General features: G+C 38.7%; 3 protein-coding genes across 6 annotated transcripts in view; all 3 read left to right on the top strand.

The window, feature by feature from the left end:
* Nucleotides 1–14,257: 14,257 nt before the first annotated feature.
* Nucleotides 14,258–81,295, top strand: ALS2 (alsin Rho guanine nucleotide exchange factor ALS2). 4 transcript variants are annotated; one of them, XM_037523843.2, is made up of 34 exons: nucleotides 14,258–14,345; nucleotides 24,553–24,632; nucleotides 25,842–25,996; nucleotides 27,513–28,456; nucleotides 31,477–31,834; nucleotides 33,830–33,998; nucleotides 35,107–35,203; nucleotides 36,694–36,771; nucleotides 37,989–38,171; nucleotides 39,954–40,125; nucleotides 41,971–42,151; nucleotides 44,623–44,688; nucleotides 49,361–49,523; nucleotides 52,126–52,257; nucleotides 52,436–52,564; nucleotides 52,918–52,988; nucleotides 53,326–53,392; nucleotides 54,169–54,371; nucleotides 54,491–54,556; nucleotides 55,265–55,363; nucleotides 56,196–56,360; nucleotides 57,773–57,884; nucleotides 58,121–58,198; nucleotides 62,487–62,620; nucleotides 64,025–64,192; nucleotides 67,489–67,606; nucleotides 70,350–70,507; nucleotides 73,760–73,882; nucleotides 74,352–74,528; nucleotides 75,604–75,649; nucleotides 75,853–75,914; nucleotides 76,708–76,857; nucleotides 77,067–77,163; nucleotides 78,968–81,295. In XM_037523843.2, the coding sequence occupies exons 2-34, from the start codon at nucleotides 24,613–24,615 to the stop codon at nucleotides 79,004–79,006; spliced, it is 4,980 nt and encodes a 1,659-aa protein (XP_037379740.1). In that variant the 5' UTR covers nucleotides 14,258–14,345; nucleotides 24,553–24,612; the 3' UTR covers nucleotides 79,007–81,295. The 4 variants fall into 4 exon arrangements, with proteins under 4 accessions (XP_037379740.1, XP_037379743.1, XP_037379741.1 ...); XM_037523844.2 differs by lacking the exon at nucleotides 14,258–14,345 and adding an exon at nucleotides 14,477–14,719; XM_037523845.2 differs by lacking the exon at nucleotides 14,258–14,345 and adding an exon at nucleotides 23,022–23,289.
* Nucleotides 81,296–85,621: 4,326 nt separating this feature from the next.
* On the top strand, nucleotides 85,622–120,709 carry MPP4 (MAGUK p55 scaffold protein 4). The gene is made up of 21 exons (XM_037521881.2): nucleotides 85,622–85,701; nucleotides 86,831–86,952; nucleotides 90,437–90,514; nucleotides 92,907–92,987; nucleotides 94,071–94,202; nucleotides 94,864–94,945; nucleotides 96,938–97,023; nucleotides 98,450–98,521; nucleotides 98,973–99,169; nucleotides 102,561–102,625; nucleotides 104,385–104,402; nucleotides 106,331–106,369; nucleotides 109,399–109,419; nucleotides 112,018–112,032; nucleotides 113,408–113,449; nucleotides 115,450–115,620; nucleotides 117,365–117,445; nucleotides 117,856–117,949; nucleotides 118,338–118,446; nucleotides 119,353–119,487; nucleotides 120,300–120,709. Exons 1-21 carry the CDS (start codon nucleotides 85,626–85,628, stop codon nucleotides 120,504–120,506), a joined length of 1,923 nt encoding a protein of 640 aa, XP_037377778.1. The 5' UTR covers nucleotides 85,622–85,625; the 3' UTR covers nucleotides 120,507–120,709.
* A 5,024-nt stretch (nucleotides 120,710–125,733) lies between these two features.
* The window catches only part of TMEM237 (transmembrane protein 237), a 14,883-nt gene continuing 13,493 nt past the window's right edge, over nucleotides 125,734–127,123 (top strand). The window contains exons 1-2 of the mRNA XM_054699462.1: nucleotides 125,734–125,866; nucleotides 126,054–126,110. Coding sequence (XP_054555437.1) covers nucleotides 125,734–125,866; nucleotides 126,054–126,110 — 190 coding nt within the window. The remainder of the gene's footprint in view (nucleotides 125,867–126,053; nucleotides 126,111–127,123) is intronic.

The following is a 127,123-nucleotide window of genomic DNA, read 5'->3' as shown; positions in this document are numbered from 1 at the left end:
CAGATGTTTTCTAGTTCTGTGTCTGAAACAGCTTTTGTTACCCAAGATTTCTAAATAAGAACAGAAGACAGATGATTTCATTTTGGTTTGTAAATCAGGCCCAGTTTAATGTGCCACTCAGGTTAGCTGGCTGACTTACCTCCATGGCCTGGTTGACTTCATAGTGGGAGAAGCCATTCCTCTGACTTGTGGTTTGGCCACTGTTACTGCTCCCTCCCAAGGGCACAGATCAAAGAGGCCCCACACATGAAACTGACTGACAAGCACAGACCTCAGTGTCTGGCCATCAGCTTGAATGGACCAACAAAGGTTCTTCTCCAGCAACTTTCTGCAAGGGTTAGGTGACAAGATCAAGAAGTGCAGGGATTTTCATGGAATGTGCTTCCACCATTATGAAACCAGCACTGTTTGATGTGGCGTTAACTCAAGTCTTTGCTTTCGCTTCTAGGCCTTACTTCCCCTTTCCCCTCACTTCTACTTCCCTGACATTGCAAATGATGCCCTCCCATCAAATTAAGTGTTAGCACATAAACTTTTGCTTCTGGCTGTTTCCAGGGAATCTGTGTTAAGTCAAATTGCAGTCATTTTTTAATTAGCAGTAAAATTATAGGTTATTGATAATTTAAAGCTAGATTTTCCCAGCCTACATTTTTGGAGTCCTTTTCTTTTCTCCAACAGTGTTTTTTCAAACCATTATACTATGCTCAGTTGAAAGTTTGCACTTTTTCCAGTCTTTGCATCTGTCTTTATTAATTTAGCCAGTAAAGTAAAAAAATCTTAAATTTGATTTGAAAATATTAGTCTAAACTTATCATTTTTTTCTTAAAAAAAAAACCCTGTCAACCAAAAAGACTTAGAAACAGTGACAATTCAATAACAGTAAGCAACTCTAATACTTAATCTGTGGTCTCTAAGCATCAGTTTCCATTCAAACGAACATAGCATCCATGGAGAAATGGTGGCCAATGTCTGGAGGATGAAATCTGGAAAGTTATCAAGAAAGATGCCCCAGTCATCTTAAGTCAATGCAAGTCATAACAGAAGAACATAGGAAGCAACGCGAAGGGATTCCCATTTGGCTTAAGATGGGACAATTTGAAGATCAAAAACAATAATGGCCACAACAAATTAAAATACATGAAAGATATAAACTATACGTTTATAGTGAGTACATAAAAATGGTCATTTGGAGTTTTCTAGTATACCAACTCATTATTCTGACAATTGATAAAAGGGAAAAACCAAGTACATATTTTGTATCTTCTATAGACATTATTTCTCTAGTATTATCAAATAGTTAATGAGGGGAAAATTCTTCATAGAGGAATTACAGCTAATAAATGCAAAAGAAGTGATAGATATAGAAAATCACTATTGCAATCCCTAGTGCAATATTTGATCCAAGCAACAATCATCAATGAATGCTAAAATCATTGGTGGAAGATTGATAAAGAATCTTTGCAATGAAAGGTCAGATTGATGCCATCTGAGTCCAGTGATCAATGTTAACGCCACTAAAATTAGGCTAGGCATGCAGACTTTGAGTCTCCTGATAGGACACAAAAGAAGAACACAGCACTATTTATGATGCATTTTTTGACTAAAGAAAAAAAATTAACCTGAATCTAATCAACTGTGTAGATCTAAAACCAGATTACAAGAAAAAAGGAGGACAGAGAAGTGAATTAACACCTAAGGAAATAAACAACCAATTAAATCAGGAAGGATGATTTCGCTAACAAATCAATGTCATTAAAGAGAAGAATAAGAAGAGAATTGAAAAGACTTGAGAGATAGAGCTGAAAAATGTAACATGTAGACCTTGTTTGGATCCTGATCTGAACAAATTGATTGTAAAATGGTATTTACCTCTGAGCTTATTGAGGTATAATTGACAAATAAAAATTGTATATATTTAAGATGTACAAGGGATGTTTTGATAGATGAATAATACAAACTACAAAAAGTTTGCCACAATCAAGCTAATGTAACATATTTATCCCTCACATAACTTTTAAAAATGAGAACAGTTAGAGGGCCTCCCTGGGGGCGCAAGGGGTTAAGACACAACCTATGAAGCTATCCACAGCCACTGCAGCAGGAGCTCGATCCCCGGCCAGGGAGAAGACCCACATGGCACAGCAGACCTCTCCTGTCTCGCCCACTGCTCCCCTCAGCAGTGTATTTCAGTCTGTCTACCTGTTCTGCTCCCTGCTCTGTCTCTGATGAATCCTCTCACCCTCCACATCTCCGGCCTGTACCCCAGTTCTGTATGTATAAATAAATAAATCTTTTAAAAAAATGAGAACAATTAGCATCTGCTTTCTTAGCAAATGCCAAGGATACAATACAGTATTACTAACTAGTGTCACCCTTTTGCGCATTTGATCTGTAGAACTCAATGATGTTGCATAAACGAAAATTTGTATACTTCTGACAACATTTCCCCATTTTTTCCACTGCATCAACCCCGGTTACCACTTTAAAATGATATTTCTGAGACAAGTATAAAAATTTAAATATGGTATTAGGTGATCATAAGAATTTTTTTTGGACCAGTGAAACCTGAGGAAACAATCAAGTCATGCTCTTATCAAGCCTGGCCTAGGGCCTCCCAGGTGGCACAAGGGGTCAAGACTCATCACTAAGAAGCTATCTCCACCACTGCAGCATGAGTTCAATCCTGTATTTCAGTCAACCCACCTGTTCTGCTCCCCACTCTGTTTCTGGTGAATCCTCTTATATCCCTCCCCTGCACCCTCCCCCACACCTTTGGCCTACACCCCAGCTCTTGTATACACAAATAAAAATAAAATCTAAAAAAAAAAAAAGACTTCTGATCTATAGAAACTCCAAGATAATAACTTTGAGTTGTTTAAAAAAGAAAAAAAGTACAACCATTTCTGTTACTGACATTAGAGTTAAATTTCCCACATTTGTCTTCATGGAAGATATTTCCTTCCTTTTGCAAAGTATAGATAATAATTGTACTTTGGGTAAAATTAATTATCCTTTTAAAAACAAGAAATTGTTTAATTTTGCATAGTTGTTATGGTTTTAGCACAGTTCTATAGTTCGAGTGCAATCTAAGTACTTATATGTGGAATGACATAATTTCCTTGCTTTTAACTATTCTAGAAAAATAATGTTGGGGATAAGGCAACTAAAATTGCTAAACACACTGATAATTGTTTTAAGTTGGTGATGGCTGTAGAGGGGTTTGTTTTTTGTGTTAGGAATTTTCTAAATAAGAAAACAGAAAGAGAACAATATTTTTTAAAACCTTTTCACACAAAATCCATATATCATCATTTCTTTCTGCCAACATCCAAGGAAGGAGGCTTTAAATAAAAGAACAATAATAATAATAACAGCAGCTACCATGTCAGAGCTTGGCCTGTGCCAGACTCCATGCTGATCCTCCAATTCCATAATAATTAAGTGCCATTATCATCCCCACTTTACCATGGGGAGACTGAGTCTTAGCAAGTTTAATAAAATTCCTCAAGGTTACTAAATTAGCAAAGAGTATAAAGTATCTATAAAAATCCCAAAATACTAAATTTTGTTTAGTGAGGAGACACTGATCTTTGTATTTGCACAAAGAACACAAAATCTCAGTTTGGTCACATTCATCATTAATTATTAGGCATAGATTAAAATTAGTTATCACTTTTAGAATGAACTACTTACAGGTAGCTGACTCTAGTTCATTACTTAGTTCATTAACTCTAGTTCATTAATTCGACCATCATCTTTGGTCCATATAAAAGCTAAAGAGTACAATTCCTCAATCCTTCCTGGAGCACTTCCACTTTGCGTGCTGAGAGTGCTACCTGCTGACAAGAAGCTGAACTGCGAGCACTTGAGATGGGGTCTCCTTTGTTCTTTACACTCACGTCTTTGTCATATTATTAATGTTTAATAGCGTGCTATTTGTTTACTTGTATTTAGATTCTTCAATGATGTTGATGTAAATTTCAGTGTTCTATTTTGTCTGCCTTCAAGAACCAGTAAGCTTCAAAACTGAGGAGTTATTGAGAATGTATATGGAATAAAGATGGCCTTATATCCAAATTTCGCAAGTCTTATTAATTTAAGAAAAGAATTTCTGAACTTAAAGGATTTCTGTTCAGAAATGACAAATGCCCCAGTTACCAGTTTTCTAGTTTAAATTCTGTGCTCTGATACTAAATTCTTATTTCAGATTCTTGTCACATGTTGGCCTTTACTTTAAAGACACAGTTTAGGGCCTCCCCGGTGGCGCAGCGGTTGAGCGCTGGGTTGAGAAGCTGCCGGCGACCTCTGCGACGCCGGTTCGATCCCCGGCTGCTCCCCGGCCACCAGAGGAGGGTCCCACATGGCGCGCAGACCTCTCCTGCCGCCCGCTGCTCCCCTCAGCAGTGTACTTCGGTCCTTCTGCCTGCTCTGCTCCCCGCTCTGGCTCTGGTGAATTCTCTTACCCTCCCGCGCTTCTGACTGTACCCAGTGCATGTATAAACAAAACAAACAAATAAATAAATAAATAAAACATGCCTCTATAAAAAAATAAAAATAAAAAAAAAGTTTAAAAAAAAAACTAAAAAAAAAAAAGACAAAGTTTACTTGTTGTGGATCAAAACTGTTAACTACAGGGCCTCCCTGGTGGCGCAAGGAGTTAGTGCAAGGAGCTAAGCATCAGCACTTTGAAGCTATCCACAACCATAGCAACATGAGTTAAAGCCCCAGCCAGGGAGCTGACCCACAAGGCACAGCAGACCTCTCCTATCTCCCCACTGCTCCCTTCAGCAGTGTATTTCAGTGGAGCTGCCTGTTTTGCTCCCCACTCTGTCTCTGGCAAATCCTCTCACCCCCTGCCCCCCATCTCTGGCCTGCACTCCAGCTCTTGTATGCATAAATAAGTAAAACTTTAAAAAAAGTGCTCCCATAAACTTCTTTAACATTAATGGTTTGAAGTTCCTTGCTCTGTCAGAGTAAAATGGTCTAACCTGGAAACATCCTTTTTCATGCACACTTCAAACATCTGCCAATACTCTTAAATATGTATGTAGTGTGGGTACATAAATACAAATAACCACAACTAACAAAATCTGACTTGTAAATTTCTGATACTCACAAACTGTGTGACTTATGCTCTGAAATTCCCTCTCCCTATCTGGACCTCAGGATGCCTGAACCTTTTCTATTCCTCATTCTGGAAAGTAGTCAGTCTTGTATCGACAGCACCGCTCTGTGGCCAAATGGGGAATTGACCAAATCAACTTTTCTTCCCAGCTTCTCTTTCCTCAAGAGAATGTTCCTTGAAAATCCTACATCATTCCTTCCACCACACATTCACCTCAATTATTTGAAGTGAAAAATGTGGACTTTCACCTAATTTGGACTTTGCCACTCATAGCCAAGGTGATTCCCCTCAGGCAATCTCTTTCTCAAATTTACACATCTCCTTTTTAAAAAATCTTTTTTCTTCTTCCCACCCACTTACTTCATAAGTATTTCTTGTTTCTCCAACTCTCTTTATCACATACATAGCAGTAACCAGAGCTGGGCCTAATGTTTTGAAATTTAGAGAGGGTTTAACTGTTGTGGGTTTTTTTTTTAAATAATACTATGTAATTTAGGGGAACAGGTTTGCATCTCCTCAGACGCATGTCACCATACCACACCCACCACTCATAGTCTCTTACCATGGACCAGTGGGCCCCTTCACACTTCGTTTCCACCCTAACTCTCCCTCCCCCTCTATCAGCTCTAACCATGTTTTTTAAAAATCAAGTATTTAAAAAGCTGTGCAAAGGGATTAGGCCACTTCTCAGAAATACTGTCTCCCTCCCTGCTCCCAGCCCCCAAGAGCCAGTGGCCTGGTGGTCACAGAGCCTTCAGTAATAGCCAGGGAAAGTTGATGGAGCTTAAGAACCAAAGTAAGAGAGCAAATTTTGAAAAACTTAAAAATGAAAGGGAAGGAGGGAGGAGAGGAGGCAAGAGGGGAGTAATAGAGGAAAAAGGAAGAAAGCGGAGGAAGGGAAGGCTTAGCCTGGGGGGGTCCCCTTGATCTGCTTCTTTCCTCTCTCCTTCCTTCTGCCAGTGCTCCATTGGGATGACATTAAAAAAAAAAGGCCACACAGTCGTCAAAATGATCTTCATGTAATATTTTTAAAAATCACTAACATTTTAAATAAAAAAAAAACCTGAGGCTTTTTTTATATCCTGCAGTGACTGCAAAAGATCAGTCATCTCCAAAAACCAAGTGGCTGTGGGTGCCAGGTGCCCCTGCAGGGTGGGTTGACAAGGGTTGGTAGTGGTATGAGAACCGATTGGTGGGGGTGCACATATAGACATTTTCCCAAATTGTAGGGCTTTGGTTAGCTTTTTCTGATTCATTTAAAATATGAGAGGATGCTCTGACCCATGTAAGTGTAAGGATACACGTTTTTCCTCTTGCCTCAGATTCCAACACAGTTGGACAGGTGCAGTTTCCCACTCACCCACCCACAATCCCTCTGATCTCCAGAGCTCTATTGCATTCATCGAATTCGTCATCCCTGCCCCTTAAAAACTTGCTATTCTTTACGTACCAGCATTTCATGCAAAATGACTCACTCGATACCAATGAGTTTTTCTTCTTTTTTAATTACAAAGCACTGTAAAAGTTTTGCTCTCAGCTATATTTTCATTGCAAATGCACATTATCTGAACAGCTATCATAAATCAAATAACATTTGTATTTTAGTCAAGGAACTAAACCATTACTTATCTCACTCTTTCTATGAGAGAACGTGTTCTAAATTATAAACAATGCACTTGCAAATAAATATTTGAGACAACATTTTTTTTTGGTAGGAGCCTAAATGCTTTCTTTAAATGTTTATAACAGTTTACAAGTTATACATTGTAAAACATGAAAAGAGGCCATTTAGCCTAAACTACTGTTGTTTACGTTTAGCAAAAATATAAAAGTGACTTATGATGCCCAGCTTGATCAGTAGCATAGCTTTTTCAACAAAACTGAGACAAGGAAAGAATAAAAGAGAGAGAAGTGTAACATTATTGAGCACATATGATATGAAAATTCCAATACAGAAATTTTCATTAAATTAAAACATGCCTATATGTCATAATGTAAGACTTATAAATATATGTGCTTTCATGCTAAAAATAACAAGTTAGCATCTGCTTACCTACATCTGGTGATTAGTCATTCAATCCACTAATTATTTTTTGGTATGAGTAAGAAGTATTGCTATTTAAATCACTCCCTCAATTTACAATATGTCATCAACAGGTCTCTGCTCCTTATTTTGATCATTATTTGTGTGCATGAAGTTCAGCCACATAGTTAAGTGTTCCCAGATGTCAGGAAGAGTTGACCCTTTTTCAGCCACTTGGTATTTAGCATCCATCTTTTAAAACAAAAGTCTAAACTGTTTTATTTATTTTTTAACTTGGGAGAGAAATGTAATCTAATTCAGTAAAATTAAACAGTGTTTCTGTCTCACACACAGCCTCTACTTTGATGGTTAAGTAGAAAAAGATACACAGCTTACAATTCTACTTTGAAAGCCCAGAAGATCTTTTTGTGGTATATTTTTAAAATTCTTCTTTGATCATTTCTGATTAAATATCTACAAAGACCCCCCCCCCACTTACCTATGTAATCAAGTCCAAATTCCTTTTCTTCACTTTTCTATCCTGCCCCATCCACCACACTCCAGTCAACCATTCTTCACTGTGGCCACGCCAGTAGCCTCACTGTCTAACAACCTTTCTTGCTGGTTAGACTGACCTTTTCGTGCTTTTTATCTGACATGTGTCCCCTCCTCTATTGTACCCATCCCTTCTTCAAGACCTGGCTGAGGGGCCATTTCTGCTCTGAACCTTTCTGTGCTTCTTTGATTTGTCCCTTCCTGCCCACCTCAACCAAGGCTGAATTCTTGAACCACTGATTGTCTGAGCTGTTCATTCTAATTGCTATTTTTATTGTTTTCTAACAAGTTGGTAAGTATGTTCTTCGACGGTATGAACTATGTCTTATATTCCTTTCAGATTCCTAACACATGGCTGTTAAATTAAAGAACAGCATTTATATGTGTGTGAACACATTCCTACTCCCACACTAGCATGCAAACATACAGAGGACGGGAGACTGGAACCACTGTCTACTAATTGTTCATAGTGATGTACTCTGGATCTACTCTATATGCTGGCCTCACATGAATCTTATTCTCAGTTTCAAACACCAGCCTTTATTGATCCTGTTCCTTAATTTCTGTCATCTTGATCATCTCTCTTTTGAACCCTACCTTTTATCTTAGTCCTGAACTCTTCAATACCTTGATCCAATGGGGATTGAATGGGGGAGGCAGGAGGCATGGACAGAGGGTTTGGAGTTTGAAAATATAGATTAGAGGCTTGGATTTGAGTCCTCTGCCACTTACAGTAGTTCGATTAATCTGGACAAGTCAGTGGGCCTCAGTTTCTTCATATGCATTTTAGGAATAATTATACCTATCATAGGACTGTCTTGAAAATAAAATACATGTATGAACAGTGCGTAAATAAGACTAATGTAAAATATATCGCATTATTAATATTTGCACAAACATCATTAATTTAATTTAATTTAACTTAATTTTTAAAGATTCATTTATTCAGGCATACAAGAACTGGGGTACAGGCCAGATGCGCGGGAGGGTGAGAGTATTCACCAGAGACAGAACAGGCAGACTGACTGAAGTACACTGCTGAGGGGAGCAGCGGGCGAGGCAGGAGAGGTCTGCTCTGCCATGTGGGATTCTTGCTGGCCAGCCAGGATCGAACCGGCGCTGCAGAGGCTGTGGACAGCTTCCCAGCACTGCACTCAACCGCCTGCGCCACCAGGGGAGGCCCAACATCATTAATTTTAGATGCTGCATCACATACCCCTCTTCAATTCAATCAGAGGAGTTTCCAAAGAGGGTAAGGTTTCCTTACCCCCATCTCTGTGGATTATCCCAGGGTAGTAAGCCATTCAATCCTTTGAGTCAGGGAAGATCTTTGTACTGGATAACCTTCAAAGATAGGAAAGTGGGCAATCAAAGATAGGAATCAAAGATAGGAATCAAAGATAGGAATCAAAGATAGGGCAATTAAAGATAGGAAAGTAGGCAATCAATCAAAGAATAAAAACTAGAACTAATAGTAACAGAGCAGCTGGCAGAAGAAGGGAGTACTTATGCCTTATTCTATGAACTGCATTTCAACAGATTGTTAAGTTGCTAGATCTCAATAAACAATTTTATTCAACAGTTACTAAAATGCAAGACACTGTGCTAATCTCTAGAGAATTGAGAAATAAGAACAACACTGGGAGTTTAGCATTTCATAAGACATGTAGGGTTGTGCATGTAATACATGCCATGTAAAAGAGCCTATGTTTATATTTAACAGCACTTTATATTTATAAGTAAACCCAGATTGTGTGCTGACAGTATTGAATCTATATCAATATATGGAGAGATATGTTTGGAAAGCACCCCTTCCTTGCAGGGCCAGATTCTTTCCAATAGGAAATCTAGGTTTGTTATCATTTCATCTAATGTGTTGTTTTAATGCTTGGGTTTTAGGTATCTATTCTATACCTTTACTACACATCCTTTCTGGCGATTGCCCTTGTGTTTTATTCCACTTCACGGTAAAACTTCTTGAAGGAGATGTCTCCCGTTAATCTCTCTTTAACTCACATCCAGCAAATCTTTTGTGTCTACTGCTCTACTGAATCTGCCTTTGCCAAGCTGTCAGAGAGTCCATCTTTTCAAATCCAAAGGCTACTTCTCAGACCTTATCTTACTTATTTGCTTAGTGACATTTAATATCATTTATCTTGCCACCCTTCTTAAAAACCTCTTTGATTTTAGTGAAGAGGGTACTTCCCTAGTTTTCCTCTTACCTCTTTGGAAACTCCTCTGCAGTTATCTTTACTAATCCTCCTCTGGTCAACTTCCAAATTTGGGTGGACCCACTGCTCAGACCCTGCTTTACCTATAATTTCCACCTACATAATTTCTAGTCCATTTAGCTTTGAATGGCATCTACACACATTCTCAAATCTCTATCCCCATCATAACTTCTCTCTAGAATACCAATTACCAATTTGACATTTCTACTTGAATGCCAAAAGGTACCCTAAAGTCAAAAAGGTATCCATGTCAGAAACATATCTCTCAAGCCACACCAAGATGCTTCACCTTAACCTAAGCCTTTAAAACAGAGCTAGATTACAACACCTTCTGTTCGAGGGCCTCCAGTGGTTCCCCATATCACTCAGATTAACCCAAAGTCTTTTCTGAACCCAAAGGACCCTCCCCATTACTAGATCATTATCTACCTGCCTTATCTTCTACCTGCCTTTCACCCTTTTCTCAGTCAGCTTTAGCCAAACTAATCCCCACCCCCTCCAACCTTGGCAACTACTTGTTCTCTTTGCTTGAAGAGGCAGATAACCATGGCTCCTGCTGTGCTTTCACTTCCTTTCAGATCTCCGTTCAGATGTCTTCTTACAAGACAGACTTTCCCTACTCCCCTCCCCATACATTCATTTTTTGTATAATGATGTTTTGGTTAATGATGGACCACATACAGCCAATAAGCTACACCATGCAGCCTACATGTGTAGGAGGCTATGTCATCTAGGTTTGTGGAGTTACACTTCATGGCATTTGCCTAATAATGAAATTGCCTAATGACATATTAGGCATTTATATAGCATGCATATGAACATTTATATAGCATGCATATGCTATTCTAAGCACTTAGAATATATTTAATCCTTACATCACTCTATCCTAATTTTATGAATGAAGAAATTGAGATATGTAGACATTAAATTACCTGTGTCAAGATCACAAAGTTAGTAAGTGCTGGAGGTGAGATTGAACCTAGGCTGCCTGGCTCCTCATGTGCTTTTTACCTGCTACACTATTTTGCCTTTTTATAGTCTCAGTCACCACCACATTTCTTCCCAATTGCTCCAGTTATTGTTGCAAACCAACCATCCCAAAACTTGGTGATTTAAAGTAATGATTGATTATTTCTTAGAAAATAGGGTCAGGAATTCAGACAGGGCTTGATTAGCCTGTTTCTACTCCACTTCCACGTGACCTAAATCTACTCATTGTCTCATATCAGCTGAATTTTCTCTTAGTATATGGCCATTGACTTCTCCCAGGGGGTCCAGATGTTGCAAGTTCTTTTTTTTTTTTTTTTTTTTTTTTTTTTAAAGATTTTTTTTTTTAACAGAGGCATGTTTTTCTTTATTTATTTGTTTTGCTTGTTTGTTTGTTTTGTTTATACATGCACTGGGTACAGTCAGAAGCGCGGGAGGGTGAGAGAATTCACCAGAGCCAGAGCCGGGAGCAGAGCAGGCAGAAGGACCGAAGTACACTGCTGAGGGGAGCAGCGGGCGGCAGGAGAGGTCTGCGCACCATGTGGGACCCTCCTCCGGTGGCCGGGGAGCAGCCGGAGATTGAACCGGCACCGCAGAGGCCGCGGGCAGCTTCGCAACCCAGTGCTCTACCGCTGCGCCACCGGGGAGGCCCGCAAGTTCTTTTTAATGCCTTGATTCAGAAGTCTCAGAACTTCATTTCTGCCATTTTCTATCAGTTTAATAAAAAAAATTAGCAAACTAGCCAATATGCAGGAGAAGAAATGGATTGCAGCCCTTGATATCAAGAGTATACATGGAGGGAGAAACTGATGATTGCCATCTCTGAAGACTATCTTCTGCCCACTAGAGTGCAAGTTCCATCACTTGCACTCTCTAGTGTCTAGAACAGTGCCTGGCACATAGTAAGTGTGCCATATTTAACTCATAAGTTTAAGGGACATGTGAAAAAGCCTAAGAACATAAAGGGAAGGTCTTTATGGAGTAGAAGGAAAACCCAGCTGGAGTTTGTCCTAAGATAAAACTGAAAACTAAACTCTTCTTCACATTGGAAAGTTGTAAAAATAAGTAAAATGTATATTTAGACATTTGTAAAGTTACTAATTGAAACAGTGCAAAGTGGCATAGAATGAAATTTTTTCCTCCAATTTTTGTTCCCAGTTCTCCTCAGTGTCAGTCATTTTCTAATGTATCCCTTTAGAGCAAAAGATGCATATACAAAGACAAAGATATATGTCCACTCTTCCCTTTTTTTTTCCTCCCATGAAAACACACACACATACAACACACAAAGGTAGAACATCATATACATGCCTCAGCATGTAACATTTTTCCACTTAACCTAACTTCCAGATCATTCCATATCCATATCCATCTCCATATATAGCACACTCTTTCTTTTAAATAGAATGGTTCCAATCATAGGCTTCCAAAATTAGGAGCTGACTTCTGGTTTCAGTAGACTTAAAAATGTAAACATTGCAGTCTGGGTTAAGGAAGATTGTGAGATCAGAAAACCAAGGTAGAAAAGTAGGAAGCTAAATGTAGGGTAAATGGTTGTCAGGCTTTTCTGCCCTCCTGCCATAAGGATTGATGATGGATCTCTGCAGTCCTGAATGCATGCCTGGTGGTGGACACCTGGAGCAGGATATGGGCATACGTAGGTGGGATTCACCTGGGCTAAGACTGAGCTTATAAGGATGGCATCATGGGGATGCCAGCAAGCAGAACCATCACAAGGAGGTAAAGAGTGAAGATTCCCCAGGGGTTGGGAGGCCTGCCAGTGTCCTGCCTCTCCCCACCCCATGTACCTGGTAAATGCAATAAAAGCCTGAAAAAGTCACTGAGGGCTCCAGGACTCTCCTTTACCTGTCTGCATAGGGTCATAGAGATCCTGCTCTGGCCCTTTCTGCCCCTACACAAAGGAAAGATGGGGCAGGTAGCAATAGACTTAGGTACTGAAGAGTAACTAGACAGGTGGACATTGAAAATACACAACAGAAGGAATAAATAATGGTGTCTCTAAGGGGGCTGGAAGTGATTCTGATTTTAGACAGAGGGATTAAGCTTGAGAGGAAAGACTACCTCTTTAGGGAGAGAATGAGGGAAAGGAAGGCTGTGGGGATGAGAAGGTTTTGTAATAGTGGCCTCTGGGAGATACGGAAATTCATCCCTAGGGATCTCATTTTCCTCAGAAATGTAGGAGACAAAGTTCTTTAGTTCTAATTTTCACCAAAGGGGGCAGTTGAGGAGAGTTAAGTAAGAAGTTAGGAGTTGGGAATAGCAAGGGACAGGACTAGAACTTCTGAGTAGGAATGGGTAGAGGGCTGTTTGAGGCTTCCCAAGTTTGCCTGTCCACATGGAAGACCTTACCAAAGTTTTGGTTTGTAGTGTGTCAACTCTCAGGATTAAGCAATTTCCAATACTGGCGCAAGAGTGGACAAGGTTAGTTGACTCCTTGCAGAATGATGATTTTGCAAGTCGCGGAGAATCAAAGAGGCAACTGAGTTGAGCGTGTTGGTGAACATGACAGACCATCTACGCATAAGCGCTTTGGACTCAGACTGTCCACCTCTCACTGTGATCTGAACACAAGCTTGCAGGTCCCGCGATGGTACACTGCCAAGCAACAGAGTTAGCACCCATTATGTGCCACGAGTGGCGGCTCCGGAATACCTTCTTAAGTGGAATTCGGGGCTGCAAGCTGTATTAGGCTGAGACTGTGGCTGCGACAAGATGGCTGTAGTAAAACCGTGCCGGACAAGTAAACTGTCTTTATTAGATTGCATGTTGGAGAAATCAGAGGAGGGGCCAATTCCTTTTCTCCTACAGGTTCCTTACTAGGGGCTTGCAACTAAGTAAAAACAACAGTGTAGACACTCGGGCCAAGTGGAGCCGCGTGGCGATGACGTCATTCGCGGGGGCGGGAAGAGACTACCGTTAGACTACAGTCCATACAAGCAGTTTGAAGATGTTTAGTCTTTGCACTGTACAGAGCAGCCGATTCACACTTCTATCTTTGTAGTTTAAAAATAACAAAATATTTGCAGCTCCCAAACACTCTCACCACCCTGTTACCATGGAAGCGCGAGGGTAGCCAGGCCCCGACGACTCCGTATTACGTCATCGCTTCAGCGCGTTTCCGGATTCGTGGCTCCGCCCTGTCCTAAGGGAGGGGTAATATACCCGAGAACTGCGCCCACAGTACCTTGAGCGCTCGGCTAAATTTGACCCCTATCGCACGCCGTCGACATCTAGCCCCGCCTAACTCGGAGGGCGATCCCCGCCTGCCTTTACAGTCTCACGCCGCTCTGCAGCCCCGCCCCTGCCCGGGCCCCGCCTCCCGTGAATCAGCTGATCTCGCGGACCCTCGGGGCTGCCAATCCAGCGCCGGATGCAAACCGCGGTGCTGCCGGTGGGGCGTCAGGTGAGCGAGTGTGGGGCCCGGGCGGCCCCTTGACTTCTGAGGGCTGATCGGTCGGGGCCTACTGTGGGCGGGAGGTGGGGCCCGGGAGCGCGCTGCGGGAGCCCGTGGACACCGCGCCCGCGTCCTCCCCATCCAGCGCCCGCCTGCTCGCCCTGTGCTGTGTGTCCGCCGTCCCGGCCCCCGGTTCTCCCTCTCGCTCCCGCCCTCCCTGCCCAGACAGGCGCCACTGCAGTGGTCTCGGGCGCGTGAAATTCCTTCACATACCCCCTTCCCGCCTCACCCACGCTGCCTTCCTGCCATTCATCGATGAGGATTTATTGAATGCCCACTCCAGGCGCTGGGCAGATAAACCCGGTCCCTGGCCGCGGACCTTGGTGAGTGTCTTTGGCGGGTTTGCTCCGGGGATGCAGGTCGCGGTGGAGTGTGGCTGCATCGAGGGCTTTGGTGGTTTGCAAAGGCGGTTGTGGAAAAAGAAAATGGCTTTAATATTGAGAATTGGTAGTTTTGCCAAGCCTTTGGGGTGTCAGTAGACCTAACAAGGATGTGGTTAGTTCTTTTGAGAAGCGGAGCAGCAAAGTAATGTAGGTACTATCATGAGGAAATGGTCCTAACGATGCTGTTTTTCTGGGTAATGAGGGTTATAGAGTACTTTGGAGATAAGCAACTGTAAGTTGGCAGATGTATTGTCCTATTGCTCAGGGCTTTGATGATGAGAGAAAAGGAAAAACACACTGGCTGAAGTCACATATCCAAGTTGGAAATGGAAATTACTCTTGGACATAAACGCAGAAACTTACAGTCTTTTAGATTTGTTGGTGACTGTAAATGTTTTAAATAGGCCTTAAAGAATAAAGTGTGTGGTGTATGTTCGTTTTGAACAGGTACAGAAATTCAGCAAACCTATTGGTCCAATATTTTTCTTTTTTTCAACTTATAAATCAATTTATCATAATGATTTGGAGTGAGCATTTCACTTTTAAATTAACAGCACTTAAAGATTTATAAACTTTAGAAATTTTTCCTTTGCAGTGAATTGCAATGTTTAATCTTAATAATATAACCATTAAGGTTAAGATCCTTCACTTTGGAACTGGACATGCCTGGACTTACACATTCACTTACATCAGACTTTGGGCAAGTTAGTTAACATCTCTTCCTCAGTTTCCTTATCGCTAAATTGGGGGTAATAGTGCCTTTAGATTTAATGATTCATGTATTACATTTATTACACTGCCTGGTACTTGCATTCAGTGTATTTTACTGAATGTTCAGTTTTATGAATTATGAATTTCTGTTTCCCTCATAATGCAGACTCATTTTTTACTAGGTGGTGGGAAAGAAAACTTGTAATTTTAAGAACTATAGCTCACCTTTAAAAATTTAGGCATAGTTCTCAGATAATTATATGATACATGGACTTATAGTTAGACAAAATATGGTTTCAGCTTGATTTGCAGTAACAGGTATTCCATAAGAGCATTTTAATGTGGAAAAGATGCTGATGGAGTTTATATCTAGGTTAAATTTATTAGTTAACAAACTGTGATTACTACTTGTAGATTCAAGGTTCGTAGTTATGGCAAGAAAAGTTCAAAGCTATTTTGCAGTACAGGTTTTCCCCACTATCCAAAGGCACATTGTGCCTATTGATTTGGTTTGGTAAGGTATTTTTTGGTTTGACTGCTGTAACCATTAATTTCCATGGAAAATTTCCAAGCATCCCTAGACCCCCCCACCCCAAAATAACCTACCAAATTATAATCAAATAGAAACATTCTACTTTTGCATAGTGGGGAAAACCTATGTTGGCATTTGAAGAGATGATTCAGAAAATTAAGTATCAAACAGCAGTTTGAGAGGAATATTTGAGTGGAATTTGTTAAACCTTTTAGAATTTAGGTTGTCAATTGAAATACTTTGGGCTAAGTAAAGAAGCAAATGGTATGTTAAGAATTCACTGACACCTGATTATAATTTTTGCCTGATTATGTGGAAATGGTACTAATCTTTTACCATTTCATGAAAAACATAGGTGTAATGCAGTGTTGCTGGATCCATTTAAAAGATATTTCCAAAGTGTACGACTAACTTGTACAAACCTTTAATTCTGTATTAACATGAAACTAGAAGAAAGACTACTTAGTTACAGTGCTAGATTGAGCCCTTTTCTCAGACACTGAGAGGAATGCTATGAGATTTTAATGATTTCTAAATCATTTAGCTGTTTTTTTAAGTTTGTGGAATTAAACTTACTGAATATTCCACTTGTTTGGGTTATAGAACTTTCTGGTAGAGTTTTATTTTAACAAAATCATTTTAACTCCTCTCCACTGATGACCAATAATTCAGAGTTAGTAATAAAAAAGCAGTAGATTTCATAGGATATCATTCCTTAAAAAAAAACAACATGGTAACCATCAATAAAGTAACATCAAAATATGACTTGATTCTTCATTTTCCTATCTTACCTCCTAATTAATATGTAATAGGTCTGTCTTTGTATTATGTCGGTGTTTGCCTGCATCACATGGTTGGTAAAATAGCTGAACAGTTAATATGTAGCTGAACTAACTGATCCAAGTGGATCAAGTAATATTTAAATCACTGCGGTAAGGAGCACTTTTGGGGAGAACTCTTGTAGATTTACTCTTTTGTGGATTTTTTTTTTTTTTGAAGAAAATATATACTTTTTCACCTCCAAGGAGAAAATTACTTTGGTACCATTTAGGTCAGTTAACTGCCAGCAAATTATGTCCAAGGAGATCAGCTTTTTAGTCTCATTAATTCCACAAATTGATCAATTCATGTTTCTTTTAAGCATTACATATTACTTAAATATGTGTTTTTTGAAGCATCATACAATTCTTTGGTTCACATGCATTCCCTAAGAAGGTGATGGTTAACCCCAAACCCTAAATTTTTGTTGACTTGAATTCTTAACTAAACAATTGCTTGGGCAATTGCTCAAGCAAACATGTAACAAAGATGATTGCAATAGCTTTTAAAATAACAGCACTCTAGAACAATCGGGCTATACTTTAGTAAGGAAATAGATAAACTATGGTTTATTCATGTAAAGGAACACTATCCCCTAGTAAAAATGAATGAACTACATCTATGTTTATCAACCTGGCTACATCTCAAGTAGATAAAATTAAGTTAAAAAAAAAGTTGCCAAAGGATACATATAGGATGATACACTTACATAGGGTTTTAAAACAATATAGCATACATTGTTTATTGATATATAAGAAAGTGCATAAAAACTTAGGACAAACTTGGAAATGAGACCTTTAACTTTAGGAATAGTGGTTAACTCTAGAGAAAGAAGGTTTGAGTGGAGCTCCCTCATAGCTATGGATAAACTTTTTCTTCTATTGTAAAGATAGTTGAAGCAAATATGAAAATATGTTAATGTCTGTTAAAGCTCAGAGATGGGTACCCATATTACTCATTATTATTATTATTTAAGTTTTTGAAGCTAGCATTTTAGAGTTTTTATTTATAATCAGGGCTCTTTCCTAACATGCTTTCTTTATTTTACTTTCTAGTCTCAAAGTAGTATATTCTGGGAAAACAATTATTCTCTCCCTACAATAGGAAAAGACTGCCATTGCAGCTCCACTGGTATAGCTTTTCTAAGGAGAGCAGACAGACCAGTTAGTTGTTTGTTAGTTTTATTTTGCTGTTTGAATTGTGCTCCTAGAAAAATGTTTTTCTTGGGAATGAGACTTGATCCTCCCAAAAGGCTGCAGAGTAATATAAATTCTAGGAACTCTTGGGAAATTCCTAGAATTCTGGTTCCTGGACACTAACTCTCAAAGTATAAGTAAGCAGTTTGTACCATAAAGCCCTGAAAGGGGTTTGGATAGAGTGATTCAGATACAAAATTACTACAAGATAGCAAGTAGTCCTTAATAATTATTTTTTGTACCGGTTACATTCTATTACATTTGTTGTAAACTTTGAGTTTATATTGCTGGTATACTAGTTATTGCTCAAAGAAAATTTTCCCTCTACAAGTAACTTAACTTTAGGAATAGTGGCTAACTTTAGAGAAAGAAGGTTTGAGTGGAGCTCCCTCATATCTATGGATAAACTTTTTCTTCTATTGTAAAGAAGTTAGTAACTAAACCTGATGACAATGTTAAATGATTGAGTAATGAATAGTAAATTTAATTGCTGATCTTTAATGTAACCTAATTGTTAAACTTGTTAAACAATATTTTCATCCTTAATCAAAAATACCATTACTAGTACTTTAGTGAAATGTTTTTTTGCCATGTATATTCCCTGTGGCTGCTTGATGTCCTTAAACACTAGATGTTATCAGCTAGTAAAATAAACCAACATACTTTGATCTGTGTTTTTGTAAATTGCCTTTTTTTAAAAAAAAGTGGCCATTTTAATAAAGTAATATTAGTAAGATACTAAAGGAATAAACAATTTATATGAGTAATTATACTCTATTGTGTAAAAACAGGCACAAATTATTGTAGTACTGTAACAGGGTGGTCCCCAGGAAAGGGGGAGGTTCCCTGCCCCACCCAAGGGAGGGTGGAGCTGAGCAGGAAGAGGAGAAGCTGCAGAAGAGACTGAGAAAGGAAGGAGCAGGATGGAGCCAGGAGACACGTGAAGAAACTGCGCTTGTCTTTTGATCGTGGACTGGGTGATACAGATGTGGGTGAGACCCGTGGGGAGGTGACAATGGCAGCTTTTATCTTGATGTTGATTTTGCTCTTTTCCTTCCGGGCTTGTCTGGTTGTTTTTGACCCTTTTCTGTGGGTCCCCACTGGAAGATGCTTTAGACTTGCAGCAGGCTTTGGGGCCTTGTTCTGGGCCAATCCCATTTGGATGGACTTTTACCCACGAGGGGACGGGTAACTTTGGGTGCTTGATTTAGAAACTAGACTCTTTGCCTTACCTGTATTGTTTTCTAGTTTTTATTAAAGTTCCTTCCCATTAAAGTCTCCTATGTTTTGTGTTGATGCGGCGGATGGCAGAACCCATTTAGAATAGGCAGGTTTGTGGGGTTTAGGATGCCCCTCTCCCTGTCCTATAACAGTACCTGGGAATTTGAAAATCAATTACTAGCATTATAATATCTATCAAAATGTCTTGTGGGAATTATTAGTAATCCTGAAAAATGCATTTTTAAAATATGCAGTGGGTACAAAAAGGAACTGAATGGGCATTACTGGGCTTTTATTTTGTGGTATTGAACCTCGCCCCTTTTGCCCCATGGATAATGTCCATTTTAGGGGATTCTCACAATCAGTTGAGTGCAATTTTAGTAGGTTTCAGGTTGAAATTAGCAAGTCATAAAAAAAGAGACTAAAACCTTAGTGTTTCTGTTTACACCAAAAACTGTCTCCTTGTGCTAAGGAGAAAGGGATTATTCTTTCTTGGGTTATCTAACATTTGTGAAGTTACTTGAAATAACAGTGTTTTCCTTGTTAGGGAATATTAGCAAGTCATGTATGAAAGTTTCTATTATAAGAAGACACCTTCCTTTTATATCTTTAGAGACTAGAAATCTATAGATTGGAGATTTACATTTGTAGATTGGAATTTAAAACCAAGGGCTTTGTCTTCTAGTGGAGTACTCACTCAAAGGCTGCAGAGTTTGTATGAGTGGGTGCTGTGGGTTCAAGAGTGCACCAATGAGTAAATCATAGTTTTTGCCTTCCAGGAGTTTATCATATATGTTGCATCAATGACTTAGTAAGTAAGTGCATTATCATCTTAGTAACAACATTATAAATAATAAGTAGCTTTCTAGGCCAGCCTACGGACATTATTCCCTGTGTTAATTTACTGAATTCCAGAACTCTGGGTCAGGATGTAAGGAACTATTATTACATAGTGGTATCATTAAGGTTGAGATTTGAAGTGGTGGTTGCTGGTTGGTTTGTAGAACCTTCAGTGGAGGTGAGTCCTCCTCAGTCTTTGTTAGTGGATGGTAAAGCTATAGTGGCAGGCTATCTAGAAAGGAGCAGTTGTTGGTGTATGGTTATGATAAATCAGATGTTTGAATCAAAAGGTGCCTTGATCCATGTGCAGACACATTGACTGAGCCTCTAAAAGCAAATGTTTATTAAGCATTTGCTGTGTATAAAATCTAGTCCTCACTTATATTATTATTTACTGCATTTGTAACAGGGTGGTCCCCAGGAAAGGGGGAGGTTTCCTGCCCCACCCAAGAGAGGGTGGAGCTGAGCAGGGAGAGGAGAAGCTACAGAAGAGACTGAGGAAGGAAGCAGGATGGAGCCAGGAGACCTGGAGGAGGCGCATGGAGCCTAGAGACACTAGAGACACGTGAAGAAACTGTGCTTGTCTTTTGGTCGTGGACTAGGTGACACAGATGTGGGTGAGACCCATGGGGAGGTGACAATGGCAGCTTTTATCTTATGTTGATTTTGCTCTTTTCCTTCTGGGCTTGTCTGGTTGTTTCTGACCCTTTTCTGTGGGTCCCCACTGGAAGATGCTTTAGACTTGTGGCAGGCTTTGGGGCCTTGCTTTGGGCCATTCCCATATGGATGTACTTTTACCCACGAGGGAACGGGTAACTTTGGGTGCTTCATTTAGAAATTAGACTCTTTGCCTTTCCTGTATTGTTTCCTAGTTTTATTAAAGTTCCTTCCCATTAAAGTCTCATATGTTTTGTGTTGATGCGGCGGGTGGCAGAACCCATTTAGAATAGGCAGGTTTGTGGGGTTTGGGCTGCCCCTCTCCCTATGCTATAACACATTCACGCTATAAACTCTGGTTTACTTCGTTGTAATAAAATGTAGCCAACTCAAATGTTAAATAGAAAGTGTAAACGACTGTGTGAAATTTATCCAAGTCTCTCTATGTCCAAGTTCTTTTACGGCATTGTGATAAAATATGCTCCTCTGTTATTGTCGTCCTTATCTTAGTGTCTTGTCATTCTCATTGCTAATTGTCTTCCCATTTTACATTGGGGTTGCCCTGTGACAATTACTCTTGTAAACTATAATTCTTGGCGATTATTTTGCTATTAATCAGTTCATCTATTGATAGTTTAAACCGGTAAAATGAGACAAAAGACTAAGACTGGAAGGGCCCATCTGTAGTAGTTTAAGTCTCATGCCTTTTGGGTTCTATTTGCTTTATCAAGACAGAAAGACAGAATATTTCTTAAGGAATACTCCTTAAGAGCAGGAACTTGATTATTCATAAAAACCTAGTCTCTCTACAGAGACTTAGTGAGCATTTGTAATATATCTGGACCATGCTAACCAGTTGGGATATTTCATTTGAATTTGGAAAAATGAGAGGTGGTGAGAAATCAGGTGGCATAAGGTGTACTCTAATTTAGGAAAACTTGATATTCAAAAATATGACACTATAAAAGAAAAGTTGACTATTCACTTTGCCATAAGATTCTCAACATTTTGATTGTCAGACAGTAGGTCATAATTCAGTTAATATACAGTGAATCAGTTGTGATGGAGGATAAGGGTAGAAACTGGAAAGGAGGTGCCATGAGATCAGAAACCTGGCTCACACAATGCCCAGAGCTGGAGGTGGGGGTAGAAGGAATTAGCATAGCCATTAACCCAGCTATAGGAACTGAGATCCTTAGGCGCCAATGCCTAGATCACAAAGCACAAGACCCAAGCAGGTATCAGATTGCTGTAGGGGATGTCTGGCCCCTTTCAAATTCTACATAGTTTATTCAAAGTCCACAACAAACAAACCACTCCACTAGGGAGTGAGCCCCCCCCCCCCAAAGAAAAGGCTATACCAGTGCAGTCTCTGCATTGACATGGGTAGCAATCCTTTTGCCCACCTGTGCCTATGCAGGTGCTCCATTTTGCCAACTCCCTGTCGTTCTGCAGGGCAGCAGCCTTCCTGCCTGCTTGTGGCATGTTCCATGCCAGGGTTTCTCTTCATGACCTCCCTCAGCAGAGGCAGCTCTCCTCAAGGCTCCCTGCCTGTGACCATGTAGGCCTCTCTCTTAGCAAAACTATTTCTTTGGGGGCAGCCCTCTCTGCCCATCTATGCAAGTGTCCTTTATTTTTCTCTCCCTTTTATAATAAGCCTGCCCTTTTGGATGTAACTAACATCTCTGTGTCCTGGAGAAACTCGCCTGGGTACTCGCTGGTGCTGGCCGAAGGGGAGCTCTGGTGAAATTGTTATAGGACAGGGAGAGGGTCAGCCCAAACCCTGCAAACCTGCCTATTCTAAATGGGTTCTGCCATCCGCCACATCAGCACAAAACATAGGAGACTTTAATGGGAAGGAACTTTAATAAAAACTAGAAAACAATACAGGTAAGGCAAAGAGTCTAGTTTCTAAATGAAGCACCCAAAGTTACCCATCCCCTCGTGGGTAAAACTCCATCCATATGGGATCGGCCCAGAACAAGGCCCCAAAGTCTACCACAAGTCTAAAACATCTTCCAGTGGGGACCCACAGAAAAGGGTCACAAACAACCGGACAAGCCCGGAAGGAAAAGAGCAAAATCAACATCAAGATAAAAGCTGCCATTGTCACCTCCCCACAGGTCTCACCCACATCTGTGTCACCCAGTCCACGACCAAAAGACAAGCGCAGTTTCTTTACGTGTCTCTAGGCTCCATGCGTCTCCTCCAGGTCTCCTGGCTCCATCCTGCTTCCTTCCTTCCTCAGTCTCTTCTGCAGCTTCTCCTCTTCCTGCTCAGCTCCACCCTCCCTTGGGTGGGGCAGGGAACCTGGAACTTTCCCCTTTCCTGGGGACCATCCTGTTACAAAATCTTTCCCAGAGTGAACGCAAGGACCCGCACTCCAAACCCAACAACTCCAAAAAGGACATCAGTTGCATGAAGTGAGATATGCTTGTGCATAGCCACACCCTCCCAGTTTTTTCTGGTTTTGCTGGGTGTTGTTTTTAACTTTAGTCAAGGAACAGTTATTCCTTGATCACTGATAAACACAGGTTAGATCTTGCTTTAAATTTTCTCTGTATTGCAATGAACTGTACATTTTACTGAAAGTTAATTACTATCACAGAGTATCAAGGATCACTTAATAATCATATTTATTAAACTAATAGTGTTTATTAAATCTATTCAGCTATCTTTGGTTTATAAGACACCATTCATCCAACTTTGATTTAAAATCTTTCTAAAATATGTGACCAAGTGACTGAGTGGTTAAGGTGGTGGACTGCTAAAATCTTTCTAAAATAAGCATTAGGTAGAAAGTAATTTCCTCCAGATATACAGATGGGAAACGGTAAGAAATCACAGGCAACCTGGAGTAAGCAGATGGATCTTACATCACTCCTACCGGCACGGGCTGTTTCCAGAGCACAGTGACCATGCCATGTCCTTTTCAGAAAAAGTCACAAATTTGGCCCCAATGTTTTTTTGTGGTCCACACCAATCCAACCTTATTGCCTTGATTTTCATGCCCTTAAAAATGTCAATTTTTAGTTGAAATGCACTGAGCATTTCAAGCCACCTGTATGTTACTATCTTTATATTAAACATTGAGTTTCTAAACTGATGGGTCATGATAGCTGTTTTTTTATCACTCTTCTCTGTTAAATGGAAGATTTTAAAACATATATTTTAAAATTCAAGCTTCTTTTTTTCATGCTTTGTTTTACCATAAATAACCTAAAGGTCTTTATATATATGGTTTTGATTTAAGGTCAATTTGGGGAAAATGGTACTTAGTTTTTATAAATGGAAAACTTCCCATTTTAATGATTTTTTTTTTGTGTGTATTACTGAAAAATATAAATTAAAACTACTGGAATCTGGTACATTCCTGAAGAATTTTACAATTTTTTATTTACTTGGTAATTATATATTCTTGTATTCCAGAAACATTTTAAAAGTAACCAGAATGCCTATGTGATGAACACACAACACATTAAGTTTACAAATTGCACTTCTTTATAATAAAATAAAAAATCTTTTGCCTGACAAAGTACAGATTAATCCAAGGTAGTCTTTCCTTCTTTGTCATTACAACTGATGGTCAACAGGCATTTCTATAAACTCAGTGGGCAGACTCAGCCTAGAAATCCCACTTTGGCAGGCAGGGTCTGAAATAGTTTAAATTCACTGCATATTTCTTGCCCAGTGAATGTGCACTTGTTAGAGATTGCCTTTCTTTTTTAAATGTAAAGGGTAAACTACTAAAGTATTCTTTCATTGCTCTTTATGCTTACCTGTGTTTTACTATTTAGGACTTTCTGCGTCATATGTAAGGAAGGAATGATTTGGTGATGGGGTGCTCCCATTGACTGATGGACTCAAAGAAGAGAAGGTAAAACCATTCTTCCTTCTTCCCTGTTCTTCCAGGAAAACACAACAATTCCACATTTGTGTAGTTTCTCTTCAGTTTAATTTTCTTGCTGATGTTTATAATGTAGGAATTGTGACTTTTGTGTTGACTGGTAAAGAGAGAGGGTTACAATAAAGCTGATTAGTGAAATGCTTTGTTGCCAGTTCCTTTTTTATGCTTATAAAGGCACTGGATGTCTTAGTTTAATCATTTGAAGCTTTGAAGCCACTTTTTGCACAAATAAATTCAGGTTTTCAGAAGTAGTCTTATTAATTGTAATCATCGTCTATCCTTAGAAAACTAGTCATAGAAGGCATTTAAAAGGGAGAATTAAAATTTGCAATTTCCCTGTCATCAAATTATGGTTACACCTAATTACAATTTAGAAGATTATTTAACAAGAGTTGAGAAATTCCTGGAAATTATAAAGAAAATAAAAAGTATTTCCTTGCCTTATTAAAATGTTGGCATCCATGTTCTATGAAATGTGTTGTGTTCTATGAATATGAAGTAAGAAACTATCAATGGCAATACATAGAAGATCTTTGTAAAAAAAGGAAATCCGGCTTATCTTAATGAAGCCATATGTTTTGTGTTTTTTTTTTTTTTTTTAAACCAAAGTCACCAGATAGAGTTCTTTGGCTAGAATGTGAATAAAGTATGAAGGATTTTGTTGGTAATTGTTACAAATTTGATTCGTAAATTTAAATAGTGATTATAGAGCATAAACTTAATGTAAAATGAAATATGGATCCCTAGTCTGTCTCACCGTCTGCTTTTTTTTGCCAAATTAAAAACTAAAATTTAAAAATAAGATAACCATTGAAAACATGGATATCATAGCTTTAATATGGTCATAGCTTTAATTTGTAAATAAGGAGTTACTGTATTAAGAAGTTAGAATCTTGATATTTTATGCTAGTAAATCATAAAACTCAAAAAAAGCCCAGATTTTGTTTGCTTCTTAGAGATAAGTAATTTGTTAATTTAGATTTTCTTGACGCCTTTTATATAAATAGTTGTTTCATTTCCATTTCTGTGTTACAAGCAGAGCATAAAGTAGGTGCTAGTTAATCTATCTGAGCTAGTCACTCAAGCTCTAGTAAGAGGAACAGATCTCACAGAGCTATTAAGATCAGATACAGTTCTGAGCTGCAGGAGCCATTAAGCTGTTTTTCTTTGTGTTTGTAGCTCCACAGAGGCAGAAGGGTCCAAAGAAAGAGGCCTGGTCCATGTCTGGCAGGCAGGATCCTGTTCTGTAACACCAGAGAGATTGCCAGGCTGGGGAGGAAAGACTGTTCTTCAAGCAGCCCTTGGAGTGAAGCATGGTGTTCTTCTGACTGAAGGTATTGAAAAGAACTGCTTAACAAACACCAATAAACACTAACAAACATCTGAGGCTGAAAGAGAAAGTAAGGAGAGTTACTGGATACCAGGGGTTCTTTGTGAACTTTGTTGGATCTTATGCTCCTTGTTTTCAAAAAATGTTCTTACTTCCTTTATCAGGAAACAGATTCTTAAATTTAAGATAAACCGTAACTAGAAGAAAAGGAAAAATTATAGTTTTAATTTTTTTTTTAAATTGGTGTTTGTTTGTTTGTTTTTAAGATTTATTTATTTATTTATACAAGTGCAGGGTACAGTCAGACGCTCGGGAGGGTGAGAGAATTCACCAGAGCCAGAGCAGGGAGCAGAACAGGCAGAAGGACCGAAGTACACTGCTGAGGGGAGCAGTGGGTGGCAGGAGAGTCTGCGAGCCATGTGGGACCCTCGCCAGGCTGCCGGGGATCGAATCGGCGCTGTAGAGGCTGTGGGCAGCTTCGCAACACAGCGCTCAACCACTGTGCCACCAGGGAGGCCCTATAGTTTTAAATTTTATAGTACTAATTAAATAAAATTATAGCAATAATTTTATTGTAATAAGTACAGGAAAAGTTAATTTTCTGAAAACTTGGTTAGAGATTCTTTTGCTATGACCATTTGCTCATTTAAATGTATCACAATAATTATGCTAATAATCACTAGTGCTTATTAAACAGTTTTGTGTGCCAGGTATTGAACACTACTATTTACACTTAATGGGTAAAAACTGAAGATCAGAGAGGTTAAATAATTTTCCCAAGTACACATGGCTTTTAGAGTATCAGAGTCAAGTTTGGAACCTAGAGTCTGATCTCAAAGCCAGCTTTATAAGCCACTCAGCAGTGCTGTTTCTCAGTGCGGTTTCTCCAGGCATAAATAGAAGCTCATGAGAACATATAATAAAGGTCTAAATCTATAACATATAGAAATATAAGCCATCATTTATATAGAAAGTTGCCTTTAATTTTAATGACAATTTACTAACTAAATCATGGCAAATTTGACTTGGGCCAGGACTGCCATCAATGTTACTGTTATAAATTTCTGCTCTCTAAGCAAGTATTAAGGTTTTAAATTTAAGATATACCATTAAATAATGCTTCCTTATAGGAACTATGGGAAGACAGATTCTAGAAAACAAAGCTAGATCATTATCATTATTTTGTCTTTAAGTACTTGGAATCTACTTCTGTAATAGTCTATGATGGGAGCCATTAGTAGTGGATCAGTGCTAGAATTTCTAAATTGAGGCTTAAGGAAAGCTGTAATATCCTTTATTTGAGAATAGACTCCTGAAACTTGCAGAAATTTTTACTATATTTTACAATGTTAAAAGAGGTTATTAGAAGGTGGATAAATATGAAATATGCTTGAACCAAATCTCTAAATTGGCTCTTGAAAATTAAAAAAAAGTCCTATTTTGTTAAATGTAGAGGAAACTAGAAGTTTGCTAATAAAAGTTCTAACTCCTTCCCCCCTCCCTTTTTTTTAAACATTCAGATGGTGAGGTCTACAGTTTTGGAACTCTTCCTTGGAGAAGTGAACCAGCAGATATTTGTCCGAGTAGCCCCATTCTAGAAAACGCCCTGGTTGGGCAACATGTTGTTACGGTGGCCTCAGGGAGTTTCCACAATGGAGCGGTGACAGAAAGCGGCATAGTATACATGTGGGGTGACAACTCTGCAGGCCAATGTGCAGTGGCTAACCAACAGTATGTTCCAGAACCAAATCCTGTCAGCATTTCTGATTCTGAGACCAGTCCTTTGTTAGCAGTCAGAATTTTGCAATTAGCATGTGGCGAGGAGCACACTCTGGCATTGTCAATAAGCAGAGAGATTTGGGCATGGGGTACCGGTTGTCAGTTGGGCCTGATTACCACTACTTTCCCAGTGACAAAACCACAAAAGGTGGAACATCTTGCTGGTCGAGTAGTGCTACAAGTTGCCTGTGGTGCGTTTCACAGCTTAGCACTTGTGCAGTGCCTCCCTTCCCAGGATCTGAAGCCAGTCCCAGAAAGATGCAACCAGTGCAGCCAGCTCTTAATTACTATGACTGACAAAGAAGACCATGTGATTATATCAGACAGTCATTGTTGCCCATTAGGTGTAACACTGTCAGAATCCCAGGAAGAAAACCAGGCCAGCACTGCCATCAGCCCCTTCACTGAAACCCTTGAGAGTCAGGGAGAAGTATTTGAGAATACTCCTCCTGTAGAAAAACATGTACCTGTTGCTACAGAACTGAATGTTGAAAATGTTCAGGCCACAAGTGGCGGTGATGCTGTTTCCTCCCAACAAGACGTCATGGGAACTACTGAAGTTTCTTCTGCCAGAAATACACCATCAAACCCTGACACTCAGGCTGTAAACGAGTACATGCGGAAACTGTCAGATCATTCAGTAAGAGAGAACTCAGAGAAAAGTGAAAAACCAGTGTCATCTCAGGTACCTGCTAAATTTTATTATATAAAGGTATTTCTGGAGTTGAACCATCTGAATTTTCTTTAGGAACTTAAATTGTGTAAGATTTGGTAGTGTTTTTAATTTTTGGAGTTTCTCTATAAATCTGTCTCATGTAAGCTTAGATAAAGAAAAATCTGGATAAATTCAAAATTATGTTGAAATTCTGGCTCTTTATGATGTTGAAAGAGGGCCTATTGAGCTAGTATATTAAGTAACAAAATCCCATTTTTTCTTCGTATTTTCCCCCATGGCTAAGGTACTGAATTTTGATGGCAAACCCTCTCCTTACGAGTAGTTTAATCTGTTTAACTATATATTTGCAAAGATCCCTCTGGCCTGTTTTGTGCTGTTCTTCAGATTTTGTAGAGAAAAGTCCTTTCTTTCTTTATCAGAGGAGGTTGCTATGTGGCAAGTCCCTATTGTGGGGCAAACTGTAAAAAATATACAGCATTACATATTACCTGATTTCTTTCAGCTATACCTGTGGGCCTTACTGGGCTTTATTGGATTGGGGAGAGGATTGATATTTTCTTCACCTTATTTAAACCATTCTCATTTGAACACTTACCAATGGAGAAAAGCTATTTACCTGTAGCATATATTAAAGTTTGACTCTCTGTGCTTAAAATTTTTTTTAAGGGATAATAAATTTTTTATTCTTAGTGTAAACCTTGTAATTTTGCTTTCATCAAAAGTCTAAGATAAAATGAAACAAAACAAGAACATATGATTGTAACAGAACTTTCCTGTGGGTTTTTCTAGCTTTTGAAACCTCTTGATATAGCCTCTTGATTTGTTATACCTGTTGTTTATTCTGTCAGAATGAAAACATGGCTTAGAGGTGTTTTAAAAACAGTTTTTATTTCACATTGTGCTCACAGAAGCTTTTGAGTATTTTTATTTTTTAAATTAAGAATAAACTGTTTGGAGAAAGGTGTTATAAAAATCTAAACAAAACAAAAATCAGACTTAAACAGAAACATATGTAGAAAATTCTTAATTCTTGTACATGGTTATAAGAAAGTTTGACTCTTTGAAAGTCATTTTTCCAATTTATTAAATTTGAAGTTAAAAGTTTATTGTATACACTTTGATTATCATCATTGAAATTGCATTTTCCTTGGATTTACTATGTTAAACATGGAAAGTTTTTGCCAGCTAACCTGTATTAATTTTGGCAGTGTGGGTTTATACTAAGTTTAATCTAACTTTTGTAAATAGTGTTTCAATCAAAAAACTAATTCATTAAATATATAGTTTAGGAAAAGTTTTTTTCTCTTCTGGCCAGATATAAGTTAAAGAGTACCTCACTTTTATGAAATAAATCAAATATGTGGCAGTGAGGCTTATATCTCACTATTAATTTTTTTTTTATTTATTTATACAAGCACTGGGTACAGTCAGAAGCACAGGAGGGTGAGAGAATTCACCAGAGCCAGAGCGGGGAACTGAATAGGCAGACCGATGAAGTACACTGCTGAGGGGGGCAGCGGGCAGCAGGAGAGGTCTGCGCGCCTCTCACTATTAAATTTTATTATAGGTTGACCCAGACTCCTAAAATTATGTCTTTTATCAAAATTCCTGTTTATTTTTTTGTTTGGTTTATTCACTGTGTTGTTAAATATAAATCGAGGAACCAATTAGAACAATAGTTTAAAGCTTATATAAGGTAGAATTTTGCTGATTTTTCTTCCACGTAATGGTAAGAACCATCTAAAACAGTCACCCCTAAATATCTTGCTGCTTCTATTAATAAGCCTTTGAATACAAAGGGTGGAAATAGTGATATAACTTGTTCTGTACACATCATGGGAACTGTATTATTACGGAAATAATAGACTTTATATTTTTCTTTTGTTTTATATATTATTTTATTAAATATTTTAAAGATTTTCTTGCATAGAAATAGCTTTTCTCAATTTGGTATTTAGTCAACAAAATGTACTGAGTATCTACCACATGTCCTTCACTATGCTAGGTAACAGGAATTATTTCCTTTAAGAAAATGAGAAGTCAGTGTTAATTTTTGTTGATTTTGCTTTTTAATGTGAGACAAATTAAGGAATGTATATATACCCTTTGGGACTTGTGGTTAGAATAGAAAGCAAATTTTCCATTGGGACCTATGCTGTTAAGCCAAGAGCTTTTTTGTGTGTTTAGTAGGTTTTATAATGACTTTTATTTTTAGTAGACAGTGGTGCTTGACAGCTCAGAGTAAATTTTAACTGATTTCCCCATAAGATATTAGAAAACTTTAGTTTGACTTTTCAAGTACAGCTATGAACACACTAATAATATTGGTTCCAAATGTTTAATTATTAACTCACCATGCTTATGCTCCTTGGTGGTAAGCGCAAAGGTGATCCTTCAGTTTACCTTGCCCCCCTGGGTCATGAAAAAGAGCTCATTCAGGAGATAGTAGAAGGACTTGAATTTAAGAATATAATTTAGGGACTGATAGGTCAGAGGGTTAACTTGGTTTTTGGCCTGTAAATTCTCTACCTGTAGTTCCTCTTATAAAACATTTTGGGAAAAGCATTTTCTTTAATAATTTTTTTTCCTGATATTTCTTAGCAATCTGTGAAAATTCTCCTACAAGTGATCAGTAATAAAGCTTGCATCTTCTCAATCTTCTACCCAGGGCTGTCACAGTGCTTTTCATATTAAAGGCAACAGTTTCTGTACCTTTCTTCCCTCTCTTCTTCTGTGCTGAATTTTATAAAGGCAGCTGAAGCTTATTTTAAAATATGATGGGAAAGCATAATACTTAAACAAAAGGAAGTACTTTTGAGAGGGAGCTGTATTTTGCATTTTCATTTCCATATAAAGCATTAAATCCATGAGCCAAAGGGGATCCAATCTTTAAATTGGAGATAGAGATCTTTTGCTGTTGTTTTAGGTTCTATTTCCAAATAGTAATAGGTATTAAACTCTGTTTTTATTGATTACTTGTATAATGAGATTACATTTTTATATACTTTTTTTATGTGTGTATATTTTAGCCTCTTGTAGAAGCAGCAGTTCCTAATCTTCATAGCCCACCAACCACAAGCACCTCAGCCCTAAACAGCCTAGTGGTCTCATGTGCATCTGCTGTTGGTGTGAGAGTGGCTGCCACATATGAAGCTGGAGCCTTGTCTCTTAAGAAAGTCATGAACTTTTATAGCACAGCCCCCTGTGAACCTGGAGTTCAGGCAGGCGGTAGTTGTATAGGCCCAGAAGGTCTGAAAGATAGCAGAGAAGAACAGGTTAAACAGGAATCAATGCAAGGAAAGAAAAGTTCAAGTCTTGTGGATATCAGAGAAGAAGAATCAGAGGGAGGCAGCCGAAGACTCTCCCTCCCCGGATTATTGTCACAAGGTAAGCTGATACCCACATTTTGTGAATTGACTTTTGGTGACTCCAAGATGCTCCTGACACACAATTTATTATAAGTTAGCTTTCCTAATTGCTAAAGCTGACATTTTGATGTCAACTTTAATTTCGGTCATTTAAAAATTGCATTATTTCTCTGCTGTAGAAGTAACTTTAGAGCCTAATGTTTTCATGAGATCTGCTTCTGTTTATTAACCTTACGGATCTTACTGTTTTGTGATATAGCAATAGACTCCTTATTTCCTATTTGGACTCTAAACTCCAGATAGATGAAGTTATATGTGAGCATTGGATAAGTGAGGAGTTATTGTACTTGACCCTGAGAGTGAAGATTAAAACTTCAGTAATAAAGAAACTTCATTTTCTGAAACCATTCGTTAAATACATTTAGAGTATTAAGAGTACTGTGGAGTTGGTTCTTTGCATTTCTTAATCAGTTCAGAAATTTCAGTCATCTAGACTTGTGCTTATCAAAATGTGACTGCAGACCAGCAACATCAGCAGCATTTGGGCATTTGTTAGAAATGCATAATCTCAGGCTCTCCTCCAAGCTTACTTCATCAGAATATGCCTCATAACAAGATCCCCAGGTGATTGGTGTGTACACTAAAGTTTGAGAGTATTGAATTAGACCTGGAGTTATCAAATCTTTTCTGTAAAGAGCTAAAGAGAAATATTTTGTGATTTGTGGGCTACACAATCTCTGTTATAACCATTAAACTTTGCTGTTGCTTAAAGCCATCAGATAATACATAAATGATTGAGCTAGGCTACATTCTATTAAAACTATATTTACAAAACAAGTGATGGACTGTATTTGACCCATGGGCTGTAGTTTATCAACCTCTGCTTACTCTGTCTTGTCCAAAACTCTAAAGTTAGTCATCCTAGACTATATCGAAACTTACCTTTTTGCTCTGCCCAATACCATTACTCATTTTATTAACTTAGGCTACTGAGCTCTTCTGTTCTAGTGTCTCCTATGAGTTTCTCATTGCACTTGAATTTTCATTTATAAGTAAAGCCCTTAGTCCCAATTAATTTGAAAATGTTTTGTCTGTGTGAAATGCCTATATACATAAACGTAAATATGTGTATATATATCTGATCAATTAAGCGTGAAGAGAACCTCATGTCAGAATGTTCTTATTCTGAAATGTCCCTTAACATTTTCAGTCTAGGTATATTTGAGATCGCCCTGAACTATAACGGTGCAATGTTGATTTTTGTGATATTTTTGGACCATAGGGAATATGCTGCACCACTAATAGACTTATTTCCTTAGGTTAAATTTTACTTAATAATCCAAATTATCTTTGGTAAATATTTACATGTATTATTTCTTCCCTCTTTTTAAAAATTATCTGGAGCACATCTTTGAGTAGTAGGTTTATTTGAGTCTCCATATGTACAAAAGTGGATTGCACACTATTCTTCAGAAATGTTAATATTAAGATTATTTTTTGTTGCCTCCAAGTTAATGACCAAGTTAGTAAGTCTATACTTGGTAACATTTGATGATTTTCTTCAAAACATCCAGTCACCAAATTGACTAGAAAGCTTAACATTTAACCCTGCTTTGAAATGGGAAAAATGTCCACCAGCCTTAATGTAATATTATATTAAGTATATTCTTTAGAATATAAGGTCACACAGACATCCTACATAAGATAAATGTTATACAGAAAAGGATTCTGTGGCCAAGTGTTTAGAGGTTGGACTGAGTTAAAGAAATTTTAAGTAGGGCTTTTAATTGTAGGACTTGTCAGAGTCTTTAGTATGTTAATGTGTATGACTCTACAGGGTAGGTAGTGGGAGGAGAGAATGTAATAGGCAGCATTTACTAAACTCATTCAACAATTAAATTCCCATTTTTTTGCAGAGAAAATTTTCACAGATACCATGTTAATGTTTCCTTGAAAATCAAGGTTATTAAAATGATGTATGTACTCAGCCTATCTCTGTCTGGTTTGTTTTCAGTTTCCCCCAGGCTCTTAAGAAAAGCCACACGGGTGAAAACACGGACAGTGGTTCTGACCCCCACATACAGTGGAGAAGCAGATGCGCTTCTGCCTTCTCTGAGAACAGAGGTGTGGACCTGGGGGAAAGGGAAGGAAGGACAGCTGGGGCATGGCGATGTTCTGCCCAGGTGAGTGCTGTCACTGCTTACTGTTAAGAATTGGCTTAAACAACTAACTTCTCTCCTGTGAAGGTTTCTAAATCTCCATTTCCCTGTGGAGGAAATTTGGTTCCTCCTAGCTCCAGATTGTTACACACCAGGAGCTCTGATTAAAAACAAACAAACAAACAAAAAAACCCAAAAAAACCCTATCATCTTAGTTTTGAATTTGTTCCCAATGATGAAGGACTTATCGGAGTGTTCAGGTTAAGATTGTGTATATTGGAACACTTGAATGCTTCAAATTTTTAACCTTTAAGAAAAAAAAAGACAGTTTTTTTAAAAAAAATTATTTATTCAAGAACCGGGGTACAGGCCAGATGTGCAGGAGGGTGAGAGGATTCACCAGAGATAGAGTGGGAAACAGAACAGGCAGACTGTCGAAATACACTGCTGAGGGGAGTAGCGGGTGAGACAGGAGAGGTCTGCTGTGCCATCTCCGCGGCCAGCGGGGATCCAACCTGCACTGTAGAGGCTGCGGACAGCTTCACAGCGCTGCACTCAATCGCCTGTGCCACCAGGGAGTCCCAAGACAGTTTATTTTTAAACTTTAAAAATGTCTCTCTAATGCTGCCAAAATAACTATAACCACACAATCATGTCTGTCCATGTATTACAACAGGGAAAAGCTATAGTTTTTCTTTAAGAGGAACTCATATTAACAAATTAGGTATTTGTGGGTCTTGTGAGTGTGTAAGTGGAATGACTACTTAGCCAGTTAATAAAAATGTTCTTAGCAGAGTAAAGGAAACCATGGGATTAAGATAAAATGACTTCTGTGAGTATATTTCATTGCATTCTAATTCTACTCTCTACCATCATGAGTCATTCACAATTTTATGATTCTTATCCAATTCTGAATTATGGTGGTTAATTAGTTACAGATTGACAAAGACTAAATTAAAACCATTCAGAATTTGTAATTTTTAGAAGCAGTTTGAACATATATCCAGTATTTTTAACATTTTCTTTTGAAATGTTTGTTTTTTCTTGAAAGCACTTTATAATCTGAGACAGGCCATGATTTTGCTGAGAATACTTATTACTTTGAGTTTCTGTGTGTGTTTCTTTTTTTAAGGCTTCAACCACTGTGTGTAAAGTGTCTGGATGGTAAAGAAGTCATTCATCTGGAGGCTGGTGGTTATCATTCTCTTGCATTGACTGCGAAATCCCAGGTAAGCAAAACTATTAAAAGCTGATCTTAATTTCATGTAGGCCAACATGCCCAGATTAGACCATCCTTTTGTTAAGTATCTGCAGTACATTTCAGCTAACAAAACTGTGTCATCTTTGATTTTTCTAATGTGTTAAGTGGTGCTATTTCCATTTTACAGATGAGAAAAGGGAGATTAAGAGAAATTATGTAACTAGTCTAAAACTAGGGCACCTGAAAGTGACTCCCTGAACCACAAAAACCATGCTCACATACATAAATTTTCTTAGGAAAAGTGATTTTTAAAAGTTATTCTTTCATCTTTATCTTTTGTGGGAGTCAATAAAGATTGTGAACCCTCTAATATTTTAAATTTCACATAATAAGCTAGTCAAAAATTTAATATAACTGTATAAATATAAATATAAGTAAAGAAAATGAGTATTTGTTGTTACTAATATGGTGAATCATCCTAAGGGCATAAAGAAGAGATTGGGAAGGTTTTCAGTTATAAAATAAACATAGAAAAATAAATGACATATAAATAAGAAAAAAAATGTTCATAATTACATCGAAGGGATTAAGGACATAGGAATAATTTCAATAAGAAATGTGCAGAGATGATATGATATAAACTTCACAACTCATAGGTCAAAAAGAAAATAGGAATTCTATTTCTAGATGGACTAAAGGTATAGATGTTAAAAAAATTAAACCTTATTTATAAAACATTATAATGAAACCTTGTAAGAACAAATTTAGGTGATTTCTTTTCCCTATAACCTAAGAACTAGAAAAGAACATGACATCAAAACCAGAAATCAGAAAGAAGTTGTTTGTCTACATGATAATTCAATAGTCCTGAACAGCAAAAAACACCACAAACAAAATTAAGATACATCACAAACCAGGAAAAAAACATTTGCAACATCTATGTAAAGTGTTGCTATTTTGCTACATGAAGACAACCAAATTATATTTATATGCCCTTCATAAAAGAACTAGAAATGGCTAGTAATGTATGGAGAGATATTTAATCACCTAGTAAGCAAATTTAAAACACCAGTTAAATATTTTCTCATTTAATACTGAGTGTTGGTGAGGATAGGAAAATTCCTGGGATTAAGACCTGGCTTTGCCACTTAGAAATTTGTGACTTTGGGTAAGTTAATTCACTTCTCTGGGCCAATTTCCTTGTTTGTAAAAAGAGGATTGTTGTGAGATTCAACATTATTTAGTACACAGAAGTGTCAAGAACAACGCCTGGCAGGTGGTAAACACCTGAAAAGTGTTAGTTACTATTAGTCCTTGGACTCTGTCTCTTCATAACTCTGCCTTTTATTTCTGTGGCCTTGTTTTAAAAGTAATGTTATTAATATTTTTTGTTTTACTGTAATATGTGTATAACTATTGGTGTCTGTGTGTACATATGCAATGTATATATTATTAATGCCCAGAAATCACATGTAAAATCAGGTAACTTTTGCTTATTTTCTTGTGGTTTTCTGATAGATTTACTCATGGGGTAGCAATACCTTTGGTCAACTTGGGCATTCTGATTGTCCGACTACAGTTCCTCGTCTTGCAAAGGTACTTTTGTGAACGTGACAATTTATAGCAGCATGTTCCAGAATTCTAAGCTATAATACTTTATATTTCTCAAGTATATGTTTTTAAAAATTAGAAGAATTGTGTATCTGTAGCCTAAATTTGTTTCTATGTACATAAAAAATTTTTTTAGAAAACGTGAAGTCTCTTGTTTTCAGGCTAATTCTTTTTTGATGTATTTATATCTTGTTTTAGCTTCCATTGTTGTTTGCATATTCATAGCTTTTGTCTTGTATAAAGTGAAAATGAAAAAAGTTCTTTTAAAACAAATGCCCAGGGGCCTCTCTGGTGGCGCAGCGGTTGAGCACTGGGTTGCGAAGTTGTGCCTCTGCAGTGCTGGTTCGATCCCTGGCTGCTCCCCGGCCACCGGAGGAGGGTCCCACATGGCGTGCAGACCTCTCCTCCCGCCCGCTGCTCCCCTCAGCAGTGTGCTTCAGTTCTTCTGTCTGCTCTGCTCCCCGCTCTGGCTCTCGTGAATTCTCTCACCCTCCCACGCTTCTGACTGTACCCAGTGCTTGTATAAATAAATAAAAACAAATCTTAAAAAAAAATAAATAAATAAAAATAAAAAGAGTAGTAGTTGATTTAAAAAAAAATTTAAAAAAATAAAACAAATGCCCACTCTTTGATATCATTTAATTTTGACTTTTGCATAATTTCACTTCAATATTACGTAACTTTTAAAAAAAATCACACATATAGGTATAGTGGTAAAATCTTTTTGTAATCATTTTCTGTAGTGAAGTTAAAAATATAGGTGGTTTATTTATTGTTGTGAATTGGTTTTAGTTTATATAAGTCTGTTGAGACATTGGTAGCTTCTACTCCCTTTGATACAATTTTAGAGCAGTGTTTCTTAACCTTTTTTCTGCCCCAAACCCTTGAGAAAATACTAAGTTCTCATCAATAATATTGACTCCTTATACAAGGTTTGTTTTGAGGTGAGGAAGTGGATGGGAATGTGCTTGGTGCTAGCTTCACAGAATGGAATATGGAACTCATGTATTTGTAGATTGATTCTGATATCTCCCCATCCCAAAACGTGCTCCTTCCACTGAGAGTAATAAAGACTAAAAAGGTTAGTGTCTCAATTTCAGGAACAAGATCCAAATATAAGTTACAGTTAATACGTATCCTGTAGAAATGAAATTCTACCTGATGTCTTATTTTGGACAGAAAATATCTTGCTGTTTTTGCAGGTTAACAGTGAAAATGGAGTTTGGAGTGTAGCTGCAGGCCATGATTATTCCCTATTTTTAGTGGATACTGAAGACTTCCAGCCTGGGTTATATTACAGCGGCCGACAGGACCCTACAGAAGGTGACAACCTTCCAGAAAATCACAGTGGTACTAAGAATCCAGTTCTCCTCTCCTGTAGTAAGGTGAACAGGACTTGGATCCTAAGGCCTGAATTTTATAATACATGAGAAATCTTTTTGTTTCTGCTGTAGTTTATATGCCTAACGATTGTTAAGTATTGACTGCTATATTTAAAATTGTAAACTCTTTCCGATTTCCCTTCACTCTTTATCTTTTTCTGCCTTATTTCTCTCCGCAGTACATCTCACCATCTAATACACTATATAATTTGCCTATTTTGTCTGTTGCTTGATCTCCTTAACTATTAAGAGAACAGGGATTTTTGACTCTGTTTGCTACTGTATCCTCACAGTAAATACTTTATCAGTCTTTATGGAATGAATACCCTGTGTAGGAATGTTAAAAAGTACATTTCACAGTGAAGTTTCCTGACTGCATTCATAGAGCTCTGAGAAGTGAATTAGAATAGAAATAGAGTAGATGAATTTTTAACTTAGTGTAGAAAGTAAACATTGCAAGGTCCAGAGATGGGCTCCTGGTGGGCCTGAGACCACCAGCAGTGCTTTTTCCCATCTTCTAGATTTTCATTCGATTCACTTTTTCATTTGTTGATATGAATTTCTTTGCTTCCCTACTTCTCTTGTTTAAAAACTTAAACCAGTGGCCTGTTTCTGGTTTTCTTTACCCTACTTCACATCCTCACAGTGGTATGCTGCAAGATTAACCTTCAAAGCTAGCATATTCTTGTTCTTACTGAATAACATATTCTTGTTCTTACCAAATAGCATAATCTGTTGACTGTTTTTAATCTTTTGTGTTTGTTTTTTTTGGCTAAGTACATAAGCTGCGAATGTATAGGGACAAAGTCTCTTGCTAAAGGCAACATTGGCTAAGATTTGGCTCTTGACCTATATATAGTCTATTGTTCCAGACATACCAACTGACTTTCTGTAGTTGCTGGCTCTGGCACCACATTCCTCATGAAACGTTCCACACACCAGGTTGATAAAAGGGGTGAGGCTCTAATATGTGTCTCTAGTTGCCACAGAATGTTAACAGTTTCAAGTCTACAACTTGGTTGCTTAGTTTAATAGGGATATATTCAGGCTTCTAGTGCTTTTGTTCATTGGCGTCATAAACAAATGATAAAAAGTCCTTTTTAAAGAAAATCCCTTTAAGCTGACCATAGAACTGAGGCATACAGCAAAGGGGCGGCGGGGGGGCGGGGCCCAAAACCGAGAGGAATGAACACAAGGGGATATGGTAGCAGAACTATGGGGACTGCAATGATATAAGAAAAAAAGAGTTTATGGTGTACTTTTAAAAGATAGCTAGTGCCTTCATATTTTGATATGCAGTATAGCAGTCCTCTCTGCCTTATTTATCCTATTACATGCAAAAAAGAAGTCCTGAGACCTGTGTCTGTCACTGGGGTCTCTTTATATGTAGAGTTTTCGTCTGTGGTTCCGAACACTTTTAATGTAAAAATAATAGGTATTGTGGCAATACATAAAAGTATGGCTGTATTAGTTTTTATGTGTATGTGCGTGTACGTGTATGTGTGTGTGTAGAGGGAGAGATCGATCTAGATGTACATATATAACAATGATGTACTGGTAAACCAACTCTAAAACAAAACAAAAACGCTTCCCTGTAATGTTTGCCAGTTTCTTGATAATTTTACTATTTCCAGTTTCAAGCTACCGATGGTTTAATAAATAACTTGCAAAATTCCTGAGCACTCACCATTTGGTTCTCATTAACTGATACAAGCCAGTTTCAGTGTCTAACTCGTTACTAACAAATTATATACTATCTTTAATCTTTTTCATCGTCTGTTTCAGCTTGGATATATAAGCAGAGTGGCTGCAGGAAAAGACAGCTATCTAGCCTTGGTGGACAAAAACATTATGGGATATATTGCCAGTCTCCATGAGTTGGCTACCACAGAAAGACGGTTCTATTCAAAACTAAGTGATATCAAATCTCAGATTCTCAGGCCTCTTCTCAGTTTAGGTAGGTCCTTACCTACAAGATAAAACAAAGCTCTTGTTTTGTCTGTTCTTCTTACCTATATGACAAATAAATCTTGAATTATGGTTTACCTCTTTTTTTGCTTTCTCTTCTGTTTGTCCAAAGGCAGTCAATACCTTGCAAACTATCTCCACTTTATCAATAGCCCAGCAGTCCCTGTCCCACCATACCACTCCCAGAGCTCTTTTTATTTGTGGAGGTAGAAATTGGAGCTTTCAGAATATTTGTGTCAGAGAGGCAGAAACAACTTTGGGAAAGTTGATGCTCAGAACTATATTTCTGAACAATACTTCTAGCCCCTCTAGTCCTCATATTTATTACATGCCCTGAAGTTTTCATTTCCTTTGATCTAATTTTTAGAATTAATCAAGTAGAGATTGTTTGGATTTACAAGTAGCCTCTTAAAATTGTAGCTGAAATCCAGGTAAGGATTTTAACCCACAATTGGCATGAGTTGATTAAACTGATTGCTTTTTCTTTTTTTTTAACCTTTACTCAGCTACAAAGAGAAATTGAAGGTAAGGCAGTAATAAACAGAAAGTGGATTTCAGTAGTCCTGGAGAGAATCTATTGTCTGGGGTCTCTAGGAGATTAGAATGGAATATAGAATAGACTGAAGGAAGGGTCTATTGAAGATCAGTTTCTTCTATTTCAGTTTTTCTAGATTTGGCCTTGCATTCAGAGCATGGAGAGGAAGAGGTTTGGTTTTGTTTTGTTTTGTTTCCTTTTCCTCTGTGTGGGGGCCTAAAATTCAGACCAGCACCTGGTTCTTAAATTCTGCCATGTTTACTATGTCAATTTTGCCACATTACAATGACATTTGGCTTGTGTGACTCAGCTCATTGTTTTTAATGGGAGAACATTTACTTTCCAAACAATTTAGTCTTTCTGAATATAATCCCTATGTAAATTGGAGGTTATCTGCATTTGTTTTTGTTTTTAATGTTTTGTTTGGTTTTTGTTTTAGGGCGTTAACCAAAACATTGTTTTGCCTTTTTTAAATGCAAATTACCTGTTCTATAAATTCCCCTCCAGTGTGTAGGCCCAGCATGCTAAGTCTTTGGCTAGGGTAAGGGGAAGGGAGGGATCCAAACTGGAAGCTTTCTGAATTGTTCTAAAAGGAAGCTGATATCTACCTTTTTCCTGTTCTGATTCCTGATTTCTATGTTAGTCTCATAGACCTTACCCTCATTGCTTGGAGACAAGTCCAAGAAATGAGAAACACTGACCTAGAATAAAGCAGATAGTTTCCCAGTGCACTCTATTAAGTTCAGAGCAAACTTGGCCATGATTTTTGGCTTGCCCTCCCTGCACTGAGGGTTGGGCTTGCCCAAGAGGGGAAAGGACAAAAGTCAGTACAAAAGTTGAAAATGTTAACTGGGATATAACTATAGAAATGAGTTTAATTCTTGGCTGTTGATAACCAGTTGTGTGAAATTAGATAATTCACTTCCCTTCTTCTGCCTCCAAATTATGTATCCTCAGAGTGAGAGGACAGTTGGATTAGCTAATTGGTTCTCAAATTTGGTGGATCTTCCGAATCACCTGGAACACTTTTCTTTTCAGTATATCGATCCTGGGACCTACTAATCCTAGTCAGACTGACCAGACTGAGACAGAATCTATAGGGTCTCTGTGAACGTATTTGATAAGTTCTCAAATGTGTAGATTCTGTGACCTTTGAAGTTGTTTGCTTTAATTTAACACTATGATTATTTGGGTTCCATACTTGAGATTACTTCTCAGGAATTCTTAGTTGTTCAAATAGTTATACGTTATTCAAGTAGTAAGTCATGACTTATCATCTTCATCTTCGTTTTTCTACAGAGAATTTGGGCTCTGCAAGTACAGTCCAGCTGTTGCAGGAGGTGGCAAGCCGATTCAGCAAGTTGTGTTACCTAATTGGTCAGCATGGAGCCTCACTGAGCAGCTTCCTTCACGGGATAAAGGAAGCCAGGAATTTGGTCATACTGAAGCATGCAAGCCTCTTCTTGGATAGTTACACAGAGCAAGTATCCAGTCCCGTGTCATGTTCAATCTCTGCAGGGTTATTCTGCCAAGGAGAACAGCTCCTTAATAAGAGGAGACTAGATTAGGGAGAGTGATATAAGGTAATAGAAATTGCAAAGCAGTATTTTTATCTTAAGCCAACTCTAGTTCTGCATTGCTAAAACTTTAGTTTTTCTAAGGGGAAAAAAGGTTTAAATATAAAAAAATTCTCATATTCTATATCGTAGCAGCATGATTGATAGTATACTTACATGAAATGTACTATAGTTAATATGGTTCTTTGGAGAACTATTTTGTTTAAATAAATCATACTAAATTTGAGGAAATAAGTAAGACTAATGGTTCATTGTAAATATGGAGCCGATTCAAAAATGAAACTATCTGAAAAATAAAGATGTTTCTTCCTTCATAAAATTTAGGATAGTTATACAACATTGTTTTATTTTTTTTCAAGTAAAGATATTCAAATTACATTTTAAATATTCTCACTGATTCTTAATTTGTATTTTGACATGATGTGATGCATAATTTGTGTTACTTTAAAGGACTCAGTTATGCTATTGATCTGCATTTTCCTTACTTAACTTCATACCTCATCCATCTCACAAGTGATGACTGAGCACTCACTAAATGCCAGGCACTGAGTGCCACTCCAAATCCATAGCAACACAGCTTGGAGCCTTTGAAAAGCACCAGCCTTAAGGACTTCATGTTCTGTCAGTGTTGCATTTAGGTTATTTATAACATAGGTAATGTGTGTTTATTATCGAAAGCTATGCAAATAAAGAGAATCAAAAAGCTAAAGTTACCCATAATCCTCCCACTAGAAGTAATCTGTTAATAATTGTGATCCTTTTCCCTTCAGAGTTTTACATATGTGTGCAGATAAATGTATATGATTTTGATTCTAAGCAAAATTGAATGTATTTGAAGCTATTGTTGAAAGAAAATACCTTGGTTAGAGTGTCTTCACTCTTCATCTTTAGGTTTGGCCCACGAATAAAACATAAGTTGATATACCAATTTACTTTTTTAAAACTACATTTATGTGAAAGTTTCAGCTTTTACTAGAATAGCTTTCCTTGACTTGTAATTATCTCCTGATCTGTCTCACTTTTTTCCCCTCTAATTCTTGAGGACTTATGCTCAAAAGTGCTTGTATTTTGATACATTGAGCAATTTATTAGCATTATAATTTATTTATATAAATAGGCCAAGTAAAAAATCCTAGTTATTTATGTATTTAAAAATAGGCTTAATTGTGATAAGTCATATAATTTACCATCTTTTTTTTTTTAAGATTTATTTATTTATAGAACAACTGGGGTGTAGGCCAGAGGTGTGGGGAGTGAGCACATTCACCAGTGACAGAGTGGGGAGCAGAGCAGGCAGATCTACTGAAATACACTGCTGATGCAAACAGTGGGCAAGATAGGAGAAGGCTGCTGTACCATATGTGGGTTAGCTCCCTGATTGGGGATTGAACTCATGCCTCAGTGGCTGACGATAGCTTGATAGCGCTGAAACTTTTTAACCCCCTACACCACTAGGGAGGCCGTAACGTACCATCTTAACAATTTATAAGTGGCTAATACCTTAGGCTGTTTTAAATAGGAATTTGTCGGGTCTCCCCGGTGGCACAGCAGTTGAACGCTGGGTTGTGAAGCTGCCCGCAGCTTCTGCGGCGCCGGTTCGATCCCCGGCTGCTCCCCGGTCACCAGAGGAGGGTCCCACATGGCGTGCTGACCTCTCCTGCCGCCCGCTGCTCCCCTCAGCAGTGTACTTCAGTCTTTCTGCCTGCTCTGCCCCTGCTCTGGCTCTGGTGAAGTCTCTCACCCTCCCGCGCTTCTGACTGTACCCAGTGCTTATATGTATAAATAAATAATAAATAAATAAAGCTTGCTTCTTCAAAAAAAATAAATAACTAAATAGGAATTTGTCTTTTCTCTCAAAGTCAGTTGATACCGTTTGTCATGCCAGGAGTATGGAAGAAAAATATATGGTTCAAAGCGGTATATCAGTACTTAACCATTCTAACACTGTCTTGCACAAGTTCTTTAAACATATTTTCTACCTTTTCTATTGGTCATTTAATTTAATTAATTGGAAAGCCTAAAATGAAAATTTTCATTAATAACCCAGCAATTTGAATCATATTTTCTCAAGTTTGTAAAGTTACCAAATAAAATCTACCAAGTAAGTTCTAGTATCCTTTGCATACCTTAAGGTGTTTTTAAAATTTCCTATTAAGTCAACATCTTTACTAAGTGACATTTTACTCTGTTGTGATTATAGCTTAATCTTCCCTTCTCTGCAGTCCTTTACAGTTCATGAATGTTGACATCACAAAAGTTCTGAAATTCATTAGTGAGACACCAGAAATATCTGTTCCAGATGCTGTTTGAAAATTCTGAAGAACTAATTTACATTTTAACACTAATGTACTTGTGTTTTCTTTTTTTGCTCAAGGTATTGCACATCTATTACAAATTTCCTGGTTATGGGAGGATTCCAGCTTCTTGCTAAGCCTGCCATGTAAGCAAATGCATTCCCAACAGTGATCATTCTAATAACCAAAGATCATGTGTTATAATACTGTGTATTCTTGAGTGCCTAGGAAAAGCCTAGATTCAGTCATTTTGCTGAACAAATCAATAGGTAGACTTTTACTAACTGTCTTATAAAGGACAGATATTAGTAACCTCTGATTATCATTGGAAGTAGTATGGTGTTGCAAAAGCACAGCATCTGTGTCCTTTAATGCTCCCATTATTATCCCTGATATTCTGGAGAACTCTCTTCACTTCAATGAACTTTACTTTTTTTTATCTGTAAAATGGGAATTTTCTCTCCTTGATTATGAGGAATAAATAACATATGCACTGATACACAGAAAGGTGCAAAATGTTGTGCAAATTTAGAATTTTGTGTATTTAGCTTCTAATAAGGAAAAAAGCCCCTTATATGAGCTTAATCATTCTGAACTGTGTAGTTTCTTGACAATTGTTGACCTAACAACAAAAGCAGACTTTAAAAATTCAGTTATGTTTTTATTAGAAAGTATTTTAAATATGTACCCATGACCCAGATCTACCAAACACTGTGTTTTGCCATGTTTGTTTTTGATCATATATCCGAATAGAGAAATAACATCCTTATCTCCTTTCTGGTTTTAAAGGAAATGCTTTTAAATATTTAACCATAAAAGATGATTGCCTTAGGTGTTTGATAAATATAATTTATAAAATTAAAAATCTCCCTTCTCTTCCTAAAAGCTGAGGAGGAACTGATTTTATTGTTGATATTATTGAGTTCCCAAGATACTGTGTATGTTAGTTTTTTTAATACATTGCTTGATTCAGTTTCTAATATTTAAGATGTTTGCATCTACATGAATATGAGATTTTCCTTTCCTTCTGAATTTGCCCATTTTTGGTAACAGAATTGAATTAGCATTGTAAAGTAAATTGAGCAACTTTCTACTTTCTGTAGTAGTTTGTATAAGATAAGTATTATCTGTACTTTGAAGACAGTAAAATTCATGTATAAAATGTGTGGACTTCATGGGGGCATTTTTTGTGGGGAGTTTTAAAAATTGCTTTAGTTTCTTTAATAAAAAGTTCTGTTCAGGTCTTTATTTCTTCTTACAGATTTTATTATTTAAATTTTTCTGAAAAATAATTCATTGCGTTCCTATTTCAAATTTATCATAATATTTCCTACCTTTCTCTTAAAATGTTTTCACTTCTATAATAACTGTAGTTTTATCCCTTATTTTCCACTCTTGTTAATCTGTTCATCTCTTCCAACTTCATTAGTTTAACACTTAATTGGTTAAATTTTCAATCTTTTTATTTTTTGAATCACCTAAGACTATACATTTCTAATTATTGCTCTAGCTATATCTAAAAGTTTTCAGGGCCTCCCCGGTGGCGCAGTGGTTGAGCGCTGGGCTGCGAGGCTGCCTGCGGCCTCTGAGGCGCTGGTTCGATCCCCGGCTGCTCCCCGGCCACCAGAGGAGGGTCCCACATGGCGCGCAGACCTCTCCTGCCTCCCGCTGCTCCCCTCAGCAGTGTACTTTGGTCCTTCTGCCTGCTCTGCTCCCCACTCTGGCTCTGGTGAATTCTTTCACCCTCCCGCGCTTCTGACTGTACCCAGTGCATGTATAAACAAAACAAACAAATAAATAAATAAATAAAAACATGCCTCTATTTTAAAAAAAATAAATAAAAGTTTTCATAGTTTGCTTTTATAGTCATTCAGTTCTAAATGTCTAGTTTCCATCAAGATTTCATCTTGGCTGGTCATGTGGTTATTTATTTCCACAGTATAGAGTTTGGCCTTGTTTTTATTTTTTTATGTCAGAACAAAGGTTGTTATAGTTTAACTTTATGTACGAATTTTAAAATCCTTGATTTTGCTATTTTGTTGAATGATAGGATGACAATTTTAGTTTGCTTTCAGCCTTTCTTCATTGTATTGTAATGTTTTTGTATATTCCTTCTAAGCAGCAAATGGTGGATGGACTTTGTTGCTTTTTCAGTCTGAGAGCTTCTGATTTTTAGCTAACAAGCTTACATTTATTAGAATTTCTGAGTCTGCCTTTATTATAGATCTGTATTTGTAATCATTAAAATTTATTTAACCATGAGTATTGGTGAAATGCTGAACATTGGCCTAAGAAAATAGAAATGATTGCAGCCAAACCCATAATTAAATGAAGCAGAAAAGCTGGATAGTTATTTTTGCAAACAGTAGTGATGAAGAAAAGTAAATTGAATTACAGGAGGATGTAAGAATAGAGGGAAACTGGCATTTAAATGGAGAAGCTTCTGGACTTCTTGAAGGACCATGGCAGCTGCCTGCTGCCTTGTTATGTTTTTGTTTTTCTCTTGTATATCCCCATTCAATCTTGCCAAAATCAGGCAGACAGAAAGCGTGAGGAAACCTTTTTTTGCATCTATAGTGGAGACCTTGGCCACAGACACCTTGGCAGCAGATATTAAGTTTGGAATTAGTCATTTCCCCAGTGTTGGTTAAAGGACCCTACCTTTTGGGTTAATAACCATAGTTAACTATGAATCTGGGGTTAATTAAATAGCTAAAGGAGTAATAATAGCTTTGAACTTTAATTTACAAAATCAGTATTTAAAATTTTTTAGAGAACAGTTTAAGAACTTCTAGAACATAGCTAGTGAACCTAAGTAGCAGTTATTGGTTTTGCTGTCAAGCTGGTTTATCAGCTCAAGCTGTCAGCTGGTTTATTCCTTAGCTACTCACCTCAGGCTAGCCTGGTGGTTTAATTATGTAGAGGTGTGTGGGTGTGTTAAAATATACATAACATCATTTTAAAACCATGCCTAAGTATAGAGTCCTGTGGCATCAAGTATATTGATGTTATATAAACCATCACTGCTATCTGTCTATACACAAAACTATTTTTTATCATTCCCAGCAAAAACTTTGTACCCATTTACAACTTCACCTTCTCTCTGACCAGCACCTGGTAACTTCTACTTCTTTTCTTTGAATTTGTCTCTTCCAGGTACCTCATATTGGTGAAATCATACTGTATTTATCCTGTTTCTTGTGCCTTATTTCCCTAAGCATAATGTTTTCAAAGTCCATTTGTGTTGTACCATACACCAAAATTTCATTCCATTTGTGGATAAATAACATTCTGTCGTATGTTTGTGTATCTGTTTTGTTTATCCATTCATCTGTTGATGGACAGTTGGGTTTTTTCTATTTTTATTATATTTTTTGAGTAATAAGTACTACCTTAATCATTTAAATAAAGCTGAATGTTGCTATTATTAGATGAAAATCACCCAGGGAAGATAAGCTAAACAGTCTGTCTAGTTCAGATTTCCTGATAGTACACACGAGCCACTTTTCTGAAAGTATGTAGGCAAGGGCATGAGTGAGTCTTGAAAAGTAATACGTCTCACAAGCATTGGAACATTTCTGGTCTAGTACTGGACATTCAGGAGAAATATGGTCAGAGGGGGTTTGTGTTCACCATGAACTACCTCCTCTCAGGAGCAGGTCAAAGCAGAACACCTCTGCAGGGTTGAAGGTGAGCCCTCAACTGACTCATCATTAGAGCATGAAGGAAGAAGGAGGACCATATAAATAAAAATCTGGGCCATGCTGCCCAGCGTACTCTCTCAGATCTCTGAATTGCATTATAAACAATCCACTTTGTGTCATTGTACTTTTGTGTTCCTTGAAGTTCTACATATTTTTCCTCTTTCCAAGACAATATTCATAATTTCCAGATTAAACATCTCTATTCCATAACTATCTAAAGAATTATAAAAGGACTCATTGTTAATTGATAGAGTGTGACATAGTTTTATTTGAGGTCTTATAGGTAGGAGTTGTAGTGTAACGCCTGTAATGCACTCCAACTAATGCCTAGCACATGATCGTTGCTAATTAAGTAGCAGATAATTGCTACTATTTTATTATACCAACTCTTCTTTTAAACCTTTTAAGTATTTTGATCTAGTGAGCATAGTTTCAGTGAGTTCTCGGTAGCATTAACAATTGCAAAGAAATGTAATAGTGAAACTATATAAATATGAATATGAAACTGAATGTTGGCTTTAGTTTGAAGTGCTTTTGAAGATCTTGGCATTGAAATCTTCATATATAATTTGCTTTGCTGTTTCCTGTTAATTGCAGTACTGGTTGCGCAGCTATTTTATTTTTCTCCTATAATAAACTTTCATTAGGCGATCAACAATTGAAGGAAAAATATCTAAGTATTTTAATATTCTTTGCCAATTCTTTTGGAGCAAAGGGCTTTATTTTTCCTATAGCATTTCTGTTTAGTACAACTGATGAGAGCAATGTGTTACCACCTTTTCTTGTTGTGACATTTGGCTTTGAAATTAACAGCTAATGTTGTCACCTGGTTTCTGATTACTCCCTGTGAGATGCATGATTCATTTCCTTCAGCATTAGGCATGAGTGTGTGATCTTTCATGGAGTTCCAATTGCTACTATTTGCTTCTTTTCATATTCAAAAAGTCCCATTTTATAGATGCTTTTAATTATATCTAACTCTTTTCATTGTATTTATCTTCCACTCTTATAGCCCCTAAAAATAGGTATAATCTGGTTAAATTTTTCTGTTCAATATCATGTGTTTGTCAATTCCTAAATGATTAACTGAACCTCTTTTTTTCTCTATCTCCAGTGATTTCCTAAATAAAAACCAGGAACTGTTGCAAGATTTATCAGAAATGAATGAGGAAAACACACAGTTGATGGAAATACTGAATACCTTGTTTTTCTTGCCAATCAGACGACTTCATAATTATGCAAAAGTTTTGTTAAAGCTTGCTACTTGTTTTGAAGTGGTAAGCACCCATGTATACCCTCCTTTGGACACTTGGGAATCTGAGGTTCACAGTTGTTTGTTTGAATTATGTCATCACAAGATCTAAAACCCCACTAATTTAATATTTGTCTAGTTAAATTTCTTGAAATATGTGTCTAGTTCAATTTCTTTTTCTTTAGAGAAATGAAAGAAGAAGGTATGACTGTAGGTAAATTAGTTTTCTTTGGTATGGATATAGCTTCCACTGAGGACCTTATCAAGATTAATTATATTTATTTTATGAAACTGTGTCTAAAATTGAGACCTAGCTATGAGGGCTACTCATTCATTCAGTAGTTGTTAAAGTTTATTGAGTACATACTAAGTATCTTTAAAACCCTGGCTTTCTGTACAAGGACATATACCTGTGAGGCAGTGATATCACACCACCTGGCCTGGGCTTGTGATCACTGGTGCCAGGTGTTTGGGTCACCTTAGCATGTGCTATGAGAAATCACCACATTCAATTTTTCAAAGGTTGGCTAGTCTACTTTCTTGTAGAGTCCTAGAAATTAGGTAGAGTCCTAGAAAATTACCACTGCTCTAGGATCTGAATGCATTTTAAACATAGTCCTGAGACTAACCTTTGAAATTATACTGAAATGTATAGTTTCGTTTTGTTTCCACACTGAAGGGTCCCTTACAGTTTAGAATCTTTTTAATCTTGGGATCTAGCGCCTCATCTGGGCACATTTCAGTCTCCATAGTAGCCCAAGAACTGATGTGGGCTTTCTGCATTTGGTTCCTCTGTGGCCTTGTGGTTTTTTTTCTTTACTTTCAATTTTGACAAATTTTTCTTTACTTTCAATTTTGACAATGATACACTTTTAGCTACCAAACAACCCACTGAGATGCAGATTTCATCTCAAAATGTCCTCAATCAAAAATCTTCCCGTCTAGATCAGCTTGGAATTATCTATTATTGTACTACTTTCAATCTCACAGGCCCAACGCTATGTAAAAACATCCATATTCATTTAATTTGGCATTCAGGACCCTTCACAATCTGATACTCCTTTTTGTACTTATCTTGTACTCCATATCCTACAAGTTAGTTCAGATTCCTGGCATGTAGCACTCAAAAGCCTTTCTAGTTCCTTCCTGCAATACCTCTTCATCTATATTCATTATGGGAAATCTGCATTTTTATTAGGTGTGGAAGTAAAGATGAATGGCTCCTTCGTAAGAATTAAGTCAGTGGCACCAAACTGTACTTAAACAGTCTGTATTCCTTGCTGCCATGCACTTGGTGGTTTCACTTAAAAATATTCTTGATGAAGCAGTAAAAATTATTACTTTTATTTAACTTCAACCATTGAGGATATATCTTTTTAATATTGTGTGTGATGAAATGGCAAGTACTGATAGAGCAGCTTTGTTGCATACTGAAGGATGGCAGTCTCTCAAGGAAAAGTGGGGCATTTGAGTTGAGACCTGCTGCTTTTTTCTTTAACTAGAAAGAGGAATTGCCAGATAAACTATGATTATTCAGAGTTGATTACTTGGCAGATATTTTCTCAAAAATAAGCAAATGAGCCTGTCTCTTCAAAAACAACTTATAGTATTTATTGACAATGATAGACTATGAACTTTCAAGGGAAAATTAGAATGTGGGAAGTGTATTTATTACAGTGATCTTGACAGTTTCCCAATACTTAGACTTTGATGACATTGGTTATGTTAATATTACTAGCATGTGACTTTATAGCAAATGTCTCAATATCTGAAAGATCTGCATAATTCAGTAAAACAGTATTTTCCAAATTTCTAAGCATATGTTACAAAAACATGCATAGATAAAGATATAGTCTGTTTAAGATAGAGCTGTGGATTTTAATTAACAAAGTATAGTAAGTTTGATGGATGTAACTTCATTCTACACTTGAACTATTCTTTAAGAAACTGCCACTTAACAAGTTTAATACAATATCAAAGGGGAGTATCCACAATTATTTGAAATGGCTGTTAAAATGCTCCTCCCTTTTCCAATTATATAAAGCAAAATTTTCTTCATATATTTCAACCATTTAACATGCAATGTCAGAGTGAATGCAATAGCAGATAAGAAATTCCAGCTATCCTCTTTTAAACTGGGATAATAAAGATTAGAATAATTGTAGAACAATGTCACTTTCACACTAAGCAATGTTTTTTATTTTGTAAAATATTGTTATTGTTCATTAAAATGTTATTGTATTTGAAACAAATACTTTCTTTGTTTTCAATTTTCCTATATGGTAAATTTCAATAGATATACTCTACCTAAGCAAAATAGCAGTATCCTAAGACCAAAACATTTGAGAACTCCTGTCCTATGCTGAGTTTTTTCCTACCCTCCTCACTAATAACTGCTAGTATTTATTTCTGTCTTCCTTGGGTTATTTCCCTATTTCATATGTATCTGTATGTAGTGGAATTTTGTGGAACCAATCTCCTTTGCCCAACTCCATTTAGTGTGTCATGTCTGTTCATAGGCTGAGTTTTATCCCTAAATTTAATAGTACATATCTAACCACACTGGGGCTATGGATTCTGGACAATTGTTTTATTTTCTTTTCCTCCCTTTAATTATTGGTCTCTAGACATCTCCAGAATACCAGAGACTACAGGATTCCAGTTCTTGTTATGAGTCTCTTGCTCTCCATCTCGGCAGGAAAAGGAAAGAAGCAGAGTACACACTGGGCTTCTGGAAGACGTTTCCTGGGAAAATGACGGTATACCATGCCAGTTGACATTACCCCAGCAAATAGCAGGCGTATCCATACAAGCTGTCTTGATTTTCCCTGTTCCTTACTTGTTTGTGGTGGTAGTGCTATAATGTTTAATGACCCTTTTTAGCTAAGGGTGTCCTACATCTCACAACCATGGCTTTGTATTTGTTTTTAATTCCAGGATTCCTTGAGGAAGCCAGAGCGTCGATTGCTGTGTGAGAGCAGTAACCGAGCCCTGTCCCTGCAGCATGCTGGGAGGTTTTCTGTGAATTGGTTCATCCTTTTTAATGATGCCCTTGTCCATGCCCAGGTAGGCCAGACTTGTACCTTAAAAGCCCTGGGACTTGGTCCTGTACATATTTAATTATACCATTAGTTTGTGTTTTTTAAAAAAAGCTCTTATGATTTGCTCTAACTATTGAATAAAAGAGAATGTTTAGCTTTCATTTGTGGTATGGGCCAGGCTTGAGGGAGTTTTTTAGTTTGCAGCCTGAATGGGTCCTTGCAGCAAAGATGGTGAGGCCACTGACATTAGCTGTTTATGGGGACTGTGGCAGAGATGGTGGCACATACAAGGACTTGACCATTTGAAGGGGGCTATGCAGTGGAGACGCTAGGGCTACATGGGCTTTCTCAGATGTATCTTGATGTTTTCTGTTTCAGTTCTCCACACACCATGTTTTCCCATTGGCCACACTATGGGCAGAGCCACTTTCTGAAGAAGCCGGTGGTGTGTAAGTGTGCCTCCCACCCCACACCAACTCTTCCCCTCTGCTTCCCAGATTATTTCCTTAAACATGAAAAACTGCTCAGGTCTCCCCATTCTGCATGATGAGACTCGGTGAGACTCATCTCCTCGGCACATAGATAGTAAAATGGCCAGCTGTGAAGATCATGACATGATAGGAGGTGGGGGAAGGGCCTCTCTCCTTTCTAACATCCCCATTTTGAACACATTTACACTTAAGTGAGTGCTCCTTTAGAAATGATTAAGTCGCTTTTCATGTTTGAGGATTGATATAGTAATGACAGCTTGTCACACCTGTTGGTATTTCCCTATGAATGTTTTAGGAATGGCTTAAAGATAACTACACCTGAAGAACAGTTCACTCTCATTTCATCAACACCCCAGGAAAAGGTTAGTGTACTAAGTTATTTTCTTTCAGTCTTTGTCCTGGTTATTCCTATAGCTTGTGGTAGTAAGAAGAAATAAAAATTACTGTTTAGCAAATGATTATGTTTGAAAAATCATTAAAAACAAAGACTTGATTATTTTATTTTATTTTGTTGTGACTTAATTCTAGAACAGTGAATTCCTAGAGCCAGTCATCATTACTTAAGAAAAGCATTAGGATGTTTATAGCAGCACTATTTACAATAGCTAAGCTATGGAAACAACCCAAATGCCCAAAAATAGATGACTGGATCAAGAAGATGTGGTACACATACACCATGGAATATTACTCAGCATTCAAAAAAGATAAACACATGCAATTTGCAGCAACATGGATGGCGCTGGAAGGGATCATGCTCAGTGAAATAAGCCAGAAAGAAAAAGAAAAATACCGGATGGTCTCACTCATAGCAGGAATCTAGAAAACTTAAATAAGGGACCAGGAAAAAGAATAACTATAAAAAAGAAAATAACAAAATCAACAAATAACTATGAACAAGAGACACTCTATGGGGGCTGGGGGCGGGGAAAGGGGGGCTTGGGGTAAAAATAAGGGGGTTATAATTGTATGGGGAATATAAAAATAAAATTTGAATTAAAAAAAAAAAGAAAAAAGCATTAGGAGACAAAAATTATTCTTGCCAAGGAAAACTAGCAGGAATTAAAGCAATGCTATACTGTTGCCCACTGGCATTTGCTTTTTGCTTTTAGACTTACTGACTTTTGCTTTTTGCTCTTAGACTAAGTGGCTAAGGGCTATCAGCCAAGCTGTGGATCAGGCTTTGAGGGGAACGTCTGACCTTCCACCTTATGGAAGTGGCAGCAGTATTCAGAGGCAGGAGCCACCCATTTCTCGCAGTGCCAAGTACACTTTCTATAAGGATCCTCGCCTAAAGGATGCAACTTATGATGGACGCTGGCTTTCAGGGAAGCCTCATGGCAGGTGAAAATGTTTAAAATTTATGCCTGGGATGAGGGTGATAGTCTGGTTACTGAAGAAATGTTGATTATCTGAAATACTTCATTAATTGACCAATATTATTCTTTGTTTATGCATTCCAGAGGGGTTTTGAAGTGGCCAGATAGAAAGATGTATTCTGGCATGTTCAGGAATGGCTTGGAAGATGGGTAAGAAAATTGTGTAAAACATGAGGGTAAATTCAGCTTCAGTCACAAATCATGTTATTTTGTGCTTAAAGTTATTTTTAGTGAAAATTGTTGTTTTATAGAAATGTATGCAGTATACTAGGGCTCATTATAATGCAGATGTGTGAACATGAGAGAGAAATCTGGGATGCAACTTTGATTTACCTAGAGCAAATAATATACCTTGATAGGCTTGTGAAATTTTGATGAAGTAATTTACTGTATAAAAAAGATTTTATGTAAATTAGGTAGGTGATTTTTTTATGTATGTGATAATTCAATTTTTATCTCTGTTAGGCTTTTGAAGGAATTTTAGAATAAGTAGAGACTTAGTTAATCTGATTTACCCCCATTATTATACAAATGAGGGTATCTGGACTTACTCAAGGTGATGTGGCCAGTTAGTGACAGAGAGTAATAGGACCAGGTTTTCTGTTTTCCATTGGACTTGTGATAAAATATCTAATCTCTCTTAGTGGAGATTGTCTCACTCCTCTAAAGCTTGTGAAATGGCTTAGATAATAGAGCTTAAACTAAGGTCCCACTTATCCGTTTTCTGCTAGAGGTAAATCTTTCCTTTGTCCTCCTTGTTAAAATGCTTACTGATGTGTTATCTATTGATTGACAGATACATTCAGAAGGGAAATTGTTATAAATGCATCTTCTGATGTTTTTTATTCTGCTTGGCAGGTATGGAGAATATAGAATTCCAAACAAAGCACTAAACAAAGAAGACCATTATGTGGGCTATTGGAAAGAAGGAAAAATGTGTGGTCAAGGAACCTACAGGTAATAACACTGGGAAGGTTGTTGGACTGATACTGCTTTTGCAAAGAATCATGTGAACTTAAATGTTTATGAAGCCAGAATTTCCAAGAAATAAATTATTCTCTTTTTTTTAAAGATTTATTTATTTATGCATACAAGAACTGGGGTACAGGCCAGAGATGTGAAGGGCGAGAGGATTCACCAGAGACAGAGCTGGGAACAGAACAGGCAGACTGACTGAAATACACTGCTGAGGGGAACAGCGGGCGAGTCAGGAGAGGTCTGCTGCGCCATGTGGGTCTCCTCCCTGGCTAGGGATCGAACTCCTGCTGCAGTGGCTGCTGCTAGCTTCATAGATTGTGTCTTAACCCCTTGCACCACTAGGGAGGCCCCAAGTAAATTATTCTTATGACTGAATCTATATAAAGTCGTCTTTTAAAGATCAGTCCCTCATCTTTCACAAGATGAAAATATTAGGTTATTTTTTAATTCTTAACTAAATTTTATAAACTATACATACTTAAGTTGCCTAAATATCGGTAAAATTATCTTATATTTGTTATATGACTCTAATGTGGACAAACACTTCATTCTCTCTTAGATTACTCACTATTTCCTTTTCCCATAAGGTACTAAACACATTTTTCTCCAAGTTAATGCAGAATATCATAATGTCTAAACTTCTTAGCCTAACTTATTAAAAAATGAGATTTTTGATTTGTGAAAATAACTATATAAAAAACTAATTATCATTGCCAATGAAACATGAGTATAGTTTTGAATTTCCTAAACTTGTCAATATGAGCATCAGAATTCAATGTGCTGTGATCTTTATCCATTCTTCTAACCACAGTTATGCCTCTGGTGAAGTGTTTGAAGGCTGTTTTCAAGATAACATGCGTCATGGGCATGGCCTCCTACGAAGTGGAAAATTGACTTCCTCTTCTCCCAGTATGTTCATTGGCCAATGGGTAATGGATAAGAAAGCAGGATATGGTGTCTTTGATGATATCACTAGGTATAGTATTCTGTTTGTAATGTCAAAGTTTAGTGTGAAAGGATAAGCTTCCTATACTTCTCCAAAAGCAGTGATGATTTTATAAAGAGTGTCTTAAGTTGACAGGTGTTGAGAAAATTTTTAATAAGAAGACAGAGTTGTCAGGCATCATTTATTTTATCCTATCCATTTTCCTATGAACTAAGTAATAGGTTACTTGTTTACAAGATTAGGATCATTTTGAAATTTATATAGGTACCAATGTTGAAATTTTATTTATTTTATTTTTTTAACATTTATTATTATTTATGTATATAAGAACTTGGGTGTAAACCAGAAGTTCTGGGGGTGAGAGGATTCACCAGAGACAGAGTGGGCAGCAGAACAGGCAAATCTGCTGAAATACTCTGCTGAGTGGAGCAGCAGGCACGAGAGGAGAGGTCTACTGTGCCATGTGGGTTAGCTCCCTGGCCGGGGATTGAACTCATGCTGCAGTGGCTGGTGCTAGCTTGATAATGTGATGGCTTGATCGCGCTGAGACTTGAACTTCTGCACCACTAGGCAGGCCCATAATGTTGAAATTTTAAAGCTTCATATTAGAAAGCTTCTGGTGTTTCAAATTTTCATTAATCTTACAGAGAAAATATTAATGCAGTCAGTTGATATTAGGGGTACAAGGTTGGGGACAAACCAAAGGAAGTTCCCTTTGAGGTCATAGAGTGATTTCTAACCACCTTTCTGCTTAGATCTTCCTCTCAAAGACTTGTTACATGCCAGCAACCCATTAATCAAACTTAATAAAATTTAATTAGCTAAACTTTAGAGAGGCATGTAGTTCTTTTATTTCCATAATTGATTTGACCTGATTTGCTTTTTGCTTTATACTTATTTCCCCCTTGGGTTATTATCACAACTGTCATAGAATTTTTTAAAGTTGCTGTTGTTAAAAGCTCCAAACAAACAGTTGTCTTTCCAGTGGAAATTAGTAAGATTTTGAGTGGTAAGAGTTTATTTTATGATAACTCCCATTTTTTTTTTTTTTTTTTTTTTTTAGTTAATGAACTTTTGGTTAAGAAAAAATTGTGCATAGATTGGATTCTACCTATTACCTCTTGATTGAAGTTATTTAGAGTTGAATTCTGGTACTCTTTTTCAATGATACGTTTTTGAGTTATCAAGGAAGCGCATGGAGGATATACAGATCTGTGAGGTAGAATATAATATAATAAAGTCCTGAGAGAACATTACTCTGAATAAGAAATCTTTTACTATCATATTGTGTCATGTTTGAAGAGATAGTTAACCACTCTAACTAGAAAAATGAAACAGATTCCTACCTAAGGGTGATGCTTGTATTTCGAATGTAATGATTGATTTTCCCTTCCTCATCCTTGACTTTTCTGTTTTCCTTTCTCTTCTCTATTTTTATTCAGGGGGGAAAAGTATATGGGAATGTGGCAAGATGATGTATGTCAAGGAAATGGCGTGGTAGTGACCCAATTTGGATTATACTACGAGGGCAACTTTCACTTTAACAAAATGATGGTGAGTGGCATATTTGCATATAGTTACTATATAGTAACATGTAGTTACTATTTACTTTTTAAAATGCCTGTGTCCTTAACTTTTTAAATCATCTTTTTATTAATGTTCTACCTTTTTAAAAAACATTTTTTAAACTTTTAAAATTACTTAAAGCTTTGGAGGATATGGTTGCATGTAATCTTAAATTAATCTGCATTTTTTGTGAATTGGGATTTTTATTTTGTTTCTTCACACAGGGAAATGGAGTTCTTCTTTCTGAAGATGATACTATCTATGAGGGAGAATTTTCAGATGACTGGACTCTTAGTGGAAAGGTTGGAAAACTTTTTTCTCTGTTATACAATCTTTTTTTTTTTTCCCCAAGATTTATTCATGCATACAAGAACCGGGGTACAGGCCAGATTCGTGGGAGCGTGAGAGGACTCACCAGAGACAGAGTAGGGAACAGAACAGGCAGACTGACTGAAATACACTGCTGAGGGGAGCAGCAGGTGAGACAGGAGAGGTCTGCCACACCATGTGGGTAGCTCCGTGGCTGGCAGGGATGGAACCGGTGCTGCAGAGGCTGTGGACAGCTTCACAGAGCGCTCAACCGCCTGTGCCACTAGGGGAGGCCCCCTCTGTTAAACAATCTTTTGCTGATTTTTTTCCTTGACTTTTTAAAATGCTACCTTACGTAGCAAAATAAACTCATCCATTTAAAATGTACAGCATATGCTCGTGTTCATGGCCCTTTGTTTCTGGGGAAATTTTTGATTACCGTTTAATATTCAGTATTTGTGATTGGTTTATTCAAGTCTTGTTTCTTCCTAGTTTAGTCTTGGTAAACTTCATTGTTCTAGAAATTGTCCATTTCTTCAAAGTTATCAAATTTATTGATCCATAGTTACTCATAGGTTGCTTTGTATTTCTGTCATCTCTGGCAATTTCTCCTTTTCCATTTCTAATTGTTTGTTAATATTTTCTCTTTTGTTAGTCTAGGTAGAGGTTAATCAATTTTTTTATATTCTCAAATAACTTCATTTTATTGATCTTCTGTATGTTTTTTTTTATTTCTACTTTTATTCCTTCTTCCACTAGCTTTGGGACTTGTTTGTTCCACTTTTTCAAGTTACTTTAGATGTATTAAGTTGTATATTTGAGTTTGGGTTTTTTTTTCCCCCCTTCTTAATATAAGCCTGTATTACAGTTATTTTCCCTCTTACAACCAATTTTTAATCCAATAGTTATTTAACTTGTTTTTGTTTACATATTTAAGATTTTTCCATTTTCTTTAATTAGTTGATTTCTAGCTTTTTGGCATTATGGTCAGAAATAGTACTTGTTATGATGTCAGCCTTTATAATTTTATTGACTTGTGTCCAACATACAGTTTATTCTTACAAGTGATGCATGTGCACTTTAAAAAAATGTACAAGCTGTGGTTTTGGGGTGGAGAGTTTCTTAGCTTCTCGGGTAACACTATTGTTGTCTTATTTATTCTCTGGCTTATTGATCTCTCCATAGTTGTAAGTGAAATATTAAAATCCCCTAGTGTTTTTATGTTGTTGATGATATCTCTATTTCTGTTAATACTTGCTTTATAAATCTTGGTATGCCATCATTTGGTGTATATATATGTTTATGAGTGTTATTTCTTCTTGTTGTATTAGGTCCTTAATCATAATGTAATATCCATTTCTATCTCTTCCTATCTTTTTTAGTTGGAAATCTATTTTAGTTATGTAATTGCTCTTGACTTTTCTTGACTTTTCTTTCCATTAGCTTGTAGTATTGTCTTCAAGCCTTCTAAGTCTTTGTTTATTTTTGTGGTCAGATGAGTTTCCTATTAACAGGAGAGAGTGGACTTTGTTTTGAAATCCATTCAGCCACTGTTCCTTTTAAAAATGGTGAACTCAGGGCCTCCCCTGGTGGCGCAGTGGTTGAGCACTGGGCTGCGAGGCTGCCCGTAGCCTCTGCAGTGCCGGTTCGGCTGCCTGCGAGGGTCTCAAAAAAAAAAAAAAAAAAAAAAAAGGTGAACTCAGGCTATTTACATTTAAAGTGATTATTGAGACATAAGTGCTTGTTGCCATTTTGATATTTGTTTGACTTTTAAAATTTTTTTAGTTTGCCTTTATCTTTTTATTTTTTGACATCTTCCCTTTATATTTTGTTTAGTTTCCAATTCCATCCTCTTTCGTTTTACTTCTGATGATTTTTGGTTGAAGATTATATTGTGGTTTGTGTATGATGGATTATTTGTGGCCCTTTGGGTAGTTTTATCTCAAATTTTTATGTTCTTACTCTCCTCCACATTGTATAATTTAGGTGTCTTATCAATAGATTAATTTCATGTTGCTTTGTAATAACCTCTGCAGTACTCTCATGTTCCACTTGATGTTAATTTAATGTAGTCTTTTAATTTTTGTTTTTTAGTGAAGCCTTACCCTTGCTTTGTCTTGAATGATAGTATGGTAGGATAAAGTGTTCTAGACTGAAAATCTTTTTCTTTGATTACTTTAAATATCTCCTGCTATTCCATTCTTTCCTCTAAGTATTTCACTGAGAATTTCATGGTTAGTTTGATGAATATTCCTCTGTAGGCTTACTCTTCTTTCTTTCAGTGTCTTTAGTATTCTTTTCTTGCCATTGGCTTTCAACAATATGATTATACTGTGCCTTGGATTATGTCAGTCTGATACAATTGTGTTTGGAACGCTATAGTTTGTTTACCACATTGAGATGGTTGTATGGTTGTTTCTTTATGTAATTTTTCCATGCCTTTCTTTTTATTGTTACCTCTGGGGCTCCCATGATTCACATATTATTTCTCTCCAGGTTATCCCAAAGAGCTCCTATACTGTTTTTGTTTTCTTTTTTTCCTCTATTCTGGTCTGTGCTGTTTACCAGTAGTACATTCAAGCTTCCTGTTTCTCTCTACAACTTAGATTTGTCTGCTGATGAGGCCCTGTGATTTTTTTAATTCAGTTGGATTGTTGAATGTATTAAGACTTCTTGGAATTTATTATTTTTCTCCAGAATTTGTGGAACGTTCTTCTGTCTCTTCATTTTTAGTTTATATAGGTTGTAATAAGGAGTTCCCTTTTCTTGTCTTGATAAATATAGTCATCTACAAGTAGCTGGGTATAAGCCTAGGTTTTTTACCTAGGCTTTGGTTATCTGTTATTTCATAGACTGATGCCTTTATACCTGTTCAGTTGACTGAGGCACTGGTACCAGTAAGGGGTAGTAGGTAGGAACTGGGTCACTAGGGTGCCAAAGGTTCACCTCCAATGAGCATCAGGGATTCAAGCTTCTTACAGTGCTTTCGGTATCCTAGGTATATGATACCTCCTTGGCTAAAACATCATTATCAGTTGCTTGCAACCTCAACTTATAGGCTTCATGAAATAGTAAGCAGTAGATATAATACTGGGAGACTATAATTGAGACAATGCCACAAACTGGGAATTGTTCTCTTGCTTTTCAAATTTGTAGCCTTACTCTGGGATGTTTGTTTCTTTTCTTTTCTTTTTTTTTTTTTTAAGATTTTGTTTTTATTTATTTATTTATACAAGCACTGGGTACAGTCAGAAGCGCGGGAGGATGAGAGAATTCACCAGAGCCAGAGCGGGGAGCAGAGTAGGCAGAAGGACCGAAGTACACTGCTGAGGGGAGCAGCAGGCGGCAGGAGAGGTCTGCACGCCATGTGGGACCCTCCTCCAGTGGCCGGGGAGCAGCCGGGGATCGAACCGGCGCTGCAGAGGTTGCGGGCAGCTTCGCAACCCAGCACTCAACCTCTTTGCCACGGGGAGGCCCTGGGATGCTTGTTTATGTTAAGATCCAGGTGCTTCAAACTCTGGTTAGGGAGAGCTTTCAGTCATTGTCTCAGTTTTGGCCCTGGGTGGGGTAAGGCATATATTTCACATATCACAGTCTCAGGCTGCATATAATAGTCCTCTTATGAGAAGACACAGGTGATGGATCTGGCTCCCCCTATTGGTTCAAGCTCCAACAGTTCTATTTTGGGAACCTCAAGCTCAAGCCAGTAATCATTACTCTGCACCCTTATTCCTCTAGACAGAATGTTCTGGAGAACTCACCAGTGACGTCAGTGGGCCTGAGTATTACTTTGTGAGAAGTATTTGCATTTCTCATTCCATTTCCTTAGTTCTTATTGCTCTGTTCTGATTTTCCATTCAGATATTCCACGTCTTCTTGAGTCAGTTTTGGTAATTTGTGTTTTCGTTTTTTATTTCATCCAAGTTATCTACTTTGTTGTTCCCTTAGTATTCCTGTCTAGCCTTTTTATTTCCTGTATGATTGATATAATTCCATTTTATTTCTTTTTTAAAGGTTCATTCTTGATTTCGTAATTTTATTTATTTTTCTTGATCAGGCTAGTTAAGTATTTATTAATTTTGTATATCTTTTTAAAGAAGTAGCTTGGTTTCATGGACTTTCCTCTTTTTTTTTTTTATCCTCCTCCCTTTTGTTTTTTAGAATTAGGCACTGATAAACAGTTAATTAAAAAGGAACATGTTATCCATTTAATTTTTTTCTTTCTCCTGATTTTTTTAATTAAAAATCCTCTGATTCCACAATTTCTCTGACTTTACCTAGGGAACACTTACTATGCCAAATGGAGATTACATTGAAGGTTATTTTAGTGGAGAGTGGGGATCTGGAATAAAAATCACTGGAAGCTACTTCAAGCCTAGTTTGTATGAAAGTGATAAAGACAAACCCAAAGTTTTGTAAGTAAACTAATATTAATTCTGGATTAATTATTGAATGTTTTCAGTTATCTTAAATATTTTAAATGTAGAACTTGTCTTTTATATATCTTTTTTAAAAAAACAAAGTGTTATCTCCTTGAATTGTTAACTAATAATCCTATGTATGATTAAATCTATAATCTTGGCTTAGAGTATAGCTTTAGAGAATATATATTTAAAATAAAAATTAAAGTAATAGTTTTTTGTGTGGGGGGATGATTGAAAAGAGAGCATTCTTAAATGGAACCATAACACTTGATTTTTAAATGTAAAGGTCAAGCCTGTGTATTTACCAGGTAGAAGAGTTTACTGTGTACTTAAGGGGGGGGAGGCAAAATCTAAGTCTCTAAGTGTATTATGTTCTTCCACCAAGTTTTTGGAAAATAGGCCTATTTTCCTTTATTGATTTAAGTTTTGTTTTTATACTTTGGTACCATTTCAAATTCTTTGTTCTGATGGGAATTTGATCTATTTTTTAATTCCATGTTTATTCTAGATAGGTAATGCATCTCATAATTCTTGTTTTAATAGGAGTCAACTTTACAAAATCAATTCTGTAAAATTGTAGAAAGCAAGGGAGTAAATTCTGATGGCCTTTGAACTTAACAATTCAAACCCTTTAGTCAGTATCCAATAAACCTTTTTTTTTTAAGATTTATTTATTTATTTGTTTGTTTGTTTATACAAGCACTGGGCACAGTCAGAAGCGCGGGAGGGTGAGAGAATTCACCAGGGCCAGAGTGGGGAGCAGAGCAGGCAGAAGGATGGAAGCACACTGCTGAGGGGAGCAGCGGTCGGCAGGAGAGGTCTGTGCTCCATGTGGGACCCTCTTCCGGTGGCTGGGGAGCAGCCGGGGATCGAACTGGTGCTAGAGAGGCTGCAGGCAGCTTCGCAACCCAGCGCTCAACCGCTGCGCCACCAGGAGGCCCTAAACTTTTTTTTTTTAAGATTTATTTTTATACAAGAACTGGGGTACAGGTCAGAGGCACGGGAGGGTGAGAGGATTCACCAGAGACAGAGTGGGGAGCAGAACAGGCAGACAGACCGAAAGCACTGCTGAGGGGAGCAGTGGGCGCGAGAGAAGAGGTCTGCCACGCCATGCGGAAATCACCCTGGCCGACTGGGAATCGAACCTGCGCTGCAGAGGCTACAGCACAGCGCTCAACCCACTGAGCCACCGGGGAGGCCCAGTATCCAATAAACTTTGAGTAGCTAAATATCATCCCTTTAAAATTTGTAGTCCATGTTTTTAAAATAGAACAACTGTCAATCTAGGCATTTTTTGTCAAAGAACCATACCCAGTTATACATGAGAAAGGTTCTGTTCTTCAGGATTTGTACACAAAAGAAGTAATTAATAAAAGTTTGACCTAACTTTATTAGCAGGAAGCTAGGAAACCTAGCAGTGCCCGCTGATGAGAAATGGAAAGCAGTGTTTGATGAATGTTGGCGTCAGTTGGGCTGTGAGCACCCAGGCCAAGGGGATGTTTGGAAAGCGTGGGACAATATTGCTGTGGCCCTGACTACCAGTCGGCGCCAACACAGAGACAGGTGAGTGAACACCTGCCCAGCATAGAGCAGAGCTTGGTAGGAAGAGGAAACTTTAACACCAAGTAGTCAGGGCTTGCTGCATTTGATGTAAAAGTATAACTTAATTTAGAAGTCAATGATGTACTTCTGTTTGTGAGCAAGATAGATAAAACACACACCCCTTTATCTTATACTGAACTCAGCTATGAAACCCAGGAAGAATACATGGAGAACTATTTGAAAACTCTGAAAAGTAAACATCAACAAGTGTATTCAAAATGTCACTGAACCAGTGGTGAGTTTACTGGTTTTCTGTTTTGTTTTTGTTTTTGTTTTACTTAAGTTTCCCTCAACTTGAACACAGTATAACCAGAAATCAACAAGTAAGCACTATTGTGCAAGCAAAGATCCAAGAAGATCCCCTCCTTTTGGCTCAGAATATGGCAAAGAGATTCCTAAAGCTCAACTAGCAGAGCAGATACACTGGATTTTTCTTTTCTCCGTTTTCTTCGTTTTCTCATGCCCCAGCCTCCAGGGAGTTCTGTGGCAAGTGTAGTAATGGCAGAGCTGGAGCACTCATGGCCAGGATGTTTGCAAGAGTCAAAACTCTAGAAAGAGTGGAATCCTTTTCTCTCATTGGTGAATCCTCAGGCCCATGAGTCATGGCCAAACCATATTGCCTTTTGGCTTCTCTCTGTTTTCCTTGCTGGCATAGAAGTAGGCAATTTTTAGCTAGAGAAACCAGAACATGTTGGGGAGGTAATGGAGAGAGACAAACTCTGGATACTAGCCCTGTAAAGTGGTTTATGAATTCCTGCTTTCACATCAGACTCATACTCATACTTACACTCGTACATGTGTGGATTTGGTCCTAAATAGCATATCAAGTACTTTGAGAACTGACTTAGTGGGTAGGCCCCTACTTGCATCCCAGACTGACCATTGAGAGGTGTACTCACAGATCAGACCCAAATAGGTCTGCAAGGTATATGAGAAGTGAACTGACTTTGGAATCACAGTTCCCAGAAGTCTGAAACACAACTATCAGCTGTTCCAGAGATTCCCATAATCACCTACATGTTCAGTGATTCCCTAGAGGGGATCAGAAGACTCAACATATAATTGTACTCACAAGTAAGATATTGCAGTAAGGATCCACAGTCAGATTACAGGGGAAGAACACACAGAGTTTTGAGCAATCCACGTGCCAGCTTTCCATGCTCTCCCTTCTGTGAGGGGTCACTCCGAACACACTCCCCACTCAGTGGTAAAATATAAAAGGTACAATTTTTCTGCATAGGGAAGCCCAATAGAGATTCAGTGTCTAAGGATTTTATTGGATGCTGATTACATAAGCCCTCTATGCTTAGCAATGAGCAAAATTCCTTAGTCCCAGAAAGAAAGCATATGTTCACCATAAACTACATTGTTCAACAGATTATAGATAGCAAAATACCTTTGTCAATTAAGAAATGTTTCATATCAATACCGGAAACATTCAGAAGCATGGTTCCCAGATTTCAGCCCAAAGCCTACATTCAGATCTTTCTAAAGAACAGTTCATGCCTACTGTGCTTATTACTCTGTTATGCCTGTCAGCATTCTCCACAAGGAGACCCAGAATCTCATAACACTCAAAATGTGCAGGAGACAAGACAGTCAAAGGTAGTTATTAGACATCAAGAACAACCTAACACAAATTTTGGAACTATGTGAGAAGAACTTTAAAGCAGCTATTATTGAAATAAATAAGCAGTCACAAACATCTTTGAAACAAGTACTGAAATTTAAAGTGTCAGCAAAGAAGTAGAAGATGAAAAGGAGAATCAAGTTAAAATTTAATTTTAAAATAAAAAAATGCAATAACCAAAATTTTAAAAAGCACACAGACCAATGGAATCGAATAGAAAATCCAGAAACTCAATAGCAGAATATACAGGGGAAAGCAGATGAATCTGAGACCTTGAAAATAGCTTAAAAGAAATTATCCAAACTGAACTTGAAAAAATGTGGCAAAAAATGAATAGAGCTTCAAGGACTTTTCCATTCTAAAAGCCTTATGTTTGTGTCCAGGAAGAGATGAGAAAAATTGTGGGTATTAGGCAAATATTTGAAGAAATTATGGTTGAAAGCTTCCGAAGTTTGATGGAAAATATGAGCCTACAGATTTAAGAGGCTGAGCAAGCCACATCCTGGAGAAAACAGATATTCATATACAGACATATAGGGAAACAAAGCAACTCAAATGGCTGCATACTTATCATCAGAAACCTGGGAGGCCAAAGAGAAGTGGTCCAACAGTTTTGAAGAGCTGAAAAATGAATTACAGATGTGCTTTTTCATTTCTCTTTCTCTGTTCTTTATTTTCTCCCTTTTTTTTTTTCTTCTCTCCATCTGCCTTTCTTCACATTTACTTGCCTGAGAACTCCCACAAGTATTGTCTCGCATCTAACGAACTTGCTAATCCCTACAGTGTAGAAGTCAGTTGGTGGGTTGTTTTTTTTCTGTTTTTGAAATAATACACAAAGTTCATAATTTTTTACCTTCTACTCTTTCATCAGTAGAAGAAATGCAAACTCCAAGAATTAATGCTACGGACTTGCCCTTATATAATGCAGACAGTCAGCCTTCACTGATACAGCCTGTTAGACATTGAGACTTCAGTCCTCCAGTTAGCTTTGATTGACTGTTTGCTGGGTATTTTCAAGAAGTGAGAGTGAATCATGTTGCTACCATATGTATCTTATTTGTTTGTCTAAAACAGTGGAGTGGTGATCGTGCACTGTTCTTAGTTGGTTATAATCTAATAATAGAGTGCCATTACTAAAAATCTCTATTGATTACTACTTTTTTTTTTTGTCTTAGTCTTTTCATCCAAAGCTTCTCTTTACCCTTTAGGTACTTGCTGTAGCAACCTTATTATCTCCTTACTCATTTTCAGTTCTTCCTTTGTCCTTGGATTTGTTTTTCTTCCTCCTTAGCTCTCCTTCTCCCTTTTATTCCCTTCTCCTGTGACTAAAATGTCTATTACAATTTTTCTCTTTAATGTTATAATATTTCCCAATATCATGGTTTATGTTAGCACAAAATCTTTATTAATATTTTATAACTGATACAAACTAATATAAAATGTAGCTTTGCATGACAGTTACATAGACCTTATTGCAGGTCAGTCACTATTTATGAGTTCATTTGGGCCAAACACTGCAAGGGGCTTCCCTTCATCCCTCATTGCTGAGTGTGTTTCATGTACACTTTATAGTTACCTAGCTTTATTGATGTGAATGTCTAACAGGATTCCTTTTCCCTTTTTATAGTCCAGAAATACTAAGTCGTTCACAGACTCAGACACTGGAGAGTTTGGAATTCATTCCTCATCATGTTGGTGCCTTCTCTGTGGAAAAATACGATGACATCAAGAAATATTTAATAAAGGTAAACTAGGGTCACCAATACACTGGTATTGGTTGCATATTAACCAATGTAATATGCAACCACCACAGTGTGACATTCAAGTCTATTCTGCTACTCCAATCCTATTTTCACTTTCTTAGTATTTCTTTTGTGAATTCTTTGGCCACTAAATGCACATTTCTATATAACAACTGCACTGTTAGGACAATAGAACTTAAGTTTTCTAAAGTGTTCAAGTGGGTGCTTAAGAACTGGTTTAGTTTAAAATGGCTTTTTGCCATAATCATCAAAACTGCATGGTATTGGAACAAGAACAGACACACAGACCAATGGAATCGAATAGAAAATCCAGAAATAAACCCACAGATTTATGGTCAACTAATCTTTGACAAAGGAGCAAAGACTATGCATTGGAGCAAAGAAAGTTTGTTCAATAAATGGTGCTGGGAAAACCAGGTCACTACATGCAAAAGAATGAAGCTTGACCACTACCTCATACCATACATAAAAATCAACTCAAAATGGATTAAAGAACTAGACATAAGACCTGAAACCATAAAATACATAGAAGGAAATATAGGCGAAACACTACGTGATATGCACATCAAAGACATCTTTACAGACACATCACCCAAAGCAGTGATAGTGAAGGCAAAGATCAACAGCTGGGACTACATCAAATTAAAGAGCTTCTGCACAGCAAAAGAGACAATAACAAAAACAAAGAGAAACCCCACCAACTGGGAGAACATTTTTGCACACAACACTAATGATAAAGGATTGATCACAAAAATCTGCAAAGAGCTGATGAGACTCAACAACAAAGAAAATAATCCTGTCAAAAAATGGGCAGAAGAGCTAAAAAGAAACTTCTCTGAAGAGGAAATGCAAATGGCCAACAGGCATATGAAAAAATGTTCAACATCACTTGTCATCAGGGAAATGCAAATCAAAACTACCATGAGATACCATCTTACACCAGTGAGAATGGCACATATTAAAAAAACTAGCAACAACAAATGTTGGCGAGGGTGTGGGGAAAAAGGAACTCTCCTGCACTGCTGGTGGGAGTGCAAACTGGTCCAACCACTATGGAGAGCTGTGTGAAGATTTCTGGACCTACTAAACATAGAGCTTCCATATGATCCAGCAATTCCACTCCTAGGTATTTACCCAAAGGACACAGAAACATCAATTCCAAAGAATACCTGCACCCCTATGTTTATAGCAGCACTGTATACAATAGCTAAGCTTTGGAAACAACCCAAATGCCCAAAAATAGATGACTGGATCAAGAAGATGTGGTACATATACACCATGGAATATTACTCAGCATTCAAAAAAGATAAACACATGCAATTTGCAGCAACATGGATGGCGCTGGAAGGGATCATGCTCAGTGAAATAAGCCAGAAAGAAAAAGAAAAATACCGGATGGTCTCACTCATAGTGTTATAGAGCAGCCCTGATTGAACGGGTTGCCTGGCTGTGGGTCCTCACCCACGCACGTAAAAGGGACTTATTAGTACTCCACTGCAGGCACACACAAAAGGTTAATAAAAGGTTTATTTACAAGGGAAAAGGAAATAAGGGAAATGTACAACTCAGGGAGAAAATAGGGAAATAAAGTCTTTAATGCATCCTACCCGATCCGCTGACCTGGAAACCCAAAGGCACTCTCAGAGCTGGCCAGACACTGCGAGCTGGCGGAGAGCCAAAATGGGGGGGTCCCCAAAGCCCACATGTCTGTCTTTATACTCACTTGGCTGCTTAACCCCACCCTCAGGTCCCAGCCACCTTCCCTTTGGTGGTGATGGGATTTGGAGTTCCCAGTGTCTTTGGCTTTGGCCTGGGGTGAGGGTGGAGTCCCCAAAACCTGTATGGAATTAGCTTTAGGACATCCTTTTCCCCCTAACAATAGCAGGAATCTAGAAAACTTAAATAAGGGACCAGGAAAATGAATAACTATAAGAAAGTGAAAATCAAAATCAACAAAAAACTATGAACCAGCGACACTCTATGGGGGTGGGAGGCAGGGAAAGGAGGGATTGGGGTCAAAATAAGGGGGTTGTAATTGTATGGGGAATATAAAAATAAAAATTATTAAAAATGAAATAAAATAAAATAAAATGGCTTTTTGTTGGTAAAATTAGCACCAGAGATTATAAATAAAATAGCCTGCCCTCATGCTTTGGTTATGTCTCTCTGTTTCTCAAACTCTTAAAGATCAGCTACAGTTTGAAGTATGACATACATTGATAAGGGGAACAAGAAGGAATAGTAAAAGAAATCAAGGGAAGGCCTCCCCAGAGTTTTATGGGTTAAGTTTCAGCACCATCACCACTATGGCCTAAGTTCGATTCCTGGCCAGGGAACTAACCCACATATGGTGCAGCTGACTGTTCCTGTCTTGCCTGCTGCTCCCCTTAGAAGTGTATTTCAGTAGATCGCCTGTTTGCTCCCCATTCTGTCTCTGGTGAATCCTTTCACCCTCTGCACTTCTGGCCTATACCCCTGTTCTCCTGAACATGTCTGAAGTTATTTTCTCATAATGTTGAAAGGATTCTTTGATTAAAAATATTAGGGATTCCTAGTCTATATTATTTGAGTAAACTCAGCATTCTCAGAAAAGTTAAAAATACTTGCATTTTTCTGGCCCAAAAGTTGATTTATAACATTTTGAAAATTGTTTATGACGTTACTTAATGCTTAAATGTTTCTGTTTTCAGTGCACATTGACTTCATTGATTCTCTTCCTGTTCAGGCCTGTGATACTCCTCTGCACCCTCTGGGCAGGCTCATGGAGACACTAGTTGCGGTGTATCGAATGACATACGTAGGTGTGGGTGCAAACCGCAGATTACTGCAAGAGGCTGTGAAGGAGATCAAGTCCTACCTTAAGCGAATTTTCCAGTTGGTGAGGTAAGAGATCTTTTCGTTTAAGTCTGTAAGTTGTGGAATCTTCACCCTGAATCTAGATATTACAGCTCTGTGAAGAATCAGTAAGGTTCCACTCTAGCATAGAAATTATTCATTAAGAGAATGGTTTTAGGGCCTCCCCAGTGGCGCAGCAGTTGAGCACTGGATTGCAAAGCTGCCTGCAGCCTCTGTAGTGCCGGTTCGATCCCCGGCAACTGGGCGAGGGTCCCACATGGCATGCAGGCCTCTCCTGCCGCCCGCTGCTCCCCTCAGCAGTGTATTTCGTCACTCTCCCTGTTCTGTCCCCTGCTCTGGCTCCGGTGAATTCTCTCACCCTCCTGCGCCTCTGACTGTACCCAGTGTTTGTATAAATAAATAAATAAATAAATAAATAAATAAATCTTTTTTTTAAAAAAGAGAATGGTTTTACTAATGTTAAAGTACTGATCACAAAAATCTACACAGAACTGATGAGACTTAAGAAAAACAAGGTAAATAACCCAGTCAAAAAATGGGCAGAAGAGTTAAAAAGAAACTTCTCCAAAGAGGAAATGCAAATGCCCAACAGGCATATGAAAAATGTTCAACATCACTTGTAATCAGGGAAATGCAAATCAAAACTACAATGCGATACAATCTTACACCAGTGAGAATGGCACATATTAAAAAAGCTAGCAACAACAAATGTTGGCAAGAATGTGTGGAAAAAGGAACTCTCCTGCACTGCTGGTGGAAGTGCAAACTGGTCCAACCACTATGGAGAGCTGTATGGAGGTTCCTCAATCTGCTAAAGATGGTGCTCCCATGTGATCTAGCAATTCCACTCCTAGGTATTTACCCAAAGGACACAGAGACATTAATTCAAAAGGGCACCTGCACCCCTATGTTTATAGCAGCACTGTATACAATAGCTAAGCTTTGGAAACAACCCAAATGCCCAAAAATAGATGACTGGATCAAGAAGATGTGGTACATATACACAATGGAATATTACTCAGCAATCAAAAAAGATAAACTCATGTAATTTGCAGCAACATGGATTGAACTGGAAGGGATCATGCTCAGCAAAATAAGCCAGAAAGAAAAAGAAAAATACCAGATGGTCTCACTCAGCAGGAATTTAGAAAACCTAAATAAGGGGCCAGGAAAAAGACTAATTATAATAAAGTAAAAATCAAAATCAACAAACAATTATGAACCAGAGAAACACTACTGCAGGGGGGAGTGGGGGCGAAGGGAGTAGAATCAAAACAAGGGGCGGTGGGAATTGAATGGGGACTATAACCAAGATGAAAATGCATGTATTGTGCAAAAATGAAAAATGATGTAAGAAATATATAAAATAAATAAAATAATAAAAATAAAATTAAAAAGAATGGCTTTATGGCATAGATCCATAAGTGGATTAAGTAATGAAAATATGCTTTTACTTTGTGCTATAATGTTTTTTAAAATGAGGCGTAGCCATTGTTACTTATCTCCTTTATGTCTTTCTTACTCATTAAGTATTATAGAAGACTAAAATGTGTTTTTTTGTTTTAACTTTGGTAGGAAATGTAGTTGTCTTACTTGGATAATCTTTAGGCAAAATCCTGTCTGTAGAACCTAACCACAGAGAAGATGCAGTCTTTTCCCTGAGCTTATGTGCTGTCCCTTGACAACACATTGTATTTGTTTATTGATTCAGCAAGTATTTATTGAGTGAATTCATGTTAGCCACCATTCAAGGCCCAAGAGGAATTAATCAGTAAATAATCCCCATCCCCTGCAAAGAAAATGTGTGCTCTTATGGGGCTTACATTCTAGTGGGGACCAAGAAAACAAACTATATTGTGTGTCAGATGATGATCAGTGTGACAGAGGGGAAGAGGAAGACACTGGAGGTAAGATGCTGCTGTTTTAAATACAAGATCAAGGAGGCCTAACTAATAAATGATTATCTGCACATAGACTGAAGAAGGTGAGGAAGCAAGATATTTACAAGAGCGTTTCAGCAGCAAACCAATTAGGAACTTGGAAACTCAAGATCTTTCATTGGGTTTAAGCCAACAAGTAGCTACTATATTGAGATAACTATCTAAAAGTTTATGAATTTGTGCCAGAAAACTTTCTTGTTATCTTCCAAATTGATAAATGCATTTGGAAATGTTTCCTGTTTTGAACAGGCACTATAATCAGCTAAAAAGGGTCACTGGGCTGGAACATTTCATCTTTGTTTGACATTACCTAGCGATGAGTAATAAAGATGTTTCTGCTCTTTTTTAGTTTTCTCAATTGTAAAATTAGAGGCAGGGGTAGGGCAAAGTATAAGTCTACAAAAGCAGACACATTACCAAAAAAACTACCTCTAAAGGGTTATGATTTAGGTCTGATAAAAATAAAGAAATAAATTTGTTTATATAAAGCCCACCATTTGCATAGAAGAGATCAAAGATAAAATCTAGGGCAAGTTCAAAACCTAGGAAACACATCCCCAACAACTTAGCAGCTGGTCATGTGGAAAAATTTTTGACTTGACTTTTTAAAAAATATTTTAAAATTTTGCATTAATTTGTTTTTTTCCTTAATTTTGAATGTTTAAGAAGTTTCCACTGATGTTTGTTTAAATAAAAATAATTGCTCAAAGAGTTAATACAAATTGAACTCAGGTAAGATTTGTCAGAAAAACATGTAGATCAGAATTCTTCTTTAGTAACTAGACAAAAAAAAAAAAAACAGCACATGACAATTCTTTTTTTTTTTTTTTTTTTAAGGTTTAGTCTTTTTTTTTTTTAAGATTTATTTACTTATTTATACAAGCACTGGGTACAGTCAGAAGCGCGGGAGGGTAAGAGGATTCACCAGAGACAGAGCGGGGAACAGAACAGGCAGACTGACGAAGTACACTGCTGAGGGGAGCAGCGGGTGGCAGGAGAGGTCTGCGCGCCATGTGGGACCCTCGCTGGTGGCCAAATATCGAACCGGTGCTGCAGAGGCTGCAGGCAGCTTTGCAGCCCAGCGCTCAACCGCTGCGCCACCAGGGGAGGCCCAAAGCACATGACAATTCTCCAGTGGTATTAGTCATTAGCTACACCCTCAATTTTATACTATAAGAAACATCAGTTAAGAATCTCAGGGAATTAAAATATTTACTTGACAGAAAGTTTGATTTCATAGGTCCTTAAATAGGTTAAATAACAAAAGTGTGTTTTTGCACTCTTTTTAGCCACTCTACAAGTAAAATTGTGTAATTATATTTTTTAAATTATTCCTTAGGTTTTTATTTCCTGAGCTTCCTGAAGAGGGCAGTACAATTCCACTCTCTGCTCCTCTGCCAACTGGAAGGAAATCTTTTTGTACCGGGAAGTCAGATTCCAGATCTGAATCGCCAGAGCCAGGGTAAAAGGAGTTGGGTGGAGACAGTGAAAAAAGAAATGGGAACCATGTGATCCTATCCAAAAAATCCCAAGGGAAAGCTTCTAGATCTGTTTTCTTATTTCTAAAATATGATTGGTGACTAGGTGACCTCAGGTCTCTCTTCGGTGTCAAGTTCTGTTAGCTAAATCACATAAAGGTACAGCCACAGATGACTGGGAGCTGAGACTCCTGAGCAAATTAACATCATGTTAACCTAGAATAACTTAGAGAAATCAGCTTCAAAACAGAAGAATTCACATTTGGTTCAAGAGAAGATTCTGTGGCCATTAGTAAATTCCTCATGTTAATTCCACATATAAAAACATAGTAATATTATAGCTACTTCGTTGCTCAAGCTTTCCCATCATTCATCTTCTAGAAACTGAAGTTTTGTCTTTGAGACTGTATTCAATGTTAATATTAATTCTTCTCCTTCTTCAATATTTTGTAGTTATGTGGTAACAAGTTCTGGGTTATTGCTTCCTGTGCTACTACCTCGACTCTACCCACCACTATTCATGCTTTATGCTCTGGATAATGATCGTGAGGAAGACATTTACTGGGAATGTGTTTTGCGACTAAATAAGCAGCCAGATATTGCTCTTCTGGGCTTTCTTGGGGTACAGAGGTAAGTGCAGTTGTTATGAGTAGAACCAAGTAGTTTAAATTGAAAATGCAAACAGAATTTGGTGCTTTGATATCTAATTATGTATATGATTTGCAGTTTACTTAGTCTCATATCTGTCTTACTAAAAAATGATTTAATACTTTTTCTGAGAGTTTTGAAGATGAATATGAAAGTTGATTATTTTTCTAAATGTGTTTTCTATTTGTGTGTGTGTTTGTGTAAAAATTAAGTATGTGTTGAGCCTCCCTGGTGGCGCAAGGGGCTAAGTACAGCACTATGAAGCAATCCCCAGCCTCTGAAGCATGAGTTCGATCCCTGGCTGGCCAGGGAGCAACCCACATGGCGGAGCATACCTCTCTTGTCTCGCCCGCTGCTCCCCTCAGCAGTGTATTTCAGTCAGTCTGCCTGTTATGTTCCCCACTCTGTCTCTGGTGAAGCCTGTCACACCCCCCCCCCCCCGTATCTCTGGCCCATACCCCAGCTCTTGTTATGCATAAATAAATAAATCTTTTTTTAAAAAAAATTAAGTATGTGTTATCCTCCCTGACAGTTTGTAGTTCTTTAAAGCAAAATCCATAATCACACATTCTCATAAAATACTAATTTTAGTCAGTCTTTAACATTCTTCTTTCCCATCTCTTTCCATCTTCCTCATCTACAATTTCTAGTTCAGAAGTTTTAGAAGTACTGTTATTCCATGGGAATGCTAAGTGATACGCTTTCTTTCTAGTGCTGTGGATTAAGTTGCTTATCCCATTACTCAATAATTATATATTGTGCTATAAAAAATGATAAACCTTATTTGGAAAGTAAGCTTTTTCAGTGAAATAATTTAATAATAAAAATGAACTAAAACTGAGTGAAGGAAAGATTTTAGCCAATGTTTGGTAATATCTGAAATATACTTTAGAGACACTACAGAAATTGTTAAATTACTTCTGTAATGTTAATTACAACTTAGCCTGTCTTTGGAACAGCTATTTTAAATTGGTGCAAAGAAGCCAATATAGCCAAATGTTTTGTTAATCTACCATAAGTAACATTTTGTATTAACAATTTATGGATTTCATTGTAGGAAATTTTGGCCAGTGACCTTGTCAATCCTGGGAGAGAGTAAAAAGGTATAGTAGATTTAGTTTACTCAGCAAATATGCTTTTCCTTGGCATGAGAGATTTAGCATGGTAAAAAATCTATATTTTACTTTGGGAGGATCTCTTCAAGTCTTACTTGTTCACTGAAGACTTGCCATCAGTATCATTTATATTTGTTGTTATTGCAAAAGATAGCTTTCCTTTTTGATCACTATTAATTTTCTTTTTGTAGGTTTTACCAACCACAAAAGATGCATGTTTTGCCTCAGCTGTGGAATGTCTCCAGCAGATCAGGTAATTTCTGATTTGATGGAAAATCACGTAATTCAAAATAGTAGTCTATTAAGATACTGATGAGATCTTATCTTTTTATATATATATTTATTTATTCATACAAGAACTGGGGTACAGGCCAGAGGTGCGGTGGGGGGGTGGTGGTGGTGAGAGGATTCAGAGACAGAGTGGGGAGTAGAACAGGCAGACTAAGTGAAATACACTGCTGAGGGGAGCAGCGGGCGAGACAGGAGAGGTCTGTTGCGCCATATGGGTTACTCCCTGGCTGGGGCTCGAACTAGTGCTGCAGTGGCTGCGGACAGATTCATTGATTGCATCTTAACTCCTTGCACCACCAGGGAGGTCCGAGATCTTATCTTTACCTGTGCGCTGATTGCCGCCCTCCATATGGTGTCAAACTCAACATGGCGATCAGAAAGGTCATTTTGAGATGTTAGGGTTACCTTTTATGCTACAAGGCCCTTGTATTTTCATTAGTGGTGAAGAGCCTACCAGAAATTTATCTATCCAATTGCATCTTCAGCCAAATGGAAATTTAGCAAACTTCTCACTCTGAGAAGAGCATATATTAGGAAAATAATATTCTATATGTGTGAAAGGAGACTTAGTGGAATTTCTCCATGTGAACCATATATAGTTGGAGGCTTTTCTCAAAAGGTCATTCCTTCTAGCAACTCACTATGCCTGATGTTTTCAACAGGAGGCCTGAGAGTCCTGAGGGAGTTTATTATTGAAATGTTAACATCAAACAGTTCTATGAGGAAAGTAATAGATTTTCTTTTTTAAACAATAGCACAACATTTACTCCATCAGACAAGCTGAAAGTCATTCAGCAGACTTTTGAAGAGATCTCTCAGAGTGTCCTGGCGTCACTTCAGGAAGACTTCTTGTGGTCCATGGATGACTTGTTTCCTGTTTTCTTATATGTGGTGCTACGGGCCAGGTGACCACTCCTTTCTGATTTTATTATTAATAACTCATTACCTTAACAAGTATGCACTTAGATTTTTCTGAGCTAATGACAGAAATATGCTCCCATTCCATTATGGTATTCTTTTTGATGAGCTGTTCTTTCTTTTCCCCTCAAATAGATTCAGGAGGAAGATGCTCATATGAGCAGAAATAACTAAGTATCGCTTTCTCTTTGGACAGGATTAGGAATTTAGGCTCTGAGGTGCACCTCATCGAGGATCTAATGGACCCATATCTTCAGCATGGGGAGCAGGGTATAATGTTCACCACCTTGAAGGTAAGATAAGTATTATTTAGTGTATTTTTAAATCTTAAAATCTGTCATTAGCCATTTTGTTCTCTATACAAAAATTTAATGCAGGTATTAAATGCCTTTAAAGCATACACATTGTTAATATTTCAAAATATGCTAATTAAAGTGGAATGAGCCAGTTATTCTTCAGACTCCTAAAGCAATTATTCATTATCCATTTTTTTAAAAATAACTCTGGGGAAGAAACAGAAAGGATTCTTTGTGTCCAAAATAGAAGTGTCCATCAATAGAACTATTTAATGGAGCTACCTTACAACTCAGGGAGCAGTATGTGTGTAATGAATTTGAATTGCATCTTTTTTCTTTCCTTTATATTCACTGTAACCAAGAGATTACAAATGAAATTCTTCTGACCTGGGTGTTCTCTACTCACTTCTCCCATCTTGAATTTTCTTGGAATTTGGTAGAATTATTGTGAAGTTTGTTGAAAGAACAGCATATGAAAAATAACAAAAACCACTTGTGAAGAATGAGAGGGAGAATAGACTCACTCTGCCAATAGTAAATTATTATAAAATTGCAATATTTAAGATAGTATGTTAACATTAAAGGAATAGGTAAATACCTGAACAGAAGGAATCGCCTCCATTTAAGGGCAGTATAATAATAAAAATTCACATATGAAAGTGGAAATATTGTTTACAAAAATGGAGAATTATTTAGTAAATGGTCAAAGTATTGGGATAACTTCTTATTCTGTTGGGATGGTTGAATTACTCACATGGAAAATTTAGATGCCTTAGGGTTTAAATATAGAAAAAGGAAGAGGGAAAAAGACAGGCAAATTAAAATGAGAAAAGAAAATAGAACTTAATGTCAGGTTTCTGGCTTGGGATAGATTTTTAAAAAATTTTTTAACTTAAATACCATCACATTCCTATTAAATAGATTGGAAAGGGTAAAGGGATTGAGGGAAATATTGACCACCAATGACTTATATGATTAGTATTTATGGAATATGCAGAAACCTCTCTAAAAACGACTAAAACCTCTTTAAATACTCAGCCTGTAATGAAGTCGTGCAGATTTAAGATGTCATTTTGTCTGCTAAATTAGGAAAAAATGTTTCAAAATCATACCCACAGCTGGTGGGGTTATAGTGAAGTCAGTATTGTTCCCTCATTGCTGCTAATGTATGAAATGGCAATCATCCTTTTGAAAAATAGTTGTTAACACTGAAGTCATCAAAAATGTTTGTAAAGTGACTGAGTAATCTTACCCCTGGAGATTTATCCTATGGGATTAAACAATGGAAAACATTATATATTATTTGGATGAGATGTTCTTTGAGTGTAACTCCCAAACCTAAATACTTTTCAGAGTTACCTGGGCATACTTAATAATTATATTTCTGGAAATGCTGACTCATTAGGTCTGGCATGACACTTAATCTATATGTTTATTAAACATAGTGATTCTGATTATAGTTATTTGTATATCTTGTAATGATTAGAACAGTCTGAATGTGCAATTAATAGTGGTTTAGCAAAGGTATCGCATTTACTTAGTGAAGAATATTTTATAGCTTGTAAACACTTCTGTTTGTTTTAGAATTAGAGGAAAATGTACAAAATTTTATCTCTCCTAATTATAACTAGGCACAACAGACTTAGGGTGGGGAACTGGAAGAAAACAGAAAAATGAAAGCAATGAATTTTGTTGGGCTACTACTATTAACAGGATTTCCTTTCTTTAGTCCCATGTACATTGCTATGTTTATGTAGTTTCTTTCAAAGTAAATTTGAAATTGTTTTGAACTTTTTTCCAGGCATGTTACTACCAGATCCAGCGTGAGAAGCTTAACTAGGCTGCGTGACAGCTTGACAAGTGGATTATCTAATCAGTGTGTCACAGTACCATCTGGCATCCTCTTGGTGGTGTTGGAATTAGAATGTGTTATTTTGGTTGTTATTTCTGAGCCTTACTAATGATCATAGCCCTGAGCCCAGAAAAAAATTACTGTAATTTAAAGGGAGGATTGAAAAGGAAGCTGAAATCAGGTTATACAATTCTTTGGCCTATGTTAGGTTCCTCAAACATCTGCTGTTTGAAAGGAGAAGATATTCCTTCCTCCAGTAAAGAGTATGCCAACCATGTAAGGTTATAAGAAAAGTTCAGTATAACCTCTTACATTGACGAGGTTGTGAAATATTTCTTAATTTCTGGTTTGCCTGCAGTTATTCCAGACCCCTTTGCAAAGAGCAGATTGTACTTGAAACTACAGTAACCACACTTTGCCTTCCTAGATTCCTTGCAATCATGTGTGCATCATGCTTCTTTGCCAAGGAAGGGGAAAGCGGAACTTTCAAACTGCAGTTTTAACTTTTTTTAAGCTTTTCCACCAGGGGATGTTCATGATGGGAGAGGTTCTGTGCAGTGACTGCTACACCCACCCCCAAACATGGAATACATCCCAATAGGAGCCTCCTACTAGGAGGAACATAGGAATTGTGTTCTTGGTTTCCTAACAATGCTACAGAATGAATACACTGGAATTCAGACACTAGCTCTGGAACCCCCTTCATCCATGTGCACATGCTGTATTCAGGGAGCGCCTGAGGAACTTTTGCATGCAGGCTGTGTTTGGAACAGGACTAAAGACTGGGGAATATGGACACAATGAACTGCATCCATCCTTGACCTGGTGTTGATTCTTCCCTCTACCTCACACTGAACTCACAGAGGGGAAGAAAAAGGAAATAAGCTTTGGCTTTTCCCAGCTCAAAAGTATTGTGACACCTTACCATTTTAGTGTTTTGCTTTTTGCCCTTTCTTTTCCCCCAATGTCCTGTTGTAAGTTGTTGGTTAACACTGTTCAAGTAACTCTAGTAGCTGTTTTGAATAACATAGGTGCTCTTCGTCATCTCATCCCTACATGCCACGGTGAGCATTTGGACTTTCTGGTTTATGTGAACATCAGCATATCTGAATTAGGTTTGAAAAAGCATCATGGTTTCTGTTCTACTTTATAATCAAGATAAGTGTTTATTAAAATACTGTTTTGGAATGTTTGCTGTAATGTAACAGCAATTTTCATAATAAAAAGCATTCATCTTTATAAGGTGGTCTCATGATTGCAAAAAAAAAAAGCCACAAAGGGCAGACAAAAATAAAAAATAAACCCAGATTTCCTTTTTTTTTTTTTTACCCACAGTGTAATCTGTGCTTCTTTGTATTGGCCTTAGAGGTTTTTAAAATAAACATTAACTTGTAAGTATAGCACCTTTGCTGGCAAAGAACAAATGAACTTTCTGATCCTAATTAAACCCAAGGACAAGGGTCTTAGAAGAAATTGTTATTTCTTTGAATAAGAAGTATATTTTGATAGTTACTGGTTATTTTTTTCTCCTAAACAGAAGGACAGAGTGAGAATTTAAAATCCTGATTAGGAATATTAGGCATTAATTAAGCATATCCCAGTTGTAGTGTCTTCTCAGGAAACCTCTCCTTCCACCAGAATGTGCCTGCTCATCGTTGGAAGGAGACCAACACTTAAAGATTAGTTCATGCTGAACACCTTCCATTTCCATTAGGGAATGTTTTGACTTTTGAATAAACACAGATTTCACGTTTAGCTTTTAATGGGACAGTCACTGAATGTCTTTGATTCCTTGAGAGAGAGAGACAGGGATCATTGTGAAAACAGACAAAGAAAGGCTTGAGACCCACTGAGTAATTCTCACATGATGGTGGGCTGTCTCAATACTAAGAAAAGCATGTTACAATTCCTCCTTTTATTGGTGTCTTGAATGACATTGTCCAGATACTTTAGACTCTTCATATTATTTTTGTGCTTTTTAGGTAACAGAAATAAAATTCAATTCTCTTGGGGGAAAAAAAGCCTTAAGTCTCTAGGCCAATGTCTCTAAGTGGAAACACTGAGCTTTCATGCAGCAGGATGCGCAGCTCTCTCCCATGCATGACCCACACCTGCAGCAGCATGAGGCAGGTGTCAACCCCTTTACGCCTGTTTGGTAGAGAAGGATTGGCTGTGGTTTGCTCACTGTCCAAGCAGAGTTCTTGTGTCCTTTCCTATTGCAGCTGCCAGAGATGCCGTCTCATAGCTGGGTTATGCATTAAAAGTTCATGAAGTAAAAACGAGTTGAAAATGAAAACTTCTAACAAGATAAGTAATTTTGGTAAAATATGCTTTGCTCAAAACAGTCACAAATGCATCACCTTCCCAGCTTGTGTTCTCATCCATAGTGGAGAGCAAAGGAAGTCCTTATGTTTAATTGAGGTCAGAGGGGGCTGAGAATAAGAGGCCCTTTGCCTTGCTGACAGCAGTATGCTTTCGTACTCTCTGTCATACATACCTTCAAACATTCTTCCCGCTGCACCTTCCTGCAGTATAAAATTTTCAAATAAAGAAGTAGCTCCAACCTGAGGCAGAATGGGCTAACTACTAAGTGCAGAACAGCACTTCGGTTGGGGGCTTTCCAGAAGGAACTGATACAGGGCTCATTATGGATGGAAAAGTTTGCCATCATTTTCTCACCATAACATGAGAAAATAAAACTTAACAGACCAAGTGACTCTCCAGTATCTCCACATTTTTTTCTTTCATTAAAATTTCTACCTTCTGTTGTGAGGTGGCTGTTACTCTGATATAATCAACACAAATAATTGTTTTTGGTTAACACAGTGTTAACTATGTGCTGGCAATTGGAGAGAAAAAATACTCAAGTGAAGGTTGAAAATATTAGACATTTAAGTGCAAGGGTATTACTTAAGAAGATTTGTGACCAGGGGGAGCTTATGAGTAACTTAGTGGTTAGGCTGGGTCAGGCTTATGTGGATTAAATCAGAGGATATACAAAGAGATTTTATCTAGAACAGTGAGGTGACTTGGGCAGTATTCTCTATGAATACTTTTCTCTGGATAGGAGCAACATTGCATGTTTGCAATCTTGCAGGTAAGAGACCCTGCCAAATTATCCTCAGTTGCCACCAGAGATTTATAAATGTCTGGTCTCCTGCTAATTGTTACTAGCTAAAATAATTCTGAATAATTCAAATGGCTTAATTTTATAACTCAGGTTATACAGAGAATTGTATAATTTCAAAAGAACAAGTGTTGTTTTGAGAAGCCAGTTTTTTAAAGTATGGAATAAAATTCAGAATAAAATTCTTCTAGTCCTACTGAATGGCATTTTTTTTTTTTTTGAAAAAGAAAATTCTTTTTATTGAAGTAACATTGCATTATAACATAAGTTTTAGGCATGCATCATTAAAAAGCAACTTATGTACATATTATTAATACATTAAATTCACCATTGAAAGTCCAATTCTTTTTTTTTTAAATATTTAACCAAATTTAATGCCAATACATTGGTGTAACAGTTTAAATTCCATTGTTTTTGGTTTTTTTTTTAATTTTATTTTTATATTCCCCAGACAGTTGCAACCCCTTTATTTTGACCCCAATCCCTCCTCCCCCCGCCCCCCAACCCTCATAAAGTGTCTCTCTGAATGGCATTTTGACCCCGATGAAGCCAGGTGTTTTTATATACATATCTCATCCAGTTTGCAAGTGTTTTTTCAGGCTCTTTCTAATAGGAAACATTATTTTGAAAAATGAGAGTATGGGGGTAGAAAGTGTGGCATTATAATTGTAATCACCACATTTTTTAAAAGTTTACGGAAATACAGATTAATTTTAAAGTAATTGTTAGGAAAAAATTCCTCAGGACTCAGTAACACTAACGCAACTTCCAGGTTAATGGGCCATCCTTCCTGCTACTTAAAAGACCAGAATTGCAAACTCAACTGAGCACCTCTTTTTTGAGTATCAAGATTCCTTACCTATAAAATTAAGACTGCATTTGAGCACCTCCTAAGATCTCCTTTAACTCCCCATTTCAAAGTTTGAGAAGAAAGGAGGTGGAAGTAAGTATGACCAGACTGAGGAAGAGATAAACCTGACGCATAGATTCCAGCCACCTCTTAACTCCAGATTGAGGCTTCAGTCACCCTGAACTCCTCAGAGTTCTCAGCCTTTTACTTCTAGGTCTTGGCCTTCCGTTTTTCTGCCTCTTCTTTAGCCCTGTCACATGTGCTGAAACTACAGCAATGGCAGGACAAATGAGGTATCTGCTCTCCAGACCCTCTAGACATGACCCACACGGGAGCTGGACATTGAACAGGTGAATGCATGAGAGAACTGGGCAGCACGGGTTAAGTGTTAGGAGGACAACAGGTCACAATTTTCTTAGTTGCCTGAGAAAGGAAAGAGAAAATCATGTTCTGGCTGCTATGCCAAAAATACCAGAAACAGTGGCTTAAAGAACTGAAATGAATTTTCTCCATCTGTTCGTTCTGACTTTTGTCAGGCGGACACTCCCTTCTCAGTTCTCACCATGGAGTATTCTAGGGAGGTAGATGAGTCTTATATGTAACTGCACTGAATGATTCAGTAGTAGCTCAAAAATTGGAGCACAAGAAAAGGCAGATTTAACTGATTCAGTTGGGGCTGGGTAGGGTGGGTGGTAATGGACAAAGCAAAGCACGTGCTCTAAGTTCTCATAGAATCTAGCAAACTCCAATGTTAGCAAACTCCCAATGTGTATGGGAAAATTGCCTGAAACTTCATGGCAGTTTCCTGTGTTGTTCTCACTGTCTTAGAACTTAGAGACAACATAATAATGATCTGTTTTTTTCTGGACAGCCTCCCTGGCTCAACTCCACAATTGTCAGCTTTTAGACAATGGTTCTCAGTCATGTAAGAGTCAATACCTCAGTCTTTAACAACTCATTTGAATTACTGTAAAAAAAATTCCTGATTTATCCTTTATTAAGCTACTATAATAGATGTTCTCAGTGCCCAACCTACACCCCCTTGGTCCTTATTTTTGGTGCACTCTGGGCCAACTTCCAATCACCAGTACCTGTGATCACTGAAAGTAGGCAGGTACTAGGCTGGAAGGGCCAGAAGTAATGCTTTCTTCCAACAGCTCTCCTCCAGTGACTGGCAGCTCAGGTTATAAATGTCCCTTTTCCCTTATCCTGTGTTTACCTATGGGATCAAGCTCCAGTTGCCTGTGGCGGTCATATGATACACACTTTACTGGCCTTTCCCCTCCCCTACTGCTGTTTCCAAACAAATCCCCTCACTGGAATTCTTGTTCTGTGTCTGACTCTGGAGGAACCCAAATGAAGACACTTAATTTCCAAACAACTTCAAAAAAAAAAAAACAACAACCTAGTACCCTACTAATGATAAAAAGGAGAAATTAAATATTACAGTTGACAAAGTATTGTATAATTCAATATGTAAATATGTGCTGTCACTACACTAAAAGATACAAAGAAGTAACACATTTGCATCTGTATAAAAGCCCACTTGTGTTGGCTACCCACTTCAGATGCAGGCACAGATAGTCTGATAATATGAGTGGTGGAGCTCTACTCTAGCAGCATTACCATGATTTTCTGAAATGGTGAGCAACTTTCTTGAAAAAGTCTAAGCAAAACGAAGTAAAGTTATTCCACAATTATGGTAATAGCATTCCACAAAATTCAATATATTAAAACTGTACAAAAATACATTGCTTTTTTATGTAACATAGGGTTCTAGGCTCAGATAATTAATCAGGTTTTAACCCCAACAATATTAAAGTCCAATGGGACATTTGAAAGTTACACAGTATGTTAGGTGATTCCACAGTGTAGAAGGCAACTCCTGGGAAAGAGCAGAAGGCATGTGTTTCCTTTGGCCTCATTTTCTTTATTCCTTCCCTTATCCTGCTAGCTGAAATGTAGACGTGATGGCTGGAGCTCCAGCAATCTTGTTGGAGCAAGAGGATGAGAAACATCCCCCATACCCCAGGGGGTCTGGGCACTGAGCTGAAGGAGGTTGTTCACTGAAAGCTTCTTGGAGTAAGGCAACCCTCCTAGCCCTGGAATCTCTCTGTCTCTGAACTTTTACATGAGAAAGATATAAACTACCCTGTTAAGCCACTATTATTTTGGGTTTCTGTTTCTTGAAACCAAACCTACCTAACGTATAGGGAAGGACCCCTAAGAGTGTGCTTCAGCAGTAACCCATAACTCTTGAAATTGTCATCAGTTACATGAATTATTTTACGAAAGGCAGGTTACAAGGCACCTTAGTGGAGTTGGCCAGGGAAGATTCTCCTGGGCTCTAAATGATAGGGAAATTGAGTTGGCAAAGAAAATAAATATAATTATCACTTGTTAAAAAAAACAGAGGGCAGCAGGAGGAGTGTTTTAAAAAGCAGTAGTTTTCTCCTTCACACAACTGGTGATGGTTAATTTAGAAAGTTAATTTATAAGGCAGAACTTTTTATTTGATACCAAAAATATATCCCAATGTGCAAAAAGTTGTTGACCAGCATGACTGAGTGAGCTATTTGATTTTATTAATCTGCTTCCTAGTTCTGAGTTCCTTCTAGAAGCTCGGGGGGATGATACAGTCAAACAAAGGAACAGATCCGCCTAAAAAAGACAAGAAACTTTCTACAGCAACCAATCCAGGGAACGGTATGTAGCTCCAGGATTCCTTCTTAGACCAGAACAGTCTTATAATATCACTCTAAATATGTCATCAAATGAGTGGGCAGAAAATCTGATAATGTTTACAGTGATTGCTATAAGAAATTTGTCATTCACTTCTGAGTGTCCTACTAAAATCAACAGTCTTAAGTCCAAGCAATTTTAAAGACAGGAAGGAAAGAAATTGACATAGTGAATTCATCATCTTTTTCCCCCAGCTCACAATGCTTTGCATAAACCTACCACCTCCTAACTTGTTTACATTAAAAATACCACTGCAACAAATAGAATTTCTATGAAAACACACCAAAAAAGCATTTACTTAAAATATTATTTAGTCCCTCTAATCAGTGGAATCCTATAAAAGTCTATCGGGGGGCCTCCCTGGTGGGGCAAGAGGTTAAAATGCAACTTATGAAGCTATCTACAGCCACTGCAGCACGAGTTCAATCCCCAGCCAGGGAGATACTCACATGGTGCAGCAGACCTCTCCTGATTCACCCGCTGCTCCCTCAGCAGTGTATTTCGGTCAGTCTGCCTGTTCTGTTCCCCACTCTGTCTCCCATGAATCCTCTCACCCCCCACACTTCTGGCCTATACCCCAGCTCTTGTATACATACATAAATAAATCTTTTTTTTTTTTTTAGAAAAAAAAAAAGCTATAGGGAACTAGAGTGTTTGAGTAACATTTTTAATCAGAATTTTCAGAAAGGGTAAAGTCAAGTAACTATATTTGAGTTAGAGGAGAATCCAGGAAACAATGAATAAACCAAAGGCTGGTGAGATTGGAAAGGGAAAAGCATTATTACTTGTGTAAATCTTAACAACTGTGTGCTATGCTCTTTCATTCTATCTATGTTAGCAACAACCCTACGGGAAAGCTAGCTTATTTCCTTGTACCACAAGGAAACTGGGTTCCAAAGAGGTGACTTTCTGAAATTCACATGGCAAGTGATGGAACAAGGCTTGAAGGTGGATCTTTTGGCCTGAAATCCAGTTATTCCCACCTCCTCATGAGACCCTATGGCACATCCCAGCTGAGTTGTCTTTAACATTTACACCCAACTTTCCTGACATCCCCACTGGACACCCCTTCTTTGCCCTCTCCCTTTTCTAGGTCTCTCCCACATCCTGAGGCTTGTGCTGCAAGACCTGGATCTGTTCTATAGCCGGGACGTGACTGGAGTGTGTCTCCTGTATGATCTCCTCCATTCCCCCTGGCTGCAGGCTCTGCTGAAGGTGAGCACTGTGTTGGAAGCCTTGGTTTCTGAGGACACAGAAACTGCTTACCCAATGCGACACCTGTCAGCAGAAAATTTCAACTTGCAATGAATTCTTAGAAGGCAATCCTCAGAGAAGTGCCACAAGCCTCTTAGGAAGGAATTATCAGGTAGAAAAGAATATGACAGCTCTTTTCTTTCCACCGTCCTCCTCCATCAAGGCAGTCCCACAGATGGCAGTTGGCAGTGCCCTTAGTATCTGTCTACAACTCTTTGTCTTTGAGGCCAACTCAGGAAAATGAAAAAGTTTTAAAAAATATTCTTCATTTTTGAAAATCAGAAAATAAGGTATCTGTAGGTATGTTTAGGTATCTTAAGTTTTTCTTACCCTGAAAATTTCTTCTCGCTCTTAGTTTTGGCTGAAATTTCATACACTATACAACAGCATCTATTTTTCTACCATAATGTTCCTCTGAACAAATGTTATTAAGAAAAACCCCTTTGAAGTTATTTTTGGGTTATGTTTTCTTCACTTAAGTATGAAGTGTGGTCAGCCTTATGATGTATATCAATATCAAATCTTTAAAATAAGAGAAAAGTGGCAACATTTCTAGGATGAGTAAAGAAGTTCTCCTGACAGTATTTGCTTTAAAACACCCAATACCTTCACCTGCTCATCCCTTGTCATATACTTGGGTTGCTTTCATGTCTTGGCCATTGTGAATAATGCTACAAAGAAGTTGGGCCTCCCCAGTGGCGCAGCGGTTGAGCGCTGGGTTGCGAAGCTGCCCGCAGCCTCTGCAGTGCCAGTTCGATCCCCGGCTGCTCCCCGGTCAACAGAGGAGGGTCCCACATGGCGCGCAGACCTCTCCTGCTGCCCACTGCTCCCCTCAGCAGTGTACTTTGGCCCTTCTGTCTGCTCTGCTCTGCTCCCCGCTCTGGCTCTGGTGAATTCTCTCACCCTCCCTCGATTCTGAATGTACCCAGTGCTTGAATAATAAATAAACAAACAAATAAATAAATAAATCTTAAAAAAAAAAGTTGGGGGTGCAGACATCTCTTACAGATAGTGATCTCATTTCCTTCAGACATATACCCAGAAGTGAGATATACAATGGAATATTATTCAACCATAAAAAAGAAAGCCTCCGTTGTGCAACAACGTAAATGGACCTGGAAGGCATTATGCCAAGTGAAATAAGTTAGACAATGAAAGACAAATACTATATAACTTTACTTGCATGTAGGAATCTTAAAAAGTGGAACTCTTTGAATTAGAGAGTAGAATGACAGTTGTCAGGGGATAGGAGTAGTCTTAAGAGGTATGGGGAGTCTTAACAGGTATAGGTTGGTCAAATGGCACAAACTTGCAGTTATAAGATAAGTTCTGGGGGATCCAATGGGCAGCATGTTGGCTGTGTTTATCACTGCTGTATTGTGTACCTAAAGTTGCCAAGAGAGTCGGTCTTATACATACAATGGTAATTGTGTTGGATGGTGGAGATGCTAACTAACCTTATAGTGATGATCATACTGTAATAAATACATATATCAGACCAGCATATTATATACCTCAAACTTATACAATGTTATACATCAATTATATCTCAATAAAGCTGGGGAGAAACTGCCTGATTTCTGTCAGGTATTTTTTCTCCTGAGATTAGCTAGAGCCGGAGTTTTAATGTGATAAAGCATCGCCTTGGTCCTTACTGGTAGGCTGTCTGTGCTTTGTGCGCCCTGCATCAATTGTCACTTGAAACCACTTCCAGGTGGATCTGAGTGCTGGTGTTGAGGCAGAGCAGAGGAGCACAGACCCCGGGGGAGGGGGGTGGGTGGGGAGGCTGAACTGAACTGGCCTCTTGTACCTCTTTTCTCTGTGAGAGAAACTACTTCCCTAAAACAAGATTAACAGTTGCACTTGGAGCAGGCCAGACTTCTGGGTACTCATATCAAGCCTAGAACACAGTGTGAAAAAAGTCCTAAAAGTCAGCAGAGACAAGGTTGGAATTTTTTTTTAAAGATTTATTTATTTATGCATAAAAGAACTGGAGTACGGGCCAGAGATGTGGGGATGAGAGGATTTACCAGAGACAGAGTGGAGAACAGAACAGGCAGATTGACAGAAATATTCTGCTGAGGGGAGCAGCGGGCGAGTCAGGAGAGGTCTGCTGCACCATGTGGGTTGCTCCCTGCCTAGGGATCGAATTCGTGCTGCAGTGGCTGTGGACAACTTCATAGGTTGCATCTCAACCCTTTGTGCCACCAGGGAGGCCCAAGGTTGGAATTCTGATAGGATAATCAAAGGAAACAAACAAAAGATAAGGGCAGAGTACAAACAAGCATATGTGTGCCCGGCCTCTTTTTCAGATCCTTTGGTGAACCTGAGCCACAGAGCTCATGCCCTGCCCACTGCCCAGTGCACAAGTTCTTCTAGGTCTCCTCCGCCCAGTCACTACTGATCTCAGCTCTGGAAATGACACCTTTAATTGGTTTATTTAACGAGAGTGAAAGTTTGACTTTCTTTTTATCAATGAGCTAGGTTGGGAAAGATTAATTCCCAGTGGCAGCCAACAATTAAGCCCTTGAAGCATGAGAGCCACCACACTTGACTTCATTTCTCTGACAACTAGAGACATTGTTGAAAGCTCACTGTGTGGCCATGGGAATGATTAAGTTCCCTCAAACTGAGAGGGTAATTTGAGTCCAAAGGATGAAGAAGGCATTTTATTCATCACGCTTAAAATTTATTCAAGGTAACTTATAGACAGGGTCCTCGATACTAGAGTTGTGGACAGGACCTGTGTGCAAGGCAGGATCCACACCGCCACCCACGACAGGGCTCTTCTTACACCCTGCTCAGTATATGTGGGCCTTTCTGTGTGAGACTAATGATGCCAGATGTCCAGAGGTGAGTCATTGCATCTTTGTCCCACCAAGATTAATAGAGCTGTGTATGGATCACAAGTACAGGTTGAAACATAAGGAAGAATCAATGAGGAAATTGTCTTCCCAGGGTAGGACACTTACTGGTCACAGGCCTGGGATGGTGTCAATATATTGAATACAAAGCAGTCCAGCGGCCTCCCTGTTGCTGCAAGGGGTTAAGCACAGAATTGTGAAGCTATCTGCAGCCTTTGCACCATGAGTTCGATTCCCGCCCCACCAGGGAGCTACCCATATGGCACAGCAGACCTCTCCTGTCTCTCCCACTGCTCCCCTCAGCAGCGGATTTCAGTCAATCCACCTGTTCTGCTCCCCACTCTGTTTCTGGTGAATGCTCTCACCCCCTGCAATTCTAGCCTGTACCCCAGCTCTTGTATGCATAAATAAATAAATCTTAAAAAAAAAAAAAGGCAGTCCACTTGGTATTCCTCCACCAACACAGGTTACCCAGCTGCTTGCGCTGTTGCCCAGGCTGCTTTTCCCCTTGGAGAGCCTCAAATGTGAAGTGTTAATAGACATATTATCACTGACTTTCTCCCCACATTGCCCTGCTGCAGGTCTATGACTGCCTCCAGGAATTTAAAGAAAAGAAGCTTGTTCCTGCCATACTCCACACACAGGCATTATCCCATGAGGTGAGGATTTTTAATTCACACAACAGTAGCAATTTAACAGGACACCATTTCCTGTCAGTGCTAGTTTAAATGAATTAGAGACTAATAGAAAGGTTTGATTGATGATTATGCTTCTAATCAGAATATCTAATTGAGTTTTCATAGAAGAAAGAAAATTGACTTGCTATCTCTCCCAGTTCAAACAAACAAACAAAAAATATTGTTAGCAATTGTCAGTTTCTCTTTTTTTTCCTATACCTCAGATTCAACTTATCCTATATGAACAGGGTGATATTGTTATATTAATGAGTCCAAAATTGATCTCTAGTCTGGCTCTTTCACTGAACTCCAGACACATATCCAACTGCCTCATCCTCATCTGACATAGATGTCTAATAGAGCCCTCAAACCTGTCCCAAATTGAGCTCCTGGTGATAACCCCTCTTCAATCCCAAGACACTCTTTCCATGGTCTCCTCCATCTCAACACTGACTTCTTTGTTCTTGCAGTGCATTGGCCAAAACCTTTGGGGTCATCTTTGACTCTTTCTCTCATACCTCACACCCAGTCTGTCAGTGCTTGTTTCAAAATAAATGCAGAATCTCGCCACCTCAACCATGCTACCTAGTATAGGCCATTATCATCTCTTACATAGGTAGTTGGAACATAGCCTCCTCCCTGATCTCCTGCTTCTATCCTTACCCTCCGATAGTTTGTTCCCAAAACAGCCATCAAAGAACCAAAGACAAAAAGGTGATTCAAATCGTGTCACTTCTCTGTTCAAACTCCCCTAATAACTTTTCATCTCGGAGTAGCCATCAAAATTTTATCATAGCCAAGCATAATGTAGCCCTCATCTCTTCTTTGCTTTGTATTGTCTGCCTGTCCTCCAGTTTACTCTGCTTCAGTCACGTTGATATCTTGTTGTTTGAACTAGATATACTCCTGCCACGGGCCCTTTGCACTTGCTATTCCCAGTGCTAGTAATGTGCTTGGTCATAAACAAACCCACATAATTTGCTTCCTCGTCTCATTCCAGTTTCCATTCAAATGTTATCTTCTCGCCCAGGCTTTTCCTGGTCATTCCATTTAAAATTGCAATCCCCACACCATGGAATATTACTCAGCATTCAAAAAAGATAAACACATGCAATTTGCAGCAACATGGATGGCGCTGGAAGGGATCATGCTCAGCAAAATAAGTCAGAAAGAAAAAGAAAAATACCGGATGGTCTCACTCATAGCAGGAATCTAGAAAACTTAAATAAGGGACCAGGAAAAAGAATAACTATAAGAAAGAAAATATCAAAATCAACAAACAACTATGAACCAGAGACACTCTGTGGGAGATCGGGGGTGGGGAAAGGAGGGCTTGGGGTCAAAATAAGGGGTTGTAATTGTAAGGGGAATATAAAAATAAAATTTAAATAATAACAAAAAATAAAATCCATTAAAAAAATAAAACTGTAACTAAAGCATTTATTTAAAAAAAATTTTAAATAAAATAAAATTGCAATCCCCTTGTAGGATTCCTCATCTACTCACCTTCACAGATGTAGAATGGATGAATAATATAATCCATTTTATTATTGATTGCCCAAACCATATTAAAAGAAATAGAATAATAAAAAGAAAAAACTCTACCCTTCAATTCTAGAAATGAACAACTCAAATTATTCTCAGTTGTCCACAGCAAAACAAACACATGCTATTTCATTCTGTTGTAATCCTTTTGTACTGACATAAATATTAGTAAACTGCTTGTTTTCATTTGACTCTATGTAATGATATTGACTACTGATGATATTGAAGATTCACAGGATGATTAGAATATTGAAAGTTTGATGTTTTGTCAGAAAGCAAATATACAAACATATACCTAAACCACACACATAAAAATAATAGATTTTATTGTTTAGCACTTTTTAATTGCAACAAACATCAAAATTGCTAAACAAATGATAAACCCTGAAATACAATTATTTTTCCCGTATTTCAATTGAAGAATGGAGCATCCCATGGAGTTAAGCTGAGTTCTCCAGATATCTTGAGCTTGTACCTGGAGAAAAATCAGCTACATTAACCTGCCTGTGAAGCATTCACAGTAGCATACAGCTACCTTACTAGGGGACCAGTGTCTTAGAACCTATGAAATTATGTCAGTTTTTCCTCCAAGACGTGATGCACCCGGGCTGGTGCACTGGGGTTTAGGTTAACCCCAAATCTTACATTCTTCTTACTGTAGTGAAGTTTTATGAACCAGAAAGGATCCTGGGTTCTGACTTTAAAGACGAAAAAGCCCTAAGAAAATCTATTACTGTGGCTGGTCAGTTCATCTGTTATCCAGCCTGGGTGAGGTAACTAGGTTGTAAAGAGTTTAAAAATTTCAGAATGTTTGTGTTTCATCAACCAGGTCATGGAACTATTACATGAAACCCCAATTTCTCCTGAGATCCAAGAACTGAAACAAATCCTCCAGGCTCCACACTTTAAGGCAAGTGCTTGCTGAAAGAGATAAGAAATGTCCAAAGTCTGGAAGAAGAAACTGGAGTAGAAAGTGCACTCTCTGTAGAGATGTTCTATTGCTGTACATGGGTGACTGACAGATTGTATATAAAGATGTGGGATTCAGATGTGACTAGCTCAGTGTCATCCAGAACTTTCCATGTCTAATTTCTCCCCAAAGCTATCATTCCTTTAAAATTGGGGGGAGGGTGTGGCACTTGGGGGAAGAGTAATACTTCTTTTGCAACTTGGGAATATTTAAAATTTTGGGTAAAGTGTATGAAAGCCTTTGGAATATAGCGATGACTAGTTGTAGGGGGCAGCACAAGAAGGACCTTTGATTGTAGAATAGAAACTTACTGTGCTGTCAATTTACCAACACTTTAGAACTTTGAGAGACTGTCTCCATTTGAAACAATAGAATTTATGAGTCAAATTTTTAATTTACAAGATAACCCCAGTGATTTTCTCTGAGTTCCAGGAAATTCTGCTCAATACTCTCAGGCAGGGCTTTGGAATGACTACTTCCCCAACCAGTGAAGTAAAATTTAACACAGTGGACAATTAAAAAGGACTCTTTGTATCCTAAACCAGGCAACTCCTTCTTTCCATTCTGTTCCTCGTGGGTCCTCGGGTATCACTGGCAAATTAAACCAGCAAGATGCTTTCCTTGCTGTCCCCCAGTCTGCCTTAAATAGGGAAAATATTACCAAGGTTGTTTTGTAGTTCAAACACAATGGAGTACCCTGGGTTACATGGCTTTCCAGGAAATAAGAAAGTCTCAGAATAATGCATCTTAGCAGAAGTGAAAAGAATATATTATGTAATGCTTAGCCTGTCTGTGCCTTCTTTACCTTCTTTACCTGTACAACAGGAACAGTAGATGTACCTGCCTTGCAGTTATTAAGAAGATTGAGTCAATCCCCATGACATAGGTGTGTTCGGCTCAGTGTGAGAACTGTGCCTGGCATACGTGTCGGTGGTCCTTGTATGTCTTACACACTGTTGCATCGTCTCCTTCTAGTTGTGTCCTGTGTGTGACATCTGTTCTCCTATTCCTTCTTCATCCTAGGCCTTGCTCAGTGCCCATGACACTGTAGCTCAGAAAGATTTTGAACCGCTTCTCCCCCCACTGCCAGATAATATCCCTGAGAGTGAGGAAGCCATGAAGATTGTTTGTTTGGTGAAAAACCAGCAGCCCCTGGTAAGGAAATCATTTTATCCTTTCAGTCAGAATGATACCAGAGTTAATTGTGAACTAAGTAAATTTTAACTGGGCAATATTCTTGTCCATGATCACAGATAATAGTTGAGGCTTTCAGAAAACACGAGAGGAATCCGTGTTCACAGTGGATGTCTATCAACTGTCTTAATGATTTTCACCAGTGGTTTCAAGCACACAAAGTGTTGAAATGTTTTCATTAAGAAAGATTTTTTGCTTAATGTTTTCCTTTCTTGAAAGAGCTGTGGGAAACAAGTCTTGTAGATTTTATTTCAGATATTTGACTCTCTGACATGTATACTTATTTCACTCAATTCCAATATATTCACCTAAGTTTTTTTCTTCTTTTAATTGGAAGCTAAGTAAGGCATTAAATTGATTTTCTAAGAAGAGTCCCTTTGATTAGGTTGTAACTGTGAGAGCTTTCTCTGTATTTCAAAGGTTCTAAATATTCTTTTATGTCTGTGTGTGGAGGAGACTTCATAAGGCCTAGGTTGAATGGCCTTTCCTTTTTGAAAGCATGAATGAGCCTGGTCAGGCCAGAGCTGGAATGAGCCTGGTCAGACCAGAGCTCCATTGAGGTAAGCCACCAGAAAACTGACTGTGCAAGTAAGAGAGGGATTCCACTGTACTCTCTCACCAGGGAGCTACCATCAAGCGGCATGAGATGACCGGGGACATCCTGGTAGCCAGAGTCATCCATGGCGGGCTGGCCGAAAGGAGCGGTGAGCTGCAGCAACAGGGGACAAGCATGACTGGACAGCTAGGAGGCCCTGATGTTCAGTCTTTCCAGGGAATTCCTTCTTCCTACCTAAGATAGTGGTTTAATGTTGCTTGGTTAAAGCAGTAAAGAAGGAAGGAATAAATGCTCCACAGACATCTGTTCCCTTCCTCCATTGGCCCCTCCCATTCTGGGCACCATGTTAATGTTCTCTCGGTTTACGTTCTCAAGGTAATCTTACTGACCTTATAAAATCAGGTTCGTGTGTCCTGAGACTCCATTAAAACCAAAATACCAAGGCAGAGAAAGTTTATACATGTTGACATGTAAGGAGACAGGAAGGATAAAAAAATTCAAACCTGCCTCCAAATTAAGAAAGGAAATGAATTTATATAGATTTGGGGGATCAGGGCTGAAAATGAAGGTGTTAAATTTTATTGACTGCAAAGTGGCCTTAGTGTGAAGAAACATGGACTTGGCTAGAGTTTATTGGCTAGTCATAGGGCACTTCATACACGGAAAAATAGGAAGAGGCTTTTCTCCAGATAACTGGAGTTTTGTGTGTGGCTGGGGGCCCTGCCTCTGGGCAGCCCACCTACTGACTGGCAGACCCTGGCCCTGTGGCCTTCCTTGGAGCTGAGTCCAAGGCAGTTTGCTTCTACCTGCTCAGGCTGGAGCGGGTGAATTGGGCTGTCAGTATAGGCCTCAATGAGAAAGTTAGGTATGATTTTTTTTTTCCTTCTGTGTTCTTAGGGTCTGAAAGCAATTTAACCATGGAGGCCCAGTTTCAGTAAAAATGATCATGCCATTTTATAGATGAGGAGATTGAGGCTCAAGAGACTGAGTAACTTGTTGGGTCCAAGTTGCATGGTTTGAGTCAGGATTCAAGTCCAGGTCTGCCTTGCTCTATATTCCCAGCTTCCATTCCTCACTTGGCCCATGTGCTTTCAAAAAGGCCTGACTCTCCTCATTCTGAAACACCTCTTACTTGTCTTCCTGCCCGTGAGCTACATTTCCTTCCTTCCCTGTTTCTGAAATGAGCAGTTCTGTGCCTGCTGCCCTCCACGCCTGCCTGCCCGGGGCCCTGGCTTGCCTCCAACAGTCTTGGGGACATTACCCCCAGGGCTTCCCAGCTGCTGAGTCCATTGGTCCTTCAGCCTCAGTTTTACTTTTCATTCTCTAGCACACTCCATTGTGCTTGTTGACCAGATATTTCTCAGCATTCTCATCATCTGTGGCTTCTGCTCCCTATCATTATCCTGCTTCTTGCCTCCCTGAAAGCACAATTGTCTGACCTCCTATTTCTCAAGGTTCATCTTAACTCCCAAATTTCTCCTGTTTCTTTTTGAAAGAATGTCCTCCCTTCCCTTTCTATTTATCATTTGCTCAAGACTCTGACATTTATTTTTAGTGTTATTTTTTTTTAAGATTCATTTATTATTCATACAAGAACTGGGGTGCAGGCCAGAGGTGCGGGGGAAGTGAGAGATTCACCAGAGACAGAGTGAGGAGCAGAACAAGCTGATCTACCAATATACACTGCTGGGGGGAGCAACGGGCAAGACAGGAGAGGTCTGCTGCGCCATGTGCCTTGCTCCCTGGCTGTCCTGGGGATCAAACTCGTGCTGCAGTGGCTGGCGATAGCTTGATAGCACTGTTTTTAATCCCTGTGCCACCAGGGAGGCCCTAGTGTTACCTTTTTACCAGTACTCTAGTTCCATTTTATAATGTCCCGTTAATGACAATTAAAAAATCAATATCAGTTAATGCACAATGATGGTGGAAATGTGTAAAAATGCAGTTCTTATGCATGTTAGTAGAGGTATAAGTTGGAATGGCCAGTCTGCTTTATTTTTATTATTATTATTTTACAATAATTTTTAAAATGGTAGTGCATGCTTCGGATAGTTTGTTAACTAGCTTTGGGATAGCTGCTTCTGTTTTGTTGTTGCCAATTTCTTTGTGTCTTCTTTGTTTTGTGTTCCTGTTTGCCCAGGGCTATTATATGCTGGAGACAAACTGGTGGAAGTGAATGGCATTTCAGTTGAGGGACTGGACCCTGAGCAAGTCATCCATATTCTGGTAACAGGCTCCTCTTCACCTTCTTCCTGAATAGTGACCTGTCCTGTCAAGCCCACAGTGTGTGCACTATAAAGTGAGGGACACTTGCTCTGTCTCACAGCTTCCTCTTTCCAGTCCCCTAGACCTTGTCTGTTTCATGCAACTCCTCTCCCTTCCCTCTCTCTCCTCCCCCAGTTCTGGTCCCTGGGGGGAGACTTCCCTTCCCAAGCTTCCCTTTCAGCCCCAGGAAGCCCACCAGGTACCCCAGATCAGCTCGCTCATCACCTGGGTTTTGCCACTGGTGTCTTAGCCGGGGGTGGACAGGGTGACACTGAGCAAACCACCCCTTGCTCTCCTGATGGTTTTATACAACTGAAGCCTTTTAACATCTTCCTTGAGGCAGACTTGGGCTAGAAAAGAAATCACCAGAAGGCAGCATATGGGAAAAGGGATGTCCTTGCTGACCTTGCCACTGTCCTTGGTGGTTGTCGCTGGGGGTTAATGGCTTAATTTTATGAGCCTTTGCTCTCTTTTCAGTCCCCCATTCCTACCCTTCAAACCATTGCTTGCATCACAGACCAGCTGTCAGTAGCCATAGCAGCAAGCCTCCGCCTATCCCCCCTCATGCTCACCCCAAGTGTGGGGCCTGAGGTTGATCACTCAAACTGGGTTCCTGGAGGTACCCTGGATTTCATAGATGTGCCTCAGGGTCTGAGAGGAGGGTGTGTCATAAGGAGTATTAACAAGCACCTAAACATTTTACAAACAACTGGAAGATCTGCATAGGGAACTTCAAGTGCTGACCATGACCATTGCACATGCCTCCACCTCATTCCCTTTGGTGCCAGGACAACAGGGTTGTGAAATTCCTAACTGTGAGAATGAAATCATGTGACTCTCAGTTCTCCAGAGCCTGTCACAGGGGATTCTTGCCTCCCCCAATAGACTAAAAGGTTCTCTGTCTCCAACTGAGGGACTCTCCATTGTCACTAATGGTTTGGGAGATTATCAGTCACCTCAGAAAACTTGGAAGCCCCTCTTCTTCCCCATCATGCTGGGCTGCTGGTGCAGAAACATGTGTTCAGGAAATAATCAATGACCGATGGTATGAGGAGGGAATGCCACTCCAAGATCTCATCTGCTTCCCCAGTGCCTGTGAGAACATGGTCCTGGTGGCAGTGAAATGGGGGGCTCATGGCTGAGGCCAGGTCTTAGTGTGGGATTTTGCAGACCAGTGTCCCCAGAGTCCTACAACAGGGCAGGAGCAAATTTCAATTCCTCCCTATTCCCATTTTTGGGTGGATGTTTAGCTGCTGAGGCCTATAGAAGTCCCTGTGGGAGATGTCACCATTACACCTGGACGTAGAGAGTTGTCATTTCATCTCCCCAACCCCAGTAACCCAGAGAACCCTGCGCTTTATCCCCCTCCAACTTTGACATTTTCTAGGCCATGTCTTGTGGCACTATCATGTTCAAGCTGGTTCCAGTTTTGGATCCTCCTGTTACTAGCCAGAAAATGGTAAGAATTTACTGAAACTTTGTATTCACATACAATAAATCCTGAAATAGCAATAATAATGACTATGTACTTTGCATCATGCTACTGTTTTCTATAATGGTTTGAACATTTGTTCAATACTGTGTTGGGTGTTTTTCATTATTGAGGACATGAGAGACAAATCAATAAATGGATACAAGAGGAGGTGGGATACAAGAAGTTACGAAGGAACATCAAAGAGTAGTGAACATTTTTCAAAAACTTCTTAGAGCTAAGAGATTCTATTCCAGAAGTCACCTTTTCTTCATGACACTTTGATTTAATTCCAGAGGCAACTCTCCTTTTGGTGAGAATGGAGAGGATATATAGGAACAGTGAGTGGATAGGTGGGAGAGACGATTTTAGTCTGGACAAGATTTCTTAGTCGTGGGCAAGGTTTCTTCTGATGGTGCCATTATGCACCTACTGTCAGGTATATGTTCGCGCCATGATGGAGTACTGGCCGCAGGAGGATCCCACCATCCCCTGCATGGATGCAGGGTTGCCTTTCCAGAAAGGAGACATCCTCCAGATTGTAGACCAGAATGATGCCCTCTGGTGGCAGGCCCGGAAAATCTCAGACCTTGGCGCCTGTGCTGGCCTAATCCCTTCCAGCCATCTTCTGAAGAGGTAAGAAGAATCATGGCTCCTGGACTCAGCACTGGGCCATCGGGAAGTAAAATGTCTTCCTGAAGTTTCTGTTTTTCCAGTTAACATGAGCTAAAGAGAGATAAACAGATGGAAGAACACACAACCACACACATACACAGTGGTTTATAAATCCCAAAGTCAACTTGCTGATAGGTCCTAAGCATCTTATGTCCTAAAGGGACCAAATGATCATTTCAGCTGAAAAGAGAAAAGTATTTGGGACTCAAAACTAGACTTTTTTTTTTTTTAGGAAAAGGAAAGTGGTTTAATTTGTTGACAAATGAGGAGGGCAGCAGACTCATGTCTGAAGGACAACCATCCTGTTCTTTGGCAGAGTGCAGGGTTATTTATACAAAGAAAAAAAAAGGGGAGATGGGCTAGGGTCTGCAAAGGGGAGGGGGAAAGGGTCAGCACTGAGATAGGAGGGAGTCAGCTTGCTTTCCCTCAATAGCTGATGTTTAACAACCTCTTCCTTGAAATGCAGGAGGACTTGTTATCTAAAGACCAACCTGTCAAACAAGGGGAAATTATAAGAAATATGGGGAAAAGACAAACTTGTCAAAACTAGACTTTAAAAGGAAGTTCTAGTCCTCTATTAATCTTTCAAATCTGAATTGTCACCTCAGTTACTGAATCTAAACCTTCCACCCTCATCTTTGTGCACTTGAGGTCCAAGGGAGTGGGTATAGGTAAAAAGAAGATAGAAAGATAGAAAGAAATCCAAGACTCAGCCAGTGTTAAGAGATCAAGAAGAAAAGGAGCTGGCAGGGAGGCTGAAAAGGAATAACTAAGGAGGCAGGAAGAAAATCAAGACAGTATAGTTTTCCTGACCAACAATGTCAACTACTCTGGAAAGGATTGAGAATTGACCCTTAGATTTAGCAATATGGAGGTCATTGGTGATTTTGATAAAAGTGATTTCAGCAGAAGCGTGGGGCAAAATCCTAGAGAGTGGGATTTGAAGGAATTGATGACAAGGAGCATGAAAACTCTGAGACGTTTTTGTCTGAAGCAGAACAGAGCAATGCAGAAATAGCTAAAGGGGAAAGTAGGGTGGTGTGAAGATTTTTTAAGATGGAGCAAATAATGCTCATGGGAATTATCCAGTGAGAGGGATAGTTTTTGTGACACAGGAGAAAGAAGAGAATTGTCAACATCTGTGAGCAGGCAAAAGGAGATATAGTATATAAGTAAAGGGGTTGGCCTTACATAAGATCACAAGTAGTTTGTCCACAGTAATAATAACAGCAAGGAACCTGGGGTATGTGGGTACAGTGGAGGGTGAGTGATATGATACCTAAGTTCTCTCTCAACCAGCCTCATTTTCTCAGTGAAATAAGAAACAACATTACAAGCTAAGAGTAAAGGTCAGCAGGAGGTGTTGGAAAGAAGAGAGGAGAAAGCTTGAAAAGTTTTTCTGAGAACTGAGGAACAAGTAGATTGAATAAATATTTTATGGTCAGCTTTAAGGTTCTCCTAAGGATAAAAATCATAAATTTGAAATGATTCTGAGGGCCTCCTGGGGACACAGGTCTACATTAGAAGGAGAGTATGATTTAACAGTAAAACAAGAGAAGGTCAAGGCAGTGATTATAATGCAGGACCATAGCATTTAAGCTTGTTAAGGAGGGAGATGAGGGGTAAGGGTCAGTGGAAAAGAAGTAAGATCAATGGATTATATGTCACGGTGGAGTAGACGGATTGGGGGTTGGGAAGATGGAGGTTTTGGTAGAAGAAAGGGATGCTTGAAGTGGAAATCATGGAGGAATTGAAGTTATTGGTCTTGAATAGGTCTAGGGCATGAGAGTGGGAGGCAGTGGCTGAGAGATTGAGGGCGAGTCATTGGAGAGCAGAAATCAAGAAACGGAGGGGTCGGGGTGTTAGCAGGGATATTTATATGCCTAATAAAGTCATCGATAATTGTGGTAGAATTGCTGGAGAGCTTGAGAGTTAGGTAGGAGTCATCAGGGAATGGCTTCCCAAAGAGGAGTGGGGGGAATCACAGTTAAAGGCTGGGGAATTCTAGGGAAGAAGGAAAATTGTCTGGAGATGGCCAGGGGAAGCACAGTCACAGATAGCACCTCCAGGCCTTGGGGTGAAGGCCATGTGCCCAGTATGCCAGAGCTGGGCAACAGAGCCTGTGCTGACATCCGCGGTTGTTAAATAAGGGTGGTAACTGGAAATCTGCCTCCAGGAAGGACCGACACTAGAGAAACCAGTAAGCACTGCAGCTCAGGCTCCTTTCCCCCCAGGGCTGGCTTACCAGCTCACCACTGGGAGGGGGGGCAGGGTATGGCCCCCTCTTGAAAGGTTCAGGGGACCTTTCAAGTGACTCAGAGAGAGCTGGGTTTTCATTAGAACATGAAGGCACAGGGGCCTCCCCGGTGGCGCAGCAGGTTGAGCGCTGGGCTGTGAGGCTGTCCGCAGCCTCTGCACCGCGGGTTCCATTCCCGGCCAGCCAGGGAAAAACCCATATGGCGTGGCAGACCTCTCCTGCCTCGCCCGCTGCTCCCCTCAGCAGTGTCTTTGGTCTGTCTGCCTGTTCTCTCCCCGCTTTGTCTCTGGTGAATTCTCTCACCCTCCTGCGCGTCTGACCTGTGCCCCAGTTCTTGTATAAATAAATAATTAAAAAAATCTTAAAAAAAAAAAAATAAGATCATGAAGGCACAGGGCAGACTCAAAGAGACAAAGACCTGGGGAGACTCCACAGAAGACTCACTGTGAGTCCCAGAGGGTGTGTGAAAGGGCTTCCAGGCAGGGGCAGGGGTGCTGGGTGGAGCCTTGCAGGAAGTCAAGTCAGAGGATAGAAATGGCTTGAGTTTTGGGGCTAAGGGCAGAAAGTGGTGTTGGGGAGCTGGGTTGGGGGCTTGCAAGGAGCAACAGAAATGGCAAGTTTATTGGATTGTAACCGGTCCCTTACTGCCCTATATCAGGATTAGTACACAAATAAGGACCAGAGAAGGAACTGAAATCTGTATAGCTCTAAAGGAACTGTAGAGAAGGTCAACAGCCTGGGAGGGAATCTAGGCCGCAGATTCTAAACCCGGACCACCAGCAGCAGCAGTCTAGCATGCCAGACGGGCAGGGCCTGTGGCTCATGTTCTGAAATGCTAGGGGCAAGCAAACACATAGATTTTCACTTAAAGTCCATGTGCCTCTGGAAAGATCCTGTGAAAAAGAAAAAAATAATTTAAAAAGTCAAATACATTTGGAGAATGTTTTTGACAATGTGCTTGGCGAGGAAATCTCCCTTTTCACTTAGGTGGAGGTAGAAGAATTCTAGAAAACCTTCTCCTGGTGGATTTCACCTGGGTTGATCTGCATCAATTTTTTTTTTTTTTCCCCTCACAGTGTGTTTCTTTTTGCACAGAAAGCAACGAGAGTTCTGGTGGTCTCAACCATGCCAGCATTACACCCACCTCAAATCAACCATGAGTGAGTATGCTGATACCTCAAACTTAGTGCGTGGAACATGGGGAAGCCTGCTCCCTCTCTCCCAATTCCTGACTAGGAGGGGATCCGCAAATGTTCCCAAATAACCTCTGGCAGCTCTCTGAAGTCCTGACATAGGCGTTCATTCCTCTGAATTTAGAAGACTTATAAAATGGAAAAGTTCTTGTGTTAGTGAAGCCTCAGTGATTGGTTGCTAGCCTAGATTCCCCTGAGAATTCCTCTGCTGTCTGTCTGTATGTCTGCCTGTCCATCTGTCCATCTATCCACCACCCATCTATCCATCCATGCATCCATCCTATGAATTATACACAGGTGTGTATATTGCACATGCATTGGTGAGCAAGGCTGCATAGGCGCACACAACACTTCATTTGGATTATTTGGGGATGGTAAATTTGACACCGGCTAAATAAGACCCTTCAGAAGTGGCCCTCAGGTAGCTTCCTGGAAAGGGTGAAAGAAGGGGATGAGGCCTTAGGAAGAGGGAGCATGGAAGATGGAAGGGCCACTTGGGGACACTGAAGTAGACAACAGCACCAATGCAACAGATTTGCTCATGGCCAGTCCTCAACCACGTTATTCCTCAATTCTCTAAGGCAAAAAGTATTTTTCTATTGAAAAGATATGATGACAAGTATAGTGACATTTTTGAAAGAAGAAAAAACTTTCATAATTCCTTCACACCAATAATATTTTCCTATTATCCTCCAGTGTGGGATACATATTTTACACAGTGACACTAACAGCAACAATGCCACATTGTAATCACCTTTAAACTTAACATTTTTTCAGAAACACTTTTCGTGGTAAAATTTTTGTCTGATATTTTTTTCCCCTGTGTACTGGGAGTTTGTTTACCAGACAAAACTGAAATATTTCTTTAAAACATTTTCCTATTCCATATCTTAAAAGCACGTGACTATGCTAATAAAGCAGCCAATTATTATCTCATAACTAGTATGACCACTAGACCACTGTTTGACATTTAATTTGCTCATGTAATTTAGGTGTGATTTATGTCAGACTTTGGAAAAGTTCATCCTGAAAACAGTTTGTAGCCCTTATCATTATCCTTACAAATCTCTAAGTTCAAGAGCCCCAGGGCTAGAGCCACTGACTTAAATTTAGATGATTAGGTCGTTTCTTTCTTTTTTTTTTTTTAAGCCTTTTTAGCTGTTATAGATGCAGCAAAAATAGTATTATTTTGTATCTTTCTGCTCTGCTTAAATATTATCAAAGGGAAAAAAAATCTCAGGAGCAGTTTACAGAGTCAAGAGGTATAGGCAATTTCATTAATCATGAGTTATTAAAAAATTTGTAGATGATTATTAAGAAGATACTTTCTAAATATTCACTAATAGTTGTCATCCCTTTTTCCCCTTAACCTTCCCTTTCTTTTCTCCCTCCCTCCCTTCTTTTCTTCCTTCTACTGAAGGTATGAGTTCTTAAAATGTGCTGTGTACATTATTTTGTAAGTGAGTAGAAAGCAGCTCTTAGAATTTACTGGACTGGAAAGGAGCAGAAGCAGTTGGATCCGCATTTCCAACAAGCCTTATAAATACATTAGTTTCTATTCACTTATCATTTTGTTACTAAATCTCCACTGAATTTATAGAGACTAAGCCCAGAATATTAATTATTGTCATTTCGGTGCTTTGCTTTTCTTATTGTAAATTAATCCAAGTAACTATAGCATTTCATTCTCTTTGGTTTTCTGCTTCAATCATTTCTCTGTACCCAGTGATTTCTATGGACGAAGGTAAGAAGTAGCATTTGGGGGCCTCCCCGGTGGCGCAGCGGTTGAGCGCTGGGTTGCGAAGCTGCCCGCGGCCTCTGCGGCGCCGGTTCGATCCCCGGCTGCTCCCCGGCCACCAGAGGAGGGTCCCACATGGCGTGCAGACCTCTCCTGCTGCCCGCTGCTCCCCTCAGCAGTGTACTTCGGTCCTTCTGCCTGCTCTGCTCCCCACTCTGCCTCTGGTGAATTCTCTCACCCTCCCGCTCTTCTGACTGTACCCAGTGCATGTATAAACAAAACAAACAAACCAGCAAACAAATAAATAAAGCATGCCTCTATTAAAAAAAAAAAAAAAAAAAAAAAGAAGTAGCATTTGGGCATCTCCAAATATCCTTTCCAAAATCTCCCAGGAATTTGTTGCAGTTTTCTAAATTCACTTCGATTCAGCTACTTATTAAGCTCTTCTTGTGTACCTAGTAGTGTGCTAGTCGTCAATATCCTAATATATAAAAATGTCTCAGTTAAGAGTGTACCCTGAGGTGAACAAACACTCCTATCACTAAGAGGAATAAAAGAGAAGAGATAACATATATAGGCAGCCCCAGAATCTAACATAAGAACACAATCCAAGTTGTGAAACTGATCAACTGTTGTTTCAACTGTTTTATACACAATGTCTAAAAACAACCTAGTATGGAAATTGTTACTGTTCCTAGTTTAGGGATGAAAAAATTGAAATACAGGAAAGGTAAGAACATGGTCAGAAGTTGCAAGTAGTGTATCTGATTTAAACTTTTGTCAACTGGGGGCAAATGGGACTACGACTTACTACCTCTCCCCTTCTCCAGCCCAGATACCCAGATGACTCATTATGATGTCACTCACTCACTCACTCACAAAAGCAAGAAAGCAAGATGCTTGTCTACTTAAGCCTCACCTACCCACATTTTATCCCTGAAACTGGAAAAGGAAAAAGGCACATGAACAATTTTTGGACAGGGCTGCGTCTCTGTGGCTTTTGTGTCTCAGTCTGCTTGGGCTGCAATATCAAGATATCTTTAGACAATTCTCTCCACCCACCTCTTGTTTAATGAAACATAAATCTTCTCAGTGACCCTTCTGGTGCAGTCTTTGCGGGTCTTCAATATCCAAGAAATGCTCCAGTTTCATCCCATACCACAGAACCAGCTGGGTATAAAGCGAGTCTGTACTAACTTTCAGATTATTCTCCCAGGAGTGAAGCAAGAAACCACCTCTGCTACCAACTTGGTCCAGACTCTCTCTCTGACTTAAAAAAAAAAAAAAACAAAAACAAAAAACCCTCCAGTATATCCTAGAAACTAATGAATTCACTGTTGGTATAAACTATGAATCTAGAAAATAATCTCTAAGTGAATATAAAGAACTGAATGTTGTGAAATTCTCAACTGTTTCCTATCTGTGTATTTGAAGCAGTAGAGATAAAGGGAACACATAAGCAAAGGGAGAGAAGAGTTAGTGACATCAGCTCTAAAGGGAGATTACGATATGTGCAGAGAACCACTTTATTTCTGTTCCTTTTCTCCTCAATAAACTTTTTCTTTCTTTAAACAAACAAACAAAAAAAGTTATGTGCAGGAGAGAAATCTACAAAGTTGGTTTGTCGTCATATTGTAAAGGGTTTTGAATATTAGAATGAATGGTTTTCCAAGTTATATTCTTTTATTCTCTTTTATATACATCAATTTGTCCAGCATGCTTTTAAATTTTTCACCATTTTTATGTTATACAGCCTCTCATAACATACTTTTTTATTTTATATATAGCAGAATCTTTTTATATCTCCAAGTGAGCAATAGTTGTGAGAGTAACATCATAAGGTGATCTGCGTTTTAGTGATATAAGTCTATGCATAGAGAATTTTGTTTGTCATAGTTTGTATTCTATTTTCCCCTTTCTATGCTCTTTTATAGAAGATAACATGAAGATTGATGAGAAATGTGTGGAAGCAGGTACCATTTTCTCTTGATAGATTTATCACCACAAGAAATATGAAGTACCTCAGTCCGTAACCAACCTTCAGTTATAGATTATCTAAAGCAAATTCAACCAAAGCCTTTCTGGGAGAAAGTTGTGAAATAACCCCCTTCTTTTTTCTGTGGTCTGGCACTTGGCAGGTAAGCACAACTGTGCAAATATCTCCAGCCTCCAAAAGCACCAACTAGAAAGAGTTCTAGAGAGTGTGTCTTGGAAATGACCTCAGGAGCATTCATTCATTCAATAACATTCAGGTGGGACATGTGGAAACCACTGCTAGACAGCCCTATAAAATCTTGAGCTATTAAAGTTAGAAACAACAAATACATATTTTGTTATTGTCTGACACTATCTTCTGGCAGATCCTAGTAGAGATAAACAGTAGTAGGTTCCATCACAAACTCAATGTCTTCCCTGTTTAGACATGTCCTAAATAGACCCAAATTTTTGTCAAAGAAAGAGAAGTTTATTATCTCCAAGCAACGGAGACAAAGAATTTGAAATTTTTTACAGATTCTCCCCCTGAGTGAGGGGTGTAAGAGGACTTTAAAGGAAAAGGAGGGCAAAGGAGAGCCAAAGGTGTTTTGGTGATTGGGTGTTGCTCGCCATCTGCCGGTCTTCTGAGCGTGTCAGAGGGGGCTCGTGTTTGCACATCGTATGTTCATAGATGGTGGTTCAACTCTTCCCTAGGTGGAGATTTTTTTTTAAATATTTATTTATGCATACAAGAGCTGGGGTACAGGCCAGAGATGCCGGGGATGAGAGGATCCACCAGAGGTAGAGTGGGGAACAGAACAGGCAGACAGACTGAAGTGCACTGCTGAGGGGAGCAGCGGGTGAGTCAGGAGAGATCTGCTGCCATGTGGGTAGCTCCCTGGCTGGCTGGGAATCAAACTCGCGATGCAGTGGCTGTGGATTGCTTCATATGTTGCTTCTTAACCCTTGTGCCACCAGGGAGGCTCTAGGTGGAGATTTTAGTATGATAATGAGACTGTGGTGAATTTCCAATCAGGAAGTAAGACTGCAAGGAGTCTTTTATTGCTCGAAGGGTTTTTTTTGTTTGTTTGTTTGTTTTGAAGAAATACTAATTAAAATTTTTATTTTATTTTATTTTTTATTGAGTTAACGTTGGCTTGCTTGCTTTTAGTGTCGAGGAAGTATAGGATCCCCCCATCAGGTATAGTTACTGAGCGCACCTGTCACCAAAGCCACCCTCTGGATGTCTCAGTTCTAGAGTCATCTTTCAAGCATTAGTTTTCATGTTTGTCCATTCTTACCGGACAGGGGTGGTTGGAATCTGACTATCTTGACAGGCTGAAATATATGGTGTGGACAACATCGCTTTCCAGTAATCAGTTAGGAATTCTATCCACCCCCTGCAGGGAATAACAAATGATCTTGACCCTTTGTTTCCTGGTGTTTTGAGGTCCTGGAATGAATTTGCTACCCATTGTTTTGTTTTCCTACCCATTGTTTTCCTGGTTTGGCAACCACTCCAAATTTTTGAGAAATACATGAAAATATTTTACAATTCTATACTTAATTTTCTCTTGATAATTTGGGCAAAGGTTTTCTGAGTTTGGCGACAGAATTAAGATTGACTTAAGAATCACAAGTGATTTGGTTGAGAGACTAGTAGGAGAGTCTTTAGTCTGGTTTATTTTGGCTTTACATGGCCTAAACTAGTTTATAGATATTAATAAAATTATTAAAGAGATCCCAGAACAACTACAAAATAATGCTGACACTGTCTATTTTTCGAAGTACACACTCTGCTTTTTAAATTTGCAGTAATATTGATTTTCTTTTTATAATTTTAATTAAAATTTTTTATTAGGCATTACATTCATATATTTCAAAATTAGATAACTAATTTTAGTTATCTAAAATTTTAGATAACTAAATTTAGTTATCTAAAAAGAAGTATAATTTTTAAAAGTTCCTCTTTTAAATGTTCAGTTTTTTTTTTTTTTCTTGAGGCAATGTATATTCTCAGTTTCTTCCATATACTCTCCAGACATAATCTGGGCAATGGTGGATATTTTTTTTTCCTCTCCTCCACCCTTATCTTTTGAAAATAATACATAAACCATTTAATGGTATGCTTCATATACTGTTCTGCTCCTGGATTTTACTTAAATTATATCTTGGAGATAAATCTTAGTACATAAAGAGCTTCCTCCTACATATTTTTTAAACAGCTTTATGGTTAAATAATTTATGAGGCATTTATATAATCCCTTATTGGTAACCATTTACATTAATTTCAAAATTTCTTTATAAACAATGCTACAATGAACAGCTTTTTATCCTTTCACACATGTGTGAATATACTTTAGATGCAGCATTGTCTGATCCAAGGGTGCATGCTTTGGTAATGTTGCCATATGCTTCAATTTATTCCTCATATAAATTTTAGTTTCTTAATCCTTAATATCTCTTTAACACACTAATAGAACTGTTTCCTTTGATGAGACAGTTGGCTTATGCCAAATATTTCCCAGTTATCTAAACAAGTCTGCTCAGTCAAATCTTCATAAACTTAATCCTCTAGCTGTGGACCTGACTCCCTCCCAAATTTTCAGGCAGGTCATGTCCCTCCTACACTTGCAAGCCTTCTAGCAGCAAAACTGTGCAATATTCAACAATGTATTGGAGTTTCCTGCAACATTCCACCTTTCCCTTCCCTCTGAGCCTCTTATTTTATTTATTCTATTCTGTTTCATTATTCTTATTTATTTATGTTAAGCCCCTGCTGCACCTCTGTTATCACTACAGGTCTATTGCTTGTTAGCAGGCATCTCATTATGCCATTGCTTATGCATTCCTCATCTACCTCAAAGAGATTCCACTGACTCAGCCTTGCTATAGGAAAGAAAAATTAAAGGTGTTGTGCATGTGGAAGCTTAGGGTCTGGGAATTAAGCTGGTACTACATAGATTTAGTATGAACAGTAATGTAATGACACTTTCGTTTCCCTCCTCCCCCGCATGGGAAATCATAGATGAAGAAATATTTGAATCTGGTATGTAAAAAATGAACATTTGGTACTGATTTTGAAATGTGTATTACAAATTTTGGTATAATTTAAACATTTAGAGATATGAAACAAAAATTGTTTAAATAAACAGCATCGTTATGGAATATTGTAAATTTCACTCTAACCAGTACTTCTTACCAGGGCATTTTGGAACCGTAGGGGGTTGGGGGGGAGGGGGGAGGGCATTTTTTTGACTGTCATATTGACTGGGGACACTACTAGCCTTTGATTGGTAGCAATCAGGAATTCTTGACGACCTGCAGTGTATGAGACTGTGCTGCACAATCTTGAATGTTCTGTGGTCAAAATCTATTATAATATAAATGGGTAGATCTTCAGTACACAATAGGGACAAAAATTTTCACAAGGTGTTAACTTGAAAAGTTCAGAGGTTTAAAAAATATTCATTAAGGAGAGAAATATTTAAACAGAACAGATGTTGCAATGCACTTATTGAACAATCTACACACTTTGTCTATACATACTGATAGTAAATAAACTGGAAAGTGAGGCATCTATACTGAGTCAGTTACTTTCTTTTTATTTACTATGTTATTTGTTATTATTGATGATCTATGGTATCATCAATGGTCTGTCCTTCAAATTAATGTTGACATTATAGGCAAGAAAGTAGACTCCACAGAATATTTTTGAAAAGCTGTCTGTCAAGTTTTGGGGCATGTTAAGATTACTTACCCACTTTCTATCTTATGTTTCCTCACATCCATTTTATTAATTTATGATTGCTTTAACATATTATCCCTACTTTAATTTAGGCAGTTTTCTTCTTTCTTTTCATATATATAAATAAATGTGGTCTGTTACTATTTGTCAGAGCACTTTATTCTAGAGTCCACCTGTTACTTTGTTCTTCTACTTTACTTCATATAAGAAATATTTTCTGATCTCACTTCTTTTAAATCCATGCACTTCTTTTAAATCTTCGTTACAAGTATCTAATAGTATCTGTATATCTAGAGAAGTCATGCCCAAGGATTTCTATTTTGAAATAAAAATAAAGTTGCTTAATTTATATTATAGTTAGAGCATTCTACTGATTTTTAAAATTATATATATATATGGTAGATTATATTATATATGAATTTCATGTAACAGAATAGAGATGTTGCTACAAATATTAACTATAAAAAAGATGACATGGAGATAAAAGGAATTGGGAACAACTCATCTGAATTATATACTCACTATTTATGTTGGCTCAAATTTCCTATTTTTAATTAGATAGTTGGCCTGTTATGGGTATCTACACTGGACTCAGTGTTTGGGAATGATTTAGTCTTTAATTTCTCTGGATTATAGTAATCTTTTTTTGCTCTGTCTGGTCAACTCATTATTTTGCTGGAAAGTCCTCCGAATGCTAAAACTGTGGTGGAGGCCCAACGCTGTTTGCCAGGTGTGTGAAAGAGGAGGCAGTGTTGCATAGAGGTTAATGTCATGGACTGGAGCCAGATTGTCCAAGGATGTATCCTGGTCCACTATTCACACTATGGATCCTCCATCACTTAAATTCTCTGCTCTGCAGTTTTCCCATGTCTGAAATGGGAAGACAATTTGTATAAGTAGTTGTACTGTAAGTACTACCTGAGTGTTAGCTGGCATTGTTATGAAATTTTTTCCTTTGGAGTAGTCAGCAGTTAGCTCTCCAGGAACAGCACTGCAGAGGAAAGTGCACAGCTGCCCTTAGGCACTGGAAAGCACCCTTCTGGATTCCTCTTAATTGAAAGAGTGAGAACTCTCAAGCACATTCTCAACCCATTTCACTTCTAGCTTACTTCTACTTCACATAAGGAAGTTACATTCACTTGGCATGTTATCTAAGTAAACACCCCTTGCCATTCATTCATGGCGCTCAATTCTGTTACTTAGTGTACTTAATGTGCAGTTAAGTTTCTTCACTTCACATCTAAATTCTTTGATGAATGAAGTACCATGTAACTTCCTTGAATTTCTCTAAGAGATGGTAGTAGAGTCTAATTAGGAATGCCATTAAAAAAGCAAAACAGGGAAGATGGATGTTTCAAATGGCTTGAAAACATAATATATTGTGTTCACTCCCACCTGTCTTCAAGAGGCCAACTGCAGTCTGAAATGTGTGTACTACACCCAGGGAGGGGTAAGGAATGAGGACACACAACCAGAGGTGCTGTAGCACCTGCCCTGATGCCCTAGTCCCTTTTCCTCCCTTTTCTCCCCATCACAGGACTGTAGCCATATGGCCCCTGGGATGGAATAAGGCTCAAATAGGTTGCCTTCTTACAATTTCTCACTTTCAAGCCCCTCCCCTCCTCATTTTCTCCTAGCCAAATAGAGAGCAGTCTTCACAATAAAAGGTTTTCAGGAAGCGTCTAGGTAAATTTAGAAAAAGTTATTTAGCCGCAGCAGGGTCAGGTCAAATGAGTTTCAGAGTAGCCAGTTGTGTGGGATCCATTTGCCATGCAGGGTCTTAGCCAAGCACACCTGCTGAGGGTAACCTTTTGTCATTTGTCTTTAATTGATTGTTAACTTGATCTTCTTAAAGGTTTAACTTTTCATGTCTGTTTCTGCATTTACTCAAATATCCAGAGGAACTTTCAGAAGGTAATTGTTCCTTTTCATTTCCTGGGTAAATCAAATAGACTATGTTTAAACTCTTTTAGTGTCTCAAAGTGAATATTTGACAAGATAACTGTTTTTTGTTTGTTTGTTTGTTTAAAAAGATTTATTTATTTATGCTTACAAGAGCTGGGGTACAGGACAGAGGTGTGGGGGGCGGGGTGAGAGGATTCACCAGAGACAGAGTGGGGAACAAGGCAGGCAGACTGACTGAAATACACTGCTGAGGGGAGCAGGGGACTAGGCAGGAGAGGTCTGCTGCACCAAGTGAGTCACCTCCCTGGCTGGGGATGGAACTCATGCTGCAGTGGCTGGCGATAGCTTCATAGCGTTGAGACTTTAACCCCTGAACCACCAGCGAGGCCCCAGGATAACTTTTAAGATAAAAGATATTTTAAGGGTGAAATTAATGATCAAACATTCAGCTCCATAGAAAATATTTTTAAATGAACAATGAAAGTAAGCTTTATGAATAGAGCCTTAAGTAAACATTTCCTTTTAAATGCATTGACATATTAGAAAACTGTTTGTTTATAAGAAGGTGGAATTGATATGGGCTTGTTTTCTTTATATTTTAAAATGTGTGTTCTTTTAAAATGTGGTTGAGAAAGAAAGGTTGTCTGTGTCTGAACAAATGCCATAGTATCTGTTTATGAACAAATGCTCTGTATTCTCTCAGGGATCAGGACAATTGTGGAAGTGGAAAGAAATAGGTTATTAAGAAGGGATTTACAAATTACATATTTAAAATCTTTTTGTTTCAAGTTTATAGCAATTTTCTGAGCCCCAAAGAAAACAGAAACAGGAGGTTAAACTAGCTCTAGACATTTTATAGCCAATGGTCATAGTTTCCCTCACTTTTGTGTCTCAACTTCCTGTCCAGTCAGGAACAACTGGCAGCCAGAAAGAAACTGCCCATTTAATACAGAATGAACTATTTTATAAGGAAGAAAACAGAACATATCCAACAAGGAGATTAAACATAAGACCTGCCTAACACCTTATCTGCACAGTCAAGTGGCTGCTTCTTTTATAAAACTGGTTTTCTTAGGACATGTTTTAAAATGTACACCCAATTTTTATATTTTTTTACTATGCCTCAACATCTTTTTTATGTCTTTCAACAAGTCTAAAGTAGCATTTTGTTCTCAACCACACTAGACAGAATATTTTCAGTGTATGCTAGACTTCCGAAGATGCCAGCAGCTAGTCTGGTAAGATCCTCTCCAGGCTAAGCAAGCAGCTGTGCTGCCATCTACTGCTTAGTCAGCTGAACACTGGAAGGTGATTTCACATGCACATTCTAAGCCATTTCCTTCTTCCTCCCCATGTTCTGCTCCTGCTGCTCTCTGTGTTCCAGACAAGGATGAATTTGTTGGCCATAGTCAGAAGTTCTTTGTCGGTAGGTAAAGATTAACAAGAGGTGTGTCTTGGTCATTACTACGTTATAGTCAACCCTGCTTGACACTCTTCTGAAAGTTGCTTTTGCTTATTGATGTTTCCAAACTTATTCCTTGTTCTGGCTTTCCTTGGAACTTTTTATTGGTCAGTGTTCTGATATATTGATTATTTATTGTAATATTTCCAGTTTCCACTGGATATCTCTTAGTCTTACCTATGAGACATAAATCTTTCATTTTTTTCTTCCAGACTGTTTCATGTATTTACCTAACTCAAAAGAGACCAACTCTTTGGCTAGTAAACTTAGTTTAATGGCCACATTTCCATAATCTGTCAACTGGACAGAATTTTCTGAAGGACCAGGAACTATACTGGGCTTCCTCCTCCATGAGACAGAGGGAGAACAGCAGGGCTGCTGAGTCTGTGACATAGATTGTTGGTTTCCAGGTCTGGATGCACATTGGAATTATTGGGGAGTTAAAAAAAAATGAGACCACCTTATTCTGTCCCATCCAGAATAATTCAACCTAAAAGCCATAGGGAAACTGAGCAGGGCAGGTATCTGCGCTCAGGTGGGTAAGAAGCAGCCTGGGGTGGGGCATTAGCCTGAGCAGGGTGGGGCTGGCATCTGTGCAGGGGTTGATGGCAACAGGGCAAATTGTCAGAGGGGAGGCTAGGGGAGCACACAGCTGCCATCTCGTGGGCTCACAGCCTCTACGGGATGCTCCTCATCTAGCTTGGGCTCTAGCTCTTTCTGCCAGGCTACTCCGACTATCTGTCCCCCACCCTGCACAGGTGCTCTTGCTTGATAGGAAAAGTAAAGGTATTGAGGATAGTTAAGGGTCAGGTTTATCACTGTTAAAGAAGTCACCATATGGAAAGGGGAAGGTGAGGATGAATCCTGTCCTGTTGAATTGGCATTGTAGGTATCAGTGTGAACTCATTGTTTTCAGCACATGTAGACACATAGATGTGTGTATGTGTGTGTGTGCGTGCGTGCTTGCACATATATAGTCACCAGCTCTGTGTCTGAAGGAACTGGAGACAGCTCTGAAAATACCAGGAAGCCCTGTGATTTAGTGGGCAGGTTAAGCAAGATTCTAGGAGTTCAGAAATCACAACTAAGATGTCCAGCTCTGCAACTGATCATGCTGAGTGACCACCTAGCTATCTGGCTTAGTGTTTGAAACTGAAAAATATGAGCAGTAAGCCCGCTCCATCGTTCCCACCTGGGCCAGAGCCACCATCCTCCCTCCCCTGGGGACACTGAAGTAGTTTCCTAACTGCTCTCCCGCAGTCTACCCTTAATGCTTACATCCTCTCCACAGCAACGAACATAAATCAAATCATGTCACACTCATCTCTCCACCAACTGGTGACTTCCACTTCCACTTTGACCACAGGTTAACACGTGGCCGGGGCCCTGTGTGACCTCCCTGGTTTCTTCTCTAACCCATTTTTGACCACTCCCTCCTGCCCACTAATCCCAGCTACACTCCTCAAGCATTCTCAGCACGCTCCTTCCTCTGTACCTATGCAGTTGCTGTTCCCTTAGTCTGATTGCTCTTCCCTCTATTTGCCTCCTTAGCGGGTTTCAATAGTTTATTTAGACACCTGCTCGAGGTGACCTTTTCAGAGACACTTAACTGAACTGCCTACTTGAAGAAACACTCTATTTTTCCCTATCCACCGGCTCTTCATCTAAGCACTTATTTTTATTGTTTATTTTCGTCTCTCTTCCTCCATAAAATGTAAATTTCACAAAGGAATGGGGTTCCTTGAATTGTCCACTGGATCCCCAGCACCAGCTACAATGCCTGGCATATAGTAGGCTCTGGGTGCAACTTAGAGGTAACTTGCAGGGCAAGTTGTTTTTCCTTCATATTTCTTCCTAGCTTCTACCTTCAGACAGACAGACATTAATTAACACTTTGGTTCATTGAAGCAAGAAGTCTTCCTTCTGGCCTGGGTCTCATGCTCTATGCTTTGTTCCCTCCCCAGCTGGTTTCCGCCGCAGCATGCGGCTCTGTCGCAGGAGATGTCACCTGGGCCAGCTGCATGCCAGTGCCTGCTGTGCCAGCAGCCGCTGCAGTGCAGTGGGCGCCCCTTATGAGGAGGTGGTGAAGTACCAGCGACACCCTTCAGACAAGCCCCGCCTCATCGTGCTCGTGGGTATGTCCCATTGACAGTGTCTCCTACTCCCCCCCCACACAAGAAAGTTTTCCTTCTTTAATAGTTGTGCATTGAAATAATGGTAAAAGTAGAACTCTGTATGGCTTGCCACATACACCTTAAAAAAAAAAAACACCGTTTCATATGAATTATAAGTAAAACCTTATTGCATCATACTTTTATTTTTTTAAAAGAATTATTTTATTTATTTATGCATACAAGGGGTGTAGGCTAGAGGTGCAGGGTCTGGGGGAGAGGATTCACCAGAGACAGAGTGAAGAGCAGAACAGGCAGATTGTCTGAAATACACTGTTGAGGGGAGCAGTGGGGGAGACAGGAGTGCTCTGCTGTGCCATGTGGGTCAACTCCCTGGCTGGGGATCGAACTCATGCTGCAGTGGCTGTGGATAATTTCATAGTGCTGAAATTTTAACCCCTTGCACCACCAGGGAGGCCCCATCATGCTTTTTTAATTGTCTACATTGAAAGTGGTAGGCCATGGTGTCGATGAACCTGTACAATAACAAGTTGTATTAGTCTGAGGTTATAATACATTTTTTCCCTTTTTAGAATTTGTCCTATAAGGATTGATGAGTGCTCTCCCAGACAAGATCATTAGTCTGTATCAGAAAAATATCATTAAGATCCACTCCTCCCCCCACCCAAATTTATAAGAACCTTCTTTAGAGAAGTGTCTAAAATCTTTTGGTTTGAGTCTTTGGTGCTAATGAACAGGGCAGATACAGAGCTGGGTGATCTGCTGTTGTGACTAAGATCTTCATGAGGCTGGTCCCTGCAGCGATAGGAACTGATGTCGTGCTGCCGACTTCTCTGTTTTTCAGCTGTGATCAAGCAGGCCCCTGTAGAGCAGAACAGCGTGCCTCATAGTAGGACCAGCTGCATAATATGCAGGGCACAGTGCAAAGTGAAAAATACATGGGCCCTTGTTCAAAAATGATTAAGAATGTTAACACAGCAAATGAAGAGCGTTAAACCAAGGGCAGGACCTTGGGTGTGGGCCTTGTGAGGTGGCACAGGGTTTGTGCCCAGGCAGTCAGCCTTGCCTGCAGTGTGCGTGGAGGTGTTACCCCAACTACCTGTCAGGAAACATGTTTCCGAGGCTACATGTCACAGAACCTGCCACTGTGGTGGCAGAATGACAGAATAACAGAAACTTCCTTTAATGCAGAAAAACAGGCTGCCCAAGATAATCTGAAATAGTCCAGAAAATTCTTTTTTTTTTTAAAGATTTATTTATTTATGCATACAAGAACTGGGGTATAGGCCAGAGGTGCGGGGGGTGAGAGGATTCACCAGAGACAGAGTGGGGAGCAGAACAGGCAGATTGACGGAAATACACTGCTGAGGGGAGCAGACAGGAGAGGTCTGCTATGCCATGTGGGTAGCTACCTGGCTGTCAGGGGATTGAACTTGTGCTTCAGTGGCTGCAGATAGCTTCATAGTGCTGTGCTTAACCCCTGTGCCACCAGGGAGGCCCCCAGAAAATTCTTATAATGTCCAACACTGGGTGAAGTTGGGCTGACAGCTTCCCCATTTCTGAGTGTTGAAGTATAGGTTACTCCACGATCACCAGGAAAATCCCCAAGAATTGTTCCTGGTTGGTCCAGGAAGCTCTGTAATTTCCCTAAAACATTTACTCTGGTTTCTTCAAGAAAAAGATGGAAAATTCTCCCATGATTTTATTTATCCACATCTAATCTCTGTATGTGAATTTTTGTGTTTAGGACCTTCTGGTGTTGGAGTAAATGAACTAAGAAGACAACTTATTGCACTTAATCCCAAGCATTTCCAAAGTGCTGTGCCACGTATGTTTATTTTTCTTACACAGTAGCTAATGTTTTGGTGACACATTCTCTGTCTCTGCAAATGTACTGATTTCACTACACTATGTGATGCTACCTTTGTTGTAAAACTCATAAACAATTTACTAGTGCCCCCTGAGGGCCTCCCTATCCTGGCTTATTACCTATTACATTTCTTGTCTACACCATAAGGACTTAAGAGTTTATAGATTAACTGATTTTGGTATAAGAACTTTTTCTTTCTTATCACCAATTCAGGCTCCCTCTTTTTCACTTTAGCATTTTATTTATTTGTTCGCTTATTTATTTATTCATTCATTCATCATTGGACATCTTTATCCAAATGCATAGTAGTAATAAATCAAAACATATTCAGGGTTCTAAAAGCATTTTCAAAATTCCATTTTGGACAGATACTACTCGCTCCAAAAAGAGTTATGAAGTAAATGGACGTGAGTATCACTATGTGTCAAAGGAAACATTTGAAAGTCTCATGTATGGTCACAGGTAAGCTAGATGTTCAGAATCTGATCCTTGCCTCTGGTTGTTTCACATTCAAAATATGTTCCCTATTCTTATGTAATGTTAAAAGCTTCTGGGCAATTCATCCTTTTGTTTCTGAAGAGTCAAGCAAGAAATTACTGATATACTAGTATACCAGGGCACCAACTCATTGGGATGCTAGGGGTAGAAGAATAGCAAATTTTAGAGAATTTAGAAAAGTGGTTAAGCCCTAGATGTAATTTCTCTCCTCCTGTTGAATATCCACTAATTCTTTTTGTGCTAGCAAAATTCATACATGATATTCTATTCTTTTGTAAATTATCTTCCTGTTACTACCCATGATATTCTACTTACAGAAGGAGTTCTTAGGTTCTTTGTCCCACCTTTGCAGGATGCTCGAGTATGGTGAGTACAAAGGTCACCTGTATGGCACCAGTTTGGATGCTGTTAAAGCAGTCCTTGATGAAGGAAAGATCTGTGTCATGGACTTAGAACCTCAGGTGGGTCTATGTTAAAACAGTTGCCATTTCCCCAAAATAATGAATGTCTATCATCCACTTTGTGTACATGCTGTAGTTTGTAGTGGAGACATTTTATTGTTAGCATTTTTGAGGATAAGAGCAGTTACCATATCTAAGGGCCAGGATTTAAGTAAATGACCAATTTACTTAATATCTTGTGTCTAATTAGGGAAAGAGTCTTGCTCTTCAGACACAAAAATGGAATTGGGCTGGTGGCAATAAAGAAAAGTTAGAATCTTTTTGACCTTATATTAGAGGCATCAAGGCAACATCTTGCAAAGGGAATGAGATGTTTCTTTACACAGGCTCCTATGTTACGGTGTCTGTAGTTACCTCTGAGACCATATGTGGAGTGAAGCAGGAGTGAGCAAGTTAAGGAAGATAAAGAATACGTAATATGTAGATCCTGCTAGTTAATGATCATTGTGTTATCTTTGCATTTTCTGTGGTCATTTAAAAATACAGCTTGTTAAAAAAAATACAGCTTGTTTGCTAAAGAGATTAATATATCTTTTCTTACTTGAGTCAAAACTGGTAGTCAATGTGAAGATGTCAGCAGTCTGCAATGTAAGATTATGGAAAGAGGAAAGGGAAAGGAAGGAGAAACAGAGCTGATCCACCTCAAGAATCTGTCTTTTCCTTGTCCTCTGAGACCATGTATAGATTCTTATCCTCAGATTTCAATACGGGTGTCATAGTAAGAAGAAGAGCCAGGACTTGAATTTAATTTTGATTTGAGAATACCATCTCTTGGTAATATTAAAATGGCTTTTAGAGTTGAGGACACCAGGGCACATGAGATACTCTGGCTAGAAATAATTGTTAATTTCTGGTTAGATTAATTTCTGACTCTAGATTAGGACGTCCTTCTGCTTTTCTCTGTAGGGTATTCAGGTGACTCGAACCCATGAACTGAAACCCTATGTCATCTTTATAAAGCCGTCTAACATAAGTTGTATGAAGCGTTCTCGGAAAAATGCCAAGATGATTACAGAATACTTTGTGGACATGAAATTCAAGGTAAGACACATGGAAATGAATGAATGTGGTTTTATTCCTAATTAAAGAAAATCACTGTATTTTCTCAAAACATCCCTTTGCCATGAAATGTAATTTTTATTTCTAACAAATAATGTACTTATGATTTATTCTTTTTAGTGGATATTATAAATATTAAAATAGTTTAATAAGTGTTGTGAGGCTTGCTGCTGCTGCTTCTTTTTTTTTTTTTTGGATTAGCTTAAAAGTGAAAATAGCCCTCAAGCCACAGTTTGCAAAGTTACATAGAAGTTGGGTGTACACAAACCTGATACTTGTATTTAAATTACTAAGGTGAAGCAATTTTATTTTAAGTGAGTCATAAACAAATCCCTTCAATATCTTTTCCAAAAAATAAATGAATTACTTATTTTATGGAAAAGTTTACTTGAAAGTTTACTTTTAAAATGTTTTGCCAAATACAGTTGTATTATGTATTATGACGTATCTATATATGTATATATATTTAAACATACACAAAAAAGTTTATTAATGATGATGGTAATAATAGAGGGGCCCAGTAATGTGGGATTAATCAGTAAACTCTTCCTGGAAGAGTTTCTCCATTTTACTATGTATGTATGTTTGTATGTATGTTTATGTTATGTATGTGTATGGATCTCTCTCTATATATATATATAGTGTTTAATTAAATTTACTTTAAGCTATTTTGTCGTCACATGCATTCAACCAAGGTACTAAATTTTAAGACTCTGTGAATTTTTACATGTATGTGCACCCGGATAACCATAAGCTAGATGGAGATATTACATATTTTTCTATTTCTCCTAAAGGATGAAGATCTACAAGAGATGGGAAATTTAGCTCAAAAAATGGAGACTCAGTTTGGCCAGTTTTTTGATCATGTGATTGTGAATGACAACTTGCAAGATGCAAGTGCCCAGTTGTTGTCTGCAATTCAGCAGGCCCAGGAAGAGCCTCAGTGGGTACCAGCGACTTGGGTTTCCTCTGATATTGAGGAGGAAAGTACTGATACTTAAGGAGGGTCCTGTTTAATGCTGGAGTTTTAACAATGTTAAAGAGTTTTCCCTTGTTAAAGAGCTCTGAAATGGAGGTTGCATTCTAAAACAGCAGTGTTTACCCCATTATAATAGGTACAACTTTAAAAGCGCTGTAGTTTATGAATTCATCTTATCTGAAAAAAATTATTGCATAAATACATAGTTACCTATTCAGTTTGCAGGAAAAAAGGTTTTTTTATTTTTTTTTCAGTGATAGGTATACGTCTTATTCAGGCTCAGTGATAGGAATACCAAGCATATTCAGTGATAGGAATACCAAGTGTTAAGTCACTGAGTCTTATAAGAATCTTTCATAGATTTCATATGGTGTTTGTAAGATTCCAATCGAAAAAGCTTTCCTGAATAAAATAAGCAGTACTGGATTTCAGAAACTGCATTTCATTTTATGAAGACTCTATTTTATGAAACTGGATTTTACAAAAAGTGCCTACTTGACTAATTTAACAAGAAAGAAGAGTTAATACACACATTTCACACATCACATCAAAGCCTACAGAAATGACTTGGCCATCACTGTTTACGCATCCGACTACAAGGAAAAATGATTCTGACCAGAGCTGTAACAATAATGTTCCTAAAAGTCAATAGTCACATTTATGCCTGAACTGGGGAACGGTAATGAAATCTTAGAGACCAATATTTGACACGTTAAGAATGTTACTCCACGAAGTTTTATTTTCTTCCTTCCCTAAATCTGAGACTTCTATTCGCTTTTCCTGTCGCTAATTCTATTTATCTTCTTCATTATTCGCTAACTTGCTCCATAGCCACACCATCCCTCCACCTCTCCAGAGTGAGTGTTTAAAAAGTTTGTTGTTGTTTTTTACTTAAAGTGATATCTTCTAGAAAACCCAACCAATCAAAATGAAGACATTTTTAATGCTACTTATGTGAACCCGGATTTGATTTCATGTTGGTTCCCCAAATTTGATTTGCCCCAACACACACACACACACACACACACACACACACACACACACACGGCGGGGGTGCGGAGCGGGGGGGGGGGTTGGGGGGGAGAGGCAGAGAGAGACAGAGAAAGTATGAGAACTGTCTGTAATAACAGATCCCATCCCACCCGAAACGTCGGTCCTGGAGGCTTACAGGAGCCGGTCCCTCCTAACTAATTCTGGCGCCTCAGAACGCTTGGCTTTGCAGAGCTCAAGCGGGTGGAAACCTGGCCCCAAGGGGCGGCCGCTAGTACAGCGCCGCGGAGCCCCCGCCTCCAGCAGGCTGTGGCGTCGCGGGGAGCCAGGCTCGGGCAGTCGGCGGTTGCACGACCCGCGGGGAGAGCACCATGAGGCCTGACTCGGGGCTTCAGCTGGAAGCACCGGTGAGCGGTGTGGGGAGAGTCGGCCACCTGAAGCGGCAGGGCGGAGAGTGGGGCCCCCAAGAAACAGCTATGCCTGGGGCGGGGCCTACGCCAAAGACTGAGGCTGGGAAGGGGCCACTCGGTGCGTGGACCGCGCGCTTCGGTCCTCGCGGAGCTTTTAGGCTAGAACTGGGGCGGGGGCTTGAAGTTCGGCGATAGATCGGGGCCCCAAACTCTAGGATCCAGGCGAGAAGCCACGGGTCAGTTTCCTCCGGCTTGAGTGCTTGCCATGTTGCCATGACGACGGCACTTCTCCGCTACCCTGGCCGCCGCGGCGCCGGGGCTGCCTGCTGTTTCCACCCTACAGACCCCTCCGGAGGGCTTCTAGCTGCCCGGGAAAGAGATCGCTTTTTGGCAGGGGAGACTTAATCATGGTCAGCCCTCTAATCCCCCAAATCACTGCAACCACTTGGGAAACCATAGGGAAAACCGTGACCGCTGCCCCACGTCTACTGGAGTCTTTCCTCCCGGGCACCTTAGCCCCAACACGGACGCCCTTTTCCCCGCAGGGTAGACTGAAAACTCAGAGCGGATTCCGGCATTGCCGGACCGCGGGGGAGACTAAGGGCCGGGGGTATCTGCGCGGCGCAGCTCGATGACGCACTGTGCCTGCGCCCACGCGCGCGCCCGAGAGTCGCTGGGAAGGGGGTACGCGGGGAAGGAGGCGAGTTGGGAGGGGCAGGAGGGGCCGGCAGGAAGGATGAGAGGCTGAGCGCCCGCCGACTCGGGCACGGCGGCTGCCGGCGAGCGGGGCTTTAGACGGAATGGGAAAGAAGCAAGTGGTAAGCGAGCCTCAGTGACTTTTGAGTCATTAGGATTGTAGTCGAGCCGTTCTGCTTTCGAGGGACGTAGTGGTTAGGTTTCTGGACCCGTGACACGTCATTTTTGCGGGACTTTTGAAATGTGGAGTGATCGTGTGAACCGAGCCCTTGGAAAGAAGCGATCCTTAGCATCCTTAGAACAATAGCCCCTTCACGCGATTGTTGTTCTTTTCGAATCGTAATTTTCAGGTCTGGGTAGTGGTAAAAACAGTTTACCTTGACCTGATCTTGTGACATTTGCATTAATATATTGCTTGCACGAATGGATTGCTAAATGGGACAGCTGTAGAACAAACTACGAGTGTCTAAAATTTAACTCTTTTGAATCAGCGTGCACTGCAAACAGCATGAGGTACTCGGAACATAAACTGATTTTTAGACATTTCTATAAGTATTTTATTTTGGAAGTTTCCATTTTGCTTGATTGTAATCTCTGAACTGCAGACACAGCTTTTCTTATTCGTGCAAAATAGCATGTGTAAGGGTTTTTAAAAAATTCTGCCCTAAAATGCATTCATGCTGTATTCAGTGGCCTTTTAAAAGGGTTTGTTACTACGTGACTTAAAACCTCCATCGGTTTACCATGGACTTAAAAACAAAACTTAGATTCCTTCCCTTGATTTTTACACTCAAATCAATCCCACCCCTGCCTACCTTTCATTGGTAACTGTGCTGCAGCTTACTGGCCCTTTTTTTTTTTTTTTTTTTTTTTTTAATGGAACTCTCCAAGCCGTATATCCCCTAAAACCCTCTGTAGTTGCTTCTTTTTGGTTTCTTTCTTATTCAGGTCTCAGCTTAAATATGTCAGGGGAGACTTTCCCTAAGTAAAATAGTATTGCTCATCTCCCTCATCTTAACATACATATTTTTAAATGTTATCTTCCAATACTGAACCACTGGAGTGAAAATTCAATAAAATCAGGTATCTCTCTGTTTTGTTCATTAATGTGTCCCTAATGCTTAGAACAGAGGCTAGCCAGTAGGTTAAAAAAAGAACTTAGGAAGAATGGACTTGTGTATGAAATCTAGAAATGGTGGAACACATTTAAAATTGCCCACCTGGGCCTCCCCGGTGGCGCAGCGGTTGAGCGCTGGGTTGCGAAGCTGCCCGCAGCCTCTGCGGCTCCTGTTCGATCCCCGGCTGCTCCCCGGCCACTGGAGGAGGGTCCCAAATGTTGCGCAGACCTCTCCTGCTGCCCGCTGCTCCCCTCGGCGGTGTGCTTCGGTCCTTCTGCCTGCTCTGCTCCCCGCTCTGGCTCTGGTGAATTCTCTCACCCTCCCGCGCTTCTGGCTATACCCAGTGCTTGTATAAATAAATAAATAACATTTAAAAAAAATAAAAAATAAAAATAAATAAATAAAATTGCCCACCTGATTCTCCTCAGTACTCCAGGGTTTCATTTGTTGGAATAATACTTAATGTGCATAAAGTAAAGATCCTACAAACTTTTATTTATAAGCAGTTTTCTTCTTTTGCTTATAGCGTCCTCCACGTGCTCTGCCACCTGTGCCAAGGTAAAAATAATTTACAGTAATTTTATTGAGTTTTAAAAATGCAGGATGGATAAAGTGAAAAAAATTGACAAGTACCATTACAAAACTAATTATTCAGAGAAGTCTTCTTGAACATTTTAATACAATGCTTCCTAAAAGTTTAAAGGTGAATAATTCTTGAATCATTTATTAGGATAATAGTTACAGTTAATGTTCTGTTTCAAAGCCTCATGTCCTCATGGTAGGATAGTGGATCCATTCTGAATGTCTTTGTGTCTTGTTTATCAGAATTCTTTTCCTCTTTTGTTTGCTAGAATAGTTTCATCAGAGTTTAAGCTGATTTTAATCAGTGACAAAATAAGAGTTCTTAATCTGTTTAATCGACTTTATTAATAGACAGCAGAGAATACATATATGTGTATATAGGTTCAGAAAATATTGTAGTTATTTTGTTAGTCTAACTAAACAGTTTATAATTTTGTAAAATATAATAAGCTACTTTGTAAACCCACTGTGTGAAAGCTAATTTTATTTTAAATTTGTAATAACTTAAGTAAATTTTCATTCTGACAGTATAATAGATTTCTAATTAATACTTTCTTCTTTGTCTTTATCCTGATTAAACTTGGTCTGCGTCATATAAAGTACCATTCAAGGTAAGTTAGAGCACTGTTAATGTAAAATTTTTTGAGTATAGTATTTGCTGTTCAAAAATTTGTTTGGTGGGCCTCCCTGGTGGCGCAGCGGTTAAGCGCTGGGTTGCGAAACTGCCCGAAGCCTCTGCAGCGCCAGTTCGATCCCCGGCTGCTCCCGGGCTACCAGAGGAGGGTCCCGCATGGCGTGCAGACCTCTCCTGCCACCCGCTGCTCCCCTCAGCAGTGTACTTCGGTCCTTCTGCCTACTCTGCTCCCCCCTCTGGCTCTGGCGAATTCTCGCACCCTCCCGCGTTTCTGACTGTGCCCAGTGCTTGTATAAATAAATAAATAAATCTTTAAAAAAAAAAAGTTTGGTTCCTAATGTTTCTCTTAAAATTGAATCTGTTATAATACTACAGTATCCTTTTATTGTAATAATAATTTCTGTGACTGCCATTTATAAAATGATGGTTGATAAGTAACAGTCATATGATTGAAACTTGACCTTATAGGTATAAAAGTGTGCATCCCTTAATGACATCATCCAGAACAGAACTGTTGTCTGGTTTATAGTTCTGTGAAAAGGGACTGCATCTTTCTTTGTCTCATATGGTTTGTATAGACTAGGTTATCTTACACTAAATCTCAGTGACTATATCATTCAGGGTTATTTCTGGTTAATGCAAAGTCCATTGTGGCAGCAATCTGCGGCAGTTTTCTTTCACTCTCTCTTCACTAATGGTGTAGTGACTCAGGTTACTTCCATCCTATGGTCCTGTCATCTTATCATGGCCTCCTTAGTTGCCACTGCAAAAGAAAACTAGAGGTTTATTCACTGACTTTTTAAATATTTTGGCCCCTTAATGACACAGATCACGTCTGCTCACAGCTTATTGGACAGAACCATTTATAGACCAAACCTGAGTGCTAAGGAGTTGGGAAATGTGGATGATCAGATAAATATTTGGTTAGCTTACCTTTTACGTCTGACCAGCAGTGAGCTACTGGCACCACACTTTGGGCAGACTTTGTCAATTTTCTTGCCTTCTTTCCCTAATGTGTAGAAGTTGGCTGAACCCAGGGAAGAGAGAAAAAGGTCTCCCCTATTAAATGTTCCCTTTTGACTGTTCTCTGCATTGGATTTTGGGCAGCCTTTTTTATTATTGTTCTTTCTGTTTTATAGAGGATGTTCCACCTAGTCGTTCTAAGAAAAAGAAGCCCAGAACAAAAACCACACTTGGTAAGAAGTTCTTTTTTGTGTGGGATCACAGGTTTTAATAAGACCTTAGGCATGATAAACACCACAGATCAGAAAGAGCCAATGCCCAGCATTCCCAAGTCATTGTTGTGTTGAGGACAGAATCAAGGTCAGTTTAAAGTGGCAGGATTCCTGGTAGGGGAAGGCAGAAGACTGTCTAGAAGCATTCATGGCTTAAAGGGTTGTGCCACCTAAACTTACTTCCACAACAATCTTAGACTCTTTGAGGTCTTTTATCCCTAGGCAATATAAATTATTTTAAGCTCTGATTGATTCCAGACACTTGAACAGGATACTGGAATTGAGACCCAAGGTTCCTGGATCCCTCATTTTAGTCAGAGAATCTCTATATTAGAGCATAAGTCTGAAGGCCATGATCCATGTATTAAAGCTTTAATCATGAGCAAATTTTGTGAATTCCTTTTTGTTTTAGTTACTTACTAATGATGTTCTGTCAGTAAAATAACTCAGTACATCCAGAATTCATCATCTTTGATTAATTTTACTTCTCACTTATAAATTTCACTTAATGGAACCCAACACTCAGACTTGAAACCTCAAAATTAAGTCTGATTAGTTTCTTCACTTGCTGCCTCTCACAGTCTTACTTATGTGGTATCTTTTATGTCTCTTTCCCCCTTTTATTTCTGAAACTAATGAACTTAAGTATCTTTTTATTTATTACTGCATTTGTATCTCTTCTTTTGTGAAGAAGACAAGCAAGGGAATGTAGTTCAGTAAAATTAGAATCTGCCAAAGTGTCTCAAAATCTATTTAAAGATTTGATGAGAGGAGATATTGCAATGAATGACCAAATGAAAGATTTATAAATTGTCTGTTAACTCCAGTCATCCATGATGACTTTATACCATCTGTTATTTTGTTAATGAAGGACTAAACCATGTAGAGTTTAATAATTCCTAGGTTAAAGAACAAGTGAGCGTTATCTATGGTGACATTTTCTTTTTATTGTCTTAAGTTTTTTTTTATTTTTT

Source organism: Talpa occidentalis, unplaced genomic scaffold (genome assembly GCF_014898055.3).
Source record: "Talpa occidentalis isolate TD23 unplaced genomic scaffold, MPIMG_talOcc4v2.1 talOcc4.3, whole genome shotgun sequence".
Lineage (NCBI taxonomy): Eukaryota > Metazoa > Chordata > Mammalia > Eulipotyphla > Talpidae > Talpa > Talpa occidentalis.
The sequence above is the reverse complement of the archived record's forward strand: the minus strand, read 5'-3'. Positions and strand labels throughout refer to the sequence as shown.

Bases quoted from the DNA above. Each gene is read 5' to 3' on its own strand.
- ALS2 (XM_037523843.2), top strand. From the start codon at position 24,613: ATGGACTCAAAGAAGAGAAG. The intron at 40,126-41,970 runs GTAGGTCCTTAC...GTTTTTCTACAG, and splicing joins CAGGCCTCTTCTCAGTTTAG to AGAATTTGGGCTCTGCAAGT. The intron at 73,883-74,351 runs GTAAAAGGAGTT...AATATTTTGTAG, and splicing joins TCTGAATCGCCAGAGCCAGG to TTATGTGGTAACAAGTTCTG.
- MPP4 (XM_037521881.2), top strand. From the start codon at position 85,626: ATGATACAGTCAAACAAAGGAACAGATCCGCCTAAAAAAGACAAGAAA. The intron at 106,370-109,398 runs GTACCATTTTCT...GGGAAATCATAG, and splicing joins TGAGAAATGTGTGGAAGCAG to ATGAAGAAATATTTGAATCT. The intron at 117,950-118,337 runs GTAAGCTAGATG...CCACCTTTGCAG, and splicing joins AGTCTCATGTATGGTCACAG to GATGCTCGAGTATGGTGAGT.